The sequence below is a fragment of the Pempheris klunzingeri genome, chromosome 16 (assembly GCF_042242105.1).
Source record: "Pempheris klunzingeri isolate RE-2024b chromosome 16, fPemKlu1.hap1, whole genome shotgun sequence".
In the NCBI taxonomy this organism is placed as follows: domain Eukaryota; kingdom Metazoa; phylum Chordata; class Actinopteri; order Acropomatiformes; family Pempheridae; genus Pempheris; species Pempheris klunzingeri.
The window spans coordinates 22,892,123-23,036,301 of NC_092027.1; the positions used below are offsets into that span (position 1 = coordinate 22,892,123).

Here is a 144,179-nt window from a genome sequence, read left to right on the forward strand (position 1 = left end):
TTTTTCTTCTATTTTTCTGAAACACAAGAGTTTGTGCAGAGTTTTTCTTTAACTACATTCTTTAAAACTTACACACTGCAGTGCAGGTGTCTGTTGCCTAAGTTAAAAAGAGGTCAGCAGGCTGCAGGGCCTTTTCCTATTGCTACCCACTTTCCTCTGGAATAACCTCCCCGCTGACATCAGGCAGTCTGACTCTGCTTTAAATCTAAACTTAAAACTCATTGCTTTGCTTTCAATTAGTGTTCATTCCTCATACCGCTGCATTTCTGGGGAGTGTTTCCTCATCTGAGTCGAGGGTCTGAGGACAGAGGGTGTCATGTGCTGTACAGACTGTAAAGCTCCCTGAGATGAATTGTGATTAGTGATTTTATAAATATATATATATACATACACATATATATATATATATATATATATATATATATATATATGAATAAAATTTGACTTGATCATTGTGATAATTTTTAAGTACTGTTCAGGTTGTTCTGAAATATGACTCACTTTGTGTGGGTGAGGACATTAATTATTAGTGGAAAATAGTCAAACCCTTTAAAAAAAAAAGAACAAGATGACACGACTTGAAGCCATAGATGCTGAAGCCACAGCACAAATGAAACAAATTACTGCTGACCTAATTACTCAGGTCAGAATCTGGACCATTAACTTTTTCCATCTGCCGCCAACAGATATCTGTGCACACGCCATCGTCTCATATTTTATCTTGATGCCATTGTAAGACATTTAATTTGCATGTATTGTGCTATTTAATAACATCTACGTTTACAGACTTCCACATTGCTCTATTAGTTGAAACTGCCATAATGTTAATAATATCAAATCTTAATTCAGTCAGCACTGTCTCAAACTTAAATTTGAGGTTTCGTTCTACACTTTGTCGTGGTTAGTTTGGTTCCCCTGTCGTCAGGTCATTCATCAGCTGACTCACAACGTCCAATCGTGTTCACGCAGGTGTGCAGCACAGCCAGTACCATCAGATTCTTCTCACTATTAAGCTGCCGATACACTCGTGCCAACTTGGTTTGCTGCTGCAGCTCCCTCCAACCTCCTACTCATGTGCTTTATTCTTGGTTTTGTTGATTTAACTAAAAATCTAATGCTCATGAGTGTGTTACTTAAGGGGGGGTCTGTTCCCCCTGCAGAATCCTTGTTGGCGTACGGATTCAATGGGAGCGCCCAGCAGAGGTCTGGTAAGATCACTTCTTTTTAAGTCCACAAAGTGAATGTTGTCAAAATATTATCTCAGCCAAGTAGGTTGTGTTTTCTGTGCCATTTGTTTGTCAGCAGGGTTATGGAAAAACTCCTTTTTTTCATGGAACTTGGAGGAAAGTGTAGCATGGGCCAACATTTTGGAGCAGATCTGGGATCCCACTCACAAACAAGCAATAATATTGACTAAATTGTGACTTGTGAATGATGTAGTGACACTAAACATAGAAAACGTATTTTAACAGAATTCTTTCATGCTTTGGAAATATATCAAATTCAGATTTTCTTACTGGCAAATCCATATTACTAAAGCAGCACAGAAAATTATTCACTTTGATAAATCCATACATTGTCTATACCGCTTATCCTTAAGGGTCGCGGGGGGGGGGGGGGGGGGGGGGGGGCTGACACTAGGCGAGTGGCGGGTAACACCCTGGACTGGTCGCCAGCCAATCATGGGGTTGGTTGTTGGTCTGTTATTCTCCAAGCACTCTCTGTTAGGGTCAAACTGCGCTCCAGCATTTGATATCATTTTCTTTTTGTTTTGAGATGATTTGGTTGAAACAGACTGTTTGGTGTGTGTCCTGAAGCCCTCTGTCCAGACACGACACAAAGACTGGACTGTTGGCCCGCACTGTCCGAGTGCTCCTCTCGTAAATGAGCAAAAAGCATTTTATTTACTATCTTATAGGCTTTGTTTCTCAGACAAAACCAGTTTATATTGATTGCATTCTTGCCATGCTGTGAATTCCTGTATTTAAACACCTGTGTGTCCCTCAGTGTTAAGTGACATTGAGAACAGCAGAAAGCTGAAACACTGCCATCAATAAATAATGAAATAAACTGATTGTGGCTCCAGTCATTTAAGAGAGCGAGCTTTTGATCTAAAGCAGGTCCCAATGCTTTATCCTACTTCAACAAAGGTCGAGCAGGTCTAATGATGGTCTCCTTCGGGGAGCTGAGCTCCAACACACACAGGCAGGGAAGTCTTTCCAGAATACTGAAATGAAGGTCAGTTTTCTGGGCCGCTTTTTCCCATAGTGACCATCCCGCCTGGGGAAGAGGAGATGAAGGATGCAACGCAACACGACCGCTGAACGGTTACGCAAGACCGGAGAAAGTGCAACAACAGCATTGAACCCTGGCTCAGAGGAGGGAAAGTGCCAACAGTACACAAAACACAAAGGAGAGAGAGGGAAGAGAGAGGGAATGAAGGGAGGAGGGGGTAATTCAATCACATCAGCGTCCTCATTCACAGGACAGAGAGACAGAGAGAAAGAGAGCCAGAGTTATGAACAACTAATGAAATAAGCAAAAGCTGAGTCAGATATTTGTCCCTGTCTCACTCTCCATAAAACAACAGGGGAGGTGAGACAAGGAGAGTGATGAAGGTGTGGGCATGGAAACCAGGTGCAAAGCTGGACAGAGAAAACACAGCTTGTTCTCTGCTGCAATAACTCCTCCATTCCTCCAGGTCAGAGGGCTGCAAGTACAAGCAAGAGAAAAAACTCTGCTATGCAACTTCCCATCCACCCTGATCCCTCTGAGCTGAAGAGTACATGCATGACCACACACTCATACGCACTATCTGGCCTTGGACACACAATTTTCAAAGCCTCAACTTCCCGGCTGTGCTCCCAATCAACCACACTTCCATGATCACCCCCCACCCCCAGGGTTCTAATGTGATCTCCAGTCCGAGAGAGTTCTTCTCCTGCAGATAGACGGGCACTGAAGGTCCCCTAGATGATCACTGACACTTCACATTCTCTAGAGAGGCACAGCAATACATCCGTAGCCTCTTCAACTTCAGCTTCATTTTGAAAAGTCATTAAGTTCCTCATTCTCTGCTCCATAAAGTCCATAACGTCTCACTGAAGGTTTCATTAATCGGTCTTTGTAAAAAAAAGTTAAATGCATCATCAGGGTTTGCTGTCTGTCTGTTAATATGGTAATTTGATCTCTGTGATCAGAAAAGGTTGTGAAAACTAATTTCTCCATCAGCTCCTTACTATGAGTGTTGGCATCATACACGACAATGTGGGAATGGTTTCGATTATGTCACATGAGAGATTTTTACATTAATGGAAAAGTAACACGTCTAGGGTTGTAGTAAGATGCTGACCACTGGAAGTAAACTTCAAAGTCGGCAAAAAAGTGTTGCGCACTTTGGTATTTCTCGTTTATTTTGACAGAATTTTATGCCTTCTTCAAGATCAACAATAAGAAGAAGACAAAGGCACATATAGGCCAAACCCAAGGACCACATCTGTTGGTGATCAGGCATCATGTTCCACCATCAGGGTGAGAAAAAAGGCCAAGAGGTCTTCAGCCTCCAACCTTTAAAGGAGACACATTATGCTCATTCTCAGGTTCACACTTACTTACGTACTTGAGGGCCCTACCATAATACATGCTGTTATGTTCAAAAACAGACTACCACAAAGGAGCCAGCAGTGACACATAAGGTTTTTTCCTGCCTCTGATTAGTTAGGTTTAGGCATGACCTCCCTTTGATTGGTTAGTCACAAGGTAGCCCCACCCTAATGCATACCGGCTTTATTGTCCATTTTACTCTAAATCAGACCATTATTTGCTAAATGACCATCATTCTGTATTGAAGAAGACTGTAAACTAGTGACTGAGACCATAAACTCATAGGAAAGTGAGAAGTAGGGTCACTTTCTTACAAACGTCCATGTAGTCAGACTTCTATTGCAACCGGTGGAGTCGTCCCCTGCTGCAGGTCTAATTCACTTGCGCATTTGCTTCATTTTCCAGACCCAGAAGATACAGTATGTCCACTTGTTTAATACAGTATATGATACCGTGCATGCTGCTCTTTCCACCCACTTTCTGAATGCTCCTGTCTCTTTAAGGCCCCCTTCCAAAAAGCCCAGTCTGCTCTGATTGGTCAGCTCCCAGAGGCTTGAGCAGGCACCAACCAAAAACTCCCACATCAGCTGTGCCAGTGTTTCTGTAGGGGAGTCACATTAGCCACGCAACGTCCACCACCCCTCCAACCAAAATTAAATAAATCTGCTGGGTCTACACCTCCTCAGATGGAGGAAGGATATTAAAACTGATGTACCAGAGCCAGCGTTAGCAAGAAAACAACAACAATGGCTCACAGTGTGGTGGACTCAGGTTTCCTGTGGGCGGGAGCATCAGCCTGCTGTAGGGCATATTCAACAGATCCTAGCATGTGATGTCACAAGGGGACCAAATCTAAACGGCATGTTATCACTGAAAGATTCAGCAGGAGGAAATGAGACAAGATGGTCTTCTCTTATAGTCTGAGGATCTCTGGACACACTGGCTACACAAATTTATGTTAAAAAGACATTAAGAAGTGTATTTTGCAATATACACTGTTGCCCATAAAGAAATGATTGTGACAATGTGATTTATTCTTGATAAATAAAGTTTATATCTTCTCAACTTTATTGATCAAACTCTTCCAAACATATCACAGTGAAACTTAAACCACAATGAACCTTTGCAAACTGTGTATTCAGGCTTTAACAAGATTGGCGGTATTGAACAATTATTCCAACTTTACGGGCAACAGTGTAAGTTTCCTTAGAACCAGCAATGACGGGAAATATGAGACATTTCTGACTAGTTTTTTTCAGAGCTTTGTCTGAGGGTTTGAATTTTACCAATCAGGATTTAGTAAGTCGGAGAGTTTAGAACCAAATACTGTATGGTCACAAAGGGCAAGAGTTGAAAATTGTAGTTGCATTTTCAGTTTGTGTTAAACTAAATTCTTGACTAAATTAAACTTGAACTGTGTTTCAAATTATACTTGCCACACTGGCCTTTCACCGGGCATCCCTGGATGAACATCTCCCCCCCATCCAACCATCTGGCCAGAGACTTGGAGTGCAGCAGGCCTGTACAACACCTCCCCTTAGCACATGATGTCAAACTCATGCTGAGCATGACAATTATGATTCCACTCTTCACTCTCATCCTCCACTTGGATCTCACTCTGCATTTGATTTGTCCAACCCCGCTGTGATTCTTCTCCTCTCCTTCATTTAAATGCCTGTGTTTGATATCTTGGCTGCACCATTCATCTATAAATTATTCCTTTTAATCAGACATAGCTTTCAACTTTGTACTTGCAGCAGCCTCAACCTTGGGTTTGCAGTCCCTCCGTTCAGCCCATAACCATCTCTGGCCTCTTTGAAGGGCAGGAGGATTGGCTGTGATGCTCTGATAACATTGTGATATAAAAGCTAGGACTGAAATAAATGTGGAGTTCCACTCTAGGAAGGATTCGTCACACAGGAGGAGTAGCTGACTGTGTTGAGCAGGAAGCACGCTGGACGCGTCAACAGAATGCGTGTCTAAATGCTAATGAGACGTGATTATGATGCGCTACACTGGCTGATCAGAAGCTGACCATCCTTGTAACCTCTCTGCTTCAAATCGCTCTTCTTACGGCCATCGTGGTAAAGATTTTCTCAGGAACTTGTTGGTACCACAAGCACTTATGTAGTCCCTTAAGGAACGTGTCATTTTTGATGTCCCTGTTGGCGTGGCGCTGGTTACACAGGCCAGCTGTCCCTGAAATGAGCAACCAATCTTAGTCCAGAGAGACCCCCCTGGCCATGAGTCATCCCCAGCCTTTGGAGTTAATAAAAAACCCTTCCTCAAGTTCTGTGAGGTGTGACAAAGAACGGCTGATGTCTGGCTCTGATGGTGAGCCTCAGTGTGTGTGTGTGTGTGTGTGTGTGTTGTGATATCTGACTCAGATCTGAAGCCTCTTTTTCTGGATTACGTGTGTGTTTGTGTGTGAGAGGTTTCCCCACGTGGCCGTACGTGTCTTTCCATCCACCTGCTATGGAACACATTTTGTATTGTGCACATTTTGTGCATTACAAAATGTTTCATTACAATATGAGTGCAAACGCTGGGAATTTAAAACAAGAGCTTGGCTGAGGTGGAAAAGTTGAAGGTGTATTGACGAAAACAAAAACTTAACTGTCAGCTGATCTTCCGCCACACCGCAGAGACAGAAACACCTGATGTGTGGATAGAATTATTTCAGCACACTGCTCCTTTAGATGATACAAAGAGTCATTTCAGTGTGTTTCTGATGCTCCTCCTCTCCTAATGACACTATAGGGGGAAACATGTCAACAGCTGCGGTACCTATTGTGGCCACTACTCCAAATGCACCTCACAGCCCAACAATTCTCCTGCAGGTTTGTGTTTTCTGTGTCATTTTCTACAATTTTTAAAAAGGTTTGACAGGCACTTCAACTGGTTGCAACTTCTTCTGCAGTGGTTTAATGTCCCCTACTGGAGAATTAGCACCACCAGCTGTTTATTTTGATGCACCCACCTCTTGATTTTGCACATTTTGCTGAATTTGGGTGGAGAAGTGGCCAGAGACTATTTGACCAAACTATGTATTATTCCACGTATGTGCTATTTTGTAAAGGTGGAAGGTGGTGAAATACATTTCCTGTGATAGGAATGCATTTAATGCATAAAGATTAGAATTATCAAATGCATCCTTCTACAATAAGTGCAGTATTACCTCCTCTGTGTCCAAACAGGAACATTGCAGTGATATTTTATAGTGTAGGTGGTTATTATATACAACCCTCATCTCCATCCCTAAGAACAGAAATGTAGTGCAGTGAATTATATTATACACACAGCACGGTGCGCCATCGTTCTGTGTTGTGACACAGTCATCTATCTGTTTTACTGGGGGAGAGAGAGAGAGAGGGGAGAGGGAGAGACAGAGAGGGGAGGAAGTAGGAGGAGGGCTGTGCGCAACGTCGGTGCCAATAGGCGCTGCGCTGTCTAATTAAACCCCTACCACGTAATCCCAACGACACCATCCCCCCGTTTAAATCCACTCCAACGGCGCTCACCACTTAAACACACTGTCCTCCGCTGCTATCCCGTCCCAACCGGCCCCAGGAGGAGAGAGGAAGCGCCAACAGCAGCAGCAGCAGCAGCACCAGCAGCTCCGCACCGCAGCACCATCACTGCTGCCTCTCGCCTGTAACATGGTCTGCAGGGCTCTGCTGCTGTAGCCAAGGGCCACTTAGTCACTCAGTCAGTCGGAGAGTGCGGATGTGTGTGAGTGTGCAGTAGGAAGCAGCAGCAGGAAGCACACGGAGATCTCGCTCGGTCCTGTAACTCAGCGCACCAGGAGCACCGGAGGAAGGCGGTCAGAGCGCGCCGAGCATCCCCGCATCTCTACCCGGCTGTCCTGCACCCCGGCCCCGCTGAACCGGAGCAGGGCTGCCCTCCTCCCCTCCGCAGGACACAAGCTCGGCTCTACCGGGTAAGGAAGGGGGGTTCGACATTCGTGCAGCATTCATCGCAGATGTTTAGTAAAATAATGAGATTGTCCGTAACGCTGTCGCTGGTAGAGTGAATCCAGCTTCTGGCTTTGTTCACCCCCCCTCCCGGAAACGGTCCGTGTTTCGGCTGTGTGGTGACAATAAAGCACAGTGTGATCCGAGAACATTCCCGTACACCCCCTGCAGTTTCTTTGATTGCACCAAGATAGATGTTTTGCTTATTGTGCACGGGCTGAACACCCCCTGGGCTCTTTAGTCGAGTTAACCTCAAGAATAAAAGGACAAAGACCGATTTAGGACAGCCAATAGGATGGGAACGGTGTCGGCCTGCCATTTTTATGAATGGTCCTAACACGGGACAAGAGGCAGGGATGGATGCGCATGGAGGTGCTCTGGATCGTCCTGCTGTACTCCTGTCTCACAGCCATGGGGTGCAGTAAACTCTCAGTCCCATCAAAGAGGGAGACAGGGAGAAAAGGAAAATTGAATTAGATCCTCTTATTTGCTCCCATAGTTCTACCTTAATGATAACTGCCCAGGCTGTGATATTCCTGGTGAGATGAATGTTACTGCCCGTGCTGGCTTCTTACATAGCAGCATCATAAATGATATCAGAAGTAGGCTGTTGGATTGTGTGCTTTATCTTCCTACTGCAACTTTATGTCACTGAGTCTCAGGTTGGGGCAAAATTAGGCTCTCTGGCTGCTTTCTAACAGGTTCGGACAGCCAGCTTGTGGTCTGCTCAGTTAACCCACACCCTCCTCCAGCTGCTGTCTCTGCATCTCATGCATCATACAAAACATGTGACTTCTCATTTCACCTGCTGATCGACAGTAGTTTTGCAGACTAAACAGATCAAATAAGAGGCAAGGAGCCAAGTGGCCCTCAGGGTGTGGAGTATGCCATCATGATTATCAGGTGTTCAGGCCCTCTGCTCTCCTTTTCCCTGAGATAACAAGCCTGATTATGCCTGATTCAGACATATGATACATTTACCTCATTTTCTTTGACTAAATGCCACCCAGCTGCTGCACGCCTTCGGTATAATCCTCGCAGATGTAACTGGTTCCTATCAGACTTGGCATTAGGCATCAAAAAGTAAAATCTTGTGCAGGAAGTCGCTCAAGATCCCCTCAGGAATATTCAGGAGTCAGAGGAGTGGCAGTTATGGGGTCGAAAGGCACCGTGGCGGCTCTGCAGTTGTCGATCAGGGCGGCTAATAATGAAAAGAAAGATGAGAGATCCGGTAATGTGGCCATCATTGGGTCTGACCCCGGGTTAATGGAAATGTGGTGCACGGCCGAGGAGCGGCTCTAACTAATTGATTTGTATTTGGGGGATCGTGTCCTCGGCTCGATGTGAAACAGGCAGAATTCTGCTGCTGATGCTCTGCTGGGTAGAGGCAGCGTTGAGCCTGCATGTGCTAACGCTAGTCTAGTTGTTACATAAGAAGATAAATGTGAACTGTAGCGCTACACTCGCCTGCACACACTCTCATAACTTGTATATGTCCACACACTAGCAGAGGTTTTAACCCTGAGGCTTAAAGCACCTAAAAGACATTATAGATGTCCCAGTCAGGGTGTGTTTCAATGAGGCAGGTGATCTGCAGTACAGAAAGAAGTGGGAATGGTTTTATTATCATTTTACACTCTTCAGTGGCTCTTCCATGCAATGTACTTCTTTCTATATTCTATACTGCAGGCTCTCAGAGGAACAGTCCAGTGTTGCTCATATAGGTGACCTTGCTCTCATGTGACGCTGTCAGAAATTCTTGACAGTATGGCCCTGACCGCATGCATGCATGGAATACATAAGTGCATGGCCTGAAAGTCACTTTGAATTAAGGTTTCTGCGTTGTCACGTGAGCGCAGGTCAGTGGTCGTGGATCACGGGACAGACACACACAGCCTCTCGGAGCTCTTGCCTTCTTCCGGGGAGACAAGTAAAACCTATGAATGCTCTTGATGCTCGGAAACCTTGGTGGAGCCGGAGAAGCTTCCGGGCCTCGGGTCGGCTTATCTTCCCCCCGCAGAGGCCTGCTGTTTGTACATCTTCCAGCAGCATGATGGATGTGGAAGGCCAGTGGAATTTTCTCAGAGGACAACTCTTAAGGGTTTTATGGAAGAAAAGGAGGGAGGATAATCATTAATAGCAACGAGATGAACATAAAAGCTCAGTGTAAAACGTCTCTGTGGTCTGGTGGTATAACACAGTAATGGGGAGGAAATGGTTCTGTTTGTCCTTTATGGGAGTTGTGTTACATTTCATCTTTAGTGCTCTCTTGTTATTAGCAAAACACCACTTTACCATGAACAATGATCAACATGATGATGATTACTGTAGAAGTACTTATATTCATCCCTTCTCCTACCAACAGTAGGTCGTTCGGAACATGCTCGCTTCATTTTTAAGAATTCAACTCTTCAAAATTCAACTAGTCTGCGTATTAGGTTTGATCAGATGTGACTGACAGTACTCACTACTTCAGCAGTCACCCCCATGACTCTCAGCTCACAAACTTGTTGGCACACAGAAATTCGTGACATCCCTGTGCTCTAAACGAGTACAGACAACCTCAAACCAGTGAGAAAAACCAGAAACACAAAAGTCTGTCAAACAAAAGAACCAAAATTGTTTAAATGTTGTGTTCAGGTAGCCCCACATTACTCATTGTAGGAATCTGGTTGATAGAATGTTATCAGGGTCTTTAAACCCGACCTCGATCTTTTCCTAATCTTAATCAAGAAGTTTGATTGTCTGGACTTAAACAATATAGGTGACGTCACTGTGTCCAATGCAATGATTATATTTAAGTAGATCAGCTTGTGTAAATCTTACACAGATGTGTTGGTGGTGCACATTAAAAGATTCAACTAAAAAGTCAAAATCAAAGCAGCAGTACTCAAGACACTGACTTTTAGTCCCTAGTCAAGTGTCAGAAACAATGAATCCTACAATTCCCAAAATGCAGCTCAGTAGCATCTTTCATCAGACTCCCCGTGCCTTCCATATGCCCTCGTCTTTCAAACCTCACACCTCCATGTGTCAACGCTTACTGTAAAAATAGCCTGGACCAGAATAACCCTGATGACATCACAATGACATCATCGGGGTCATTTCTCAGACTTGACAAAGATCCTCCACAGCAACAGAGGACCTTTTACAGCTGTTTTCACAGACTAAGCAGCACTCTTCATGCACAGTAAACTGAATTTCATGAGTGAAATAGGTGAAGTGCCTCTTTAGCAAACTACAGCAACCATAATTAATACAACACGGAAGCAGTGGAGAGGAAACAAGTCAAATGTCACATATCTTGACAAGATTTGCAGATAGTTACATCTTTATTGTGGAACTAGTGAGACTCTGAGAAGACTAATAGAGCTTCTCTCAAGGGCAGAACCATGTTTTCATGCTTTGGAAGCCTCCTCTCCATGTGGCTGTGTTTTCATATGTAGGGGAGTGGGATGAGTGGGCTGTGGACTGCATGGGTTGACACAAGGTCTGTGTTTCCCATGCACGCTGCCGGCCCTATAATCTGCCCTGATCCCACTGGGAGGGGCGTCTCCTGCCCGTCAGACATCCAGTCTGATAAAGCCTGCGATAAGGCCGAGAGAGCAGCTGCTCTGCTGGAGGTGGACGGCTCGGAGCGAAGCACAGCGTGGTCTGAACCAGAGATGTTACCAATCAATCCAAATGTGATGCTTGATGTGGCTTAGAGCACTGTTTTTTAGAGCCTTCTCCATGTATGAATCGAGCTGAGAACAGAGGCTGTTCTTCTCGATTTGTTGCTCCCCCTTTTTATGAAGGGCCTGCAGTTGCTTTTAGATGAGTATGAACAAATCCAGTGGTGGAAGAAGTACTAAAGTGCCAATACCACAATGTAAAAGTACTATAATGTTATTGATCTATTACAAGTCAGTCATCTTATTTAAGTAGAAGTATAGACGTGCAGAAATATACTAATCAAAAAGTACTATATATGCTGCACATGTATATCATACATGATGAAATTGTTGAGGGAGGGGTCCAACCTAGGGGTGTGGCCCCCCTAGAGCAGGGTCAGAGTTGTCAAATGTCCCTGCGCTCTGTGAACACAGTGAGGGAGGGCACTGTTCGCCCCCGGTGTCGGTGTGGGGGTGTGGCGGCGGCTTTTCAATCACAGTATTATGATTGGTTGATGACTCTTGGCTGTCAGACCCTTGTGATGAAAGCTCTGACATTTGCAGCGTTCATTGGTTTTTACGAACTGGGTGTCTAGTTGATGTTGCAGTGTGAAAACCCACTAATGGTACCTGTCACCCAGCAGTGGTTGGTCCACAGAGCGCAGGTGGTAGTGGCGTTCTGTTTTTTTTCTCTGCTAGCGTTGGAAGTAAAAAGGTTAGAATGGACAAACAAAAGAGCAGATGAAGGGCTGCAGACAATGAAACTTCTAAAACAAGTGCAAATCCACAGAAAAGGAAACACAATGCGATGAAGACAGATCAAGTCAAAAGTAGCGACGACCCTGTTCTGATCTCTGTTAGGGTGAGCACCCATAGGTGCCGCCAAAGAGAAAAACTTCTAATTCAAATACATATAATGGCGTAAAGGGTACATTTCCTTCTGAAATGTGATGGAGTAGAAGTAAAGTACCCGAAGTACCTTTGAGTACTTTGAGTAAAAAGCACTCATTTATCACCAATGAACAAACCAGATACAAGCGACACAATTGTTCAGATCGCTCATTGTAGGGGGTCTGAGCTGCACTGGTCTGAATTACTTTGACAGGACTGGAAAGTGTTTCCTCCTTTTGTCTTCTAATAGAAAGCAGATTAAGTAGGAGCAGAAAAGCACCACAGAAGGGCAACGGGTTAAAGCAATAGAGCAGCTAACAAGAAAGGATAAAAGAAATCACATGGAGGCAAGTAAGGGAATAAGTTTCAAGTGGAGATTTTTAATAGATGACAGAAATTCTGCTCATTCTTTTCCTCTCCTCCAACCATTAGGAGGCTGAAAGGGCAGCCAATTACTCCCAGAGCTCGGCGTGTGGTTTGGCTAATGAAGTCAGGGGGGAGAAAAGTGTGTGAGCGAGCGTGCGCACGTGTGTGTGTGTGTGTGTGTTCTTTAACATAAAAAAAGGCGAACAGCTCTCAGCTGATAATGCGCAGTCGAGAGCACACACTCACCGCACGCTCCACCGATACCTCTGTTGAGATCATATCTCAAAGCAGCCTCTTCCTCTTTTGCTCCATCCTGCCATCTATCACTGCTCTCTCAGGCAGTGAGAGAGATTTCTCCCCCCTCCACCCCTTTTGCTTCGTGACATAATTTTTCTCTGCATCTCTCCCTCTCTCCTGTCCTTCAATCAGCCTTTCATCTTCTTTCTATATATTTTTTACCTTACATTTTCTCTCTGTCTATTTCAAAAAGCTTATATCAGGAGGTCTTGTAGTTTCAGTCTAAAGGGACCGATAGTTTAATCGGTCCCCTTAGACTGAGAAGCTGCACAGTAGGCGTTACAAAAATGTTGTCTTTTCTTGTGTTTCTCCCCTGACTCTCGGTTCTCTCTCAGTTAGGATGCATCCCTTACGCCTTTCAAAAAAGATTTGGTTGCAGTCGGGGCGCTGCACCTGTGGCGACCTGCGGCAGCATCAGTCTCCCTGGTTTAATACAGTGAAGTCGTCCCTTTGTCTGATCCATTGTCCTCTTACTGTTGTGGTGATAGCGAGCTCCTTTCTAGTGGCATTGGTCTGTTAAATGGACCAGACTCAAGCACAGGCAGGAGTTGGCCATTCAGGCATCACAAAAGTGGAACCAAGCACTTTTACAACACGGGTGATTTTGAAGGATTGACGTGGAACGCACCCCATCAGAACCAGGACTGCTATGTAGAGGAAGGGACTACGCAGACGCCAGTGAACCGCATACCCCTGCCCTCTATTATGCGCACTAACATGCAGTATTTAAGGAATGAGACAGAGGAAGTGACAGCAAGTGCAAAGTTTCTGTCGCAGTATAGCAACGCCCGAAGGACTCCCAGTCCCATCTTGAAATTAATGGTTTCAGACAACCCTGAAGATTGGACCCTCATAAGACTGGTAATGTACAGGGGAGTGTTTTTATGCAAACACCCCTCTGGTCGAATCAGTGCAGCCCTGATATCTAGTTATCTGCGTCCTGTTCATCTGCTAAGAGAATTAAAAATCTGTCATGACTGGTACAAGCAGGACAACAGGGACGTAGAAGATGGGACCCAAATGTATGAGAGTGAAGGGAAGAGCTGGTGCAGTTAAGTCACCTGTTTTTCTAGAATAAAATACAAAAGGTCAACAGGACCATGAGGCAGGCCCGGGTCAGACACAGAGAGGCAGTCCAGAACAGGCAAACAAATCTAATAAGCAGGCAGTAATCCAAAGTCCAGTCAAGTACTAAGTTTTCAGGTTTCAGACTGACAGAGTACAGAGAAGGCATGAGGCATGGCAATTTAACAGTCTGGCTCCGGAAAATCACTTAACGTGACTTCTAGAATAATTGGTCTCTCCAATTCCAATCTGCCAGCCCTCACTGCCACCACCGGCAGAGCGCTGACCATAGCACACGACCCCCCTCCCCCACTTTGGCTGCAGATACAGACAACCATTGTTAAAAAAAAAAAAAGAAAACACACATTTTCAGGAGGAGTTTGTGCCAGCAGCTGTAAGGGCTTTAAATAGCTTGTGCACACTATAATAGACTTGTGTTGTTGTTGTACTATTCTGGTTTGCTTATGTCTTGTTTTATAAATTTCATCGGTAGAGAACAATAAGGAATGAACCTGAACCTGAGAACGACGGAAGTGGGCCGGTATATGTAGTGAGTGGCTGATTGGGTGGGAATGAGACGCAGGTGAGCAGTGGGTGGGGAAGGCCGGGGAACTGAAGAGCTGATGAGGGAAGTGGGAACAGGTGCGTGGATGGGTGGGGCAGTGAGGTGAAAGTCTGAGGGCTTATTTCTTGTAGATTTTTTCATATCTGTTCCCAGAATGGAGGTCGCTAATTTTGCAGCTATGGTTTAATGCCACACATTTTTAATTGTGAACCCTTCGGAGGCACTGGGGGATAAAGTAGCATAATTTTTACATAATATCAGTGTTCTTTGGAGCAGCATAAGGCACTTAGACTCCTCTTGAAGGAATCTCCTGGGGTTCCAGTAGTTAAAGGCACATCACTAAAGTCACTAAATGATTATCGGTCCATGGCTTTTACTTCCCTTGTAATAAAAGCCTTTGCAGAAATTGTTAAAACGTAACGTTAGCTGTGACACAGGAAAGACTGGACCAGCTCGAGTTGGCTTGTAAGGAAAGAAATTAGGTTGAAGGTGCAAAGAAAACCTGTTAAATCTTGTTTCAAGGCAGGTAGAAGGGAACAAAAAATATGCACGATGGCTCTTTGTTGATGAATTGTAGTCAGACCCACTTTCTTGCACATAGGCTGTTGTTTTGACAAGGATTTTAATATTATTTAAAGGTTATTTAAACTTGGAGTGAGTGGTTCTCTGTATCATGGATGCATGATCCAACTTTGTCAGTCCCAATACCGATTCCGATACCTGCACTTTGGGTATTGGCCGATAACAACCACTGATCCAATTCCAGTGTTTAATAATTAAGCTGAATGCACACTGTGTGGAAGAGACTGGGATCATTCTTTTATGTGTAAGGCAACAGCAGACTTAGATATTAATTTCCTAACTTTTTAAAACAAAATGTACAAATGCATAGATTCAGGCGTGTAAGGAGGCTGCATTGGTGACCGTATGGTTGGTAGTTGCGGCGAGGGCAAGTTCTGTGCAGAGTTCTTGTCTTTCCATCTATTCATCTGGAGCTAAACTAAACAACGTTATCGTTAATTGACACAAAGCAAACTTAATTAGCCTGTAAACAAGCATGGAGGTACTATCACTAGGCAGGTTTTTGTTGGCACAAGCTGTTAAATTGTAATGTTTCTGTCTTGAACAGGACCTTTTTCAGGCAGTTTGTTTGAGGTAAATTATGCTAAAGCACAGTAAGCTAATGCCGAGTAACATGGGAGTATTTCTGTTCAGAGGTCTGATCAGGTTCCAGAATCCAGCGGTGTGCTGCTGACGCATGACATTGAACGTGGTCATCGATGTAAACAGAAGTGAATTGAATAGATCAGCCCATGGATCGGCCCCATTGTCACGATCATCGATCTGAGTCAGTATTGGCCTGATATCCGAAACCAATATCAATATCAGTGCATCCCCACTGTCTAGTAAGCTCATCTTCCACAGGGCCTCTCTTGTATGCAGATGACTGTCCGTTATATTATAAAGACAGCTACGATCTCGGCAGTAGTCGACTTTCATGGCCCAGTACCAGCTGAATACTTGCGTTTCTTTGAATATACATGTATACATTGTTTTGAATTGCCATTTTCTCACTATATTCTTTTTGTATTTATTATTATTGACTGCTGTCTGAAAGCTAAATTGCACCTCTGGGACAAGCTTTACTCTGTGCCTCAGCAGAATGCGAGGAATTTTATGGAAGAATAACCACCAGCTGCGTCCCCAAACACAGTAGTGGATGTTGTGCCTGTGTATTCTTTTTTTATACGAGAGCAGAGTATTACGGCAGTGAGAGGAGTGAGATAAAATGTTGCGGGTGAAAAATTATAACCTGTTTCATACTGTGACAGCATCAATTAAGCTCGGCATTTCCCCCCTGCCAGCCTTTTGCAGGGCTCTCTGGGCAATAACAGAGGGCCAATCAGAAATAGGAAAATCGATCTGGCGCCGGCTGGCTTGGATGCATTTACAAGCAGCCGTAATGACTGCAGACTCATTTCTTCTGCTGCTGGTGCAATCACATAGCAACCTTTTTCTGTGGAGCTGTGAGCAAAAGAGCATTATTATTCTGTAGAGTCTGTTCAATTAAACGTTCTGTCTGCCTCTCAGGGCGCAGCATGATACTCTTAGAATGTGAGCTGCAATCACACTTAGGCCTATGCTTTTTTGTTTGCTTGTTTACTTTCTACCTTTATTCTGATCAGGAGTTTACTTGCACCAACTCTCTGAATAAGCCTCTCTTGTGTTTGTAGGTTAGTTTAGCTGATTTCTTAGATGTTTTATTGCTGAATCAAATGTAGAGAGACCTACTGCCAGTGAGTCATGGGGGCTGGACAGGTGCTTTGGAACATACCAGATAATATTAATGGTGTCAGAGGTGCCGTAATTATTAGCAGTGCTCATGTTGGTGATCAGTAACGATGAAGCAGTCTAATGAGAATGAATGGCTGGAAACAATTAGCTTGCAGTTGTTGTGGTGAATGGTGGCGGAGGAGCAGGTAGTCAGATCTTTGATTTTTACCAAGCAGCACTAACATAATAGAAAAACACTCGATTAAAATGGTACACACTATTTACAGTCAGTATATCAGACAAAACACTGTACATAGAGAAGCCTCTGTTCTTTCTGTGTGGCACATCTGTAGCTTATAGAGTAGAGTAGTGGCCTGTAATGAAAGCAGTGACAGCGACTGCATTGAAGGCTGTCACTGATCAGAGCGCTTTGCTGCTGTGCAAGCTGTTACTCTCCACAGTGGAGATGTGAGATGCATCTGTGTTTCCACTTTCACATTAACCAGAGAGAGAGAGAGAGAAAAAAAAAAGACAGATGGAGAGTAAGAGAGGGGTGGAGAAAAGCAAAGAAGAGAGGGATAGACAAGTCAAGAAAGGGAGATAAAAGGAGAATGTGAGGGAGGGAGAGAGCTACAGCTGAAAGCACAGATGTGTGCAGATTGCGTGTAGTCCCAGAGACAATAATTCTCCCTGATTAGTTGCCTAAATCTCCTTTATGGAAATTATAGTGGATTATTGATTGTATGAACAGAATGGTTCTCATGGCATGTGTTGTTACCGCCATTTTGCTGTATTTTCGATTTCCTTTTGTGCACCATAATCAATATTTTTATAATGTGTCAAATGCAAAGATAATGGGAAAGTGGTTTCAGCACATTGTTTGGATCTCTCAGCTCTCTGGGTTGTGTCCAGCTGCAGCAGCCAGCTGTTAGTGCACAGTAACTGGTGAACATAGTTGGAGCATTTAGCAGCTAAAGAGCCAGATACTTATATTCACCACCAAGACTTCTACGAGACTCTAAATGACTGCTGAAGTCACATATTTTCTAGTTTTTTCACTCTACATTTTATGGACAAAACAGAGAAATTGAGAAAATGAATGAATTGATAATGAAAGGAACTTTAGCTTGCAGCAGAATGAAGCAGCACGTCTGGTCCTGTGCTGTTTAACTCCTCATGAATACTGAAAAATTAAAGAGCAAATGATTAAAAAAGAATTATTTTCTCAAGGGTAGCTTTCACTGTGGATGAGCACTAAAAACTAACATTTGCAGTCTGGCTAGGACAGACTTAATTAAGATTTCATTCTGTATTTATATTTAATTAGATTGCTGTAGTTTTTGAGTAGCTGTTGCCTGGTACCTGCTGATTACTGATGGGGATCCATTTAAATGAATAAATAATAACCATCCATCCATCCATCCACTGTCTATACTGCTGCTCCTTATAAATAACAACACATACTGATATACAGTAACACATGAGTAAAGCTTTATCCTAGAGAGGTACAACTACTAAATCATAATGTTATTTTATAAATTCAGCAGGACATCACATGACATGTGGATGTCTTTTACATGATTTTATCATTTTTCTGTCTCCCCGAGGATCTAAACATGGAACAGGTTAATTACGCTGAGCTAAAATAAGGAGCAGTGTTGATTTCAATTCTTATCACCCAGGTGTAGTAAAGAGTCACACTTCCAGCTGCTGTAATCAACAGCCCCGTGATAAGAACTGGAAGCTGGGCGAGTCGCTAACCGGCGAGGATGTGAGTCCGTGCTCGCTCTCAGCAGCCTGACGTGTGAACTTCAGAGCCGAGCCTGCAGGAGACGAGGAGGGAGGGTGTGGAGCGGGAGCATAAGAGAGTCTGCAAGCAAGATGAAGAATGTCTGAACGTGTGATCTTTCCATCTGAACCCGGGGCGAGCCCCGCGTGCCGGCACGGAACAAGTCACTGCACTGCATTGTGGGATATCTCCATCACGCAGCTCGTGGGCCTCCTGTTGGTGCGACGTGATCGCTTGTGAAGGGGAAATTCTGGCTGAGTAGGCTGTTTGTAGGGGTGTGCTGGTATTTTTAGACCTTTTCTCTCTTTTTTCATCGCCAGCACAGGAAATATGAAAGTGAGACAGCTGTAATGTGGCGAGGCGCGATGGCATGGCTTTCCAGTCACCCCCTTGTGTCCCCCCTCCTCACTGAAGCAAGACATCTATGTTGTTCCAGTAGCTTTCTCTGCCTCCCTGCATGTCATATGCTGCATGCCTTATATGGGAATTGACAGGCCTCATACGCATATTTTAGACATCGTGCTTCCTTATGTAACGTTACTCTAGTTCCACGGGTAAAACACCATCAAGACATCTGATTTTCCCTTTTGCTCCGATTTTCCAAAACCTGCCGCATATGCAGAGATGTCTCATCAACTACATTTGATGAAATCTTCTTGGGATAGAGAGAAGTTGCACGAAATAAGCAAGGCTGAGTGAGAGTTAGATTATAGTTGTGAGTTGTGGGGACTAAATCCTCTTTATGTAAGTATATTAGAGAGCAATGTCCTTGGCCTTATACTAATGTGATGACTTTTAGGCAAGAGCACCACCCCCCCCGCCCCCCCTGCCTCCCCTCTCCCTCCCCCACTTGTCCTGTTTTTCCAACCACACACCAATTCTACTAGAGGGATACGCATCAGAGCGCCCCAATCAACGTAATCACAAAGTGTAACACACCAAGAGGATTTGTGGATCTTCTCAGGACAACTTTGCATTATGTAAAGATAACAGGCTTTAACACAGACAGTGCAAAAGAGCAGCACAAGATATGCTATGAATGCTGCAAATGCTGTGTGGGGCCGAAGCAATATGGCACGACCAACAGTTCACCTACACATGCTGTATACAATCTGTAAACACGAATGCTGCCAAAGCCGAGGTTATTTTTCACTGATGCACTCAATACGTTCGTCGCATGAGTCACACGCTTTTCGAAAAAGATGTGTGATCACCATGTGTTGGATGTGAGGTGGCACGGCAGCCGAGGAGTAAAGCGGGAGGGGGGCGGGGGGGGGATTGACAGCCGCCTGCCTGCTGTTTTTCACTGGGTGATTAGGAAATGTCATACAGTACGTAGGATGTCTGCGGGAGAAATGTGAGCAAGATATGGAGAAAGAGGCTGTTTGAAAATGAAGTGGAAGGATAAGGGTGGGGAACAAAAAGTGAAAGCCAGAGGGGTCGTAACCTTGTCGTCAGTGCGTGTGCCAGCAAGCAGCTGGAAAAGATTGATGTTCCCGCCTCTCCCATCTGCCTTTCACACGCCCGACTCTCCAGAGGTCCACATGATTGGGGCTTTTGTTTTTCTCACCATTACAATGTTTTCTTCCTCTCTCAGCTTTTTTTTTTTTTAATTTGCTCTCTCTTGGGTCCTGCTTGGCCTTAAAAAACCCCTGATGCTTGTCCTGTGTCAGTTCATTAAACCCAAAGCTTTGGCAAAGTCCCTGCATGTAATAACATTTACTCTAAAATTGTCAAAATCCACTTACATTGGCTAAGTTTCTGGGAACAATGAGAAGGAGTGAGCGATGAGTTATGAGATGGGATTTGGTCCACGGGATGAAATATCCGACCTACGTCACTGTGGTGTCAGCTCAGAGGGGACACTGCTCCTGGATTGGTCACACTGTAGCTATTCAGAAATCCATCACTAAGTTTGTGTGTCACGTTCTTGCAAGTACTTAGATTAGCTAGTTTCAAACTAGAGTTTTAGTAAACTGGATTACACCGTTATAACATGAGGTATGTTTGCTGTAAAACACAAAGCTGTAGCACAAGTCACAAATATCACAGTTTTGGAAAGTAAATTATAACTTAAATTAATAAATTGATTGTAAAGTAAATTATAACTTAAATCTTGTGTTTATTTTATTTCTATATTCTTATTTATATATACAGATAAAATGTATTAAATTTAGTAATAATTATGCAATTTAAATTGCTAACTGACGTCATTGTGCCATTTCAGCTAACAACGTTTTGTAATTTGAGTTTTTTATTTTTTGTAAAATCTTCCTAGTTTATGTTATAAAACATCATTTTGAAGTGTCAGGTCCACATTACCTCTTCTAGTAATGTTAACTAGTTAGCTCAGTTAGCTGGGTGAGTTTTATCTGACAGTTACTGGGTGTAAATATCGAGTCAAAGCTAATGTCTGTGTGAAATCCACTGTGGTTCAGTGATACATACATGTTGTTATAACGAAGCTAAGTTTGCACTGATGGACAGCTGGTATTTTCTCTTGATTATGGAGAAATATGTTAAATCAAACACTTAAAATATCTAAATTCTAAAACTAAACTCTTGGAAGTGCCACATCTTGCTAAACTCCAGTGATGCTGATGTAATTGTCTATCTTTTTTTTTACCAGTTACTTTTCATCACAATCCTTGACCTGAATAAGAGAATAATTGCCTTGAGCAACAAAGCTGGAAGTTGATGCTGGGAGAATGATTACCATCTTCATCCTGGGAAGTGTGTGTCCCTGCAGTGTGTGTTTTTGTGACTGCGCACAGATGGGTGTATGCGGTTTCTTCTTTCTTTCGGGCTCTTGGTACTGTGCCGGTGCAGCGCGCTGCTCTGGGACATGAGCTAAAATACACTTTGCTGCCTCGAAAGCCCTTCACCCTGGAGGCCTCTCTCAGTAAGGGATGTCCCCTTTTTTAGAGCCCGTGGAGAGCCTAAAAAACAGCACAGTAACCCTTTAAGCACTTGGTGCATGTGGGACAATTCACCTCTCAGGCAACGTGATACTGTTGGCAGCTTGAAAGGAGAGAGGTTTGATTCAGTGTCCTATTTAACTTGCCCTTACAATATCATTTACACCAGAGCTACAACTAAACCTAACCGCAAGCTTTTCGAATTGTCCAAGCTGCTGAATGGACGTTAGAAGAAAAACATTTCTCTCCCGATGCACGCAGGTTTGTACTTACGTCAGCTTTCTGAATGATCGCGTTGTAGTTAATGAGTTTGAACGCTAGAACCTCATTGAACCTGAGCGCTTGTATGTCAGGTGTACGAAGGTTGGAGACTGACTGCCTTCAGCCTCCATTACTCCTCCCGTGTGTTGTCCAGGCAGTGAGGCAACTAAACCAGGACACCGCGACAGCACTCATGAGTCCCAGCACAGCACGATGCATCTGAACCCACTTTTGGGTAGTTTAGAAACAAGGAGAAAGGCCAGAAGGCCGGGTTCTAGCGGCCCTGTTGCCAGTTTGTGCTGGCAGGAGTAGGACTGAAAGATCTAGAGCAGCGATACCAGGGGAGCTCAGGCAGCAGCAAGCTGGGCCCAAGGCATTTACCAAAGATCAAGGGCTGTTAAAAAACGACAAACTGACATTGGAGATGGTTTTGAGGGGAGGGGAGAGGGATAGAGGGGGGAGGAAGAGAAAAAAGAGAGGCTAAATGAGAGGATAGGGAAGACGGGTGTTGTTTGTCAGCAGATCGATTGCAGCTAAGGATAGAAGTATATCAGGATTCTCCTTCACCTCAGCAGCAGGAATAGCTTCGCTCTTGACCCCTGAGGGGAATCTGTGGATGCTATGGATTTGTTTAGGGGTCAGCACGACACACACACTGTCAATTAGATCTTCCACTGGAACCTAGGAACATTATAAACACCTCTGTATCATAAACCAGCAAATTGACTTTAATGTGAAAACAGAAACCTGTCCAGGGCTGATAAGGAGCTAATTCTACCTCCTCTCAAAGCCTCTGAAAACCCGGTGTCACATTGCAAGTGTTCATATGTAATGTCGAACATTCGTGACCAGTGAGGCAGAAATCAAAGTTAAACTTTAGAAAAAAAACATCCTTATTATAAGTATCATTTCACTGTGTCTTGATCAGATTTGATTGAAAGCAGTTTGGCAACACAAGCAAACAACCCTACAACCATCATCAGATTTAAACGCTGCTGGTGCATGTGTGCCGCCCGGATCAAACCAAAACAACATCTTAACTGTTTTAAATTTGGTATGAGACTTTCAATTATGTTAGACCCCGCTGCTCATAGTAAGAATATTAAGAAAAGGTTCTCAGGGCCTTTGAGGTCCTCATTTGTACAGCTCCAAATTAGAATCAAAAGATTTTAATATTGTCGCTCCCGTCACTGGAGAAGCAGCTAAGCTGTGATGTACGCTTACAGAAGGAGCGCAACACCAACTCATGGATACAATCGTGATGCTAAAGCCTCCTTTGCAGATGGGAGGTCACTGATGTATTAGCCTCATAAACAGTGCTCATTTAGGTTTGAACTGAACGAACAAGCCGACTTTACGGACACAATTAACAAATAGCGATTCCTAATTTTCACCTCCACCTCGTTTACTGTAGGTGCTTCTGAGGGCAATATCACGGTTAGAACTCCTGCAATAATCTGCCCATAATCCTCAGTTCATCCACAGGATTACCCTGATAGCTGTATGGCTGCTATACAGTACTGTAGCATGTTAGCGTCAGATGAAAGGGTCCAGATCATGGCTCGGGCTGAGTTCAGAGCTGGTGTGTGTGCTCCGTCCTGGTTGCTAATTATTGCACGTGTAATTACCATATGTGGAAAGGTCCTTGCTTTGTTGAATAAAAGGGTCTTTTACTCTGTTAAAGCAAAGTGTAGTTCAGTGCTGCTATGATAGCTGAAGCTATTTGTAGGTATTAAAAAGCATTCATTTTAGATTTTGTGCAAGTTGTTTTAAAGTGAGAGTATCTGTGACAGCTTCCTGACAGAGAGAGCGGATCAGATGGCTTGAATTGTGCCTAAAAATATCACTGTGCTCTTGGAGAACCTGAATCTGGCCACTGAACTTTGACTAGCTCAGCTGCTGAGGTGAAGCTGTCTCCAAGAGGAAGACGAGCAAACTTGTGGCTGTGTGTCCCCCCCCCATGGGAGCGAGCCTGCTGCTGATATAATAAGCTGTCTGGGTGGAGGGGCACAATTTGGCCTGTCAGCAGCCGGTCCTGCTGTCTTCGGTCTGCTCTGTGTGCAGCAGACACTATGGATTTTCATACATTATTATGCTCAGGCCGCGTGCTAGAATTACGCACTCGCTAAAGGTCATAGCTCTGCACGGAGCAGATACTGAGATGAAAACAGGCGGAGGGAGGAGAGGAAGGGAGAGAAAAAGTGGCATTAATTATCCATCAGTGTTCCTCTTGTTTTGTTTAATCTGTTTCTTATGTTCTCTCCCTTTCTCGCTCCTTCTGTCAGTCCTCCACCTTCACTAAATGCAACCCAACCTGACAAACACTTTCCACCTAGATCCTCTCTTAGACTCACATGTTGTGTAATCAACAAATGTGAAAGCTCGACTCCCTTTGATGCACCAACTGTGCAGGCGCTCAGCTCGCCGTCTCCCCCCCAGCCCGGCCCATCCCCACACAGACACATGGTGCGCCACAGTCGGGGAAGCCAGCTCCAGCTCCCTCCCCTGCTGTGTGTGTGCACGGACAGATGCAGCGCTGACCTGAGCCGTATGCTGGAGAGCACGAGTCTTTCTCGAAGCGACAGCTTTGAGTGTTCGCAGCGCCGGGCCAAATGCTTGATTTACTGCCTCAATCGAACATGCTGTAGCTTACAGAGCCGCGTTGCCTAAGCCATTAAGTGAAATAAACAAAAAAACTAAGCCTGTAAACAGCTGCCCACACTTTTCTCTTTGTGAACACTCACCTCGCTCTATTTCTGTGCACTTTATTCATTTGCATGCATGAAATTGTGTTGTAAACAGAGGAGGGGCCTTTAAAGGCGCACCCACTGTGTTTTATGTCCAGTTCCCGAGTGGGCACAGCAGTGTGTTAGAATTGTATAGTTGTTGGACTTGTCTTGAATATATTGTGTTTTTGCCTTTGACTCAGCAGGACAAATTCCATTCATGCCCGAGTTCAGGGTGTGCATTCGCTTTTCTTACATGCAGACGTCCGGTGTAATTTAGCATTTAAATGCAGTAACGGCTCAGGGAGCAGCGGAGCAGCTACAGGACCGAAGTGGTTAATAAATGCGCTCCAGCTGTGAGGATGAGCTTCCCAGTGTAAATATTTCATAAGGAATGGCAGCGAAGAGGCCTCTCATTAGTATATGCTTCTTAAAAAAGTATTATATAAATATTATATAATGAATATCTTCTCTTTCCTTGGTATCAACTCTTCTTCATCTCTAAACTAAACTGACTGAATAACATGTGCGTCCCGTATATTCCCATATATTTGTTTTGATTTTATTCTCTTCCTCATTAAGAATTAAACAGCCAGAGAAGATTTTGTGGTCGAGGACTTCATTAGAGGATAGATACTCGCAAGAAAGTTGCTGGATGACTGGAAAGCAGTGATCGAGTGTTGAGGCAAGATATCTTAACATATTCGCTGGCTGGGGAAGAAAGAAACATGGCTTCTTATGGAGCAGGAACATGGGTGAACAGGGTGTGAACAGGGAAACTAAAATCACTGTCCAGTGCCAAGAAGGCTCTTTTCACAAATGGCCTTATTCTGCACTGAGATGTGGGAATAGGTTTCCCTGCATGAGTTGAGGGCCTTTAAATAGTCCCACATTTCATAGCCGAGAATTGATCTGCGTTTGCTTGCTTGGAGCCTAAGTAATGGATACGTGGAGGCTCTCAGGTTGCTTGAAGTTTTCAGTCACGTAAACGTGATTGTTACTTCAAGATGGAGGTCATTATTTCTTGTCTTTGGTGACCCAGATGGAAATAGCGTTGCCCTCCGATGGACGTGCTATAAATGAGGTCAGCTTCTTAGATGGAGGTCTGAGTCCCTGAAAAGAGGCTTGTCATTTGTCCTGCCGGCCCACAAGGAAGTGAGTCGTTGGAGTCTGTGAGAAAACTTGGCATGCTTGTTGTACCGTAAAGTGACATATGCAGTACACAATGTTGAGAAATGTCTGTTTTGTCATTTTTATGATATTAAAAAGCCTCGCTCACGTTTGTCGCTGGAAATGCAGCCAGCAGGTGGCGTAATTTACCTCTTTTTTGCAGCATCACCGCTCACAAAAGGTGAAATTCGTTAAAGTTGATGAGTGTGAGTGAGTTTTTGAGTGTTCACTGCTGTTTCATAGACAGATTTCTATGTATTTCTATATTATTTTATATATTGTTGCACATTTCTCTACTACTGTATGTTTAAAACTTACATTTTTATTAACAGTGATCTTACTCCTCACTCTTGGTCACATGCTGGTCACTTCTTTTTGATAAATACGTAAATAATGTACATTAGAGGTGCGGCGATTGGCCAATTGAACCATTTAAAAAGTAAATTAACATGCAACTGTTTTGATGATTAATCGTTGGACTCTAAGATATTTTGATGGGTAATTTTCAGTGTGTTCTGATATTTTATATAATACAATAATATATCATAATAATTAGTCAAGAAAAAAAATGATAATGAAAATAATTGTTTTCATTATAATTATAATAATTGTGCCACAGCTCTGACATAATTGAGACTTGTTGAGCGTTTTCATCCCGTGTGCACTCACAATAAGTGGGTATCCAAATTTCAGCTCATAAGTGGAGAGTGCACATGTAGGCAAATAGGAAAATGTCCTTTTGTACTTATCCAAATTTGATTCTAATAATCTCTGGTGTATGATTTTGTCCGTTTGTGGTTATTTTGCCAAAAAAAAGACACATCCTTCATTTACCCCAACTCTCCTTTCTGTCTGTCTGTTTTTCTGTCTGTCTCTCATCCACTCTGGGGTGAATACCACATAAGCCTTTTAAGCCTTGTGCACTTACATGACCTTGAATGTTACTTCATCACATTCTCCTCTTTTCTCCTTTCGGTCACCGCCAAACCAACATTGGCTGTACATTTTGTACGTTAGTCGTTTCGTGTACATTTTCATTTAAAGGAGGACGATTTCTACAGTGCTGTACAATGTGGATGCATGTGTGTGTGTGTGTGCATGTGTGTGTGTGTGCACGCTCCTTCTCTGACAGAGAGTTATTATCAGGATTTGGACATGCTCTGAAAACTCTGAGTGCAGCAGGAGAGAGAGCTCCACACTGAGGACCAGTCCCCGTTCTTATTTTTAACCACTCCATTAATGTCTTTTCCTTCAATAACTCGCTGTGCCTTCATCAATCCGGTCTCTCCTCTCCCTCCTCTCTCCCTCTGCTGTCTCCAAAGATGGAAACACGTGGATTTTGAGACTTGTTGAATGAATTTGTATTGATCAGCGGCCTCTACCAGACCTGAAGTGGCAGCGAGGGCACAACATGGAGCAAATAGGGAATGCAAAAACAGGGTTGACGGGATAAGTAGTAAAGACTTTGTTCTAAACGCTTAAAGTGAGTTGTAAGTGGCCATAATGAATATTTTTATACTAACGTTCATGGGAAGGGAGTCGCTCGTAGTGATGAACCCACGGCGAATAAAAACACGACTCTTCTGTCCCCCTTTTAGTGTCTGTCAGCTCATTGTTTTGGTTTTACAATTCACTACTGGTTACTGGTTCAGGCAGAAAAACCTCCAATGAAGCTACTGTACGTTAACCTACCCAGCACCAAACATCAGACAGACACTAAGCAACTAGCTGGTGCAAGAATAAGAAGCTGAAGAGATATTTCCCCCCAGGAGTCAGTTAACACAGGTATAAAGATCAAGTTTTAGCCCTCTAGTACTTCCTCGCAGGTTTAAACGTGTTCCCCTGTTGGTACCTTCAAGGATGACACCAAAAACATTTGTATTCATGAGCTAATTTGCCCTTTGAAGGATGCGCCGTAAAGAATGTCATTGCAGCAGCTGAGTGTGGATGTGATGACGGCTTCAGAGCTTCAGCAGCAGAACAGTGGTGGGACGGAGGTGAAAAAAAGGTGCTTTTGGTAATGAGAGGTAATTGATTGGTGTTCCTATGGGATGTTACTGAGCTGAGGGAGGGAGCGGAGCTGTGGATGATAATGATCATGTTGATCATGAGGAAATATGATTAATTCATTAGTTTATTGGCAATAATTGGTACCAATACCAGCATTTTTCAATTTTCAATTACTCATATGTGGGTATTTGCTGGTTTTCATTTGGTCTTTTCACAAAGCTTTCACACGGGCAAACACCTGGCACATTCCACAGGGGGCTAGCCCCGGCTGTAGCCTGGGGCTTGGTGGCCCTGCTCTGGTCCGGAGTGGAAATCGACTGAACACGGGGCTAAAAGGTGCCGGTGTGACACTGGGCTAAAGTAGACAATTGAATTTGCCTCACGTCACGTTAGTCACATGATCCGGTGGACATTTAACTCACGGCTAGTAGAAGTGTAGTGTGAATAATGCAGCCCTGGGGGGAAGGGTTAACCATTGGTTAGCAACATGTGAAAAGGGGCTAAGTTAGCCCTGGGCTAAGAATATACAGTGTGAATTCTAATAATCTTCTCTGAAAAGTAAAGTGAATATCTTTGGACTGTTATGAGCTGTATCACTCAGTGAGATTAATCAATAATGAAAATAACTGTTACTTGCAGCCTTAGTAGGCTTGTGTCCATGACTTAATTTGGGTGACGCAGTTGTTCAGGGTGGAGTGAGGTGCAGTGAAGATGGATCTAGTGGAGACGTAGAGGACATCAGTGTAGAAGTGGAAGAGTAGAACATGACAATAGATGCACGTAGGGGGTGAAAAAGAATTGCCGTTCTTCAGGGAACACTTAAGTCGACAACGTCAGGGCTTGAAGGCTCGATGGCTCCCACTTGAAGGCAGACAAAGCCATCGCATCTCTCCAGCGTGAGAGAGAGAGAGAGAGAGGAGCGACAGGTCACGGATGGATGGAAGTTCCGGGAGAAGAGAAGCAAATTGTCGGGCAGAAATTATGGGAAATTGCAAGGGGAGATAAAAACGTGAAGAACGGGAGGGGGGAGAAAAGAAAAGAAAAGAAATATGGATGAAAGGTATAAGCATCTCAGGTGGCCTCTCAGATTGCTGCACTTTGAAAAGAAGCAACGGGAGGCTGAAAACACTCCAGTGAGGAAAAAGAAAATCAATGGTGCCTGTCAGTTTTTTTGATCTGTCGCCTTTTTCACATGGCACCAGCTCTTGTCTGCTTTATCCTGGTGCCACATACCACTTCAACAACCCCTCCTTTTGTTGTCTATCTTTCCTTCTCTCCGCTCCTCTCACTTTCTGTCCTCTCCTCTCTCCATCCCTCTTCCTCCCTAATGACCGAGCTGTTGGCAGGCGATTCCTCGTCTTATAAGCACATTAAACAGTCGAGAAAAAGACTGGCTCTCTTAAATGTTAAATTTGGACGTTGGATTTATCTCCCCTCTAACTCTCTCTCTCTGAATTCCTTTTTCACATTCCACATTCCAGTTTCACCCTCTCCATCTCAATTTGTTCTTTCTCCTTCAGTATATTGCAGCTAATGTAACAGGCCTTTTATTAGAAATCTGATATCAGCCAGCCTGTGTCACCGGTGTCATCTACCTCTGTGATGATGGTCCACCTCCCTGACCACAGCTAGTCAATATGCATTTAATATTTTTAATTCCACGTGGTCGCCCAGGGAAATCACTCCAGCCTGGTGTGGGAGGATTTTACTCGACAGTCTGTAAAACCTGAAGTGAAACCTGCTTCGATCCTCCTTTAGGAGCTGCTGGCCCGCCTCGAAGAATGAAATTACTTTTAGTGTCCACTAATGTGCTATAAGGTGCTTCTGATGGGTGTCTGGGCAATAAAAGGGCCTTATAAAAAAATCCAATTATAATGTTACTGCAAAATATCAGCTACTGCCCGCTTAAATGAAAAATATATTCACAGGTGCATTTCATGGATTTTATTTTGAAAGTTTTGACCGTGCAGATTCTTAGTCCCCGTTTGTTCATCTCATGTGTTACCTTTACATCCAAGTCACAGACCTAAGCATCGTTCTGGGTTTTTGAGAGATTGATACTTAAATAAAAAAAGTCTCATACATGACAGGCCCTGTCTTTTCCGAAACACTTCCAAACCCTTCTTGTTTCTGGAAGCACCTCTCGTCTTAAGACCCGATTCTCTCTCACCTTAGCTGCCTCTCTCCATCTGATTCCGTCTGGTGTGTCATCATTTGCCTGCCTCTTTCTCCCTCCCTTCTTCCCCTCTGCGCTAGGATCATCGGCCCAGAGGTCGGTGACCCGCTTAGTAGCTCTGGAACAGATGTTCAAGGGGCCGAGTGCATGTATGAGTGTGTGTTCAGCGTGTGTGTTTGTCGACTTACGATGGGGCTGGACAACAACAACAACTAACAAGCACTGGGCACTTAGACTGGAGAGATGGATTAGTGATTTATGCCTCAGGATGGAGGGATGAACGAAGGGATTGGAAGTAGTGTTTGGGTTTTGGGGGCCACAGGGGGATTAAAACAAGCGTGGCTGGTTAGGACACGGAAACATTTTTACTCTTCTATGATTCTCAGACCAACAGAGAGGCATGTCGCGAGCTTTCACAGGTCATAGCTGGGTCACAGGAAAAAAAGGAAGGGGATAAGGAGGGAGGGTGAAAAGGTTGGCGTGTTAGAATAGGATTTGTTGTAGCTTATAGAGAATACTGACAGCCTGCCCGTCAATTTACTCTCACTTTGTGTGATTCACTTACCTCCTCTGGCAGCCATGTTGGAGATCCAGATGAGCTAATTGTGACAAACCAATCAGGGGCAGTCTTCGTCAAACAAACGTCACCTCTGATTCCAAAAAACCACCAATGGGTGACAACCCGACGGCTGCACCCACTTCTTTAAAACAGTCTTACAGCAGCGGTGCTAAACAGGCATGGTTCATTCTTGGTGACACTTCCTTCATTGTCTGATCTGATACATTATGTGTATCTTATGGGCTAAATTAGCTTTAGCAGAGGTGCAACTGAGCCAAAGAAGCATTTCCTCCCACACACAACCATGAGAACAGAAGTGGCTTCGAAACAACAGAATCAGAAATCAGAATTTGATCTATTCAGTCCGATAACACTGAAAAGAAGAGAAGTCATGACAACGCTGTATGCTGTTCAACATCCATGGGTCACATCAGTGCTCAGCCACAAAGGCCTGCTCTCTTCTTAAAAAGCCAATGATTAGAGCAGCACAGCTACTTATACTTATGTCATGTTTATAGTCCAAGTAACCAATAAGTAACACACATGACTGAACAGATTGCTTCTTCTGCATAATAACACTCGTTAAAGTAGAGAAAGACGTGAAGATAAAGATGTGCACTGTCATAAATAAACGCTGGATTTGTAGTTTGAAATATAAGAAAAAAAAAACAAACCTATTGGTGCTCAGACAAGAACAAAACAACCTGAGGTCAGTTAAGGAGCAGTTATCATCTTACCTGGCTGAAAGAACAGAACATTAGACTCCCACATAGGAAATGTCTTACTTATTATACGTCATATGTTAAATGATATTTAAAACCATGTATTCTTTTAAAGGGTCACTCCACCAATTTTGAACATAAAGGTCAGTTTGCTAGGGCTTTAACTCAGTCTGTAAAAAAGAAGCTGTATGATGTCCTCTGTGGCTCTGGAGGAGCTTTGCGGTGTCACCGGGGTCATTTTCTAATGAAAAGCTACTATCGAGTTGCATTATGGGAAAAACAGGATCCAGTGTTTTTGAAGTATGACCCATACTAGGGAGTAAAAGTCAGGCTATCTCAGCCTTCGCTGCTCAGTTTGGATTAGTTTTCTGTGTCCCCCAACTGTATGGAAGTACTATGCTTAATCACTGGACTACCACTCGAAGATACTGTTTCACCAGTGGGCACTGAGGAGAGAGTGACGGTTAGGAGTTAAGAGCATGAAACAACAGGCTAATTGTTGAGGGTTGTTGAGTATTAGTGGTAATGTGGGTGCCGCATGCGCTAGTCAATACAAAAAAGCAGATCAGAGCATAATTGCATAATAACAATGGTTGAGCCATAACATGAATCCTGTCTGATAGAGACGTTTGCTGGCACAAACAATGTAATGAAAATTTGCAGGTATTTAACAGGAGTAATATCCTTTCTGTGAGGCTGTAGTTACAATAGATTTGTAACTTTATCGTCACAAACACAAAGCTTTCATACACTACATGAGGTCCTAGTGACGGGATTCATTTTAACTACGTTATATTTTAGCACAAGTTTCTTTCCGGATAAAACTTTCTCCTTTTTCACCTCTAATTCAAATGTACAGCGCTTGAATGGCAGGGTCCGATCATCACCATTCTTTGGTTATTGGTTGAGAAATTTAACTGACTGTGTTGGTGCTATGTCAGCCCAACTAATGGTAGAAGTATTCCAGCAGTACAGTCCACATTATTTGTGGATAATATGCTTAATACTTTTCTTTTTTTTTCACTTTTGCTACAAGCCAATTAAGGTGATGGTTTACTGTGTATGTCTGCATGTCACCAGGAAGCATTCATTAGCTGCTTTAATTACAGAATCTTTGTCTGTCCAATTAAATCTCATCCTCTCCTCCGAGCTTTTTTGCTTCCACACAACCCCCCCCCCCCCCCACACACACACACACACACACGTGCATGCACACACACAATCTTGTACTTCTACACTTGTGAGGACCTGACATTCATGTAATGCATCCCCCTGTCCCTTACCCTAATGTTATCCATCACAAATTAATGCCTAACCCCAACACTAAACTAAACCTAATCCTAAGCTTTACCTTAAAACAGACCTTTCCCAAAATGTCCTCACTCTGCTGGTTTGAAAACTTTTTTTGGTTCTCACTATGTAGCTTGTACAAGTACTCACACTCACTCACACACACTCACACACACACACACACACACACACACACACACACACAGGCAGAGAGAGCGAGGTACAGATTGTTTTGTGTCTGTGTTCTCCAAATGACAGTTGGACAGCGTGGGCGGCTATTATTAATTTCTCCAGGTACTGAAAAGTGTCTGCGTCAATGTGTGTGTGACTGGTGTGTGTTTTCCAAACACTCATCTGAGACACAGCGGTGCACCCCCATCTGTTCTGTGCACTCCACTAAAACACACAGATTACTAGTTTATAGCGAGACCTGCTGATTTCACATATAGCTTGCAGGTCTGTAGACGCAATTCAATTACTCCTGGAGGAGAAATTAATTTGTGTCTGCCTTTGTGCCTAGATTGTGTGAAGGGCTACAGACCACTGAGCTGTGCGGGGACACAGAAAAAAACAGCTAAACCTGGCATGTGTGAACAATAGTCGTGCCTCATTAACAGTAGAATATAAGGCAGGTCCAGTTTTAACATGTCGGCACTAAGAAACAGAATTATAATGATATTAACTGGCATTTTGTTGTGTTTTTAGAATAAGAAACTTTTAATGGCAGGTGGAAATACAGTTCAGCAAATCATACTCAGAGACGGTCTGGATGTAAGCCACAGTTTTCTACACCGTGGTAATGGCCCATTGTATTGTTTCCTAATCCTCTGAGTGTGCAGCCTTCACCAGTCCCCAAACAGAGAGAAGGAAATCATAATTGACGGCAACAGTTCTCCCTTCAGCGGCCTGAGAATTGGCTGCGAGCATCACTGTCAGTGTACAAGCATTTAGTCTAACGCCTTCAGGGTGAGTGACTTAATATGAGTCTAATTTTATTAGCTGAGTAAAGAGGCGACCGGACGTGTGGGTTTTGTTTCTGTGTATGTGAAGCTCACCAGGCGGCGGTGAAGACCTGCACCACCCACACAGCCCCCCTCGTATGCATCACGCATACTGTTTGACTTTCTCAAGTTCATATAAACACAAACAGGCCTGTGCTGGTTCTCACTTTCTCACACACACACACACACACATAGTTGTTGGTCTAATTACCCAGCGTGACTGAGGATAGCGGAGGTCAGCCAGGTCAGCCAAGTCTGATCGGGGGCGTTGAAGCCCCAGTGATACTGTAATTTAAATCACCTCTCACACACATACACACAGAAGCAAGAACTGCGATGGTTGAACACCAGCTAATTAGCCCTCTAGTCCTGTAAAAGGTAGCGAAGTTAACAAGCAAAAGTTTGTTTTTTTTAACTCGAAATTGCTACAAGGAAATAATTAATGGATAAATGAAAGGTCTGTAAAATATTGAGAGATTTTAATGGACTACATGGGTGGTTTAAAAGTTTTTTTTTTAAACTTAAATTTGACATTACATGATATGAACCCCTAATTTGTAACTTAGTAAGACCATCATTTTTCAATTCAGGTACAAATTGAGGAGTTCTTTACCACGAACATAATATAATTAATGGATAGATCAATAGGTTATAAAATATTTGGTATTTTTAAAGGGAGTTTTAACCTGTAAAACTTTATCATACTTTTTATTATTATTATTATTATTATTGTTATTATTAATACCATCAAAACTACATTAATTACATCATTATAAATGGGTATGTTAATGGTATTGTGAGGTTAAAAAAAAAAAAGAATAGATCTCGTTTCGCAGTTGTGTTTTGTCAGGCAGGTTGAGCTGAGATGAAGATTAGGAGATCTGGACACACACACACATGCACGCATACACAACTGGTTTGACACACAAACATACAGCTGGCCAGATAAACCCCAGAAATGTGATCAGCTGCTGGCGCTTGACGTCACAGGGGTGTGTTCGGGATTATTTAATGTTTTACGAATGTGATGCAGCAGTTTAAAGACTTGCATAACATCCCATGTCAAGGGAATTGGGACACACTACTGTCACAAGGCTCACTTTGATTTCATTAAAAAATTCACAAAGTCACTGTGTGAGTGGACAAAATCAGGTTGTCAAATTCGATTTGTCAACGTCTTGCAGGGAACTTCCTTGTTTTATTTTTCCTTTGTTTTCAAGGTGATTTAATTTGCTCAAACCCAATTTGTGTGTTACAGCTGACTCGTCACAGATAAAGCATCTTTTTTACCATCTGTGTTTAACTAGGTTACTCGAGGTATCCTACCGCTTAATCCCTCGTGATTTTTGTCTGTTGCTGAGTGACTTCAGTGATGCGCCACTGTTTGCTGACCAACTATATTTCGTTTGTCATTTGTCACACCAGGTCTTCCTCCCCCATGCTTAATTGTTGCTGACCTCCCATTTCTTTATCTCTGATTGACAGGTGTGAAAAGCAGCCTGGCTAGTGCTATAGTCACTGTTGTTGTCAAGGAAACCAAGAGTCCTGTCCCGTTGCCATGGGGAAACAGAACAGCAAGCTGCGGCCAGAGATGCTGCAGGACCTCCGGGAGAATACTGAGTTCTCTGACCACGAGCTGCAGGAGTGGTACAAGGTACGTAGACACACACTGTACACACAGCCAGTCACACGTGGTACCACCCGCAGCTTAGTCATAGTAATGGCATTACTAATACTACAAATTCAATAGTGGAAAGAAACTAATTGCATATCCTCATGTAATATACCTGAACTACTTTTACGTTATTTGAGTATGTTGAGGCATTGTTAGATATATATTTTAATAGATTTAACTACACAGTTTAAAAAGTAGATGAAAATTAGCTCAACTTTGACCTGTTTCAACATCAAAATGCTGCTTACACATTATTACATCAACTATATGGGAGTTGAAACTCCTGAGACTATCCAACTAGCTAGTCGCTATCTTTCACTGGTAGTCGTTTGGTGCTGGGTAGGTAGTGTACAGTGAATTTATTAGAGCTTGTTTGATGAAAAAGGTGGAAATAGGTGTGAGGGAAAGTGTTGACAGTGAACCAAAACATTGCAGTTGCAGGCTTCAAAACAATTAGCTGAAATAGGCTAAAAAGCTTTGCAGGGGAACTGCAAAGTCAGGTAATAATTCCCAGTGGGTTCATCACCAGGAACAACTCATTGACCCATTGTTAATGTTTTAAAGGTTTTCCTTTAATTCCCACTTTCTGATTTTAAAGTTGAGTTATTTAAAAAACTTCACTGTTTGGTTGCAGCAATCATTCACAGTAACTAAGTTACTGAGACTTTCTGAGGATCATATCAACATGTCTGTGATAACTGGGAGTTTAAAAGTCAATAGTATACCAGTGTTGCTACAAATGTATACGTGTCACAGATAATTTAACACTTTAGCGATTGCAGAGCTCATACAAACAGCACTTTGGTAAACACCTGTCAACACAGATCAAAAATTGTATCTGTAATAAATGAAATACAAATTGTTATATTGAGTCAAATAATACAGATACATGTGAAACCACGTTTTAGGGTAATAAGCACAGCATCATGTTCAGTGCCGATCCACAAACATTTCTCCAGCATATGTATCAACAGTAATCAGTAAGACTGACAGAGGCCTTGAGTCTGACCATGTTTGTCAGCAGCCGCTCCCAGTCCGTTAAGTCTTAGTACGACCCAGTAGGATGGGTCTCATCTTGTCTGCACTCATGTGTGTCTGTGTAATGGCTATATGTCTTTATACATGGATTAAACCTTTGGAACAGCTGTGAGAGCTGTCCTGAATAAGAGCTGTGCATGTTAAACCATCACCTCCCTGACCTCTGGTCTCTTCACACTGACAGTGATCATGATGATGTTCGCTCTCAGCAGATTAACAGCTCCAGGATGCTGGAGATGTCATATAAACTGAATAGTATATTCCACAGGATGTTGAGGTGCCTGCAGTGTGTGAGAATTTATCTAGCTTGTCTTTTTTCGGAGATTTATTGGCAATAAATCCAAGCCTCGCTAAAAGTTCTGTCGCAGAAAACCGACAATGAAAAAAGTTTTATTAGGAACAGAACCATGTTGACTTCCCACCTTCACTTTTGTGAATAGTTGATGTGAGTAGTAAGTAATTCCAGGCTTCCAATTGGGACAATGATTATGTTACCGCCCTGTCTCTATCTTAGAGGCCTTTATAAAAGAAAAAAAGAGAGAGCTTTATTTCTGCTGCACAAAACCCGAGACTGACGTGACTTTTACTTCCCTTTTCTTCTCAGACACAATGAACTGCCTTCAACTACCTTAGACTAAGCCCTTTAGTGAAAGAGCTTCTTCAGTCTGTTCAGAATGGAGCATTGCATGAATGAAACATTTACTGGTTGAAGTTGTCACAGAAATTTCATTCTTGAAAGTCTCAATTGGCTTTCAGGTTTGAGGTTTTATTTGGGTCTATTGGTGTAACACTTGTATCATAGGGAAGCATCATTAGATTAGATTGTCCTGCAGACAAGAAAGAGAGACTGTTAAAGAGCTTACTCTCATCCCCGTCTCACCTCATGTCATCTTTTCCTCAGGGTTTCTTGAAGGATTGCCCCAGTGGAACCCTGAATGTGGAGGAGTTCAAGAAAATCTACGCCAATTTCTTCCCCTACGGTGACGCCTCCAAGTTCGCTGAGCACGTCTTCCGAACTTTTGACACCAACGGCGACGGAACGATAGACTTCCGGGAGTTCATCATCGCCTTGAGCGTGACATCACGGGGCAAGCTGGAGCAGAAGTTGAAATGGGCCTTCAGCATGTATGACCTGGACGGAAACGGTTACATAAGCCGTGACGAGATGCTGGAGATTGTACAGGTGAGCAAGGGACCCTGGGTAACGAAGTTTGGCGGGGGGCTAGGGATGAGTTGGGCCAATGACGATGAAAAGGATGTGGGGTCATATTCTCTTTTGAAAACTTTGTTTGTAGTAGTTGTGTGTCTTGGTGTCATGAAGCACATTATACCAGCAGTCTCACACTGAAGCTTTTTAAAAGGCCACTTTGGCAGTTAAGTGTTGCACTCCACTGAAGCTGGAGGACTCACAAGAGACAGCAGTTAAATGATCAGCGGCCAAAATCTCATTACGGCTGGGATATCCTTTCTTTTACTTCCTGAAATTGGGTCAAACGCCAAAAACAGATGATCCTACTTTTCCCATAATGGAACCAATTAAGTCTTTGGACTGAACCTTTACCGTGAGGTCAGTGCACATGTCTTTCAGAATCCACATCAGTTTCTACAGCTACACTGGCGGCTCTGTGAGGCTGTACTTATACACCGGAGTACTTTAAGCTAAATGTTAAAATCAGCATGAATCCTCATTACACATGAACAGACCTTTATGTGTAAAATTCCCTTTTACAGACAGACAGATTAATATATACGGCACAGGACCCCAAACATCAGTTACACGTTAGTTTGAAGGTGAGACACGTGTGGCAGGATTGTGATTGCAGCATAAAACTGCACTTTATTTGGACCAGTCATATAGACTTTCCCATTAACAGGACTAGATGGAGAGAGTGCTTATGATTAAAGCTCGCATTAAATTATGTTTAATACATTTGTATAAGTGTGTGCAACGAAGCTCAAGCACCGATGCACGAAGGCTAATAGAAGGCGCACTTAATGTGCTGACTGCAGTATCGGCACAGGCAACAGTTTGCATCAGGACTCTTGAGAGCGGTAGGACGTTAGTGCCGTACGCAGTCCTGTCACTCCTTAAGAGAGACTCATAATTGGAGATATGAGGATCTCGCTTTATGTTCTGTGTGTGTGTGTGTGTGTGTGTGCGTGCGTGCGTGTGTGTGTGGTTTCTCATGGATTAGCAAGTTAAATTTAACCAGAGTTTATCCCTGAGTGTGCAGAATACTGGGATTATCTTCAAGCTCATTGAGGTTACGCACCGTTGGATGAGAGAGGAGAGGCCCATTGTGTCATTGTACACCGAGTGAGAGTGAGAGAGAGCTTGTGATGACAGAGGAAGTCGGATTTGTTCTACACCTCATTATTAGACATCAGACCTTAAGTTCACCCTAATCAGCAGACATGTCCACCAAGGTGTCCACAAAACATTTTCCTGCCTTTTAAAAAGCTTTCTTTGACTTAATCTGGCAAAAGGGCTCGTTCCTAATGACGAACGAGAAGAAAATGTAAATGTCATTGATTGATCTGTAAAAAAATGGTAATATTGAAAGAGAATATGAGAATATGTTCTCATATTCATGGCTGCAGTATGACTAAATATCTGAAATCTTCTTTCTAGCTTTTTATGTAGCTTTCAGTTGCATCTAATGGGCTTCCTCGGTGAGTGGAGTTTACCCAGTGTTTAAAGAAACAGTCCAACATTTTGGGGAAACATGCTTGCATTTAGAAAAGCTTGTTATGACCAGTTAACAGAACGCTTTACATGGTCCTCCATTATTGTCCCATGAATATTCATTTAAATGATATATGACGTGAGAAATAGCAGATTATATTAAATATATGTCCTGTGCTTGCAAACATGTCATTTTAGTACATTTCTCTGCATCACATAACTGAGACACATTATCAAAGAATGTGAGAAGCAGCCTTATTGCCTTTTGGTATGAGGTTTCTATATATTTCAGTGTACACCCAACTATTCACACTTTTCTGAAGGAATACCTGAACTCTTGTTTTATAGTAGTGAAAAGCACAGAGGGTTTATTTTATGAAGAGACCTTCCCTGCTGCGGGTGCTTTAATAAGCAGACTGTAGATCGCTGTTCACTTGCGCTCACTTGCAGAGGTTACTTTCATGCCATCAGGGGACGGGAGGCGCTCGCATCAGTCAACAGATAAAGATGTATCAGATCGATACAGTGGACTCCGCTTGTAAGCCCCCCCACCCACCCTCCCACCCTGCTGAGCCACTGCTGTCGCTGCGGTTTGATGGTGTGGTTCTACAGCCATACAGACCCTGCGTGGGTATTTGTGGAAAAGCTGCCCAGGGAGCAGCTCTTAGCATCTGAGTAACAGATGTCAGTGAATCGTGTGGACTTGAGAAAGCTTGTTTATCAGCATCTTGAAAGCTGCAGTGACTTTATTTTATGGTTTTAGTTCTGTCCTGCTGAGTCTGTAATGGGTCCCTGTTGGCTTGAATTCACTTTCTGTTCTCCCCCACCTCACCCTGTCTCTCTCCTCCTTTCTCTTTCTCCCTCTCACTCCATCTATCAGGCCATCTACAAGATGGTGTCATCTGTGATGAAGATGCCAGAGGACGAATCCACGCCGGAGAAGAGGACGGATAAGATCTTCAGACAAATGGACCTTAATAATGATGGTGAGTGGAGGAAATGGCAACATGGAACGATGAATATGCTGTGGAGAGGGAGAGTGAGGGAGCAGTGGGGGGATGAATGTGGCAGTTTGTTGAAGATTACCTTTGAAATTTACTGGAAACCCAAGAATTTATATACTAAATAATATATACAGAACTACATCATATATTATAATATATATACTTTTTATTTCTGTTTCATGCTCAACGTTCTCCTGTGGGGTTACGAGACATTATCAGACAAATAACGCATCAGATATACTTGTATATTCCTTCACATAAGACAGAAAGAAAACAAGTGTTTTCTCATTTCCAAGGCTGGGGGGCTGATATAAATGTTTCATATGTGAACAGCCACCATGTATCTGCATCGTCTACATTCACAAAAGCACTTCCTCTTTTACCAAACTAAATGTAACGTAATTCCCAGTGAAAGGGATGGTGGACACTGGAACTCATTTTCTTTGTCACTGAGACATGAACAAGCACCCTTTTCCTCTTCTAGACTTCTGAAATTGGGACATAAAGTCTATTTTATTCATATTTTATTTTTTATTTATAGAATAAGTGCACATGCCTTTCAACCAAGATCCAATAAGTCGTTTATCCCACATGAATATCCAAGCTTCCCTCCGTGTGAACCGTGTGATTTATCTGTTTATTGGATGGCTCCCACGTCTCTGGTGTTGGGCATCAGTTACTTATTAATTATTACTTGTTGAAAAATGAATTACTTTACATTATTACTCAGTCAACACTAAAAGAAATCAGTACTTTCATAATCCAGCACCCACGCCTCACACATCCAGTAGCTAACATACGTAGAAATATTAGTTCAGCCTATGTGATCTAGGATGAAACTGATGAAGAATTGTATTTGTAGTTTGCATGTAACAACGGTCGTATTCCTTCAAAATAATGGCTTTCTTTCCTCTGTGTCTTCATCTGTCCTGCAGGCAAACTGTCCCTGGAGGAGTTTATCAAAGGTGCCAAAAGCGACCCCTCCATCGTCCGGCTACTCCAGTGCGACCCCAGCTCGGCCTCCCAGTTCTGAGCCCCCCCCACGCCCTGCTACGACCCTTTCTTCCTCACCCTATCTGTTGCTATTGAAACAGTCACTCAAATCAGTGCATGATGGTTCGCGTCTCTCATATCACTTTTTTTTTTTTTTTTTGTAATTGGTGGTTGTGTGCGAGGATGGAGGAGGGATTTTAAAGAGCCTAAGAGAAGTCATCACTGTCGTTTTACTTTCATTTTTGTATTTGGGAAGAAAGAAGAGACACGCATTAACGTTATTGATCAGTCGACAGTGGCGTCCGCTAATGTTACCGAGTATCTCTCTCTCTCTCTCGGTTTCCAGGGAGCTTGTGACAAAGTGTGGATGTTTTTTTTTTGCAGGGCGGGGATTGCTGAGATTATCCTCCAACACACATGTATATCATGTACATACTGTACGTCTATGTATATCATAAGATGAAGTACGTTTGTCTTCATGTATGGTGCACACTCTGGCATTGAAAGGCAGTATTATGTAGCGTAGCTTCCTGGTCTGATCTGAACGGGTGGTTGGGGTGGGAGGGTGGGGGGTCGTTATTGGGATTTTACCGCTATATGATCTTTCGCTGAGAAAAAGAAGGCCTAAGATCCCATTAGGTTTTTATTGATATCTTCTGGCATTTTGTTGATTTTTAAATGTTTTTTTTTTTTTTCATTTGTACATATTGTTTTCCTCCTTCATGTTGTTTAATTTATTCATTTTTATTCTCTTACTTTGATATGTTGTGAAAGATGACCATGTTTCCAGTTTACAGTGGCAGAGAGAGAGAGACAAAGAAAATGTGAGTGGATGTTGGTCTGTTTGGGATTTGGCGACTGCGATGATTAAGTGAAGCGAGAGGATCCTTTGATGGATTCGATCAATGGCACCAGTAGCACATATCGTTTGAGCCGCCATGTGTTTCTAAGGTATGGCTGTGCATTTGGTCTGAATGCGTGTGTGTGCATGTGAATATGCACTGTATGCTTGAGGCTGACTTTTACAGTATTATCATGTTGTGTTGTTTCTTAATTTGTAAGTATTTTAAAGGTCTTGAACAACGAGCAGTAAACTTAAGATAGCTGTAACCTGTCACTATTCTGCATGATCCTACGAACCAAGACGACGACAAAACCCACAACAAGTCAACGCACAGCGGTATTTTTTTGTAGCTCCGCAGCCTCGTCAGCACTGAGACAGAAAAGATTAAATATTTGTCTTGCTTTGGGACAACCCCCCCCCAACCCCTCCCCATCCCCACTATCTTTTCCTCTGACAGACAGAGAACTCACTAAGGGCTCATTCATCACTCTCTAGCTGAATGCTTTTATAACCTCCTGGATTAGTCTGCTGAGAGAGCAGTTAGATGAAGGGACATGTTTCAGGAGATAGGGGCAAGTCCAGATACTTGTTCTCATTAGGGGTTTTCAGGGTCTCCAGAGATGTGTAATGATCTGACAGAGACCAGTGGCTGTGTTTACATGAGCACTAACAGAAATCCTTAATTGATATCAACATATTTCATTAATATTCGGAGCACAAAGCGAGCGAAACACTTGGGGACGCGGCATTAGATCAGTCTCTTCGGATTTAAATGGAACACAAGACTTTAAACTACAAGATATTAGAGGTTTGTAACACAGCCTGGATCGAAGAGAACGTGTTTCAAAGTAAAAAGTCTGAAATGCCGCGCATGTGTAAACAGAGCCACTGGCTGCAGCAACACCAGCACCACTCTCCTGTATTAATGGTTTAATTGTCAGATCACTATTGCCATCTTCTGTTTCAGAGGTTAAACACAACACAAATTCTGTTTGTGAAGCGAAGCATTGGGCGAAAAAGAAAAAAAAAAATCACAATTGGGAGCAAAAAAAAAAAATTTTCCATTCAATCAAAATGTTTCACCGAAGGATGATTATGATAAAATATTTCACCGTTACAGTGAAATGTCTTATTTTTATAGGGTCAACGTCTGTTAACGTCTTTAAGATTGAAGTATTTTCATTTTATTCTACTCATTTTTCTGCACCGCGACATTTCAGAGGGAAATATTGTATTTTTTACTCAACTAAATGTATCTGACAACTGAAGTTACCATCATCCTACAACTTTTACCATCTAGAACTTTAAGGTCCTGCGTGCAAGCCAGTGCATCAATAATGATTCCGCATAATGATTACTCTTTTGGTCGTTTGATTAAAAAGTTGTGAGGGCAGGACTTTAACCTGGTCTGCATGCTTCCTTCACTAATATTTAGCAAAGCTGATATTCAAGTTAGGCGTTCCACAAAGCGTGTTCAGACAGGCTTCATTTCATTAGTGAGGAATAAAGCTGTTGCCCGCCCCCATCACACTTGGAACATATCTGTCTGCCACAGGAGATAAAACACAACGCTCACTAGTCGAAGAAGAACCTCTGTCACGCCAGGCTTAACTGACAATTGATTTTTAAAATCAACTCAACAAGTGCGTTGCCGAACATTTCATTACCTCACAAATTGAATTATTATGTTCATTGGTGGCAAATTGAACTGCTAATGAGAGTCTGAGAGCCGTGCTGGTGAAACTGCATCCATGTGACATTATGACTGACCTGAGGTTAACTCGTACCAAACATTTGCACAGGAGCTTCCTAACCAGCTGCACCTCTGCTTTGGAGATCCTATAGTGTCACTGCCTTCTGCTGGTAGGATAAGGAACAACAGTTGCTACCCTCTGATCTACTACAGTTAAACCCTTTTCTATTCTCACTGCCTCTGATGAACTGGTACCTTTATTGGATGACTACACACCCCTCTTTCTTTCTTCCTAACTTCCCTTTCCCTCCTTCCTATTTTTCTGTTGCATGAAAACCTCACGTGAGGATGTCATGTTTGTTCTGTTGGACCTGAAAGCGAAATATACCTATGTGTTTCAAAGCTGCACGTGTGGACTGTTTCCTTATTTCTGGTTATTCAGGAATGTATTACGGAGCAGAGCATTTCACAAGGCTAATGTCTGGTCTGACAGCTGAACGTTACTGTCCTACACTGAGGTGCTGTAGCCTGTCAAGGTGTAGTGTAGGTCCTTACTCACACTGAGCCGACAGGACGTGGGGGAGTGTGTCTACACGTGTCAGAGTGTAACCAGTCATACCTGTCGGGCCACGTCTTAAAATGAGGGATTTTCTGTGACAGAGTTCACACACAAAACACAAACACCTGCATAATTATGAATAAAAACTTTATTTACTCAGACAATAAATACAAAAAGATGCAGTGCACTAGTTTATCATAAAACTTGTTTCATTTGACTTAGCTTTAGAAAAAAAAAAAAAGGCTCTTCATCACATGGCTCCATTATATGTGTAACAGTTCAACATTACAGGCCATGAGTTAGAAGAGAAGTTTGATACCACTCTCATGTGAAGCTAGAGCGAGGCGATTATTAGCTTAGCTTAGAATAATAAAGCACTGGCCTAGTTCAAGAACACACCTACCAGCAAAAAAAAGAAAAAAAAAAAAGAAGAAAAACAAAATATCAAAATGACAAGCTGTCTTTGTGACACTCAGGGACTTCCTGGATTCTTGTCAGTGAGAAAGTTGAGCAAAGCAACTCCCCGACTGTCGCTGCTCCCGGCCAACAAATAGCTTAACACATAATCCTCAGTAAAGCCACAATTTGTTTTTACACTTGCAACGTAACCTGAGAATCAAGTGAGCTCCAGAGCTAGCTAGGTGTTTCCCCCTGCTTCAAGTCTGCATGTCCTACCTCCAGCTTCATACTTAACACACCAAGATGAGAGTGGTGTCGATCTTCTAACTAAACTCCCGGCAAGAAAGTGACTAAATGCGTTTGCCAAAACTGTTCTCTTCACTCTGAATTAACAAAATCTTTGGCTTGGCAACACATCCTCACTTTGGACGATTTGCCTCGTCCGTCTATCCGTATGTGAATAATTTGACCCTCATAAAAAATACAAGAACAGACACACTCGCCATAAGTGGAATCCTGCACACACTGCAAACAGCCTGAAGGTCAGAAATCTCATACATGGGGTTTGGGCTCAGGCCCACTGCACTGCTAAATAAAACATCTCCAGCTCTCCACTTCATACTTTTGAAGTACAGGCAGGGTTGTGAGCATGATGTATTGTGGGTAAAACTGCAGTAATACCCTCACAGCACAGAAGTACATGTCAAATATGGCTAAATCCAGAAGCTGGACCTTTCCAGCGCTCCCCTCTCCAGCAGTTGGTGTTGCTCCGGTGCCCTTTGCTGGCTGCCAACCCTCGTTTCTTGCCTTTCTCTGTCTGACCTTTCTCTGTGCGGCTGGCGAAGAGGCTGCCTCTCCGAGGGAGGAAGACTCTGATGCTGACGGGAGAGATGCTGCGGAGGGGTGGGTCGGTGCTGCTGTCTGGGAGGTGCAGTATACCGTCTTGGAAATTCAGTGTAGCGTGTTGGAGGTTCATCATTGCTTCTCAGAGGTTCAGTATAGGGAGAGGGAGCAGTGTCCTCCATCGGCCTCACTACATTGACCTATGCAAACACAGAGAGAGGAAGTCTTATTCTCCATCTACAGGATTCATTCAGTACAGTACAGTACATGTTTGAATTGAAATCTCACCGCTCTGCCATAGTCTCTGGTTCTCTTCCTGAAATGACAGCAAGGCAGACCCAGGAATGAAACGCAGACGGCACAGCACCGTGCTGAAAACACCATCTGGATGACACAAGTCACAATCAGAGGCACCCAAAGGATCAGAGTGGTACTCTGCAGGGGGATGGAGGAGCAGCGTTAGTGGCAACCACCAGCTGGACCACAGAGAACACAATTTGAGGCAAGAGCAGCTTGACATAATCAGGGCTCCGGTGTGGATACAGTTGCGATGCAAAACCTTATTTTTGTCAAACGGCTGTGGATCAGGGAATTTCAGTTTGCACAGGAGAGTCAGCACTGCGAATAAAATATGCAGAGCCAGAATTTATCAAAGTAAAAGTGCACAGGGGGGGGAATTAAAAGAAAAGAGCTTTATTTGTTTGGCCGACTACAAAGAGAATTAAAGTTTATAGTTACAAGTTTGGAGCTTTCTTTGGAATTCATGATGAAATATACAGGAAGCACAAAAAATAACCATCATTACTGCCTCTAAGCAACTATGAATATTTGTCAAAAACACTCTTTCAGGTGATGTAATGCGCCCTCCGGCAGCCATCTTGGAGTTCCCCAGGTAATAGACAACTCTGAGTGAACAGCATGCTCTGAAGTCTCCGTGGACCACAACAAAGTTACTTACTTCTCTACCGACTCTGTCTGGATAGATCTAGTTTATTACAACTTCACTCTTACTTTGGGACGTCATTTTCAAACTTTATTTGGAAGGTAAAATCAAACATGAGAACACCCAAAATAATTACAAAAAAGAAAAAACTTCATTGCAGGAAAACAGAGCAGTTTGGATGTGCATTATACTGAACACCTTAATTTTCTCTACCAAAATAAGTGCGGCTAACCTGGAGTTTGGATCGTCTTGACTGTTAGTACTGCCCGTTTTTAACATTTTAGCGTTGTCACTGCAATCTCAGCAATTACCTCAGTGAACAGTTAACATTACCTCGGTATTAGAACAGTTTGTCTTGTATTTATTTATATTTATTTGTAAGCAGTCAGTATTTAAGAAGTGGTTTATTGTACAATATAATGTAGTTGTAAGCCAACATAAGTGTATTTCTAGGTGTTTTTGTACGTACAGTATTGGTTTACAACTATAATTTCTCCTATATATTTTATATTTATACAACTGTTTATTGTCATTCATTATCTGTTTGCACACCAGCTTCCACTTACGGGAACCCATCGAAGGCGTCAGTTGCTGACAGATACATTAATAAACACTTCTATCTGACTACAACTACATTACAGTACGTACTCACAAATGCTAAACATGGGGACTTTAAGTAAAGTGCTACCTAGTCTGGCCTTGAGTGCCACTTTCTGTCACAGTGGATGACAAAAGATGCTGTAAACACCTTCCCACCATCGCTCTGAATCATAACGTGGATGCAGGAACGTAAATACAGTTGCCATTGGGGTCATACATCTGTCTAATGCTGCGTTTGTGCTTTTAACTCTGAACTGTAACTTGCAAACCTACACTTTGTGTCTACGTCGCACTGCCATTAACCCCTTGCATCAAGTATAAATCCAGCTTAAGAGAAAGGTCACTTAACAGGCAAATTGCAGAGCGCTGGCTAAAATGCCAAGCTTGTGCTGTGTGTGAATGCAGCTGTGAGGCTGAGCAGGCCTGACAGTCCATCTGTAGCACACTGGAACAGGACGGAGCCTGAAGTGGACCGACAGGCTCAAGTCAGCGTTTCTGCCACCTGCCCACCGACTGCACAGTGTGACTGACTGAGTGACGGAAGAGACAGACATCCAGCCTCGCACTCCCTCAGCCTCCCACACCCTATGTGCAGCCACACCACCCGGTTGTGTTTATGCTGCAGTGACAATGGTCAGCTGTCTAAAGAGGCAGCCGCTGCAAGGAAAGGTCACAGCTCGTGCCTTAATCTCAGCATCTGTCGTACACACTAACACACTCACGTAGATGCGCGTGGGGTCAAAAGGGCACTCGTTGGTGATGCTGGAGTAGCTGATGGCATCGGGGAAGCGGCAGTGAGTGAGGAGGCTCCGGCCGCCGTGAATGACGGCCCTCACCACGGACACGAAGAGTCCGATGGCTGAAGCCGCCGCCATGAGAGCTGCAGCCAGGCTGACTGCGAAAAGTGAGCACGTCTGAGGGAGGGAACAGAGGGAAAGGCGAGAAAAACAATCAGGGATCAAAAGCTTGATAGGAAGCTTTAATGCTCCCAGCTGGGAAAACTGGGGCATCTCCAGCAGTGAACAGATGAAAGACGAGCAAAGAATAAACAATATTAATACAAACAGAGCAAATGTGACAGATTTAAGGCAGCATTTAGAACATGAGATGAGGAAGCAAATGAAAAAAACAAACGAACACTTGAAAGTATTAATTTAGAACATGCTGCTTTCTGGTCACTGTTTTTCAATCCAAGTGGAGGCGCAATACTACATTTTTGGATTTAGGATTGAACTTTAATTCCTAAAAACAGCTGGTCACTGAAGTCTTTCCATTGTCGCAGTGTTTTTTTTGACTTCTTTGGTTACATTCGCACATGATCCAGGGGTCAGAATGGCAAAATAAAGCCAACAAAATGCTTTGCATGCATACTTCAGGACCACTTTAGGTAAAACATTTTAAAAATGTCAGTTAGTGCAAGCTTGTCATTTTCCCTACTGTCAACAAATTCCATGTAAAACCAAGACAATAAATTGGTCCTCGGGGCTGGAATGATTAGTCACTTAGCTGATCCACAGATAAATATTCATATTGTCAGGTTCCACCTTCTCAAACAGCAGTAAACAGTAAACCGAACATATTTGGGTTTGAGGCTTTTGATCAGGCAAAACTAGACCTCTGAAGACGTCGCTTATGGGCCCTTTTTTTTTTTCTTACACAAAACAAACTGCAGGTTAACTGATAATGAAAATAGTTTATAAAATAGCCTTATTGATCTGTGTCACAGAGCTCCACTGTTGTCCAGAAGCACATCAGTGAGCCAACATTGCACTGGGGGACATGTTCCTTCATCACCGTGTAGTCAGTGTAACCCCACATACACCATCCCTCTGCTGTAAATACTCACTGGGGCTCAAAATGCGTATTAATCCGCAGCTGAAAGTAGTTTGCTGAAAACTACAGTGACCAGCTGGTTTGGGAGATTATTGAAGAAAAAGAAAAATGTAACTATTGAAACCGTTTGTACGTCTTCAGTAAGGAGAATAGGGCTCGCCACAGACAGGAAGAGGACTAACTCGTTGTCGATTTTGGTTCTGTAATGGGATTTTATGGGACCTTCCAGTAACAAAGCATTAGAAACTAAAGCTATTAGCTATCCACAGTAATAAAATGCATTCTGAGCAGCCAAACAGTGAACCTATCGTTGAGGACGTTTGCAGAGGGTGAGTACTGTAGGTAAAGAGTCTCTGGACTTTTAATATCAGTTTGTGACGAGTTAAGTCGAAACTTGATAAGAACGATAGAAATTTGTCATTTGTCTGGGAGATAAGAAGCAGTAGTAAGTAGCCAGCATTTGTGATAAAGGGCTCTGTTAACATGAAATAAGGGAGTGTTGAAATTACGTGATATTCCTGCTCTGTGATGCCTGAATGACTGCATAAGATAACGAGACAGATCATCAGCGCTGCCTTGCCCAGTTCACGGTAGTTCTCACTGACAAAGGAAACGGGAGTGGTTTATCTCGGCAGGTTTGCCGGGGCTTACTCATTCTGTTCAGCTCGCTGCCTCGTCAGTCCCGTCTGAGCAGCCCGACAGCTGACTGAATAAACACAGAGGAGAAGCCGTGCTGTGCGACCAGAGGGGGAAAAAAGAAGAAAAAGAAAACACTCTTCCAGCTCTGCAGGGCTGGATTCAGACACCTGGGGCGACATGCAGGAGCTCAAAGGGCTTTCTTTTTTTTTTTTTTATACCCCCCTGACTAAAAAGACAAGAGACAAAAGCTGAGAATAAAGTGTGAGAAAGCTTGGAAATATCAAAGAGAAAGCGAGTGTGTGTGCAGCGCAGGTAGACGGATCAGAACGAGCCTTGGAAATACAGACATGGCAAAGTAGAGGGGGATCAATGAGAGGAGTAGGAGAGGGAAAACATCAGGGGAAAGGAGTTACAGCAGCACTGTCAGATTCCTGTTCAGCTTTGAATGTTTCTTTAAAAAAAATCACTTCTTGAGAACATTCAAATAATAAGAAAAAAAAAAAAAGAAGAAAAGCATAAGCGACACTAACCAGGCCTCTACTCTTCTTGTTTTTAGACAGGACAATAGCCAGGATGCCCACAACAATTCCCTGCAGGGACAAGACAGATGAGATTTAAAAGAACAGTCAATATTGCTTCAGTTACAACAACAGCATGAAGAATGATGAGATTTCCCGGCATGCAGCTCTCATCCGGAGCCACGACACTCGAGGTCGAGGCTCCTAAAGGCGATTTCTCTCAACACCACAGCTGTGCCGTCACTACGGGCAAGCCAGATATGTCTTCAAGTACCTCAGTGTGTTTTGAAAGGTGTTTTTGCAAGGCTTAAAGAGAAAAAAAAAAAAAAATCATCATCTCAGAGTGGCCCTTTAACTTCACATCCTATTCATATCAGCAGCTGGCCTTACCAGCGTGAGATCATCGGAGGAGTCTGTGACAGATTCAAGCAACTTTTGTCGGCCTTTTCACATGAGAGAGATTACATGTATTCAAAGAGAGGTTTCTTCAAGGTTTTGTCAAGTTTGTCAGTAACGTTACTCCCATCAGGTTCCTTTGTGATTTAAAAGGAAGCTACTTTAAACACACACACACACACTTAAGGATACTATTGCAAAATAGTTTTTCATAGCACTAGAAAAGATATTGTAGAATAAGCCCATAGAAGTTTCTATACTACTTAATGATCAATTCAGGGCACATTTCTTGAAGGTGTGGATGCATTTGGAACTTGTGATTTGCAGGGTGAAACCACAGCCCTGGTGGGCAGAGTGTGAGAGGGGAGCACTGACTGATGGAAATGTTTTTCCTTCATGGTTTGTTGGTCTGTTGTAAGATTGACTTTTACCTCATACTATTCATAGAAATGGCACCAAAGTAGCTCCAGGATCAGTCTGAAGCTCAAACGTCTGTGCACTCACCACAAGGCCCGAGGTGAGAGCGAACACGTTGGAGATGGCGTACTCCATGGCCCGGGCCTGCTTGTGGAGGTTGATGTGCCGGAGCACCACGCCGTGCACGAGTGCCCCCAACAGGAAGTTAACATGACCAATGAGGACCATGCTCAGACCCATCTTCATCAGGGTCTTGGGCTCCTCCAGGCTGGCACAACACACTCCTGAGGAGGGAAGGGCAGGAGGAGAAGCTCCAGGCAGTGAAACATACACACCAGGGAGTTGCAGCGACAACTTCCACCATGTTGTGCATGTAGTATTGATCAGAGACACAACTGCAAGGTCAGAACCACTGCAGATGGGTCACTTGTATTAATGATTAGCTGCTAAACACATAAGTACAGCAGAGGCTGGTCAGAATGTCCAGAACAAGGACTTTAAGAGAACATATAGAAGAGTTACACTACATTTTACTTTCATTGAAATAAAGCCAAAGCTGGAGCAACAAGGATAAACAGGCTAAATTTATAGTTGCTGGTAAAATACAGACATAACAATTATTCAAGCGCAACAGCGACATTTTTGAATTACACCCAAAAGTCAACACAGCAAATGTCATAAAATTAAAAAACAAAACTTGCTTTAACTCTAATCCAAACCCCTGAAAATGAGAAATGAGTTCCACCTCTGTGTACAATGGGGCACATCTCCATTTTAACTTGCCCTCTGACCCCTGGCAATTTCACAACTGGATATTTGGGGAATTCCCAATCACGACTGAGCCTCACAGACTTTAACCATTATTTCCAATTTTGTATGTAGTTATGTAAGAAAAAAAGATTAGTATTCATTACTCAACAAATCATCAGTTAGTTCATCACCTCCAGGCTGGGGTGTCACTCCACACCCACACCAACACAAACACTCACCAAACAAATGTCACCAGTTTCTAAGCATTTACACAAACACTCGGGCCATGCTGCCCATTACCTGAACCTGCCATCTCTCTTCAGTCACCATTCGTTTAAACAGGCGATGAGTCGCTGAGCTGATCAGAGTCCCTTCTTCTGTCCTAACTAAAGCCCACACTGTCTGCAGGCAGTCAGCTGCACACACACACACACACACACACACACTTACATAGGGACACTTCTGCTCTAATTCTTCAAAATAAAATCTCATCTTATCTATGAGTGGATCAAAAGTGATGAAGCTTGGTGAGCACGCGCTGTCAATGACATGTCAATCTGTAAGAGTGGCGTTTTGAAAAGTTTCTCAAACCCAGTAATTGATTTTCCTGAAGCAAATTGCATGCAGAGGATGAAAGATGGGGACATTTGCATGAACTGAGTTAAGAGTGCAGCTGTTTGAGCAAATGAAGAAAATGACCAAAGTCGAGGTTATAGTTCAGTAACGATCTGTCGTTTATTTATTAATACTTCGATACTTGTACATCTCCCCAGATCCTCCAATACGTACACTCCAACAACAATTTATTCTTTGAGAAAACATTTCATGCTTTTATTCTGAAAAAAGACGCTAATTCCCCGTGTATGTACCCGGATGTTGGGCACCTTGACGCAGTGAGTGCAGGTGCACCTGTTAGCGCCTCCCTGATTTTGGGGGGAGTACAGAGAAACGTGTGAACGCGCCTCATACGTCAGTGCAGGCCACGCCACAGTCAGCTGACTGTACACATAAAGGTGTATTCTGCACTAAAATGTTGGACATAAATGGACTTGAATATTATGCTACTTCCGGTGTAAACACCTGGATCAAAACCTGGAAAAACATGACAGACAGCTGTGCTTTTTTACTGTCTGATGACCTGATGCTACCATTAAATCTGCAGCAAAACTATAAAAATGCTTTTGATGTAATCTATCAATAATAATAATGATAATAATAATGATGATGATGATAATAATAATAATAATAATAATGATGATGATGATGATAATGATAATGATAATGATAATGATAATAATAATAATAATGATAATAGACAGTGTTTGACTAACTTCTCTGTGATTACGTCACTCTATGTAACGTTGGTATAAAGTGACAAAAGAGCACCACAGAAGCTGTAGTTCAGGAATATTGTGGGAACGCAGAATTATCTCATCAAAATAATGTATAACGTCAAAGCCACTGAACTCTAGGAGGGATCATTGCCATGTTCTCTGAAGCCTCCACGCAGCAGTGTAGCATGCCTTCAGTGCCACCAGGTGGAGAAACTGCGCAATTACAGTAGGAGAACAATAATAATTTGATAAAGGTCAATTACTTCATGATGTACAGCAGCCAAAGTCATTCAGCCTTCATTTGGTGCTGAAATACTTATTACACTTGTGTCAATGTATTGATATTACATATAAAGTCATATTTAGAATTACTTTTGAAATGGAAATACCCTCACTGGGAGACAGTGCTGCCCTAAAGTAAATCAGTTAGTGCAATCAGAAGAAATTCTTTATTGTGGGTCTCCGACTATGACGTCAGCGATGACTTGCAGCCGTCACAGTCCACGTCAGGGTGGATCCTTCTAGATGACGTGTGGATGCTGCCTCGATGTTTGAGATTCACCATGCGGGCAGCAATCAGGTAGAAAATCTCACAGATGTTGAGCACCACGCACAAGACGGACGCCCCGACCATGAAGTAGGTGAAGATGGTCTTCTCGGTGGGCCGGGCTATGTAGCAGTCCACCAGATTAGGACAGGGACTGACATCACATTGGACCTTCCTGGGCAGCTTGAAGCTGTCATAGATGTAGTGGAGCAAGTAGAGAAAAGTGATCTCAAAGGTGGTCTTGATGAAGAGGCTCATCAGGTAAGTCCACCACAGACCGCCATGCTTTTGGCCGGGGTTGTTGTACAGATGAGTGTCCTCGCCGTGCTTGGCCCGGTACTTGCGCTCCCGCTCTTCCCTGTAGGCCACGTGCAGCACCACCATGAAGGAAGGGCAGGTGACGAAGATGAGCTGGAGAGCCCAGAGGCGAATGTGGGAGATGGGGAAGTAGTAATCATAGCAGATGTTGGTGCAACCCGGCTGGCGAGTGTTGCAATCAAAGTGTCCCTGATCGTCGCTCCAGACCCGCTCGGCAGCCACCACGAAGACCAACACCCGGAAAACGAAGACCACTGAGAGCCAGATACGTCCGAAGGCAGTGGAGTACTTGTTGACTCCACTGAGAAGACCCTGGAGAAACTTCCAATCCATGGGTTTGGCTTTGATTGGCTTAGAAGATTAAAAGTCTTTTCTGGAAGTGTTGCAGGAAGGAACCTTTATAAACTGGGCTGCTAGAAGACAATAAAGAGACAGAAACAGGGTTATGCAATTATACAGAGAAATACAGGTTTTTTAAAGGAGGGAAATAATAAAAAATACATATATTTTATATATATATATATATATAATCAGCTTGAATTAGCTAAATATTCTGTAACCTGTTTTTAGATAGGTGTTCTGTTCTCTGGTCAAACCATTTCTGTGAGAGCTATGAAACCTCAATCCCCTCTCCTGAATGTCACAGTTAAAAGCATTTCACTTACTTACAAAGCTTTGCGCTTGGAAGAAGGACGGCTTTAATAATTGACGAAACACTTGCTCAACACATAAAACCCTCCACAGTGCAGAGGAACGCTCGGCTCCAGCCTTGTACACTTTTAGGAAAGTTTAAGATGAAACTTGTAGAGTCTCATCCTGCCTCTGAATATCTACTATAGTTTACGTTGAGTTTTACAGAGTCATGAGTAAAATTTCTCAGCTTACCTTAAGAGAGCAGCTCTCGCAGTCAGTCAGTCGTGTCCCCTGTCTGGGAAATAGACTGTGAGAGTGTGTTCAGCAGGCTTTGGGCGACCTCTCTCCTCCACTGGGACCTCCTCTGATCCTGATACTGACTGGATGCAAGAATCACCTCCTTGCTATAATCTGAAGGTGTGGCCACTTTTGGCATCCACCCAGAATTCACCTTTCAACCTCCAACTACTCCTCATCACCATCAATTTATCTTAGAACTAACACGGCGAGAACAATGACACTATCAGCTCCCTCTTACAGTAGTGTGACAGGGTACCTGTGCTGAAACTGGTGACTACAGAAGGAACAAAGTCCAAGAAAACAACAAAAGACACATCAGTGGTTTGACCGAACAAGGAACAAGGAACAACGGTCACAGACTGTAACTTTAAATTACTAAGGGTGATACGGTACAATGAATAGCAAGTAGACCTTAGTAGACCTCATTTAGGTGTTTGTCTTCTCTGATCACCACGTTCCTTGACAGGTGACTTGGTATCAGTACCATTAGGGAACTGTGGAGATATGCCCCTTTCTAGCTTTTGATTAATCAGGATTAAACAAGGCCAACACCTAACAGTTGTTTGCATAAGCACTCTGGAACTGTTGGCACTAGATACACCTGAGATACGGAAAGTGTTTGCTTGTTCATTTTCTCAGGTGAGAATGTGCTACAGTCACTGCCTCATCGGTACACTGAGTTTTATGACACTGTTCTTCACAAATCTACTCTCGGCCTCCAGAAGGAATGCAGGATGTGGTCAGTTGTCAACGCGCTGGTCTGAAACTCAGTGCAGGAGCGGTGATTTTATCAACTTCTGTCAATAATGTCACTCCCGTCGGGCACCACGTGTGGATCATTTTGTACCCAAGAAGTTTGAGTTCTTGAGTTCTGATTACATTTGAACAACCCACCATCTATTGGCTCAGCTTACTCTATACTACCGCACCCATTTGTACCTGCCCTGTCTGTTGTAGGCTTATTCAAATATTTGTGACAAAAACACATTTGACCAAGCTCTCATTTAAGAAAATGAATGATATGCAGGCAACCAATTAAATACACAGGGTTTTCAACGCCCTTTGCACAGAGATAAAAGAATGTGTGGCAAAACAGATTTTAGAGAATGATTGTTTATTTTAGAAAATATAATCTTCATGTAGCGGTTAAATTCATGACGTTATGTGTGCTCATACAGCGTTTTGCCTCACTTTCAGCTTGTACACACACACTGCAGCTCTCACATGTCAGAATAAGTAAAGAAATGTTATCTCGTGGCCATACAGATAATAAAATAATATCACGCAACAATCATATAATATTCAATGTACAGTAAATCAGCCTTAGTGTATATGTCAGATATTTTATATGACTGTGGCCTTTACAAAGAATACGTATATGTTCAGCTCAACAGTACTGAGGGACAAAAACACAAGAATACAGACATGACCTTTGTAAACAACATTTTCTTTAAAAACACAAGACAAACTCTTTAACATTGAGCAGGTCTCTCAGGACACCGCTATGCTGTATGCTGGGGCCGAAGCTTCTCCGTCGGCCATCTTGGCCTTCTCCAGGACAGCCTCGTTGTACGCCGAGTTCTCCTTCCCAGTCAGAGGAGTCCTGGTCATCATGAAGGAGTTTTCTCTTGCCGAGCGGGGTCCTCCACTGCAGCACTCCCAGAGCCTCTTTCCACACAGGTAGAGGATCTCACAAAGAGTGAGGAAGATGCACACAAAGCTGGTCGCCACCATGAAGACGGTGAATATTTTCTTCTCTGTGGGCCTGAGGGTCACACATGTGGCAGAAGAAGATAAAGGAGATTAATGTTCAGGTGTTGATGTTAGAGGATATTTAGCCATTTAGAGCCTTGAAGGTACCCTTACCTTGCAATGTAGCAGTCCACCACGTTGGGACATGGCTCTTCTGTGCATTTCACCAACGGCGGGAAGAACGCGGCCTTGTAGATGAAGAACAGCAGGAAGACGAACACGGCGTCCACCGTTAACTTAAACATCAGACTGAAGAAGTAGGTCCACCAAAGACCCCCTCGCTTCTTCCCCGTGTTATCATACAGGGGGGCGCACTCTTCTCCGTGCTTCAGCCGGTGTTTGCGCTCACGATCTTTTCGGTAGGACACATGCAGCGTCACGAGAAGAGACGGGCAGGTGACAAAGATCAGCTGGAGAGCCCACAGGCGGGTGTGAGAGATAGGGAAGTAGTAGTCGTAGCAGACATTTTGACAACCGGGCTGCCGGGTGTTGCAATCAAAGTCCTTCTGCTCATCGCCCCAGACCTTCTCACAGGCCACCAGGAAGACCAGGAGCCTGAAGATGAAAACGATGGCGAGCCAGATGCGACCGAACGCCGTGGAGTACTTGTTCACCCCAGAAAGGAGGCCCTGAAGGAAGGCCCAGTTCATGGTGTCTTTTTCAGACAAAGAGAAACAGCTAAAATGTGGCAGGCACCGCTGAGCGCTCAAATGCAGGTGGCTCGAGCACAAACTGAACTGAGCTCTCTGGCACAAAGGCGTTTTAACACAGTACTTGTCACTACTGCCTTCTTGGCACCGGCTGAAGGGGAGGGAAGAGTATCGAGCAAAGCAAACACAGACTCATTCCTCTGCTACAGGCACCGCTGGAGTCGATGAATGCAAACACATTGATTAACAGGCAGGAGAGAGTCAGAGAGATTGATAGATAAAAACTCACACATGAGCTGCTACGAGTTCGTGCATTTTAAACGTCAGACATTTAACCCTCATCCCTCTGAGGGTCTACTTTTTTTATCATAGCCCACAGGTGCTTTATTCTATCATTCCAAGGTTCCATAACTTTGTTAGTTTATTCGCGGGGGCTCTATTTAAAAGCACCCAACTTGTCTTATGCTGTTTTTATAGATTGGACTATTTATTTCAAAAATAAGAGTCTGTGTTTGCCATGGTTCTAATTTAAAATATCAGGGGAAGAGTAGGGTCACTCTGTCAGTCACTTTGAAGGAGCCCTAACCCTAACCCTAATTTACTGACTGCATGCAGAAGGTAGGACTTTGATTCTGCATCCACTGAGAATTCCCTCTGTCCTTTCAAGTTTATATGAACAGGTTTTAGTTTTGCTGCCTAAACGTCTAATGCATCACTAGTACGTGCATCTCTGGCTAGCTTGGTGAATAGTGTTCAGTATCTCCAAGGCAACTGTTTTTTCAACAGTAAGTTAAGGAACTGCTACGACTCTATGCGGAGGAGGAGGCGGAAGTTCAAGGTGCAATGTTAAGATGAATAAGTATGTCCTAATTGGCTACATACTGCATGGAAGGTACAGGGGAAAAAAGTGTGTAAGTATTGATTACACTAATTAAGACCAGCAGAGGGAGTTTCATACTCGTAAAAAAGGGTTCCAGGGGACCTCCATCAGCCCCTCAGCAGGCTGACGGTCCCTCCCACTGAAAACCTGTATCCACCTTGCTGTCAACCACTGCTATGCAGCTAACTTGCACTGGTAACAACATGTTGAAGGTACAAGTAAAGCTTGCAAATCCTTGTGGGCTGCAAAACCCCACTCAGCGGTCTTCATGTCCTCCCACCATCTGTGGGAGTGAAGATCAGGGGATTTATTTTATTTTGGATGAATTTATGATGGACTGTTGTCTGTGTGTGTGTGTGTGTGTGTGTGTGTGTATAACATTATTTTACTGGGGACTGCTCTCTTATTAGAGAGCAACTTACAGGTTAATTGTTTTCTGACATTTATACTTAACCTTGTCTGAAAATGACAATATTAAATGGTAATGCAGGATTTAATATGTTTTACAAGACATAAGGGCGGAAATTCAGAGGAGAAGGTGGCCGTTTTCAGCAAAGCTCCTAAAAATGCTGTTTTTTTCCCCCAAAACACATCATATGACGTAATAAAAGCAAGTCGCTGTCTGCTGCAGTAGTAGATGGTGGTGAGTCTGAGCGGTCATGCTACATTTTCATTTCATTGTTGTAAATGATTGTGTCTCTTGGACGCCTAACAGGCTCATAATTATACTGCTGTGGTCCGTCAGAGTTGAATGAATGAATATCTACAACCACCTCAGTATCAAACACTCAATCACCGAGGAGGAGGAAATAAACCGCTGCATCAGTCAGACTCAAATGCTCCTTTGGGTTGGGACATTGTCTGTGTGAAGCTGGACAATCACATCGAGGTATATCAGATTATCCAGCTGTCAGTGCTCACTCTCTCCAGTACAGTGAACCTTGAAAGGCTGTTCCTCCTCAACCGTGATATCGTTCAGCTGTATGGCAGGGGACCCCTTTACACCTTGTATTAAAATATGCTTGGTGAACTGTGATCTGACTGGCCAAACCACCTCTGGAGGTGGACGCATGGTGACCACACTGAAATGCAATGGTGCTTTAAATCCACATACAGAACTATTAGCGGCACAGACAACCCTTAACCTACAGAAGGACTTAGCAGAATATGAATAATAATGATGCTTAATGAGAGGAATTGCTGTTTTTAGACAGTTTCGTTCATGCCGTTTCATCAGTGATCAAGTGTGATCTGATCCAGCACAAGATATTTGGTAATAAACAAAAAACTGTGAGAGATTCCTGAGCATCTCATCAGGCTGTGGGAATACAGAGAGATGTTAGGTCCAACATTATTATTATTATTATTGCCAATTATAAATGCTTTTGTTCTTTACTATCTTATCATCTGACTTCAGTAAATGCTTGCAAATGAGAAGTGAATGTTATTTCTGCAGACAAACGCACCAATATGTTGGGTGGTGCTGCGTCAAGGCAGACACATTAGGTGACATATTTCTTCTTTAGCTAACCAAATTAAAAGTCTTTAAATGGTAAAAAAATAAAATAAAATAGAGTATCACTAATGCTTTGTAAACTAGATACGTGTGTGGGCAATGTTTGTGTTTTAACCTCCAAATAATGTGCTAAAATGTAACATTTTGGTGTTAAAGTTTAGTTCAGTTTTTGCTGGTACAGTATGACCGGAAATCATAATTGTAATTCTCGCTAGCTTGACAGCGGTATCGGGTGAGAGGTCATAAATTGAGACAGACTCCCCACATTTGCATACACTATTTCCCCACTGCATAGCTGAAAGTCAATATGACCCCGCACCGTTCACCCTCTGCCCGCTTATCCACCGTCAGCCCCGGACCAAGGGGCTACTTAGTTTAGTGGGGTTGTCCGGACGGCCACTTTCTCCTCAGTTTCCACTGTCTTCCCTCTCCGTCCAGCCGGCTGCTGCTGTCTCTCCACAGCAACGGGAGGTAAGAGAGAGGTGCTCCGCGGTGGGACTATCCGGTGCTAGCCACCAGCTAACTCAGCTAGCTTAGCAGGCTAAGTCGTTAGCAGCTGGCTACGTCCTAGCCTCTCGACCCAACACGTCAAATGTTTTCTTGCTGCCACGTATGATTGTAGTGGTTTTGTGCACGACAGCCTGTCTGGCGCTCTGTCACTGTAACCGCCGGTGTGCAAGTTTTAGATAACTTGTTAGCCCAGACGACACTGTCGAGTCCAGTTAGCCACACTCGATGCTAACGCGTCCGGTATCCTTCACAATAAAAGCACACTGTACACTTAGGTCTTAAGCTTCAAAAAAAAAAAAAAAAAGAATGCGACAGAAGTGAATTTCTTCTAATCAGTGGTAACATGTGTTAAAATTAGCATTAGCCCAGTTTACCCCAATTACTTAGATACTGTCTGGTGGCTCCGCATGCCAGTCCACCTACTGTAAATGAACAGCTTTAAGAAATGTGCTTCAAGTTAGGGTCTTGTAACATTATGATATGGATAGGGAAATATCTGTAGGTTTCTATCCCAGCCTAACTCTGCTATAGGTAGATGTTTTGGAATGATTTTAAGTTAAGTACGCATTTTATTGTTATAGTTATCGTTTTTATTATTATTATTGTTATCATCATTGTTGTTGTTAGAGAAAGCACAACTTTCAGAAACGGGACATTGTGTGCAGGGACATTACTGTGACGGTTATATTGCATTACTTCCGCTGTCTACCCGCCTCACACTGTGTAACTTCACAAGGTAGCGAGCAGCTAATCGATGGAGGCTGGTGCTCAGGGGAACCAACCAGAGTTGACGGCGTTAGCTTAGCCACCATAGCCCGCTAGCGAGTCATCTGCTGTTGTAGGTTTGCCAGCATGCTAATAGAGGCAGCTTAACCGCAACACACTGCAGCAAGTCTCCCGTGTGACTCCGTAGAGGTCCAGCCGAGCTGAACTCCGCTGAGCCATGCGACAGTGGTGTGTCCCCGCTGCGACCCCTCGCTCTGAACCACTCCCGGGGCGCCTGTCTGTGTCACCCCCTCCATCAGGTAAGATAACCTCGGTGACGGGACACTTACTTTTTAAGCCAAATCCAGCATCCTGCTTAGTTAGAAATCTCTTACTTTTGCACAGTAAAAACCCAAAATGCCAGTGTTGTAGATGTGGTGGACCTAAAGTACTACAGCCCTCATCGGTGCCCCTGTCCTGTAGAGGGGAAAAAAAAAAAAAAAAAAAATGACGCCGAATTCTATATAGAAATTCTCGCAAACTGAGTTTTCCAGCTTGTCAGCAAATGTACACATGTGATAGTATTGGACTTGAGGCATCTTATAACACATCGAGTCTTTCTGGTAAATTCGGCATGCATCCTTTTTAACAACATCAACTTTTTAAAGGTTGTTGTCTCTGCTTGTTGTAGCTCACCTCTGTGTATTTATGTAATAAGTGTTGACGTGTAAACTCTTAAATTCATAACTATGCCGAATTCAAGAGTGGGTTCAACAAAGTAGTTTTGTCTCAGGTGTCTACCTTTTACAAGTAAGCAAGGTCATGTCATTCTAAAGGAGTTTAATGTGATCTTCACACTGTTGTCTGTACAAATAACTGAGAATGAAATGGAAAGGAATTCTAGACCCTGCACGGGACGGGCAGGTATAGAGAGTGAAAAGATGGATGGATGGATATGACAAGGCTGAGTGGACCCGATGTTGGGTTATGCATGCCAGGGTGATCTTACTTTAATTCCACCCTGGACAAACAGAGCAAGGTTAGCCCCAAGTGTCTGTGCCAAGTGTTTGAAAGGGTGCCAAAAGTTTGCATGACCCAAGGGTTCTTCAGAGGAGAATGCAGTCTGCCTTTTTCCCTAAGTTTAGTTTTATAAACCAGTCTCGTATTTACTTGAAGTTTGCATTAGCTTAACTAAAACTATTTAGCATTCAAAGTGTTCCATTCAGGATTAATGAACCCCAACAAAGGAGGCGGAGTGTTTGATTTCAGTTTTCCACGTCTTTTTTTATTTGGGTTTTCATCTATTAATAATCCTTTCATCATTTATCAGTTTGCCTGCAGCTTCTAAAAGAGTTTACAGCATATTGTCTAAATTTAAGGTCTATCAAAGGTGCTGAGAAAAGATAAATATAGCAGTATATGTCTTGGTAACACTTTGTGAAGTCTTGAGGTGCTGTTTAACTGGTGAGAAATCAGCCTAAGCATGCAGACCTTTGGTGTATTAATAGGGCTACAGTTGGTTCATATTCACTTACGAAATCGGTCTTGTATTTCATTCAAAATGTCAGTCTCAGGTTCACTTTGATAAACTGTGCACCCTCACATTGTGCATGCAGATGCCAGGATGGAGTGCTGTGAGGTGGAGCCACGCTACACCATCGAACAGATTGATCTCCTGCAGCGCCTGCGTCTCTCCGGCATGACCAAACCTCAGATCATCCATGCTTTGGAGTCCCTGGAGAGGCTCGACCCAGACCACCGCCCGTCACACTGTGACTCTCACCCCGCCCCATCCAACAACACCCCCACCACAGCTGCTCCAGCCCCGTCCTCGTCCTCATCCTCATCCTCCTCGCTCTCCCTAGCCTCGGCCACCACGCAGACCTCCGGCCTCGACGGCGCCGCTCTGTCCCCCAGCAATAGCTACGAGGCCTCGCCACCCCCCCTCTACCCTCCCAGTGTAGCAGTTCAGCGGTCGTTCAGCTACGACATGATGGGAGAGGAGGAGTGGGACCTGGAGGAGAAGGTGGAGGAGTACATGAGGTGAGCAGGGAGGAGGGAGGTCAGAGGAGCTTAGTGTTATCAGAGAGCTGGGCGAGGACGAGTTGGAGAGGGAGACCAAAAGAATGGTAGAGACAAAGAGAGACTATTATAACATCAGATAATGACAGCTTCTCTCCCCAGAGGTGCAGGCTTATTCTCCAGAATTTAGTGGAGTTAATTCAGGTCAGGTGTTTAGGGATGGCTGAGAAAAGAGAAGAACCAGTGAATAAGGTTAGTCAGAGCAAAGGCTGGTGTTTTAACCACCGTGTAATAGTTCTAATGCCATGATGGGGTTTTGTGTTGCTTTTACAGGAGAGACAGCAACCTGGTGAAGGAAGAGATCAAAACGTTCCTCAACAATCGCAGGATCTCTCAGGCAATCGTAGGCCAAGTTACAGGTACTCTGCTGCTTTGTCTGCGAGGCTTTCACAAAGTAATTACAGCTTATGAAACAGCTACAAGGACGCACGTCAAATGGCACCACAGGGCAGTTATAACTAGTGCTGAAATGAATGATTTATTTTCTTCCTCTGGTCGGAGTTGGCTGAAGTTTAGTGAAGTAGTGCAGAGTGGGTTCGTCACCCAGCTCATTTGCTCATGTCAGAGTTCAGCGCTGCGCCTCGCTAACTCTGGTCTGTGGCTCCTGGCATACATTGTGTTCACAAAATACTTCACCTTTGCCTTGTAAAGCTAATTGCTAAAGTTATTAAATTCAATATGTGCCCAAAAGACGGACTTACACAAACACATTTTTGGAATTTGTAAATGGATTCAGAGTCGTGGATAATAAGGATCGGGAAAACACCCGGCCCACTGAAGTGATGAATTTATAGGTTGATGAACAGAGGATTCATCAGCAGCAGTTTTGATAGTTGATCAATAGTTGAATTCCTCTTTAAACTTTAAAGTCATTCAAACATTTACTGGTTCCAGCTTCTCAAATGCTGATGAGAATACGCTGCTTTTCCTCTGTCCTTCTATCATTTTCAATGTAAAATCTCAGAGTTTAGACAAAACCAAAAATTTTAATGTCTTCTTGGGTTCTGGGAAAACTGATTGGAATTTTTCCCAATTTTCAGATATTTTATAGCCTAAAAGAAGCATCTATTGATCAAGAACATAACAGACAGAAAGAACATTAGCAATAAAAATGGTGATATAACTCAACTAGGCTAGACACGCAGCGCCTGTTAGTGGACTTTTGAAACTGGGTTATTGAATATTATAATGACAAAGAACACAGCAGTCACTATTAGGTAGGTTGAAACCTACTTATTACGAGGTAGAGAAGGGCTTGTGGCCTAGTAAAAAAAAAAACAAAACAACATGTAGCAGCATGTTCACATGACTAAATGATTTTCCTGCCTTTCCTGAGAACGTGTTGCACCAAATTAAATGTCTTTTAATTAAAGTATTGATATCGCAATGGATTCATTTGCTTAACAGGAGTGTTTCAGATCTGGCTTCCAGCCCATCTCAATAGTACAGATGCTGTTGGTGCACCGTGAAATAAATCAATGCCTTTTAATGTGTTAAGATAACATGCGTTGCCTCTGGCACACAGGCATCAGCCAGAGCTACATCTCCCAGTGGCTGCTGCAGCAAGGCCTGGAGATGAGCGACTCCAAGCGCAGAGCTTTCTACCGCTGGTACCTGCTGGAGAGAAATAACCCAGGTGAGACGTGGGGCAGGTTGAAGGCTGCAGGGGAGAGACGAGAAACACCAGGGATGTGTTTGAAGTGCAGTGTAGACTTTGACAATTACAGAGCAGAGGATCATCACAGTGATGACGAACATTAGGTACAGGACAATGAAAGTGCAGGTCAGGGCCTCCAGGGTGAAAGTCAGGTTAATGATAATAGATTACAGATTAGTTCATGTAAAAAGGAAAGCGTGCATGACAAAGAATATTTTTTTGTTTTTCATGAATGTGAACCACTGCTCGCTAATCTTCCCCCTCCATCTGCCTCCCCCTCTTTACCCCCCACCCTTCTTCGCCCTGCATGGTAAACCCACACAATTCCTCACGCTAACTCCATCCTGGTCCTCGAGGGCTGCGAGGTCAAGCAAGGACATGAGACAAATCTATAATTTCAGAGGAAAGACAAATGATAAAGGTAGTGCTGTCACAGGAGATGCTAATCAATATTAAGGCTTCTGGTTTGGAATTGAAACTTTAGTGGGTGAATGCGGTTTGTCTGTACAGGCTAGAGTAACAGCTTGGGTTGGCGGTGACCTCTCCATGTCCTAGGATACAGGGAGACAGAAATTGGTATGGTTTTAAACAGCTGCAACGCACCAAACGAGTAACCGCTGCTGCAAAGGTGCCCAGAGCCTTTACTGGTGTGTGTCAGACAGCATGCATTCACAATAAAACCTGTCAAAATGTGTTACAGTGTCACACGATGGGTTTCTAAGAAACAAACAAAGCTGCCGATGGACCCCGCGCTGCCCCTGCTGTCTCCCTGCATCTTAATGCTTTATTTCTTTCCCCATCCACCCAAGCTTTGCCGTAGCTCCTCTGTAGTTCTCAGCCCTGATGCTGGAGGTACTCTGGTGCTGGTTTTCATTCCTACATGGCTAACAAACAGATTATTAACAGCAATACTAACAATGACTAATTTCCTCAGTGGCCACAATGCTTTGCTTCTGATTCAGGCTCCTACTGACCTGCTCGACATGAATCCAAAACATAGTAGTGCTGTTAGTGAAATTGACTTTCAATTGGCAGAATCATTGGACTGCATCATTAAACCTATGATTGTTTTAAATTGATCATGACTGCAAACTGACAGGCAGGTGTACAGGAGTGTACCAGTTAAACCAGTTAACGCTCAATTTCCAATGACATAAGCCCAAACTGGTGTCTATAATCTGATCCCTGGCTGTGGCCTGCCTGACCGTTGGTTTTGTCCCGACTGAAGGGCTGAGGTGGAGTGAAAGCCAGCACAGCGTGAGTCCCATGCCCAGGGCCAGGGGAGGGGACAGAGACGGGACGGTAGCAGGGGCAAGCGGCAGCCTCCCCAACATCCTCCCCAACCCCAACACCAACCTCAACCCCAACCCAGTGTGGAGCAGGCAGAGAGAGCTGCTGATGCACTTGCTGCCGTGGTACACTGCTGCTGCCGCGGCCGCCCAGACCCAGCCAGGTAACCGCGCTACCCCCCACCCACCCACCCTGCCCCCGCCCCCCCTCGGCCTCAGCAGCTCACCACAGGACATCAGCTGACCTGCATGCCATTTACCCCGTAGCTACTTTGTCAGCTTGGGATGCACTTCAACAGCCTCAAGTGACAGACGGTACCCCTAATGCTAAAGATGAAGCAGTTCTGTACTGTTAGGATTCTCGTGACTTCACCGCCGTATCGTAGAGCAGGAGCTGCACTGTAACTTAGTGAAAACAGGATTCACCACGTAACAGAGTATCTGCATTTCTTTATAAGTCTTGTAAAGCATCCATCCATCCATCCATTTTCTGCTACTTAGTGGCGTCTGGCTGGGTTAATTAACATGAGGAATTATTTATACATAGTGCTGGGAAGTAAAGAAGCTTTCCACCATACTTTACACGGTAGGACTGAAAAAGGTACTTAAATTGTGTCAGTGTGATATTAAAAACGTTTAAAATGTAGCTTTGGTGAACCCTGCAGAAACTCTAACCTGATACAGTTGTAGTGTAGAGTACAGATACTGGTATACTGAATTTCCACCCCCCTGGGGAAGGTTGGAGTAATTACAAACACTAATTTCTGGCCTATCTACTTAGTTCTAATAAGATGGCAGACATTACCTTCTCTTCTTTAATAAACTCAGTGTGGTAGGTCATAGTGTCTGTCAATAGTAAGTGTGCTTCTCTCCCACGTCAGCTGAATGGTGGACAGTGTGAAACTGCGCAACCATATTTTAAATACCGTCAGTTAACTTGTAGCGTAAGTACAAATGTTAAAACTGAACAGTGGTGAGTTTTCATGAAACTGGTTATGTTGTAGCAGTGAGTGACTTATGGTCCGGCTTTTGCTCAGCTGGAGCGTCAGAGCCTAAACACGATCTCTGTCTGACAGTCAACAGTTAAATAGCTGCATGTGCTCTCCTCCTCAGGGGCCACTTTATCGATGCGGTCTTTGGTGAAGGAGGAACCTGACTGGAGGACAGGGATCATGGCTGGGGACAGAGCAGGGATGGTGGGCGGGCCTCTGAGGCTGCGCAGAGGAAGCAGGTTCACCTGGAGGAAGGAGTGCCAATCAATCATGGAGAGGTGAGCAAGTCAAAGTGCAGGTCTGGGAAACATCCTATTGTTTCCTAGTCACAATATCTGTTATTGATTTTGTTCGACCCAATGCTTTAAAACCCAAATATATTCAGCGTAAAGTCACATAAGACAAAGTGAGCAAATCCTCACAAGTTTTACAAGTTTGACCCAATGAATGTTTTGAGTTTTTGCTTGAAAATTACTTCAACAATTCACCGATTATCAAAGTAGTTGCAGTTTGATTATTGTTCCAGCTCCAAAAAGCAGTTGGTCACATCAGATGTTTTTAGTTTTTTGGAACTATAAAAAAAGCTGAATGAGAGCCACCGAGGTCTGCAGACGTGTCTGGCTTCAGATGAGTTTGAACACGTCAGCACTGGTTCAACCATCAAGTCGTGGACTGTCATTCACACACGATAGGAATGCGGCGTCGCCTGAGGCGCTCGCTAATATAAACACCTTCTCAGGGCAAGAGGCCCTGAAGTACCTTTTATTGTTGAACTCCTCGCTAGAAGCAGGAAGTCACCGTTAACCATGCTGTTCTTTATTAGATGCATTATGTCTCTGCTTCTCTGTGACATATTTGTCCCAGACAGTCTTCTCAGTAACTCAGACGAAGGCAGAGAAAGAGGAGCAGGCGCTCCTGTACAGTCCTGTACGCTGTGTGCAATTGATTTCTCTATTACATGGTTGCTGTAAGTATAGGTGCAGCCTGCATCTGGGCACTCACAGTAATAAGAGCACACAGGCCCTCAGACAACACTCACCAGCAGTGCCCCCGGATTACGCAATTCTACTGCAGTGCTGATCCTTATGAGCTAGTTTAGACCCAAGGACGGTACAGTAGAGGTGAAGATGATGTGGAGTGTGTGTGTGTGTGTGTGTGTGTGTGTGTGTGTGTGTGTGACAGAGTGGACAAGATAGGGCAACTCAGAGGAGGAGAGGGCTGGAAGAAATTGATTCCTGTGTGTTTTGTAATGTGAGAGAACGATTCTTTTTCAGCCTCAGAGGGATACAAAAGAGAGCAGGACACAAGTGAGAGAAATTTGGAGAGGAAAGAGGAAAAAGTTTGGTTTTATCCGGATATATAAATTTCAGTTTTCTACTGGAGAATCGTCATATTTATAGGCCTAGGAAGAGATTTAAGCATGCAATGCTTGAATCGCAGAAATTAATCCACTTAATGCATCCATTAATCTATTCCTTTCCAGTGAGGAGCTCTCCTGACGCTCCTCAGCTGTATAAATACTGTCCTTACCCTCCCCCGGTTCAATACAAAGACTCAAAGTTGATGAGGTGTAAAATTGGGGCGTAACGAGCACCGCTCAGACCGGTGCCATCCTCTAATAAATGGGGAGCCCTCGACGCAGTATGATTTAACGGTTTCCAATACTGTGGATGTTTGTCTCTTACAGTTTCTTCATGGAGAACCAGTACCCCGATGAAGCAAAGCGGGAGGAGATCGCCAACGCCTGTAACTCTGTCATTCAGAAACCAGGTACTAAAGAGGGTTTGTAACATTTCCTGTCACAGATGCCAAACGTGTTGTTTCCAGCTTCTTAAATGTCACTGTAAATTGCATCTGGCTGGGCTTTTGGACCTTTAGACGCTTGTCACTTTTTTCCTACATTTTATGGACTAAAGCAGTGTTTCACAAACCTGCCACGGAGGCCCCTGCTCCAACACACCTGATTCAAAGGAACGGGTCGTTTACAGGCTTTTTCAGAGCCTGATGACCAGCTGATCATGTGAAACAGGTGTGTTGGAGAAGGGAAATGTCTAAAACATGCAGGGCAGTGGGCCTCCGGGGGCAGGAAGGGCAAAGACTGGGCTAAAAGACTGATTAGAAGGACAGTAAATGATGGGTTACTAGTTTCAGCATTCATTTGCATATTATCACAAAATAGATTTTAATCATATTTAGTGTGAAGCGTCATTTAAACAAATGTAGTATATACCATGCAGAAGTCTGCCTAATGAGCCAGGGTTTTAATGGTGTGCAAAAATCACCACTTAATGCGTTCCATGGTTTTGCGGACGGTACTTATAGATTAACATTAAGAAGACACACACACGGGTCATAGTTGTTGTTGAGCAGAGAAAAGCCTCGAAAACCTTTTTTAAAAAAGACTTTGTTTAGTGTAAGTGAAAGTTTCACATTTTTAAAGTGTTTTATAGCTCTTTTTTTTAGATATACAGTGTAGATTCATTCATTCTGTCGTGCCGTATTAGCTGGTGCTATAAATGAGAGATGTGTGTTTCATCACCCAGGTTGTAAGTTATCGGAGTTTGAACGCGTGACGGCATTGAAGGTCTACAACTGGTTCGCCAACCGTCGGAAGGAGATGAAGAGAAGAGCAAATATCGGTGAGGACTTGATGGCTTTCATGCGGTCGCTCTCCGTGTACCTCCAAAACTTTTTCATGAGCTTAGAAACAAAGCCTTGTTTTCAGGTCGTCTCCATGTGTGGAAAATGTTCATGGGCGTTTATATTTCCATCTCTCACCTCCGCTCTCCTGTCTAACACAATCAGAAGCTGCCATTTTGGAAAGCCATGGAATCGAGGTGCCAAGTCCAAGCTGCCACTCTAACGGTGAGGAGGGAGAGATGCACGAGTTCGCCGATCAGGTGAACCATCGGTTCTCAGAGCAGGCAAGTCAGCTTTGTGCCGCTTTTCCAGCTTCCAACAACCACAGTAGAACTCATTGGCTGTGATAATGGTAGTTAAGATATCCGCACATGTTCAGATAGTTATAGCATCTAAAATACAACCCCTCCCTGCGTGTGGGGTTTACAGGGAAACACACAATCAGTATTATCACTACAGAATAGCTGTTGGACTGTGTGATAGATTATCTCACAGCAGACATCATTGTGTGACAATGGCGGCTCAGTTCTATTTCGGTGTGCCAATAAGCCACGCCAGTGAGATGGCATGGCCCTGGCACTGCACACGTGTGTAGAATGAAGCCATAATAAATGCTATCAGTCATAATGTGTGCCATGAGAAAGGTCTGTTAGCAGCCATAACACTTAGCAGTCGTCAGTGTGTCAGGTGAAGGTGTTCTGAAAAGCGTCTGCCTGTGTTATCGCTGGCGTCGTGTCTTCTCCGCACGTGTATGTTAGCATGTTAGCACCCTCAGAGGTCACTGACAAATAGAGGCAGGCCTCACCAGCAGCCTCACCAGCCTTAAAGGAAAAGTCTGGTAGATTTGAACCTGGCATGCAGATGTGATGTGACTATGGGTTTTGCTAACTTTGAACTCAGCACCTCTGTTGGAGAGATTTGGAGGAAAGAAGGACTCATGCCAAACAACTTATATAGGGAGAAGCTGGGTGAGCCTCTTACAACCTGCTTAACACATGCATTTTACACAAATCATTTCAAATCACCAAAAGTGAGCATGGGAAGTTGCTGCCCTGAGACCTGCTGGCTTTTTCTTTGAGCTAACATTGTAATTTCAAATCATACTGGGTCAAGGAAAATGTTTCTATGTTTTGAATGTATGATATATATATATTGCTGTAGCTCCTCAAATGGTTTGAGTATTTCTGGTTGGCCATCAAAGTGAAGTTACTTGAGTTCATTGTCAGAATAATTCGGGAGAGAAGACTGTAAAACCGCAATGAAAGTCGTCCTCACACACGTAAACAAACGGAACATGAAGTTTCCACAGAGTGGAAATAAACCTGGATTTGTCTTCAACAGGCTAAATTGTCGGAAAGCAAAATTACTCGTAGGGACAATAAAGTGTGATGAGCCCCAGCTGATATACAGGCAAGAGGGAGCCCTCTTTATACTTATCCATCCATACCTTTTCCACAGGACACAGAGACCTCTTCCCTCAGGATTGTTGACCAACAAGACGCCTCCTCATTGGCTACCACAGAGGTGGCAGCCCTGCCGAGCCCCACCCCTCAGGTCCTGGATCAGAAAGAGGAGGATTCAAAAAGGGAGACTGTGGATGAAGAGTGACCACAGCCGGCGGACTTCCTGATCATCATATTTGAATTTTAACCAGATGAAATAGGTCTCCTCCTCCACCCATGTAGGGCCTTTGGGGCCTATGACACCCAAAAATCAAAGGGAGAAGGGTGCTGAAGCTCTCTGAGGTGCCTCTGATGGTAAGGAGGCCACTGTATTTATCAACAGTAATCCTGCTTATATTAACGGCAATATACAGTATACAATACATACACATATATATATATATATATATCTCAATATATAGTGCATTCCAAGATGGTATTAAAAAGCCTAAATTCCTTAGAGGGAGAACTATGTAAAGGATACCTCGCCCATTTTAAGCTAAGCCTTTTCTCTTTCTTTGCTACATGCCTTCTTTTAGCCTTTTCAAAGAGTGGTCGTTTGGTTGACTGTGGTGACGTGAATGTGCTGAGCCTGCAGGTCAGGTGCGTTTTGGGGCGGAGGGATAAAATACGGCGTCAAGGATCTAGTTTATGGTGGCACGAAAAGCCCCCCCCCCCCGCTCGCTCGAATGTCTTTGACTCCATCTGGTCCATACGACTCTTAACCTCAATCAGTCGACTGACTCAATCAACAAGTGCTGTTGCTATCGAATCCGTAAAGCCCTGAGGGACAACTGGAATCTCAGGTAATCCCAAGAAATGGTGGATAAGGACAGTGAAGAGTTGTCTTAACTTACTTTGTTTTCTTCATCTTGAATATCCGCATCTTAACTGTGTTTAACCAAAACAGGATGTGTTATTTATACCTTTTTATATTAGCAAAACAAGCCTAGGACAGGATATCATCGTACCTCTTTGTCATCTGTCTACTTTGTTATACTGGATGCTGCTGTTTGGTCATTTTTGTAGTCCATCCTCAATCCTCAACTCAGCCCGTGAAGCTAGACCAGTTCCATACATCTACTCCGCTGTTTTTTTTTTTTGTTTGTTTTGTTTTTTAACGTTTGAAAGAACGCTAAAACCAGTGTGATCAAAAACCATAACGCGTCGTTCTACATGCTACAAGCACCTTCTCTCCTATTGGAATAAGCTAAAGCTTAAGCTTGCAAAGCTGCACTTCAAAGTGGATCTCACTATAATTGAAAGAGGGGAGTTAAAGACTGTACCTGCATTAGACATGTACATAACCCTGAATCTACACATCTGTGGGTGCTTTCCTTCAAATTACATTAGCACTATATGGAAACTGTTATTTGTCAAACTTGAAATATGAATCGCTGACTTAAACTCTGCATTACGTAGTCCCTCATATTTACTGGCCCAAGGCCTTGGGAGTTACTCCCCATACGTTCATGAAATGGACAAAGACGCTTGTTCTCAACCGGCCCCCGACGGGGCGATACCATGTTACCTCCTAATGCCAAAGCTATGCCAAGGTAGAGATGAGCTACAGAGTAACCTGTGCTCACAGGAACAGGACGTGACAGTCACGACACTATAGATAAACAGTACATAGGTGTTTATTTGCTCAGTACAACACTAGCCAACTCTAGCTTACCTCAGAATAGCTCTGCGTCATGAACGCGTTACAGGCTGACCGTCCTGAAACAGGCGGCGGCTGCATTGTGACTGTTTATGACGCGGACAGTGTTATGTAGCATTTATGACAGCGGGGCCTGCCCTGCATTGTTAATGTGTACTCACCTCAGACAGTTCTCTCGTCCGGTTTTGGACAGGAACCCCAAAGCTGCACGCCGTTTCTGATTATTACGCTCCTCTCTATCTGCTTTTATCTGACGACGAGAAAACAATAATACAATAAAATTGTAAACCACGGCTGTGATATGTCTTGATTTGTTTTTTCCAGTGTAAGGTTTGATATAGAGACATGCAGCTGGCGTCAAGATGATGAAACTTGAAATGTCTGAAACACGTTAGAATAATTCAGTGAATGTATGTTAATCTTTTTAAACTTGGGCCATATTTCTACATATTTTGAATTCACCATGACTGGTTGGTACAAAAAGTTTTGGAATTAGTCCAGTAGGTCGTCTCCGTCAGCATGATGTCATCCTTTGGGGCAACCTCACTCGTCTAAGTACGTTCACTAACTGCCTGGTTTTTGCCACCGACAGGCTCAGGTTGTTATTAAAGTGTCTGACACGGTCACAGAGAGGATCCCTACAGAGGAGGCACAGAAACGGTGCTTTTACTCTGAAGAACATGCGAGTCACTAGTTCAGTTACTGTGACTTTGGTGTTTTAACACATGAGTTTGCATCTGAGCAATTTCTTCAAAACACCAAAGTCAAACAAACCGTGTAAGTGACTAAGGCAGCGGTTTGTTCTACAAGGTAAAATCACAGTTTTTTGTCACTGGGGTCTGGTGGCTTTGAGCTTAGCACTACAACAGCTGTTTCCAGCTAAGCAAAAAGGATCCTACCGGTCCATCTCTGCAGGGATCCTTTCTGTAATGTTGTCCCATACTCCCCACTCATTATATTAAAGCCATGGAAGCTCGTTGGTGACTGCCAGCTGAGGCGATCCACTGGACCAGTTCCAAAACTTTTTATACCTATCACAAACTGTTTACCACTTTGTTTTTACACTAAGTGTGTTAAAAAAAAAAGTGTATATATATATATATCTTTTAATATATTTTAATACCACACTTAATCTTAAATAATCATCACTATATAATTGAATGCTAGACCAAATAAGTGAAAGCGTCATGTTTCTAATGGATTCAGTGCTGATCTCAGGACTACTGCCAGTATTGTGTGAGCACATGTGGTGTATATCTTCCTGCTCTACTTATAGTTGATTGACTAAATGACTGGGTGTAAAAAATGGAACTAAAAAAACAAGAAAATGTGGTTTGTGCTGTATCAGACATGAATCAGCTCATAGGGCACATTTGAATTAATATCTACCTGATGAGATTTGCAATATATTCACAATTTATACAAGTTGACAAAACAAATGACTGCACTTCTTAATGTTCACAGAGTGCTAGTAGCTCATGTCATGCACTGTGGTGGAAACATAACTGACAGAAGTGTGGTTACTAAGGAAAGAGACCATGACCCCGGCTTGTAAGAGTCAAACGTGATCACACGCTGTACTCAGGCCAGAGGTGCAGGCTGACCCGAACAAAGAGACGGCGTTAAAGGAAGGAGTGAAAGGTTACGGCAAAATATTTCTCATTTCTTCTTCAGTCAGTCAGCTAGTTAACTCTGGCACTGAAGGGGCAAGAAGTTCACAGATTTGTCTTGAGGATTTCGACCTTTCATTCCCGTCTCCGAGCTCTGCAGACCCTTTCCTCTGCAGTGGAGCGCTTCATACTACCACGGAGGACGGTGAAATACACGTGAATGAAATGAGCTGATTTGATTTTACTGCAAGAGGTCTTCATTGTAAATGTTACTGTGATGGAACTTTAACTCAGTTGGGTTCATGGTGATAATTTATTTGCTAAGTATCCAAATTTATAAAAGAATTAACTCGGGGTGTAACAACAGGAAATGCAGAGATGGTCAAAGACTTTACTTCCATGTCAGTGTCAGGAATGATCTCAGTAGCTTCTTTGATTGACCCATGTTTCTCTGCTCTTTTCCACAGTTACTACTGTGAATTTGTTTCTTTCTGGGCTTCTTGCTCACACATTTGCCACTAAGCTGTTTGTCTTGAGCCTTGTGTGAATCAGCAGGTGAGGCCCAACATGGACGTGTTAGTTCACAGGCAGAAACGGGAGGACTCACTCACTGGGAGCGCTCACGGTCGCCGTGTCTCAGCCTGCTGTCCATCATCAGGCCGTCGGGACAGCACAGCCAGAAGGGACGAGGTGGAACCGCAGAGACAGAATACGTCTTGTGTGAGTTGGACAGTAGAAACAGCGGATGAAGGACCTTTCTGACCTCGTCATCGGTGTTACACCTCTGCTGCACAGCCTTTACGTTTTGAATGACCTGCTGCATGTGGTGGTCTGTCTGTCTGTCTGTCTGTCTGTCTGTCTGTCTGTCTGTGCGTGCTGTGTTTGACAGCTGTGAGTTACACTACAGATCCAACATGGCAGCTGGGGTTTCTAAACTTCCTGTCAGCCCTCACTGACCTCTCCACGCACTTGTGTCGATAGAGAAGTTGCAGGGAATGGAGGCCGTCCTTAAACCCCCTTTAGATCTGATCTGAAGGTTCTCCAGATAACTCAGACTCCTGGTGGAGGAGTTGTTTGGGAGCATTTCAACAAATATTGTGACGCCTGCAATGGATCCAGAACTGTAGAAGCATCGTGTTAACCCAACATCACTGAGTGGAAAGGGTCTCGGGACTCTGGATCGTGTTACATTTACTCCAGTTTATTGACTTTAACCCCAAACCAAATAAATAATGCTATTTTGATATTAAATGCACTTAAAAGTGTTGATAAATTAGAGACTTGGATAAAAACATGGAGTAAAACCACCTCTAACTGTCCACTGTGCTGGTTTGGAGCAGAGGTGGTGCTGGATCCTCCTGGGATGGAGACACGGGAGTCCTGACATCCAAACCAGCTCATTAATATTCACATCATCAACATACAGCATGTGACCTTTAACCTTCTGTCAGTACAGCTTACTTTACAGTCTTAGAGGGCTTACTCACTTCGTCGACTCAAACAGTCGTCCTTCTGGTCCTGTCGGGAGTGAGCGTTTCTTCTTGGTCGTCATGGAAACCCTGGATGCGAGCGCTGAATTTGGTCGTTTTCTCTCTAAAATGAGACGACAGTCAGGAATGAGTGAATTACTGAAATTAATTACCAGCAAGATGTTTTTGAGAATCTGGAGCGATTTCCATACCTGTGTCTCATAAAGACAACTGCAAATGAGAAGAAGAGAAAACAGAGAACAAAATAGTGAGCCGGTTAAACGAGTGGTTTTAGATGAATGAACAGGTTAACCATATGTTCGCTGACAGGTCTTACCTCCTGTGTCTTTGCTAAAGTGATTAAGTGATATCTTGTTCCGTCTACGTCATAAACACCGACCCTTGTGGCTGCACCAGCTGCCAACAGGCCACAGTCCCATCGGCTGCTGCCTCCTGAGAAGGATGAAGGATGAGCTGGATCTGCCCCCCCCACTCATCTTATGTCAACGACTGGACGCTGACGACCTCAGAGGTGATTGTTATTGTTCATCTGTCACAGTCTCAACTAAAGGAGTTTGTCACTTCTCTGCATCGTGCTTCCTTCCTTCCTTCTCTGTTTCCCCCTTTGTCATCTCCAATGACAGGCACATATTAGATAAGACCCGCCTTATTGACTTTCAGCAACCAATCAGTTGAACTACATGTGACCCTGACATTTATTTAACTTTATTTTATTCTAATATAGTTACTGTCTTGGCTAGCTAGACGCTAACAGCAGCCCTCAAGGCTACAAAGAAGAATCCAGCCACCGGATTGTGACTGTTTCCCTCCTCCTGCATACAGGGCTGACACCAACCCACCTCTTAGAGAATGAGTGAGCTCCTCATCGCCCTCCTCCTCTTCTCTGGGGCCTTCCTCACAACTCCTCTTCGGCCCCTCCTCATTGTGGAAACTCCAGGACAGGTCCTCAAGGCGAGGAGGTCTGAAGCTGTCATCCTCATCCTCTCCATCATCATCTCTGTGGTCACGAGCCTCATCTTCTTCTTCAGCTGACATGGTACCGTGACCAGAATCCACACACATGGAGCACTGACCGACACGATTTTGTAAGTAAATTCTTACCCTGACCTCACATTAGAAAAAACACACATATATACTTGGTTCCACACACCAGGTTGCCCTGTAAGCACACACACGACAGCTGAATCATACAGGGGAAAAAATCACACACCTGCTAAACATCATAAAAACTGAACTGAAAAAATTAAGGCTACGAGGTTGAATTCACATACAATCACTGTAACCAAAAAATCATTGCAATTAAGTCACCGACATCATAAAACCAACAGAGAGAGACAGCAGCCCGTCATATATTCAGAGCAAAAGTCAAATAATGAATGTAACGTTCTGTATCAGAGGCTTGTGTCAATCACACAGCACTGCACCATGAATGTATACAGACGATGCTGAATGATTACTGTGTCATACGACACAAAGACAGGCAGCAGAGGACAGTCTAACATAGAAAAACCACTATGCTTTACCTTTACTAACATAGCTTGGATCATAAAACTGTAACTAACCGAGGGGACACGCAGGCCTCTTAGCATCATGTGAAAATAATGCTATCATTGTCAGAAGGCCTGTTGTGCCCCCTCGTGTTTGCACTGTCCCAGTGTTCTAAATGCCTAATGGAGCTGGGCGGTGTGGGATCCAGCAGATGAAAAGCTCCACTTCCTCATTATCAGTGTGATGGGGCCGGATGCTCGGACAACAGCTCCAAACAACTGCATTTTACATTTCACGGCGTCTCGTTCTGATGTCACGACGTGTTGCTCCTAATAGTTCCGCCGTTCGAATGGTCCCGCTTTGTCTTGGAGAAATAAACGTATGTGGTCAGAGGGAAAATCAGAGAGATTCAGGGAAATATGGAACATTTGTGCAATTCCTGGAATGTGATCAGGTGGAAATGAATGGGTGAAATTTCTAAATAAAACAGCACCTCCAGTCCCGTAGTCATGCAGAGTATTTTTGTGCATTTTGTGAATCTGAAACTACTCCACAGAAATATCTGCAGTCAGTTAGTGGTACAGGCCTCCTAACATAGTGAACACGTGTACGCTTTGATGCCCCTGGTGAGCTGTTTGGCTGCTATTTGTTTGGCCTCACCATCTGTTTCACCAACTTTCACGGAAAAATAACTTTGCTGTAGAGGCTTTTGGCAGAAGAAAATGTAAAAAACTTGTCGTACAATCACCACCCTGAGGTCAGCTGATGTAGGTCTTGTTGTCTGAGCGGTTGGGGGACAGTGTGAGCCGAGGGATCAGACTACAGCATGGAGATACGATCCTCCGCTGTGACGTTTTCCATACTTACTATATGTAGCATAAGCCGTGCACACGATGGAAAGCACGCCTCAGGCATTTAGAAAAACATTAGTGCTTTATTGCCCACATACACGCTGACTAATGTAATGTGATGGCAGCATGATCAAATTTGCCCCAAAGCCCTCGGGAAGCCGTTATGTGCTGAAAGTTTGGCCTTGAGGTTGAAGTTTGGAGAGACACAAATGTCTTATCCATTCATTAAATGTGTGTGTGTGTGTGTGTGTTTGCATAGGTGTGTCCATGTATGCATGCTTGCAGGCTTCATCATGCCCTTTTACAGGTTGTATCTCAGGAATACTATGAGTGGACGTTCACTCTTGGCCTGCTATTCCTTCCTTTAACCACACGAGGGAGACATTGTCCACTGCTGGATCACATGGAGCTGTTGCCGGAGCGCCCGGGTGCAAAAACAATACTGAAAGAAATACTGAAAATTGAAAAATAATCGGAAAAAAGGAAGTGACCCTGCACGGTTTGCTACGCTCACAAAAAAAAACAAAACTTGAAGTCTTAAGAGAAAAGTTTCTTACGGAGATTTCTTCACATTTGTCTTCTCCCATTCAAACTGGTTAACAGGATAAGACAATATGATGAATGTCAGCAATCACAGTGATGTATTTGCAAGTCAAATTAGCACAGCGCTCTGTGTTTGTCTGGCACTCGGTGAAGAGTCGTGTTGCAGTAAAATCCCCAACCATCTGGTCCATTTAACAGCCTGAGGCAAACTCAGAATCCTACAGATCAGCTGCATGGAAATGTGCATGTGTGGTTAATGTCTGCCATGCAACAATGTCAATCTTCCTAACTGATTGGTATTACAGTTGTATAGCGTGATGGAGATTTGTGATGATCTAAGCTGGACCATCACTGGGCCAGAAACATTTAAACCTGCTCCGATGCGCCAAACAGATCTTGAAATTTAATTCGTCCATCAAAAGAAAATGAATCGATAATTTGAAGAAGTCATTAATCGTCTGAGCCGTTTTATTGAGCAAAAAGTGATTCTTTGCTGGGTTCCAGCTCCTAAGCTGTGAGGGTTTGTTGCTTTTCTCTGGTTTATGGCATTGTAATTTAATATCTGGGGGTCAGGGACTGTTGGTCCGACAAAGCAAGCAGTAACATCAATAACAGCAAATGTCTGGACACACAAATCTGTCACGGGTGTCAGCATACGCTACCGAAATGTCCAGGTTTTCCCCACAATTAAAAATGCTACTCGTGACATTATATTTGTTTTCAGCACTTTCACAGACATTTACCATGTTCTGCCCCACCATAACCAGACACGATGCACCGTGCGTGTGAATTCAACATTGATTGGTGCGTTTGAGTGTCTCAAACTCTGCTGCGTTCATGTTGTCCATGGTGCTGAAAAGTGATGCCAAACGCTGAGTTAATCGTCCCCCACGCTGAGGAAAATTCCTGTGGTTTGTGTATTAGCGGTCGTGCGTGTAGTCCACTTCAGGGTCCCAGTTTGGTGGTTTGAAAATATGGTCCCCCTATATTAAAGGAAAGGAAATACTCAATGAATAGTTTGACAGTTTGGGAAATGATCTGAATTTTCACACTGAGATTAAACACACCATGTGTCTGTGGGAGGGATCATTAGCCTAGCTATTAGCCTAGCTTAGCATAAAGCTAGCTCTGTCCCAGTGAAGAAACACCTGCCAACAGCTGTAGAGTTGACCAATTATCATGTTGCATCTCCATACAGAAACCGAAAAGTCAAAATGACAATGTTTAGGTGTTTGTGTTTATGCCTTCTGAATATATTTTTACTCATCTAATGACTTAGTGACTTTTCTGTCCAGTTCCCAGTGAGACCAGACAGAACGTGGGAAAGACTAGCAGCAGAGAGATTAATTAGGCTACACTTCAGTAGCTCACACACACTCACACACACACACTCACACACACACACATACACACACACACATACACAAACCTGCATTCAGATCCTTTCAGGCACACAAACATATACACACTAAAATACAAAGACACACTAATCCACAACACACATAGTGGACACACACACACTGAGAAGCCCTGCTTACACACACACACACACACGCAGTGGTGTGTTTTGGCCGCGTCAGGCTTTGAGACCTACATGGCTCTTCTATCATTCATTCCCTCAGAAGTGTTTTTCATCCCTTTTTCCCTGTGGAAAACAGAATTCATGACCCGTCACCTTTTTTGCTGACTGCACAGACCGTCCGCTGCCTTGGTAAACGATTTCCCAGCTTTTTTAGTTGCCTCACAAAACACTTGATGACACATGTGGCATGAAAAGTATGCAATTCAATTTGTCAGTGGTTATTACTTTGTCGCAGGGACAGTTACAGTTATGTTTTGATTATGGGCATTTTCTGTCGAGCTGGCTGTCACTTGGACTGTTGTCAAAGGAGGAAAAGTGTTCATTTCTTCCCTTTGGCCATCTAATAAATGCCCCCTCTTGTCTGATTAAATTTCATCTCATCGCAGGCTCACCTTTGAGCAAGGTGTCCTTTTGTACGGCGACAGGAAGGAGGTGAGAGACGAAGTGGGGAGAAGGTGTTAGACAGACGAAGATAAAGGGAGGAAGAGAAAGGTTACCTTCAGACTGGCAGCAGATTGGAGAATTTGCACTGCTCTGATTCCATTTTTGTATATCTGTGTGTGTTTTTAAAAAAGAAAAAAAAGGGGGGCTCGGCACTAGCCAAATAGGTTTTTGCCCTTGAAAGGATGACGCGCGAGTAGATGAGTAGGAACCTTTTTACCATGTCCTATTTCGCAGGACAAATAAAGGGGAAAAAAACACTCACACACACTCACACACACAATGACACGCTGTGCCCTGAATCTGTCAGGGCCTCGGTCCCCCTTCCTCCAGTCAGATAAGAATTTCCACAAAGGACTTGTCGCAATCTCACCATGCTGTTTTTTTTTTTTTTTTTTTCTCCTTCCCGACTTATTCTTCCCATAATTCAGAGCATCTCTCAGCGGCACCTAGCTCCTTGGAGGCTTCTCCTCTGAGCCAGATATGTGTTCCCCCTCCCACCCCCTTTCTCTCTGGCCCCCGTTACTTTTTCTCTTTACTTTGCTCTTTCCAACCTCATTCCCCTCAGTAGGGTTGCAGACTTTAAAAAAAAAAAGAAAAACAGCCTTTCATGTTGAAAGAAATCCAACCTCTGGTTACTGAACACCAAACCATCACCCGTCAAATGTTCAAATAAGACACAAATGACAGCTACATATATATTTTTAACCTTCTTCATTTCAACCAGGGAAGAGTTTTGCTGAGCGTGTGCTAACAACTCCTTGCTTAGTTTTCACACACGCACACCATGGATGTCTCATAAGAGCTGGGTACTGGAGGCAAAGATGGTGCCTGTTCAGTCCAATGAGAATTGCTCATCTGGCACAAAAAACAAAAAGGTTTCTAGCTTCTGCGGCTCACTGAATGTGCGCACTAGTGCTCCTCCTATCATGCCTCTGGCCCAGCCGTGCCAGCGAATGTCTTTGGAGAAGTTTTACAAAGACGAACTGGCCCCCTGGTTTAACACTACACTAAACAGAGAGTAATAACTGACCATGTTTATAGCCAAAGGCATCCTGTCAACACTTTTACTGATGTCTCTTTCACAACAGTGGGCGATGGAGAAATTGCTTTTTGGGCTGCAGCAGATTTTTTTTTTGCTGCAATACCCTGAGTGGCCACTGGGAAACATTTAAAGGAAGGCTCCGTGGAGCCGTCTGCAACCGCAGTTTTCTTCTGCTTGCTGCTGAAAAAAGCCACAGGGCAGTTTTTCCCTTTGCTCAAGAGCATCGAGTCAAAAGAGAGAGGCCGACCTCACCAGAAAAACAACAGGATCAGTCACTTATTCAAACACTTATTGTATATCCATTGTTCACGTCACAAGCGACCTCGTGTCCATGCGAAAAATAACAGTTGTCATTATGTTTGACAGCCAAAGACAAAGATAGTCAGACACTTATTGTTGGATTACATCTTAAAGCAAACGGCTGTGGAACACAGCGAAATTGTAAAAAATATATCGGGGCTAGAAACAAATGATGAAACAGGTTGTAAACAAGGGTCAGGTTAGTTGCTAACTTGTCTTTCTTAGTGGAACATCACTTTCTTCAGCTTTTCTTTTGCTTAAAACAGCTGCCGACTGGCGGAGTGCCCAATGTTCTGTTGGCACAATATTCCAAACCCCAAAAAATGTCCCATCAGAGTGAAAGCTTGTCTGTCCGACATCTTGAAAACAAAGCCCATTGATATCCTGAATACACAGTCTCCCTGCAGTTGTTTGTTCAATGACAGGATTACATCTAACAACTCGGGTGACTAGGTGGCCTGACTTAGGCTAAAGTCAGGCTAAATCATCATTACTTTGATTACGTTCTTTGCTAAACTTGACCTTCCGTTTAGGTGTCTGACCTTCTCCTAACCTTAACCACAGTAGGGGGGGTGTATAATTGTATAAGTGGAAGTTCATTTTAGTAATACTCCTATGGGTTGTTTTGTAAGGAAACGACAAAGACGCCCTTTTTGTGGTCTTGTTGGACCAAAAACCCGACAAAAGCAATCTGCCTAATCGCTGAATATCTCAACATTGAGACACTTTGTACTACGTTAACGTGCCACCCACAAACTCTGGCTTACCAGACGGCACTTCTTCATATGATTTCATGTTCCCGACACCCCGCTGTTTCATAAGGGTTTAGGCTTACTGGCAGAGGACACATGAGATGAAACACCTGAGTGTGCTGAGCTTCAGAGAGAGCTACTCTGCCCCGTGATAGATAAGACTCCGACTCCACCAGCCTCGTTCACCACGCGCTCATCCCTCAGTGAAAAAGATTGAAAAGGAAGATTTCCTGGAAAATTTCAAAGCAGCAAACAGGATCAACAGCTTAGAAGGCTTTTTTCACTTCTCAGCAACTTCCTCGTGCCTAATGTTTATGCTTTTTTTTAGAGGGATGCTGCTGTGTGTGTGTGTGTGTGTGTGTGTGTGTGTGGGGATGTGTGGTGGAAACGGTAGTCTTATGAGGGAGTTTATTCTCCTGTGAATTGGAGTGTAAAAGATGCCAGAATGCTGTCTTTCACTCCACTGATGATGTGCAGCAGCCACATGAAGCGGGAAAGTAAACCTCCCCTCACACACACACACACACACACACACACACACACACGTACTGTAACTCTTGCCCTTTTACCATCACACACTGACATCCGTATAAATATTCCCACTCAGTACATTATTACTTTAAAAAGGCCATCATGTTACACTCACACATATGTCACTTTTATGGCCACTGCTCGCTCACATGAATGCAAATGAAGCAGAGGGTATGCCGAGGCTTAGCAGATGCCAGAAACCTACAACCTGGAGATAAAAGCTTGTATTGGCAAAGCCAGAGTGTACGAGCTGATTCTTCTGTCGGCCTCTAATTCCTCAGTCACATTATTTGTTTGCCTGATGAAGTTGAAGTGAAACAGCGAGTTCAGCAATTCCGTAAGGGACCGAATTGGCTTCCTAGATGTTTGCGCCGAATGTTGTTTCTGCAAGCAGCAAAATTCTTCGTCGCCACCAGATGCCGTGAAAAGGATCGATTGGGGAAAAAAAGGTGGTGGGGGGGGGGTAAGAGGACTGGAGTAAACAGGGCTGCATTCTGGCTGTGGACAGAGGACCGCAGCAGCCAGGGTTAAACAGCTAAAACAAGAAGGTGTCAGCATCAAACGGTCCAGCACGTCCTCAGCTGAATTCAAGTCCAAATAAACCGGTGGATACAAGTGCAGCCAGGACTTTGATTATTTTTCTTATGGGGCCAAAGCGCACAGACTCTCGACCGACATCAAAAACCCCAGTGCTTTGTTTGATGTCTTTCATGGCTGTTTGGGGCAAATTTGCACGTTGGTGGCTCCAAATAGTTTTGGGTGATATCTGTATTTTTGATACTTTAAAGGACTTAATTTTCCAGCAGTTACTTTCAAGTTCGTGAAATGTCTAGCTTCGAATTAAGCTTTCAATTCCTCACTGTGCCCATCATGGATTTCTTTTTGCAGACTCACCAGGACTCTGTTCATTCATTGTGCGGTTTAGATTAGCCCAGTGTAGTTGCAGAAATGCTGAAGGAACACTAATTATGTGGCTACAGTTAGCACACCATTAGCTTAGCTTAGCATAGACCCTGCAAACAAAGGTAACAAAAACAACTTACCAACACCTGAAACTGCAAGTTCATCAGTTAGCATGTTAGCATCTCAATTGCTTTATTTGTGGGTTGTCTGATGGACTTACTGACCAGGTGCAGTAACTTCCTCATGCCTGATTTATACCTAACACATGTGTGACAGTCATTTGCGTCTGCATGGCTAAAGTGCCGCTGCACCGTCCGACACTTTCCGGGGTTCTTTGCGGTGGGTTGCAGATGGGGACGCAGATGGAGGGAGAAAATGGAGAACTTTTGAGGAGCAGCTGGTGGAAGAAGTAAGAAAGTACAAGCCCCATGGAGTGTAAAATAGCCAGCTCATGTCCGTCCATGCAGAAAGCATCACTGAGCCTTTACCTCAGTTTTAGTAAAGATTGAGCAAACATCACTTAACGTGATGGTTTTGTTACCTTTGGACAGAGCCAGGCTTGCTGTTTCCCCCTGTTTTCTGTCTTTATGCTGAGAGTCACATCAATCTGTTGCCCAAAATGTTAAACTATACCTTTAAAATAGGTCTACTATTCCAGCTTTTCAGTTCAATGATAAATACGTTCACCTTTTTTGATGGTTTTGGTTTTATAGACACTGATGGCTCCTGAGTTTGTGTTAGTAGTCTGGATCACCTGTACAAAGACATTGTAGGTAAGTTGGCTTTCCTTATCTGTGGTGTGTCATAATCATATTTAAATTCTGCTGGCAGGCTGACATATCTCAGGGGGGTGGGAGTTGTAGGGTATGCTTGGCTTGGGAAAACATTGTCTTCAATTCTGTAAACAGTGTTTCAGAGCCAAAGGGAAATGTTATGGATGATACTGATTGTGAGTCTGATAAAGAGTCGAGCTTCATCTGAGTGAACCGCTAAATGAACTATTAAAAAAGATGAGGGGCGATGGAAATCTAAAGACGGTCAAAGCGATGATCAGCATAGCAAGACGGGAGGCACGCTGCCAGCATCACGCACTCTGAGCTCTTTAGAGAACAGTATAGTGCCCATAACCCATGTGGATGGAGGGATTAATAGGTAGAGGTAGAGGAGCTCAGCAGAGCACTGAGACCCATCACATTGGCTGGATCTGTGCATCAGCTGCTGCCATTTGAAAGGTTAAAGCTGGACCAGACCGGACCAGAATTGTGGCAAATAATAACCCGGCCTTATTCTAGTGTGTTACGCTGTGGCCTGCAGAGGTCTGGTCAGCTCACACATTTCTAACTCCACACCCCCTGAGTGCTCCCTAAGACCTGTGAAGAGACTTTGACGTGTGAAATCAGTGGAACCGCCCTGTAATCCATCAACAAAATTGATTGTTGATCAAATGTTAACTGAGTAGATGACTAATTGTTTGAGCTCTGCCCAAAAGTGCATCTACCAGATGTTGTGGGTTCATCTGAACCTCAGTGTGGATTTGGTTTTGTAGCATTAACAAAGGCATTAAAAAAAAAATCTATTAAAAAGCCTGTGCAAGTTAAAATTCTGCTTTCATGACAGCACTGGTGTAAACCAGATCCTGTAAGAATTCAGAGGAGAAAGTCTGCAGCTATGAAATGAAATCCTGCTGTTTGTTCTGCTTGTTATTTGGGCTGTGGGCTACTCCTGTGTGCTGACCTGTTCCGACCTCGCGCTGTATGCGCTGCACACACTGAGCTGATGCTCTTCTTTTCTCACTGTGCTTTTGGCCTCCTCCACCGGAGCCGGCTGTGAGGGGGCACCTATGCCCCGGCATTCCCAAAGCGACAGATAGATCCACAATGAAACTCGGAGAAGATGTCTCTCTGTCGTGGTGTGGGTGGATGTGTGTGTGTGTGTGTGTGTGTGTGTGTGTGTGTGTGTGTGTGTGTGTGTGTGTGTGTGTGTGGGTCATAAAATAGAATCTATGAGGTTTGACACTTTTTTCAGAGACGTCCAGACAGGCTGAACACTTGTTATGCTGCTTGTGCTGTCAGTTGATGTGTGTGTGTGTGTGTGTGTGTGTGTGTGTGTGTGTGTGTGTGTGTGTGTGTGTGCAGGCTTGTACTGTCTAATAGAAACTCTCTCTCTAAAAAAGACAATTAGATACTTTATCGAATGGTGATCACATCCATTCTCGGGGAGGATTACACTCATTTCCTCGTTTCCTACTTCATTCGCTCTCCGTTCCCTCTCTCTTTCCATGTCCCTCCGTTGATTACTGTCGTCCTGCTTGACCTTGTATTATTCTAATTATTCTCATTACCGAGTGACTTCAGAGACATCCCCTAGCAGGTACCGTGCTAACAGCGGAGCCTCGGCTGACCTTGGAGGCAGTCGGACGATGATGGCTCATTTAAACACGGTGACGATCCTTGGTTAGTGTGTGGGAGGAAGGGAGGCAGTGAGGGGGGGTTCGGGTTCTCTGTGGGAGCTGGTTTGTCTCCTACACAGGTAATTAATACGCTTATTAACTCCTCGGCTCATATCATAATCAAAACCGCGAGGAGAAAGTGGTGGGGGTGGAATATCTTAATAGAATCCTCACAGCTTTAACTTGCTGGGTTGAGCTGGCTGCTAAAGAGAGAAAGTGTTGAAAGTTTAGAGGTGACTGAATCACTGAGTCGTTTGATTGAGCGTGCTGCGTTACTGGGAGGTATATGTGTGGGGGGTCAATTGGCTATGGCAAAGTGTGGGCAGTTGGCATATCTTAGCCTATAAGTGAGGACAAACTGGATCTTGTAGTTTATATGGGAGAGAAGATAGAGCAGAGAATAGTCAGAAAATCAGCACAAATGGCTGCATCAAGAAAATGTAGCCATTAGTAGTTGTTATGTGGCGAGGAGGAGGCTAGTCTGCAGGTGTAGTAGGTGAAGCATCAGTAGAAGTGTAAAGCACTTAAAGGAAAGGAGTTAAAGTGGCAGTCGAAGGAGAATGTACTCAGAGCAGTTTAAATGTAATATAGCACTGAAGGCCGTTGAAAGTGTAAACGTCAAATGGAGTTGAAATCTCAGCGCTGGAAGAATGGCGTGAAATCAGCGACAAGCAGTGACAGTGGACACGGTTGTGTTCGCGCTACATCAGGCGTCCGCACGCAGGCGTGTTGCCAACGACGCGTGAGGTTTGAGGTCATGAAGTCATCAAGTTTGGATGTGTAATTTGGGCTTGAGCGCTAAAAACAGATAGACGCGATGAAAGCAGTTGAAGCGTCACTTGGCGGGTAAGCCCACCCACGTAAGGGCTTTATTAATTCCATGTTTATTATATGTCTCTAAACGTCTCAGTCATCTGTTTTTGTTTGTTGCAATGTGTCACCAGACGTGAGGAAAGTAGAGTTTTTGGTTTGAACTTTTCCAAGAATGGAGGCTTTACTGAATTGTCATCCCTGGATGAAGGAAGAAGGTGAGAGGATTTAATGTGCACCGCTCCACAGAATATTGCAAGAGCGATGCAAAAAAAAAAAAAAAAAAAACGGCTTTCTTCAAAATTCATCTAGTCTGCGGCCTTGGCTGCTGAGGGTGGATGTTCCGTCTGACCTACTGCTGCACGAAACACTGCAGGTAGTTGAGCGAGTCCACTGAAAATGCAGAGTTTGAGACGCCCCGGGGGCCACATCAGACCTCATCAGGCCAGCTGTCTGCATCCAGGTGTTGTCTGAGTCGAGAGGCCTCACCCTCCGCCTCACCCACGGCGTGTGTGCGAGTTTGTTTCTACTCAGGCGTGCGGCGCAGCGCTCGTGTTGTGTGTTTGCATGCGTGCGCACACTTTTTACTAAAGGCCAAACCAGACAAATCCGACTCGACACTCAAGGAGGACCCCGTGACCTCGACGTGAGGAGGGAGGGGGGGAGGAGGGGGCGAGCCTGCCAAACAATCAGATTACCCAAAACGACAGGAAGGAGGTGAGTCTCCTGATATGTGAAAAGACACACACAGAAAAAACTCCCTCGGGGTTTTGATTGATGGCCTCTTTGTTGTCTGTGTCGGCTAGCCTCACCCCAAAAACTCACAAGATGAGCCATTTTGTCTATGCATGCTTGGTGAGCGGAGCAGCGAGGTGAGAAACAAAACATTGTGTTTCAAATTAGCAGGTGTGACATGATTTTCCGCTGCGGGGTCGGACGGTCGACCGTCTGAATGCAAATCAGCGCGTACATATTAGCCATACAGTTAACATGCTGAGCTGTAGCCTCGCCACGCAGCTATACGAAGACAAACAGGAGCATTAATGCAAAAATGTTGATGTGCAGAGGGCGAGCCAAATGTCTGATGTGCTTCTTTACAGTAGACGGCTGCAGAAAGCTGAGTCAGAACATGAATATTGTTCCTGGGGAATGAACAGGAAAATGTCTCCTCCACATAATTACGAATCCCCATGAATAATTTTTAGCAATATGTGGAGCGAAGAGGTGATAAATTGCATTTCTCTGCATTCGTCGCGCGCATGAAACATTCAAAGCAAGGAGTAATGATGCAAGGAAAGTTGGGCGACTGTGGCGGCACTTTTCCTCTCTTTTCTTGTTTGCATTCGACGTCGCGTCTGGGGCGTCTGTCATTAGCTGGGAAGAGCCGAAGCCTCTCGTTTCAGCACACACACACACACACACACACACACACACACACACACACACACACACACACACACACACACACACACAGACTCTCACATACCTTAGAGGGTTGTACTTGATCACACATCTTTGGCTCTTGGGAACATGTTGTTTTTGTTTACTGTTTACATGAACACATGCACACACACACACACACACACACACACACACACACACACACACACTCACACACACACATAAGCGCGCCTGCATGCACACAGCCACATCCACACGTAGACCTCGATCAAAGGGAACCCTGAAAAGCAGCTCAAAGGCAGGATTTCTCTCCTCTCCTTTACCCTTCTATCCTTAAAAGAATAGCGGCTTTGAAGAAGCACTACGAAGAGAGGTATATCATTTACAATCATTAAAAACTGAATGTGGGATGAGTTACGGCTGTATTTCTATAAAAGCCCTGAAGGTAAAAAGCAGGTGAAGAGGAGAAAAAAAATATCAGCACTCCTGGCATTTCTTTACAGAGCTTTAACAGCTAAGAAAAGGCCTCTGATCTCCATCTGCAGCCAGCCTTTGAAGACCCAAATGCATTTCTAATAACTAGAGCCTAAAACCAAATGCTAAATCCTCTATTGGTTTCAGAGATTATTGATAGTATTTGTGCTTTCTAGACACTGTTCAGCAGAGAAAGGCAGCAGAGACCATGGTTTGACATATCAAATGGGCTGGGAGCCCTGTTTGATGTTGCCGTGCCACTGAGCCGGTGGAGTCTGCAGCTCTGGCCGTGAAAGTCCACCTGTTGAGGGGAAGGAGAGGCCGACCTGAATGCCAGATCGTGAGATCAGTCCGTTAAATTGGCCGCAAACGAAAATGATGCTCTTGTAAAACAATGAACAGCACAAATTGTGTTGTGGATTCATATTGTAGAGATGCTTGATGGAGAACTTGGAAGGAATGCACCAAGTTTTTGGGAGGTTGTCCCGCTAAATCCACTGATCAAACATCTCCCTGCTGGCACGACAGTACAGGAAAAAGCCAGAGGTGCTGTAGTGATGAGGCTGGGGAGGATGGAAACACCTGACATTCCCACCGGACGCTGCGGACTGCGGACCCTAACCCTGACATCGTTCTTTTAAAGCATGACCACGATTGTTTCCTAACTGTAACCACGTTTGTTATTGTAAGCATGATGATGAAAGTCTGAAAACCAAACCATAATCTTTTCCTAAACACTACCACGTCCTTTTTTTGTGCTTAAACCAAACTGAACCAACACGGTGCTGTGGCATCATATAGCAGATTTATTTCACACTGTTTTGAAAGGCTCACCCTTCCTGCTGATAGAAGTGTCAGATCAGAGAGCGCCTCTTTTGTCATTCCACAGAGCTTAATTTTGTTTGATTTGGAGGGCTTGTTTTTAGCGAGTCTCAACAGCGTTGAATAAATGATAAAGATTATGAAAAAATAATGCAGTCAGGGCGCCCTCGCGGCTCAGGGGTTAAGACACGACATGAATCCAACGTCCGGCTGGGGACATTTGTGAGAACATTCTCTTCCTCTTTTCCTGTTCTCTGTCCAGCAAAAGCTTTAAATGCAAGATAAAGACATAAATAAAGATTAAACAAGCATGTGTTGCATGCTGACTGTCTTTTCCAAAAGATTGGAAGAAAAGTTTGGGACGGAGGCCAGAGTATTTACTTCAAAACTGAAAATTTAGGGCATCAGAGTAACCTGAAATATGCTCTGATACACTTGAGAAAACATACACACAGAGGCTTTAAGTGCAAGAATGACCCACTCCATTATTAATGGGCAGATGAAGGAGATGTAGGCTAGTATATTCCATCACACTGCCAGTAAAAATGTGTCTACAACGCAATTTACAATCCTCCCTCAGCCTGTGTGTGGCACCGCCGGTCTGCCTGAGAGCGTAAACATCTCCCACAGCCACTTTACTATTTGCTTACTGATCACGCAGAACCAGCGCTGAATGCAAACTGTTACCTGAGCGATCTCCCAGCGGTAACGCCGGGTATAAAAACTTAACGAGCCTCAGGGCATTATGCGAAGAAATATATGTCTCTATAAACACCTTATTTGCTTTTCATTTGGGTCCGATGAATGCTGCCCGGGCACCGTAAATCAATAGTGTAGGTATATCTTTAGCAAGAGAGCACTTGAGCTCCAGAGTTTAAAGCATGTTCCTCGTAAATCACACACACACTCACGCAAAAGACAAAACAAAAAACAAAAACAGCAAAAATCTGAACATCAATGACAAATCTTATGAACAAAACCCAGAGTGTGTGTCCACACATCCAGCCGTTCCTCTGCCCAGGGGGCTCAGGAGTGGCCTACTTACCTTCAGCACAAATCACACCCCTCACACAGTCACGTCAGACGATATCATTCATAAAAGGTTCAGACCGATGCTTGAGTGCCCCTGACTACTGTGCCTGGTGCTGAACAAGCATGCTCTACGTCGAGCAGGCCTAATCGTGGCACGCTGGCAGGTGATTAGAAATTATGTGAAGCTAAAAAAGAATTGTACAACAGGTGAAAATGAGGTCGTTTCTGACTACGCTACTTGCGTATTTCTATACTATAATTTTACAACATTTATTAATTAAAGCTGCATTTATCAACTTTTGGCCACTGGGGGGCAGAAGAACACCAAAGCACGCTCGCAGGCACACAGTTGTTTGTGTAAATAAGCAGTTACCACATCCAGCTTGTATGCTAATTCTGTTTTCACTAGCATTTCAGCTCTGCTTTTGGGGTTTGTTAACTTTAATATCTGGTTTGTTAGCTTGCCAGATGCCCGATGATGCTTTTGACTTTCTTCAGCAGTTAGCTGGTTGGCATCAGAATCAGAATCAGAATTACTTCAATAATCCCCAGGGGGAAATTGCTTTTTGTTAAACACAGCTCCAAAAGATTAAGAGTAAGAATACACTTCAAACACAAAGTAAAATATAAATATATAAAAGAATGAATAAAAAAAAAGATGTATTAAAAATTACAAATGATTACACAGAGGTAAATTACTGCACCAGGCATCTTTGATTGTCTGCTGTTTGGGGCAGGACAGAGGGGAGCAGTAGAGAGATTAAATGACAAAATATGCTGTTTGTAATTGCCCCCCCAGAATGACACATATAAGCATTTTCTGAACTCATGAGCGACATCATTGGTCAGTAGCTTCCAACATGGATACAAAAATCAAACAATTAGTGATCTGACAGTACTATAGAATAGAATAGAATAGAATAGAATAGAATAGAATAGAATAGATTGTCTGCCCCAGACGGTGACAGAAATTCTCCTTTGACAAGACTCCAACAATAAAATACAACACATATCACACACACAGATGACAAGTGAAATGTTAAAAGCAAACAGCAGCCAATACATGCCAAATATATGGACTGTTCACTGTCTTATTTCATGTTGTTCAGGGTGGCTGTTGCAATGGGAATAAAGGATTTTTTATAGATGTTTCTGCGGGCCAGTGGGACTTTGTAACGTCTGCCTGATGGAAGTAACTGGAAGGAGTGATGGAGGGGGTGAGAGGGGTCCTCTGTGATCAGGGTGGCTTCATGAGTTTGTGGTGAACCAATGATTTTGCTGGCCTGATTAACAATACGGGAGAGTTTTGTTTTGTGGTTAGTGGAGAGGGAGCCGTACCAGGATGCAATACTGAATGTGAGGATGGATTCAATGAGTGAGGTGTAGACCAGGGTTAAAATGCCTCTGCTAAGGTTTGGTTTAGGCACAGAAATCATTTTATTTGGATTAGAGAAACATCACGGCCATGGATAAAGCTTAGCAATTTTAGTGTCGGTTAAAACACTACAGTCATGATAGACAAGAATCTTAATTACCTCAGTCCACCAGAGGGCTTTGTCACTCCTCATTGCTGAGAATTTGCTGAAACAAAAGTAGAGTCTCCTGAAAATAAGACATTTTTAAAAAATCAGCAGCAACGAGAAACAATGTTCCAAATCCCACGACCTTGCTGTGAATCATTTTGCTATGGAACTGCTTTCCATCAAAGAAACAGTCCCCAGACCGACATCACTAAACTCGGGCAAATAAAATCCTAAATATTGGCACGGCAGGATATTGTTAGTGCTAGCAAACAATATTATCATCCCCTTGAAATCATTTCTGGCTCCATAACAAATGTAAGTGACTCTTCGCTGGCCTTTTAACGATCCTTATATACATGTAAAAATGTGGATTAATGCCATTCTAAAGACATAATAATGGAGGGCATATAAAACATTCAAGTGTAATGCGTTTTTGTTACAGTCAGCACACTGCATGCCAAAGAGTTAGCATGGAGACCTTTAGCTGCTACTGATGAAAGATGGATGGTGTTGGTGTGATTCTTTCCACTGATCAAGGTTAAAGGTTTTTGTCAGTTTTAAGTGCATATTCATATCATATTTCTGAACAGTATGCACAGAAGCGTGGAGTGATGGTGTCCACATTTCAGCACAAATGACTGTAACAGGCACAGAGTTATAAGGGCATAAAGTATTCTCAGATTTTCTTACACTAAAATGAGCTCTTACTTTTTTCTTTTTTTCTTTTTTAAACCACAAGAACTGGAGTCATTCCCCCAATTCCTCTCAGCCATGTCAGGAATAACACAACCTGAAATGTCACATTACTTATTTATTAAAGCAAAAGACGTTATGATTCCACCTGCCATGTTTTTTTGCCCTCTGGTTTGTTAAGAGGGTAAATTAAAGATTTTGGCTGCTGGGTCTGAGCCAATTTTTTTTTGTCTGACTTTGCAGTATCAGCAGAATATGTAAGTGTGCTCACTAATGGGTTTTCCTAGAGCTCATGTGTGGAACATAAGACATTTTGCTTTCCAGAATATCATTGTAATGGTCAACACTGTGTATTTGGAGGCTTTAATTTATTTATTTTTTTAATCTTGCAAGCACTTCCTCAAATGCAGATGAATCCCCCAGACACATCAATCATCAACAAAATAATCACCTTGTGGACACGACAGGGGCACAGGATGATGGGAGAGCTTGTTTTCTGTGGTTTGAAGGTGGTGAGGGAGCGAAGGAGGGAGGAATGGGGAGTGCATGAGGGTGGGAAGAGGAGGAGATGGAGGAAGCGAGGGTGGGTTTTTTTTTGGCGGGGGGGGGGAGTTACAGACCTAAGCAGGTGTGACAGTTCTGAAAGCTTTCATGGGGAAAAAAAGGTTTCTGTAGCCTTGTAGCAATGCTAAACTGAGCGTGACCCTCAGACTGAACCCAGCCATCTCTCTCGCTCTTGCTTGCTTCTTGCCTAAATTGCCCAAGAACAGGAAAGCCCTGCACTGATAGTGTGTAACCCACAGGATGGGAGCTTACAAATTCCTATTGTCTTTCTATTTGTCTCCCCATCACTTTCATTGTATACCTTTTTTTTCCAATTTACTATCGTCGACTTAAGAAATACTGCTGCAAGGGTGAGGACCCTTCATCTAAAATATAATATCCATTTGATTGTCAATATATAGATATCTGTGTTTGTTTTAATGTTAGATGTCTGACTAGAAGTGCATGGGATGGCCATTCAAGGTCACCAGAGGATGAATCATAATCACTTTGGTGATCTCTTGACCTTCCTTGTAGCACCAACAGCAGGTCTAAATTTTCATTTATTCAGCAACATCCAAACGTCTATATGGAGTGGTATCAAATTTAGTACAGGCATTCATGGTTCCCAGAGGATGAATCCTAATGACGTTGGCGATTCCTCTTGACTTTTCCTCTTGACTTTTCCTCTAGCGTCTCCGTTAGGTTGTGGTTTCCAATAAAATGGCTCAACATCTATTGAATTGATTGCTGCGAAATTCGGTCTCGTCTGGGGCAGCTCGATGGTGCGGTGTCCCTTTCAGTGTGGAGTTTGCCCGTTCTCCCTGTGCGTGCGTGGGTTCTCTCTGGGAGCTCTAGCTTTCTCCCGCAGTCCAGAGAAATGCAGGATAGGCAGATTGGTTACTGTAAATTGCCTGTAGGTGCGAATGTGAGTGTGTATGGTTGTCTGTTTCTGTGTCAGCTCTGTGATTGACTGGCAACTGTCAAGGGTGCACCCCCGCCTCTCCTCCAGTGTCAGGCTGGGATTGGCCCCAGCATCCCAGCATCTCTCTAGATAATGGATGGAGACTCGGGTTCCCTTCAGGATGAACTGTTATCACTTTGATGGTCCGTTGACTTTTCATCATGGAGATGCATAATTCATTTTTAATATCCAATCTTTTAGTTTGTGACCAAATACCTGCAAAAAAAAAAATAGCATAATTCCCAACAGCCTTAGTGAATGTTAGCAGCATGGCTGTTGACTCTAAGTCATGTTGTTGTGCAGTTTGTACAAACTGCAGTGAAACCTGCCATAAGGAGCTGCTGAGGATTTCATTACCTTGGATTTTAGTGGAGCTTCAGTGTCCCATGATGCTGTACCTCCACCTCCTTTACCCCAACAAGGATAAAACTCCAGGGGAACATTGAATCCTTGCTATTTTTCTTAGAATCTTTGGGGCATGAGAAATGGTCAGATGTGAAGATCTGGAATAGTAACAGCTTATGTAAACCTAACCCCGGTGTTTGCCCCCTCCCATCTGCCCCTGTTTACCCCAGCCTGTGGCTCTGTATGTTAGGGGACAAGGGAAGTCTACACGAGCAGAAGGCAAGAGCGCGAGCTATCGGATTGGAACTCCTCCACCTGCCAAGAGAAGTAAGTCTTCCTTTTATGAGCCAATTGAAATTCAGCTCACAGGCTATCCATTCTGTCAATGACAAGAGGAGTCAGGACAACCTTGCAACCCCCAACACTAATAACACTGTAACGGTCAGAGATAGATCAAGCTGAACGCTGATAGTTAGAGCGGGTCTTCGGCCTCCCATAAGTGTTTATTGCAGACAATTTTTGCCTTCATTTGTTTTGAGCAGATGCGTTCCTGAGTACACCTGCGGTCGATTGTAATAGTTTTCACTCCGGCAGCCGACTGACAAACGACCTGCAGTTTTTTGCCGTTTGTTCAAAGAGCATTGGTGTGCAGATTATGCATGCCACTGTATATGCTTAAAGAGCCAGCGCACAAGGAGGGATCTGCTCTTGCTTTGTATGCATTAGGGCAGCCCTAACCCCTGACCTCGTGTGCTCCACTCGACGGCGTGACAGGTTCATTACCACAATCTGAATCGGAGGAATCAATCCTTGAGAGTGTGTTCCAGACATTCTCCTCGCTGCGCTTTTACACTTACACATAAGTGTTTCTGAATCAATAGAAGCGGAGAGGAAAATGGGGGATTACAGTAAGAACAGGCTTCTTGATGGACTCAGTTTCAGCAGCGCGAGGCACACACTCTGTGTTATGATCAGCTTTGCCACTGAGGGGCAGTAGAGAGCCTGGAATGAAAATGAAACACTGAAGAAGTGTCATCATCTATCATTATCCAATTCCATCAATTAATATACACATGGTATGAAAATGTCTCATACTGCAGTATGTAGAAATTAAATAGTCTCTAGTTTACTTCCTATACACAGACTTTAATTCTATCTATCTATCTATCTATATCTATCAGTTTATAATCTAAAATGTCCCATTGTCATACCACTGTAATGTCTCTGTGATGATTCCCAAATAAAAGGTAACTCTATTATCGAGATTATCGTGATACAACTAGTCAAGGACACCTGGAGTTTTTTTCTAAATCCTCTTATGTGTAACCTGTAGCCCATTAACTCCCCATATTCTATAAACCCACTGATTGATGAGTGTGTGTGGCCATCAGTCAGTCCACCTAGAAACCCCTCTGGCTCCTTATATGAATGTTAATAATTAAAAAGTTCCTGTATGAGTTGCACTCAGAGTAAAGTGAGCCCACTAGTGAAGGACTTAACCAGCGTGGACGTTGTTATTGTGGCAGTGGCACACCCTAACCAGTGCTGGAAACCTGATCGTGGGATTATCGCCAGTGGAGGCGGCGCGCATCCACCCGGCTCACAGTAGGCGGCGTCAGTCCGGAGCAGCACGTCCTTCTGAGCTCACTTCCGCCGGCTTGAGTCGGATCACTCTCGCCGCTTTTGTTCTCCCATTTCCATCCTGCCTCCTCAGCCGAGAAGAGGGACGCAGCCGGTCGGGAGCCCACATAGGCGCACAGTAGCGGACCCGTCCGTCGCAGAGCCGCCCGGTAGCCACATGCGAAGCGCCGTCTGCGCGGAGGATACGCGGCACTCCGTAGTTACATAACTGGACTACTTTTTTCTACCACTGTTGGGGGTTTTTCACGCTTTTTTTTTTTTTGTTGTTGCACCGAAACTGACTCCCCCTCTGTAAACTCAAAATGGAGAACGACGACAAATACCTCCCCGAGCTGCTGGCGGAGAAGGACAGCCTGGACTCGTCGTTCACGCACGCCATGAAACTTTTAAACGCAGGTAAAGTACCGACACGCGGCGTCCATTGTTCGTGCTTTGAGTTTTAGCGGGCTCGTGAAGGCCATGTGTTCGGACGGGACGTGGACGGTGCTCCCACGGCTCCGTCATGACTCTGCGTGGGGGGGTTCAAAACATGATAGCGGGCTGTGTGAGGTTGTAAACAGGCGGAGGACACACACACACACACACACACACACACACACACACACACACTGTGAGCCCTCCTCGGTATTTCTTCGCTTTCTCTCGACGGGTCTTCTTCCTCTGCGCCGTCGGGGCTCGTGCCGACTTCAAACTTGGAAACTCGGACTCTCTCCGGACGAACAGCTCGTGTGTTTTCGTGCTCGGCTCCCTGTTGAGCTCATTGTCTGGCAGCGACGTTGCGCAGAAGCCCAGAAATGTGCGCCAGTGTCCGTGGCTGGGGGGCGGGGCGTGGAGGTGTGTGTGTGTGTGTGTGTGTGTGTGTGTTTGGAGGGGGGGGGTCACCTCGCTGCTCCACAGCCGAGAGGAGGCCCGGCCGGCGGGGACGGAGGTCCGGAGGTCCCGCTGCTGAAGCGTCCTTGAGCAGGAGACTGCAGCTCCGGGGCCGCTGTCCTGTAGCCGTGACGGACAGGGTGATGAAGAAAGAGCTGCCTCTGACATTCAGTATATATATTCATCCCCGTGGCTGTCAGCTCGCCCTGAAAACATGCCATGTCACATTATTAGTGTTTTCTGGATCCACTCGGAGAGGGACAGCACTGCATGGGTGCCGTCTTAAATGACAGGATGATGTACCATAAGTCATCAGTGAGTCCTTGGAGGCACGCTGCAGTGATATCAGAGGAAATGCCCCAAACATCACCAGGACATTTAAACTGATGGGCTGCATGTTAAGTGACTGTTTAGTTGACATTGTTGTCCATGTGCCATGTGAGTCATTCTCTGCCAGCTGGTTCTAACCAGGGTACCCCTAGTGCTCATTAAACTGCCCTCCTCGTCTGACGGGTTGTGCAAAATCTAGGCTGCATCTCTGATATTGAACGTGAGAATGATCCAGAAAGACAAAGTGTGTCAGCGTGTGCTGTGGCATTCCCTCGGCTTCGACATCTCCTCTCGGCTCCCCCGATCTGCAGCTGGTAGACTGCGGTGAGGCTGACATGTTTGCACATCGCAGGCTCAGGAGTTGTCGTGGCCAGGAGTGAGGAGGTGGTTTGAGATGAAGTGCTGGGATGGTGCTGCTGGGAGCGACGGGTGCTGGAGACAGAAGGAGAAGGGAAGAGCTGGTGCCTGCCTCTCAAAATGTAGCTGTGAAAACTTTGTTTTCAAATCGCGGTTTAAAAGATTCAAGATTGGTGATTCTACAGTTTTTTAAAGATCAGTCTCTTTATTTGTTAGCCGGACAGATATTTTCTTTATTAAACTGATGGGTTTGGAAATGCCAAACACTGTAAAAATGTCCATTGCAAGTTCTCAGAGTCCTCTGTGATGCCTTTTCATGTCTCGCTTTGTCCGATCAACTTTCCAAAAAGCAAAGAATATCAAAGCAACAGTCGTCACTTTGAAGAGCCTGTGAGCAGAGATTAGTAGAGTTTAGCTTGAAACGATGGCAGAAATAATTAGTCTATTAACAGAATAGTTTCGCCTCTATTCTGAATGTTATTTACATAAAAGGTGCTAAATGAAGCGCATCACATACATGCTTTCATTGTCTTGTTATCACCAGGAAGCGGTTTTGTTTGTTTGGCATTCAGTAAGCATTGATAGTCAGTCCAAATATTTCAAATTGTCTTGTTCAAATCTGGTATAATTGGGCTGAAAACTGTTTTTGTTTTTTTAGACGTAAAGGATGCACAGAACTGCATTTGAATCAACTGTGAAATGTAACGCATGTGTTTCCAAATAGTTAACTTTTTCACTGAGTTTCAACCACTGAGGTGCCTTATAACCTCTAAATCGATGCTTATTTGATAATGTGTGTGAATAGGAGCACGTGAATCCTCCTCCTGACTGTGATGTGCTTTGCCTCTTTGAATCCTGTCTGATTTCGTGAACACTTTGCCTGAAACGATCCCTCTCCCCTTTTAGAAATTGATAGAATCCAGAAAGGCGAGACTAAAAAGGAGGCAGAAACATACCTGGACCTTTTCACAACAAAGAACATCAAACTTAAGGAACGAGTGCTCATACCTGTCAAACAGTACCCGAAGGTGAGATTTCTTTGCCCTTGTTTCCCCCCTCCTCCTCCTTCTTCTTCCCTCTTGATTTAATTTATCCTGCAGCCGGGTTTCAATTACACAAAGCCATGGGGTTACTAGGGAGTCTCAAATTACTTCTCTCAACCTTGATCTTTAAGCTCCAGAGTATAATTACAACCGATACTGCCATGTTTAAAATATCACTAAAAGGATCAAAATGTTAATATGACATTGGTGAAGATGGCTCTATATAGCAGGGTAATTCATACTGTGCTCAGAAGATTGGATCTGCTCCTCTGTTTGTGTTCAGCAAATGTTTCCATTCAGAGCGAAGTCTTACTCGGCTTTATCATGTAACCTCGGGTGTATTCACCCGTATCCTTTCGATCCATATCTGATTCACGCATACGGCTACATTGAATATAGGATGATGGCATGTAAGGGCATAATCTGTCCTCTAAGACTATAAGAAGACATTGCCACGTGCATAAGATGCATGTTGTGGAATTAATTTTCATCAGTTAAACTCGCCCGGGCTTATTTGGCACCTGCCTGTCGCCTCCTGTGAACTTTAAGGATTCCATTTTCTTTTTGACGTTTACAAAAAACAATACGCCAGATTTCTCTTAGATTTTTCCCCCCAAGAAGCTGTAACAAGAATGAGATCTATAGATGTTGCCCCACCTCGAGCATCAGATCAATATGATGTAGGAGTCTGGGCTGTTGGGTAAGACGGTCTTCTGATCTCCACAAAGCTGTCTTAGTTTGCCAGACTTAGTTTTAGTTGGTACGTCGGTCCGCTGTGTCAGGGATGATGAAGCTAATGAAGGTTTTCAGATTTACAACAGCTACTTTTACAAGTCCAGGAGGACTTGGTTCCTTTGGGGCAACTTAGCAGTGACAGCTAATTGTAGGCACGTCACACATACATTTACTTCGCTCTGAGATTGAAGAGGTGAAGATCTCAGCTTTTGAACAGAAGTTGGTTCTGGTTCAGTGCTTGGATGATTGCAGTGAATAGTAACTGCCAGTCTTACAGCCCCCAAAGGGTCGTATCGACCATCTCTGGTAAATCCACCACTTAAAGGCTCTAGCGTGCGCAACAAGACCCTGACAATGACTTCTCCCTCACTCTCCTGGTATTAAACCCGCCTCTGCTTTGACTGTCAGGCTGATTTCGTTCTGCTTTGTTTTGCTATTAGTTCAATTTCGTGGGGAAGATTTTGGGACCTCAGGGCAATACAATCAAACGTCTGCAGGAAGAGACCGGAGCCAAGATCTCTGTGCTGGGCAAAGGATCCATGAGAGACAAATCCAAGGTACTACACACACACACACACACACACACACTCATGGCGTTACACACCTGTGAGAAGGGTACCTGAAGCCACAGCACATCTGGCCAATACTTGAGAGGGATGACGGGCAGTGAGCACAGATGGCATCAACTATCAGGATTGCTGAGGTCGACGTCAACATCAAGCCAAGGGCATCCACGCACTGCACATCTGTTCCTGGAAGCTTCAGGATATCCCACTAAACCTGTTATCTACCAGTCTGATGCCATTATTATTAAACTATGTAAAGGAAGGGAATATCATGTGTATGCCCGATGCCCTCTGAGGTGGATGTAATGTGGCAGAGCTCATTTAGCTGTAGAGTTAGCTGTGCGCTCTCGGTGACTCGCTGACACCTCTGGTATGTCATTTCAGGAGGAGGGGCTGAGGAAAGGCGGCGAGCCCAAATATGCCCACCTGTCTATGGAGCTGCACGTCTTCATCGAGGTGTTCGCCCCTGTGCCAGAGGCCTACCTGCGCATGGCCCACGCCATGGAGGAGGTCAAGAAGTTCCTGTTTCCTGTGAGTCTGGCTTTGATGTTTTGGGCTGCTTGTGTTGTTTTCCAGTGGTAGAGTGTTTTCCAAGAGCTGCCTCAAACAATTATTGCTTGCCACTAATTAAACTCTTGATTATCTATTCAATTCATCTTTTGTCTGTAAAATGTCACCAGTATTGACAAACACTCAGCACAAATTAACAGAGCCTAAAGTGGTGTCTTTAGATATCTGGGGCAAAGCTGCACTGTTCTAAAGCTATAAACCGAAGCTAATCTTTGCACACGTGAAATTGTGACATCATATTTAGATAACCGATGAATGAGAATAATGGTCGAATCAGTATTAGGTTTCTGTCAACTGAGCTGGCTTTAATTAGACTAGGGCTTCAGTCAGTGATCGCTTATTGAATTATCCACCATGTATTTTCTCAATTGTTTGTTCCACAAAATATCAATAGAAAATTCTTAGAAATGTTTTCAGGATTTCCTGAAGCATAAGCTGATATTTTCAAACGGCTTGTCTTGTCTAATCTAATCAACGACCCAGACCGCTAACAACTGATTCATCATCAGATAAGACAAAGAAAAACACCAAACTGTCACTACTGAGAATCTTAAATTTGAGCAGGTTTAGTATTAGTGTTTGGAAAAACTACTACTACTTTTGCTCGACCGGTCGGTTAATTGACTAAAAGCCACACACAGACGGCTGGTCGGTTAGCCAGAGTTCTCCCACCACGGGTCCACTTGCAGATAGGCATGCAGGAGAAGTGTCATGGAGCAGAGGTTTGTAGTTGTAGTTTAATTTAGAGATTTAAAAATGCTCCCAGCAGCTCTCTCCCTGCTCTTAAAAAGAGGAGATAGCACCATGCCATACTCAAATTCACACTTCCTGACACTAATTGCTGGGGTTATGAGAATACCGGAGAGCAAAAAATGAAGTCATGGACCGGAAAAAGGTTTAGAGGCCCCCCTGAAAGTGTCTTGGGTAATTGACTGAGGGGGGTGCCTTTCAGAAAAGTGGAGCGGTGTGCAGTATGGAAGTCAGACAAAGCAATGTAATGTAACGCCGTCTGCTCTGGATGAGGAATTGGGTTGCCAGGGCTACCCCTTCATCTGCCTCCACTACATGTCTGTACATCTCTGTGCCTTTACCTGAGTCTCAGTCCTTGGGGGAGTGAGGGGGAATCGGTGTGCAGATGTGTAGCTCCCAGGCAGATATGAGGTAGATTGCACCCTGCGTCGTCCATGCTTTTATTGCCTTTACACAGAGGGATTTTTGAGCGCGGGCCAACCTGGTCTGCTGTCAAGCCCGGTTAAAGCCTATAGTGCTCTAACAATGGCTCATGTCAGAGCGGGCCTACGGGCCCAGGGGTTCACGAGGTGCTTACATTTTTTAATTAGTGTGCGAGCATCGAAAGGCGAGATGAACGAGCTGATGAACCAGCTGCGGTGTTGGTATTGCTGTGTTATGTAAAAATGGCAGAACCTGCCATTACAATTTAAGGCCATAATCTGTCAGGCTTGGCAGCCTTCGTTTGGGCCCGGGCCACATTTTAATAAATGACTCGGGTTCCCAGAAAGTGTGTAGATGGAATTTGTTGGTAAAATGTCCGCTGTATTACCTGTACCCCACCTGAGGTATTCCATGAGGCTCTCACTCTTTGCTTGTATGTCTACCAATGCGAAACAAGAGCCTTGTGCTTGTGCTCCTGTATGAGGGATTCGCAGATCCTTTTATTTCTTGACACTGGCGCTCGATAAAAATGTTTTCTATGGAATGTATTGTCTCTAGAAACTCAATTAATCTAAACACCTTGATGAGTAAAGACGTGTCACCTGGCTGGCTCATTGAATGCAGCTGCAGTCACACTCCTCTTCGCCTGAGATGAATTTGTAATCAGTCAAATAGCATGTGTTTGCTTCTGCTGTAGATAAACTGAAAGCTGCTGTCTGAGCTGCATATTCTTGTCTCCCCCCCCCTGCTTTTTCACCATCATTAGTAACCATTCCAGGGACTGATTTATGAAAAAGAATTGATTGGGTCACAGTGCAGCCCATATGATTGCTCCCCGAAGAAGGGCGGTGGATTGTGTTGCAGGATTTGTGCAGCCCAGACAGACAGTCTCACTAATCCATCGCAACTTATTGTTCTTGCGGGTAGAGTAACCGTTAGTAACGTTGATGATCACTCCAGGCTTGTCAAGAAAGTGATTTACATTTTGTGCATGATGGAGGGGCTCAGGAAGGCAGGGAGTGTGTGGATGGATGCCTTCCAATCTCCCACGTACATGAGCAGCCCCCCCCCCCCCAGTACTGTGAGTCACTGGCACTGAGACTCTGTCTACCACTCGCTCTGTTAGCCATTGGGGGATGCCATGTTGTGAGCAGCTCTGTAATTGTGTTTCACCCTTTTATCCATCACTCGTTCTCACACTGTGCCTCCTTTTCTTACCTCTTCTTTGCTTTTTATTTGTGAGCCCTCACTTTTCCCACGTCATGTGCTCTTTTCATGCCCCCTCTTTCTTTCTATGTGTGTGTGTGTGTGTGTGTAGGATATGATGGATGATATTTGCCAAGAGCAGTTCATGGAGATGAGCTACCTGAACGGGGGCCAGGAGCACGGAGCCAGAGTCCGAGGGGGCATGCCGGTCAGGGGCCGCGGAGTCCCCCCTGCCGGAGCACACAGGTACGGACTCACACACACACACACACATACAGGGTCTCTCATATAAGAACTGCTTGGTCACTGAATAAACGCAAAGGCACATTTGTTCATCTACTATATCTGTGTATCAGTAAAATTGCTGAGCTAGGCCTGAAGAAGCAGTATATAGTTTTGTTGTGTGCTGATGCTGACGAGTGATTGGAAATGTTTAAGCACTTTGACTTGTCTCTCCCAGAGAATACAGTGTATACTGTATGCTGCCTATAAACCTAATGTGGGAAACAAATAGAACTGTGAGCTGAAGGAATATTAATATTAAATCTTAATGAATAGTCCGTCACCTGAAAAATGCACCTTAAATTGTCAGTTCATGTTTAATTTCTTGACAAAAGCAAGAATCCTACAGTATGAATGTGTTAAAATGGAGAAATGGCTCAACATTCTGGCAAACAGGCTTATTTACTTTGTTGCTCTAAGTTAGATGAGATCAGTACTACTTGCATGTCTGTATGGTAAATAATGTAGCCTGGTACAGTACCCCGAAAGACCGGGAAGAGACAGTTAGCCTGCCTCTGTCTAAATGTAACAACAATATCCACCTACCAGCACCTTTTTAAAGCTCACTAATTAATTAAACTCACTATTAAAAAAAACAAGATAATGATTTTATTACCCTATGGACAGAGACAGGCTAGCTGTTTCTAGTCTTTATGCCAAGTTAAGCTAACTGCCTGCAGGGTGAAGCTATTTAGCGTAGCGACAAAGGGATTGTATTGATCTTGTCACCAAACTCTTGGCAACTGTCAAACTACTCCTTCAAGTAGAAGAACTGAGTGTCCCCCCGTGTTCCTCAGGGGTAGGGGAATGCCTCCTCGCGGTGCTGTTGCCAGGGGAGGCGTCACACGAGGCGGCCCAGGAAGAGGTGGTGCAGTGAGGGGCGCCCCGTCGGGCCGAGGAGGACCCCCTGCAGCACCCGCCAGGGGAGCTGTGGCACCCCGCGCAAGGCCCCCAGCTGGTGGACCCCCCCAGAGAATGGCACCTCCACCCCCCCACCAGCACACCCCTGCTGCAGCTGCTGAGAGCTATGAGGAATATGTAAGTACAACTGCCAGCGGAGGGTAGTTTTAATTTAATGCTTCCGCTTAGTGTGGGTGTTACTTGTTATATTTTCTATAACTAATATGTATAGATATATGTAATTTAAACCGGCTAAGGTAGACTTAAGAAAAGATAACAGGAGGAGAATGTCCAAGCCAGTAGATAAGCTGTGGAGACGGTCTGACGTGGCTAAGTCTGACCTCTGCAGCACGGGCCTCCTCTGAATGAGATCTGCTGTGGACACTCTGTTAGCTCCGAGTTGCTTGTTCGTCGCCACAGGAATAAGTGATTTGAGATGCTCGAGACATGAGGGGTGCTGCTTTAGTACAAGTGTAGTTCTTTGGGGACACCTTGACATTCATGATTCATGAACAAGCCTTTCCTCAAATCTCACTCTGTTTCTCTGTTTCCTTCCCTCTGCAGGGCTACGATGAGAGCTACACAGACACGGCCTACGAGTCATACGACAGCTATTACAGTCAGCCGCAGGCGTGAGTGAATCAGACGTCTCTTTGGTTTTCACCTGCTCCTCACAAAGTGCTCACACACACACACACACACACACACACACTTCCTAGTCACTAGTTTCGCTCAAAGAGGGATTTAAGAGCAGCAGAAATACTTTTTAGCCACTCTTGCACAAATTCAGCGCTGATGGTGCTTGATGTTTCATGGCTCGGATGGCGGTGTTATTTAGGAGAACCAGCTGGGACTGAGATGTTTCACGCTAGAGAGCCAAGCTTTGATCTTATTCATGGAAGCCAATTATCACCCTCCTAGACATTACAGTCAGCAGCTACTTGATATTTTTTGAGAGATTAAAAGTGATTTTTTTTCTCTCTCTCTCTCTCCCTCTCTCTCTTTCTCCCTGTGTTTGACCACCAGGGAGCCAGAATACTATGACTACGGACACGGAGAGAGCACAGAGTCATATGAGTCCTATGGTGAGCAAAAACTTCATTCACTGTCAACACGAATCACGTTATTTATACAGACATGAAAAGTGTGCATAGAAATAAATGGCTAAAAAATAGATCTTACAAAATGTAGTTTGAATTGAATCTAATTATTTTAGAGTGAATTTGCATCTATGCATCTATTTGAATTTGCGCACCACGTGTGACTTTCTGTTGGTGCAGGACTTTTTGCATCAGTGGCCAAAATGGCTACTAGATTTCTAGAATGGCTACTGGTGGGGTTTTGACCGGTAGAAGTGCTTTGGAGCAGCTCTTTTTCTTTTTCCACTAACTAGATTAGTTGTCTGTAGTAAATCTTGAGGCGGATTGAATTATAAATGTGTTTATTTTCGTGCATGTCCTCTCCAGGCCAGGATGACTGGAACGGGACCCAGCGAACAGGGAAGGCCCCTCCCCCCTCCAGAGGTGCCAAAACGCCTTACCGGGATCACCCATACCGACAGTACTGAAGCAGACTCACCACCCTTAACGTGTCGCCCTGACTACCGCCTGTCTACCACGGCAGCTCTTGCTTTAAGCAGCCCGACAAAAGTAATTGTCCGTTTTGTCTTTGGTTTGGTCTTTTCCTACACCGGACTTTATACGAGAGAGCAAATTGGGAACTGAAAATCGGAACTGGTTTTTGAGATTTGACCGCGAACTCCCCCCCCCCCACCCCCACCCCTACTTTGTCACACCAACCAGCCACCAATCCCTCCTACCAAAGCGGCTTTTAGATGGGTTAGAGAGGAGAAGTTGGCGTTCCTCCTTTTTATTCTTTTTCATTTGAATTTTTATTTATTTTGCTGTATTTTTTCCTCTGACCCTTCTCCCCCCCTCTGGCTTTTTTTGCATTGTTGATCATTAATTTTTCTAACTGTTTGGGAGTAGTCATTTCTAGTGGAATTAGTAGCTCATTCTCCACCTGTCTAAGGAACCCATTTTAATTGTTTTTAAATACAAAAAAATCTGTCGAGGGTCAGTTGCAGATTCCCATTTAGGCTACATTTCAAAATTCTGTTAATATAGCCAAATAAAAGACCTTTTAAACTTTCAATTATGTAATATAGAAACACAAAAACAACCTTAAATTAAGTGAAGGTTAAAGAATCAATGTTAATGGAATCAGTACAATTCATTCTTGATGATGGTTTGTTTTTAAATAGTTCTAAAACGTTGTCCATTTAGACTTAGGCAGCAATATTTGTCATTGTACTTAGAGTTTTGAAATATAGCCCTAATAGACACTGTTGAGATGGACTGTCCTCATATCCTCAATTTGTTTTACCTGTTAAAAATTAATTTTAAGACTCTGAAGACAAAATGTTTGTTTAATGAGAACACGGCTGAGAGATGGCCTCCTGTTATGCTAAAAACAGTTCAGGTCTTCATTTTGTGATCTGATTCTCTATAAACTGCATGCACAAAGTACACAAAGAAGGATTGGGACAAAAATCTCCACATGGGTCTTCTCTTTCTACGGAGAAGGGATCCTGCAGCTCAATCCGAACTCTTGTACATATTTTAAAACATCCTAACTGTACTTATTCTGCCACTAGTATCTGTACCCTCTCCATAAAATGCATTATGCTACATGTGTAAGCTTGCCTAAATAGGTTACTAAATCTGTCCAAAAGATGTTTTGCAGCAGTTTGTCAATAAAGCTTAGTTTGTTTTTTATGAAACTTAACTTGCTTTATTTGTTTCCTGTCCTAGTAAAATTCTGAAATGGCTTTTTTAAAACAACATTCAGCAGTCAGATGTAGGTGTTTTCCTTTGTTTCTCATTCAAAACCGCATTTTAAATCTAAATGAATGTATTGACGTCTGAAGACTTTAACCCTACTAAATGATGTCTTGATTGATTATCAAAAGAGCACAACTTATTCTTTCTCTCTCTTTCTATACTTTTTAAAAAGGACCCAGAGGTAAGACCTCTAAAATAACCTGGATAGCTTCCTAATGTGTATAGAGTTCTAAAGCATTGAATGCCTGGGTATGTATAAGACTTTTTCAATCCTCTTACCTGTGGTCGTAATCGTTAATGAGAATTGCTTTTATAGCATCTGAAAATTAACTGAATTCAAACCACCATTCAGGTCTAGGCTTCATTGTCATGAAAGACGCTGGCGCGATGGCTACTTTAGTACAGAGTAATGGCAGTGCAATGGAGAGGATGGTTATAACCTAGAGAACTCCACTGTAAAGGTAACCTAACCCTAAATGTTTAATTTCGTAGTGTGTTTATCCATTGACATAAACTTGCTGGTAAATGCGTACAGTTTCTTAAAATATCATTACAGTCATGGCAACAAAAAAGAATCGACTCAAAAGTAAGAAAAACGTAACTTCCAATATCATACAGTAGTGGATTTTATGTACCAAAATAACTGTTCTGTGTACTAACAAAATATATTAGAATAGTGTTAATGCAACTCTTGCTAAAATGAACAAAGCCAAATCTATGTCAATATCTTCTGTACTGTTGAGCTGCTGTTACTTTTTTATTTGCTGTGTAAAGGTTGCTTACTGTAATATTTAAAAGGTTCTGCCTGTACAAAGTTATCCAAAAAAGAAAGCTTGAGTTGCATGAGCATATCTTCTCCTGTAGACGTTGCATGATCTCTGTCTCAAGTTTCTCCCAGTGTTTTTAGACGAGGTATTGATTTGGGGTTTGTCCTTCCTCCAGGCACAGCTATCGGTCACTGAGTGCCCCGGAGACTGACAGTTTGCTGAAGTGAGACCATACAAACCTCAGGTTGGTCCTCCGCTGCACTCCTCTCCATTGTAAAGGATCATACCGCAGGTTTTTGCATGCCTCAGCTCATTAACTTACAACCTGCATATTTTTTCATTCACACAGCAAGTCTTACAGATTCACTCTTCTACCTGCCAGGCATGTTTGAACAATATGGAAATCAAATTGTATAGACTTGAAACCTGCATGAAATGTGTAATCCATCACAGAGAACAAATCCAACCACCTGGTTAGCTTAGCTTAGCATAAAGACTGGAAATGGGGGTGCACCTGGCTCTGTTCAAAGATGATTAAAAACCCTGCTGCCTGTACAAAAAGTGATGCATTAAAACATCGTTATACAAGGGGGTAACCAGGGACTTCCTGATTCTGTTGATTACTAGGCAACCGTTAACAACCAAGAAATAGTCCTGCTCTTCCCTGTAAGACGGTGAATTGTTGTTTTTACACTTTTGACAGTCAGATTTGTGCTGAGCCAGGATCGCTGTTTTCCTGTTTCCGGTCTTGAAGCTAAGCTAAGCTAACCAGTTGCTGGCTGTACAGACACGAATATAAAGAAGTTATTTAGTTCTTTCCAATAATAGCTCAATAATGCTCTTCTTTTTAGCAGAGAATCACCACTAAGCACTGTTTTTGTCCTTGCTGGCAACGCTGCCAAATTTCGCTGCATGATGGACTGGTCGTCACAGGCTGTCACGTAAAGTGTACACAGATTGTAGGTTATGGTCTAAAACATTCAAAACCAAATGGTCCTTTAACTTTTTCCATTATCACAAAAGAATATTGTCAAGAAACTTTGCTGCAGATGCCTGTGGGTATTTCAGCCACGGTGTCATTATACAGCTGCAGCACGTTCGTAACATTCACAGCATTTCAAAGCTTGGTTGATTCTGATGATTGCCCAGCTCCTGTAAGTCGCCTGTCTTTTGACAGTGCCTGTGAATTGGTGTGTGGCCGCGCTAGCCTTCAGCAAGCCTGAGTGAGGGAGACCGCGACACTGGTGTCACTGTGGTCTCTGGGAAAGTGACTAATGAGGATCCGTAGCTCAAGGCTCTGACAGAAGGAAAACAGGAGCGAGAGAACTCTGGCGATTCCCGAAATGGAACCAGCAGCAGGAGAGAGGTGTCAGAGGGATTATGTGATGTCCTGTCTGCCTTAAAGGCAGGAAAAAGTTAAATGAAGGCTCGAAAAGTAATACTTGGTTGTCAGACTTTGAAAAACATAACTGTCGTTGGCATTCTAGCAGAGGGAAGCTGGATAACGAACCATTAAGAACATTTTTCAAATGTGTTTTGATAGAAAGGTCACTCGCTTGTTTGAAGAATGTGTTCAACACGTCTACAGCCAATTTTCAGACATGCTAGAGAAAAATCCAGTTTCTTTGTGTGGATATAAAGCAGCACAACAGCTGCTTTGGAACTCTTCACAGAGTATTCGATAATAAAAAAATAGATGCTGCCTCATGTCCGGACTTAATAGAAACATTGCATTATGGTCCGCGTGTGAATCTGCGACCTGTGACCACATTAGCAGTTGACTGAAATATTAACGCACTAATCCCAAATCACCCGTCTTGCCAGTAATTATGTCTTGCTTGGCAAAATGTTGCTTAGCTACTATTAAAGAGCTGCGCTGCTTGGCAGGTAAATGACCTTTTTAGTTATAGCCACTGCTTAAAAATGAACGGAATAAAATGGGCTCTCGTTTGCCAAACGCTGCCTCTTATCTGTCATTAAATCTGTGTAAAGCGGAGGAGCACTGTTTACATGTGGGCTCATCCCGATGTCTCCCCTGTGGTTTTTGTCTCCTGCAGTGGAGCCGTGCTTGGGAGCAGCTAAGCATGAAGGAGGTGGTCAGACGAGATCTCTCTCGAGGGGTGTGTGTGTGTGTGGGGGGGGTGCGCCCTGTTGAAAGGAGTGGCCCGAGGCCCAATTCTGTCCCTGGCAGGGGAGGGGTTGTGGTGGCCGCCAGCCAAGTGACCCCCGGGAGCCAGCTGATGTAGCGCGGGGGAGAGGAGCTGGCTCAGGCTCCCGCTGGAACAGGACTAGGACTGCAGCTGGTCAGTGAAGACATTCGGCTCGCTGGGACTGCTGAATAACCGGAGACGACTGCACAGCACACTTTATGTGGACTATTTCCTACTATCTCTACACTTCATGTCAATATTGAATTACTATGCATTATCCTCATGTAATTATTGAATACGCCCACTCAAGGCCTTTTCTGCCTGCATGCTGCTGTACACAGACCACCCCCTCTTCTGACAAATGTAATTGTTACAGCCTAATTTACCATAAAATGAGCACTCCTGTTATAGTAGGCTGTGAAATTGTTTTTAATTTCTATTAACCCTTGAATTAGACATGAAAAGAGGTCTTTTACGTTCTGCAAGGCAAGCTGTATGACGTTGTGAGACGCTCTCACTTGATCTCTCAACATTCTGGCTGCATGTTGTTTAGTATCCATGCCTTATTGCTGTGTGAAATTAGACTCAGTGCTCGGGAGTTAAAGATGCCCGCAGAGTGCAGATCACTATCTGGCTGCGGCCGAGTTCACAGCGAGCACACACACACACACACACACACATACACACAGACACACACACACACACAGACACACACACACACACTCAAACAAACATGCATCGCCACATCTTGGCGTTGCTCGGCCCGTGTAGCCCCAAGGATATCAAATGCTAATGCAGCGGGCCATTTGCATGTACTCACATGTACCCTCCCTGCAAATGTGCAACACTTTCACAACCAACGCTGGCCTGTTCTCGGCGGTTCAGCATCCAAGTATGATAATTTGGCGAGAAGGAACCAGGAGGAGAGCTGCATGTGAGAAAGGGACAGAGGGTGAACACAGACATTACTAACTTCCCTCCATCTATCCATCATGCTTCTGTTGATTTGATTCCCCTCCATGCCATTTTCTGCCATTATCACTGATGATATTACGGCTGCCTGTGGTGCCGAGTTACATTTAGAGGTCAAAACTGTACTTTCCTGTATTAAAAACACATTTCTCTGTCCCGATCCACTGGTCAGAGGCAGCATTAGCCAAGTCAGAGGCTCCATTTAGTTTATTGAAAAAGCTAGCAGCTTAGAGGATAGAACATTAGATATTAGGATAGAAACCATCATTTGAGATGAAATGTCAACGGGCCATATCCAAAACACATCATTTTTCAGTCTTTATGTGCTATTATGTCTAAAATAATGATTTCTGTGTCTCCTATAATCTAATGAAAGATAAGTGATGGCGTGGAGGCCATCTCCTCTGTTTGAATCGATGAACTGTCAGGGGCATAAGGGTGGAAAAGAAAGTAAATGTTACTGTGCAATGATCAATAAAAGTAGACTTGAATATGAGCAAGCGATGCATCATTCATCTGTGATGTTTCCTCTTTGGCTGTAGCTGCCTGCAACAGTCTGCTGATTCTACCCACCTCCATGCAGTCAACTGGCGTGGTGCGTTCACATAACGCTACGTGGGAGAATAGATGGAATAAGGTGAGAGACAGGAGGCCAGTCTGCCTTGTCTTTTTGAGGCTGGGGGAGGGAGTACAGAGCCTGGAGGAGGATGTGTTAAAATGCTATGAGTGTGTGCGCTAGAGGTGGAGAGACTGTGGACAGCTGGATTGGATCTTCTGGTCCCGGCAGATTCACACCATCAGAGGAACATCGCACGCTGGTGCCTGCGAAGACGGTGACAATCAGCCTCCCCCAGACACACATCAGCTGCCGCTTCATCAGGAGAGGCAATAATCTAGGTGACCTGTGGTGCTTTAAGTGGGGTGAGCTGACCCCCGGCGGCCTTGATCTCCCAGGGGAATTGCAGGGGAGGCTTTGAGGATGTGTTGGGATGACTACTGTAAAAAGTGGTCTGTGCACTTTCATGGTCACAGTGTAGATAAGAAAAGAACTCAACAGATCGGCCCCACTGGTGCAAAATGATAGCAAATGGAAGTCAGTGGACTTAAAAGTGGTTCATTAACAAAAAAAAGTTTGCAAAGTCTGGACTGTGGTGATACTCTGGGTTTTATTTCAAATCCCAGAAATGGACCCAAATCAACAATGAAATGTTACTTACAACTTTTATATGCTAATAAGTATAGTACATACTAATATAACTGCACTGGCTGACATGTTTCTTCATTCCCATGAACCTGGGCACCAGAGTTCAATTAGTAAACTTAAATCAGCTGTGTATTGATCTGCACCTGAAAATAGTCCCCAACAAATGCAGGATTTCTCCCTCTGGTGTAATGTTTGCTGAAAACTACAGTGTCCAGCTGTTTGAGGAAATTGCTGAGACTTTGCTAAACCTCTGCCGCCCAATGAAAACTCTGCCCATATTTCGCCATTTGAGAATTTTGTCCGAGGTCAGCGTCATTATGAAGCGTCGTTATATGCAGGACTTTTTTTTTGTTCCTCGGTGGGAACAACTGGGCAGAGCGCCACAGACGGGGTGTGTGGAAGAAGTGCAGTTTGACGAGAAGAACGATTAGAATAATGCCAGTCTGGTCCTTTAAAGGCATCCACCACACCACACGCTCATAATGACGTGTCTGAAACCCACTGCTGACTTTCATCACATCATCTCTCCCTGCTCCACAGTTGTTCAGAACCACCCACACTAACAGGTAAGCTTTCAGCCTGCTGCACTTCACACATTCACGTCTTCTTGTAGCAACTACCATCACTCACCGAAAAAAAAAAAAAAAACAGAATCCAGAAGGAATGTTGTACCTTTATGAACTGACGTGATAGCTAAACCGAGATTCTGTTACCCACTGAGGTGGGATCGCTTCTTTATTGCATGGATCGTGCTACCTTAGAGTGTGTGGCACTGAAATGCTGGAATATGCCTCAATGGGCTTTTTTTTTTTTTTTTTATTCTTGTAATTCCAGTCATACACTACACATGCTGATGTAGGACAGCTGCAGATGGAGAAATGGAGCAGTGCTGGTCGACTATGTCTTTTAGCCTTCGGCCACAAGTTCTCATCCTCAGCAGGCCACACATGGAATCAGCACGGGGGAGCGAGGAACGCAGTTTCTAAAGTAAAAGTCACAAGTGGCTCTGATGATTCAAACAACGGCCGCATAACAATATTGATGGCAGCGTGTCTGAGGTCTGTCTGCCTCTCTTTGGGTCGACATCTGTGACCCGTGAAGGTGGTCAACGACCGACTCTGTTACTGACACACACACACACACACACACACTCTTTCTCTCCCCCCTATCACTCCCCACTTTGGGGTGAGAATTTCACCCTTCCATCACACCTTATCTCCTCTCTTGCAGCACACCTGGGATACTTGTCTTTCTGCATGCCTGATCCACCCTTGGCAATCTTCTGCTGATATGTGTAGACATCCAGTGTATTCATCGTGTCCAAGAGGGACACCTGATCTCGTGGACGGTGGTCATAAATTTTTCACCTCCATTAGGAAAAGGATTCCTCTGTGGGGATGAGGAGTGGAGCATCCTTTCATAGGGTCCCATCAAGGAGTGAAAATGACTGCAGTGTCTCAGTTTGGAGCCTGTGTATGTTTACTTTTATGTTTTGAGCCTTAAGTTGTGTAAAAGTGAGTTTTGGTGGTGGCTGAGAGAGAACGCAGTTACTGGCATTTGTGAAATGTGATCATTTAATTAAATCAAATAGCTTCAAAGAGTCGCAATATGGCAGCCTGTGGAGGGGGTGGGATGGGGTGGGGGGTCTTTCTCCAGCGTAGGTCATGCGTCCAGGCTCAGTTCCCTTACTGGACCAGCTTTACGTATGTCCTCTAACTCTTTACGTGCCATTTCAGGTGTCTGCAACTTCAGCGCCGAGATGCGTTTTCACATGCAAATAGTCGTCTCTCACTTTTATTTGTCTTTATTAAGTAGAACACACAACTTTGAGGACCAAGTGTTGGTGTTTGCACAGGGATGGTGTCCCCCCCCCGTCTCTCCTGCGCAGGGCCCAGTCGTCATCGTGGATGGCAGAGCTCAGCGGGGGCTAGAGTAGACAAATTAGGCCAGCTATATAAAGTGGATGAATCGTACTTTTGAAACGTTGGTTGCCATGGAAGGATGCTGCACTGCAGTGTGGTATACTACAGAGCAAGCCTGTGTGTGTGTGTGTGTGTGTGTGTGTGTGTGTTTGTGTGTGTGTGTGTGTGTGTGTGTGTGTGTGCGAATGCATGCAAAAAGAAAACTGGAAGCTCATCTTGGGTTGTTTATTAATGAAAGACGGAGAAGAACAGCGAGTGCTGCTCTCGGTGTGTGTATCAGTTTCCGCGCTGAGGCTGAGAGGGAGAATGAGCAGCTCTACATCAGGCTGGGGGAGGATATTGCCAGAAAATGTCATACCTGTCATGTTACCTAAATAACATTTCTCAAGTTGCGGGATCACATTTAAAGAGCAACACGGCCGTCTTTTAGTGCAGTTTACAATCTGAAAGCTCAGGACAGCCAGACCTTTCACTAATCCCATTGATATTCAAAACGGCCCGTTTGCGTGCACCAGTGTGAGCATACGTCCACACATCAGCGTGGAAAGGCAGAGATCAATAAGAATCCCACTTTGTTGAAGTCAGGCCTTTTCTTTAATGCCCAGACAGCTCGGGCACAGAGTGTGTGTGTGTGTGTGTGTCAGGGGGGGGGAGAGAGAAAAGAATGAATGGTGCCCCAACTGGCCCAGCTGGTGGTGGCGTCCTCGTGCTTCTTTGTCGTGCGTGACTTCCATCAAAATCAATGAAGTCACTTCCTCTTGGCCCGATTTGGGAGACTCAATCACGAGGAGCCAAAAGCAATTTGCAAAAAAGCAACAGGGGAGTTTTAAGTTAAGTCAAAGAGAGCGTTTGGATCTCATGTCAAGTCCAGCTTGGACGGTAAACCTGTCAGGACGGTACAGCTTCTACTTTGACCTCCTTCGGCAGACTCAGACGCGACAGGAGGAGTAAACTGAAACTTGGCTCTGGCAGGAAGATCTCAGCGTGCTAATATGGATGCTGGCAACGCTCGGAGCTAACAGCTTTGATGATGGATCACACTTAGTTGTCTGAGCGCTCTCTTCACGCCCAACGTCGCTGCGTGCTGCGATGTGAAGCGAACCAGGTGAACAGACGCATTTTGAAATGAACACTTAAGAGGTGTGACAGCTTAATGTTAATCTTTTAATGAACAAACCTATTTTAAAGACTAACTCTCACACAGTGGGTGCTTCTTCATCAAGCTCGTTAATTTAAGCAAGTTTATTTGTTGTATAAGAAAAAAATGTATGGAGCGTTTTTTGACAGCTGGTTCTTTGATAGAGGATTTAGAACCTTAGGGCTCTATATAGAACCTTGATGTTTGATATAGGACCCCAAGGAACCCTTTTTTTCTTTCAGCACATTACTAAGCTGGAACCGAAGCCAAATGACATCAATCTTTGAATCACAGAACTTTTCCACGAATCCCTCAAGCTTGTTATGGACTCATGGACTTCATCCTCAGGAGGCCGCCCTCACTTTTGTTCATGCCACCCAAATAGTCCGTGTTCCTAAAGTGGTAAGATGCTGACTCAGTTCTAAGAGGAATATAAGAAGCTTGTACTATCGTAGATTTTGTTGTTTTATTAATATTAATGTGTTAATACAAATGTCCTATGCTCTCCATAAACTACAGCCACACACGTCTACATTTAACAATGAGAAGCAAGTTAATGGTCATTTAGTTGAACGTGTACATGAACGCTAACCAGAGCCGGCTCTACCCAATGTGGCGCCCTAGGCGAGATTTTAGATGGCGCCCCCCTCCATCGGCGATTTACATGCACTTGCAAAAGAAATCGAATAGCATTGCTTTTATCATTGTCTTTAATTTGTAAGGTAACATGTCACCAAATTTACATACTTAACAAATCACAAATTAATACAAAAAAATCTGAAATACAATATAAATACCCTTACCACAAAATAAAAACCTGTAAATAAGTGAATAAAGAATAATAATAATAATGTGTACTTTAAGACTGACGTAAAGTTTAAAACAATGAACATGCTTTAGATAATATGAACTGTAACACAACCAACAACTAGCGTTAAAAATCAGATCCATGAAGGGTTGAAAATGGAACAGCATTCTGACTGACTATTAAAAGCAGGAAAACCGTTAGCTAGCCAGATGGAAATAAAACAAGCATAGATTAGGCCAATGTAGACACCTACTGAGTAGGTTTAATCTATCCAGATGATCCTAACAGTAAAGACCTCTCCATGCCGCTCAGCTACAGAGATATAACACTGCTTATTTACTGATTAGCATACGATGTTGAGGCTGATCGCTCAGAAGCAAGTGAACAACCTGCTGTTCCACTGTGATAACTGCTACACCTGATGTTACACTGTGATAACTGCTACACCTGTGATAACTGCTACACCTGCTGTTCCACTGTGATAACTGCTACACCTGATGCTCGCTGTGATAACTGCTACACCTGATGTTACACTGTGATAACTGCTACACCTGATGTTACACTGTGATAACTGCTACACATGATGTTACACTGTGATAACTGCTACACCTGATGTTACACTGTGATAACTGCTACACCTGATGTTACACTGTGATAACTGCTACACCTGATGTTACGCTGTGATAACTGCTACACATGATGTTCCACTGTGATAACTGCTACACCTGATGTTACGCTGTGATAACTGCTACACATGATGTTCCACTGTGATAACTGCTACACCTGTGATAACTGCTACACCTGATGTTCCACTGTGATAACTGCTACACATGATGTTCCACTGTGATAACTGCTACACCTGTGATAACTGCTACACCTGATGTTCCACTGTGATAACTGCTACACATGATGTTCCACTGTGATAACTGCTACACCTGTGATAACTGCTACACCTGCTGTTCCACTGTGATAACTGCTACACCTGATGCTCGCTGTGATAACTGCTACACCTGATGTTACACTGTGATAACTGCTACACCTGATGTTACACTGTGATAACTGCTACACCTGATGCTCGCTGTGATAACTGCTACACCTGATGTTACACTGTGATAACTGCTACACCTGATGTTACACTGTGATAACTGCTACACATGATGTTACGCTGTGATAACTGCTACACATGATGTTCCACTGTGATAACTGCTACACCTGATGTTACGCTGTGATAACTGCTACACATGATGTTCCACTGTGATAACTGCTACACCTGTGATAACTGCTACACCTGATGTTCCACTGTGATAACTGCTACACATGATGTTCCACTGTGATAACTGCTACACCTGTGATAACTGCTACACCTGATGTTCCACTGTGATAACTGCTACACATGATGTTCCACTGTGATAACTGCTACACCTGATGTTACACTGTGATAACTGCTACACCTGTGATAACTGCTACACCTGATGTTCCGCTGTGATAACTGCTACACATGATGTTCCACTGTGATAACTGCTACACATGATGTTCCACTGTGATAACTGCTACACCTGATGTTACGCTGTGATAACTGCTACACATGATGTTCCACTGTGATAACTGCTACACCTGTGATAACTGCTACACCTGATGTTCCACTGTGATAACTGCTACACATGATGTTCCACTGTGATAACTGCTACACCTGATGTTACGCTGTGATAACTGCTACACATGATGTTCCACTGTGATAACTGCTACACCTGTGATAACTGCTACACCTGATGTTCCACTGTGATAACTGCTACACATGATGTTCCACTGTGATAACTGCTACACATGATGTTCCACTGTGATAACTGCTACACCTGATGTTACACTGTGATAACTGCTACACCTGTGATAACTGCTACACCTGATGTTCCACTGTGATAACTGCTACACATGATGTTCCACTGTGATAACTGCTACACCTGATGTTACGCTGTGATAACTGCTACACCTGATGCTCGCTGTGATAACTGCTACACCTGATGTTCCACTGTGATAACTGCTACACCTGATGTTCCACTGTGATAACTGCTACACCCGATGTTCGCTGTGATAACTGCTACACCTGATGCTCGCTGTGATAACTGCTACACCCGATGTTCCACTGTGATAACTGCTACACCCGATGTTCGCTGTGATAACTGCTAAACCCGATGCTCGCTGTGATAACTGCTACACCTGATGTTATGCTGTGATAACTGCTACACCTGATGCTCGCTGTGATAACTGCTACACCTGATGTTCCACTGTGATAACTGCTACACCTGATGTTCCACTGTGATAACTGTTACACCCGATGTTCGCTGTGATAACTGCTACACCCGATGCTCGCCGTGATAACTGCTACACATGATGTTACACTGTGATAACTGCTACACATGATGTTCCACTGTGATAACTGCTACACCTGATGTTACGCTGTGATAACTGCTACACATGATGTTCCACTGTGATAACTGCTACACCTGTGATAACTGCTACACCTGATGTTCCACTGTGATAACTGCTACACATGATGTTCCACTGTGATAACTGCTACACCTGTGATAACTGCTACACCTGATGTTCCACTGTGATAACTGCTACACATGATGTTCCACTGTGATAACTGCTACACCTGATGTTACGCTGTGATAACTGCTACACCTGATGCTCGCTGTGATAACTGCTACACCTGATGTTCCACTGTGATAACTGCTACACCTGATGTTCCACTGTGATAACTGCTACACCCGATGTTCGCTGTGATAACTGCTACACCTGATGCTCGCTGTGATAACTGCTACACCCGATGTTCCACTGTGATAACTGCTACACCCGATGTTCGCTGTGATAACTGCTACACCCGATGCTCGCTGTGATAACTGCTACACCCGATGTTCCACTGTGATAACTGCTACACCCGATGCTCGCTGTGATAACTGCTACACCTGATGTTCCACTGTGATAACTGCTACACCTGATGTTCCACTGTGATAACTGCTACACCTAATGTTCCACTGTGATAACTGCTACACCTGATGTTCCACTGTGATAACTGCTACACCTGATGTTCCACTGTGATAACTGCTACACCTGATGCTCGCTGTGATAACTGCTACACCTGATGTTCCACTGTGATAACTGCTACACCTGATGTTCACTGTGATAACTGCTACACCTGATGCTCGCTGTGATAACTGCTACACCTGATGTTCCACTGTGATAACTGCTACACCTGATGTTCCACTGTGATAACTGCTACACATGATGCTCGCTGTGATAACTGCTACACCTGATGTTCCGCTGTGATAACTGCTACACCTGATGCTCGCTGTGATAACTGCTACACCTGATGTTCCACTGTGATAACTGGTACACATGATGTTCCACTGTGATAACTGCTACACCTGATGTTCCACTGTGATAACTGGTACACATGATGTTCCACTGTGATAACTGCTACACCTGATGTTCCACTGTGATAACTGCTACACCTGATGCTCGCTGTGATAACTGCTACACCTGATGTTCCACTGTGATAACTGCTACACCTGATGTTCCACTGTGATAACTGCTACACCTGATGCTCGCTGTGATAACTGCTACACCTGATGTTCCACTGTGATAACTGCTACACATGATGTTCCACTGTGATAACTGCTACACCTGATGTTCCACTGTGATAACTGCTACACCTGATGTTCCACTGTGATAACTGCTACACCCGATGTTCGCTGTGATAACTGCTACACCTGATGCTCGCTGTGATAACTGCTACACCCGATGTTCCACTGTGATAACTGCTACACCCGATGTTCGCTGTGATAACTGCTACACCTGATGTTACGCTGTGATAACTGCTACACCCGATGCTCGCTGTGATAACTGCTACACCTGATGTTCCACTGTGATAACTGCTACACCTGATGTTCCACTGTGATAACTGCTACACCTAATGTTCCACTGTGATAACTGCTACACCTGATGTTCCACTGTGATAACTGCTACACCTGATGTTCACTGTGATAACTGCTACACCTGATGCTCGCTGTGATAACTGCTACACCTGATGTTCCACTGTGATAACTGCTACACCTGATGTTCCACTGTGATAACTGCTACACATGATGCTCGCTGTGATAACTGCTACACCTGATGTTCCGCTGTGATAACTGCTACACCTGATGCTCGCTGTGATAACTGCTACACCTGATGTTCCACTGTGATAACTGGTACACATGATGTTCCACTGTGATAACTGCTACACCTGATGTTCCACTGTGATAACTGGTACACATGATGTTCCACTGTGATAACTGCTACACCTGATGTTCCACTGTGATAACTGGTACACCTGATGCTCGCTGTGATAACTGCTACACCTGATGTTCCACTGTGATAACTGCTACACCTGATGTTCCACTGTGATAACTGCTACACATGATGCTCGCTGTGATAACTGCTACACCTGATGCTCGCTGTGATAACTGCTACACATGATGTTCCACTGTGATAACTGCTACACATGATGTTCCACTGTGATAACTGCTACACCTGATGTTCCACTGTGATAACTGCTACACATGATGCTCGCTGTGATAACTGCTACACCTGATGTTCCACTGTGATAACTGCTACACCTGATGTTACACTGTGATAACTGCTACACATGATGCTCGCTGTGATAACTGCTACACATGATGTTCCACTGTGATAACTGCTACACCTGATGTTACACTGTGATAACTGCTACACATGATGCTCGCTGTGATAACTGCTACACCTGATGCTCGCTGTGATAACTGCTACACCTGATGTTCCACTGTGATAACTGCTACACATGATGTTCGCTGTGATAACTGCTACACCTGATGCTCGCTGTGATAACTGCTACACCTGATGTTACACTGTGATAACTGCTACACATGATGCTCGCTGTGATAACTGCTACACCTGATGCTCGCTGTGATAACTGCTACACCTGATGTTACACTGTGATAACTGCTACACCTGATGTTCCACTGTGATAACTGCTACACATGATGCTCACTGTGATAACTGCTACACCTGATGTTCCACTGTGATAACTGCTACACCTGATGCTGCTTCATGTCATGACTGGATCATTGCTTTACCTCTTTCTTTCTCCCGTTTTTCATCTTCTTCTTTTCTTTTTTTCTTCCCTGTGCTCCGGACAGTTTTGGTCGTTTTGACATGTTTACAAGGTTCTCTGGGGTCACATCCATAAATTCGCCCCTCCCCCCACAGAGAGCGAGCAGGCAACGATCAGCCGGGGGGGGGGCGCCCCCGTCATGGCCGCTGCCGTGGCCGCCGCCATATTGCTTTACATTTGAATCAATGTGAGCTTTTCCATTTTAAGAGTTAATAGTAATAACTAGTTTTAATATAATTATATTTAAGGTAATTTTTTCCCCCTTTTGTGGCGCCCCCTGGAGGCCACGGCGCCCTTAGCATTTGCCTATATTGCCTATTGGAAGAGCTGGCCCTGACACTAACATTAGAGCGGCTCTAACCAGTGACAATATGCAATATGAAAGATGAACACACAGAGAAATCGTCACCCGACTCTGCAAAGCCCCTCTCATCCCTGGAGAATTAGTTGCCTTTCAGGTCGTTGGTTTGGTTTCACGCACCACAACTTTACTGTTCTGGTTCACTCGCACGGCGCTCATTAACCTTATTTCAAGACAGCAGGGGAGAAAATAGGGAGAAGCTACAACCCAACCCATTGTCCAGCTGCTGAAGCACAGCGTGTAGCTCACATTAATATGTCAGTGCTGCCTCAAAGTGGCCAAAAAACCCCATTAACGCAGGTATAAACGGACCAAACATCCATTATAGTAGAGTACTTATCATCTGCTAAGAAACTGTTGGGCTGACTCTATCCTGCTGTTATTTATAAAAATAAAACCAAACACTCCAGCAAAGTTTTATGGAACCACTGATGCCGACGACACCCATAATCCTTTTGGCTTTTGCAAAACTTCATTGCAGAGCCTTACGTTGCCGTGGCCCCATCTTTGTTTGTAAAATGATCGGACACAGCGTCTGTTTCAACCTTTACTCTGCATCGCTGTTTAATTGGGCAGTACTTTGCTGTATTTCAGACCATAAACTTTCCTTCCACATGGGTAAAATTTGAACCAACAGTTCTCCTGCCTGACTAGAATATATTGGTAACCCACCGACTGTGGCTGCACACCCACACACAGACTCGCACACGAACACTTTTCTCACTCATTTATTTATTTATTTCTCGTCTCGCAGTTGGCTGGGAACTCGAGTTGGAAATTATAAAATTTCGACTCCCTCATTTCTGTCCAATTTCACTCCAATTTCTTCCCCATTCCCGGGCGCCCTCCCTCTAATTTCTGCCTCTCCTCTCCCATCTCATTGTGCTCTCTGCTTTCCTTGTTAGCTCTGCTCGGGTCTCTCACCTCTCATTAGCTTCTCCTCTGCTGACTGGAGGCACCTGTCCTCAGGTCCCTCTGCGGATATCTCAGCTTCTGTTTAAATCAATTTCCATGTTAAATAGCTGCTGGAGGGTGGGGGGCGGGAGGTGGGGCGGGCCCGTGCTCGGGGATGGAGGGAGGGGGACGGGATGGAAGAGGTTGAGACATTACAATGAACCACAACTCTTTCACACTGCTGATCCTCCAGGCTGATCCACAGCCCCTGTCTTTTTCTGTCTCTCTCTTTCTTTCTCTACCCCCCCCCTCCCTCCCTCCCTCCCCTGGTTTGGCCTTTTATCACTCCGTGTTCTCCCCTTTGGCTTTTCTCTTTCATTTTATTTCCATCCCTGTCCTTCTCTTTTTTTCTTTCTCTTCCTGTCTTTGACTTCTATTCTCCCAGCACGGCCCAGGGCATGTTCTCGTTTCAGATGAGAGCTAAAAAGAGTTGTGACAAGGTGGTGTGTGTGCGTGTGAGTGTGTTTGTTTGTGTTTGTGTGTGTGTGTGTGTGTGTGTGTGTGTGTGTGTGTGTGTGTGTGTGTATGTGTGTTTTCAGTTCTGTATCCTGGGAGTTGCTTCACATATTAGTCTCCTCTCCACATAAGCTCTTATGGCTAAAACATCCCAACAGTGACATCTTTTTAAACGAGGCTGGAAACATGTCATCAGGTTTCCGTACATGTCACGGACCATCACCGCCTCAGCGCCGCTGACGTGACGCCACAGACTGATCTCAAGTCTCACTGGCATTTACTCTGCCGACATAAACAACCTCATATAACCTCGTAGGCTCAAATGATGCAAAACACCACGTGCATTAAGTGTCCCCGGCTCTTTCTAAGATGTGCTGCGTCACAGATTTCCTGCCCCATTTTTAAAAGACAGTGAAACAGTATGTAACAGTATGTTAAAAAAAAAAAAAATCACATGACCCTCTGTAAGGTCAAAGTGAAGCCGCTCTTCAGAGTTCGCAACTATTTTCAGCTCTTTATTTTTAAAGGGCCATTTCACCCAAATTCCCAAACTTTGCATTTATACATGTTTTTCTTTTTCTCTTCTTTAGCGGTACCACTTTGGTTTTATTTGCTGATGAAATTTCTGAGGCCAACCAAGTATAATCGAGTTTGTGGTGATCTGAGCGCCACATCGATCACTGCCCTCCTTACTCTGTACTATCTACACCGATGAATTCACAACTTTTTGTCCCTCCTATGTGAAGTATCATACCTGCCACACGTCCAGTGTGTTCCTGTTAATGGACAATAGACTGGGTGTTATTCAAAAGCAACAATTATATATAAGTGGATATTGTTTTTTGTAGTTTTCATACAGTGGAACTGTCAGTGTTTAAGTTGCTTTAGTTGAGTTTTCATTCATACTCTTTATACTAATTCCCTTGAGCAGTTTGAACCGTTTATCCATCAAAATTAGTATCAATTTTATTAAATGTATTCATTAATTGCTCAGTACTTAACTATCTAAATTGGGTTTCATTACTTTTAGCAAACTGTTTGGACTGTGAATCCATTAAGTAACTTCCATTACTATGATGGGCAACTTATCAGCGTCACGCCAACTATTAATCCTGTTTGTTTTCATCCCCACCACATGTGGATAAATTCCTTTCAACAAATCACACCTTCTATTTTCTAAATTCAAATCATTGAGCTTAGTTGACTTAATTAGTTGAGCTTTCCACACACCTCTTGGCAGCTGCAGAAATACCACCAGGGGTACGATTACTACAAGCTGAAACTGAAATGAGCATTTGGTTAAAATCCACGTGGTAGTGTTTAAGGAGGAAGGGACACATTCCAGCTGCATTTCCTCAGGTGTAAGTTGTCAAAACGACCATCTATTCATCACTAATTAAGACTCTTTTATACACTTGTTGCCCATAAAGTTGGAATAAAATGTTTTTTACCTCTTCTCATGAAATGATGATGTGACAATGTGATTTATTCTTGATAAATAAAGTTTATATCTTCTCAACTTTATTGATCAAACTCTTCCAAACATATCACAGTGAAACTTAAACCACAATGAACCTTTGCAAACTGTGTATTCAGGCTTTAACAAAATTGGGGGTATTGAACAATTATTCCAACTTTAAGGGCAACAGTGTAGATAGACCCATTTTGTTCCTGCATGTTCTTGTCTTTGTTCCGAATCATAATTTGAATCATCAAAATACCTTGGATCTGAAAAGCTCTGTTCAAATTGAGTTACCTTGCCATTGTTTTGGTGTGTGTGTGTGTGTGTGTGTGTGTGTAGCCCCACCCACCAGCGAGCGTTTGTGCTGACTGCTTGCTATGGAAGTATTTTCTCATCTAGTTTATGGAAGCACTGAGTACCAGCACCACCAGATTAATGCAGGGATAACACTGCCTGCACCAAACTGGGTTTAACCCAACATGTTTAATGTGCTCTCTGCTCTGCCATGCGCCATGTTTACATGAGTAAAGCATTAAGCTATTGTTTACGTGTGTGTGTGTGTGTGTGTGTGTGAAGGATACTGACAGCTACTCAGACTGACTCATGTAATAAACAGCCCAACAAGCATCCTGCGCCATTGTCACTTAGTATAATTACGGCCTTGTCCCAGATTAGCGCACACAATGCAAATTACTCGCTAATCGCCCAGCTACGTGTGTAGGTGTGTGTGTGTGTGTGTGTGTGTGTGTGTGTGAACATTGATGCGGTTAATTGCTGCATCTACTATGTTAGTTGCCAGCGTGCAAACACTGCTGAGCACCCTATCTGATGAGATTAAAGATAAATTACTCCGCCTTAATCCCCATATAAAGGAAATGAGCCTGATTGCAGATAAACCCTTTACCTAAAGACTGGTGAAGTGGCGAGTAAACTCTAGTAATAGACTAGTTTAACACACACAAACTCTCACGCCAATACGGATACATACCACACACACACACTTGTTGTGAAAAGTCTGAATATGATGGATAATGACCCTGATGCAGAAATACTCTGGGAATGTGTCGCTATCGCTCGATTATTCAGTATCTGCATGTACAGCGTGTTTATTCGGCTTCTTGCCTCACAGGGAGAATTTATTCTAATTCACTCAGGCTCAAATAAACTCATGGCCTCATACTGCAGCCCCCACAGAGTATTGGTTTTGGATCACGCCTGGCGTGACTGTGTTTAATATTCACAAGCTAAAGAGGCATAAACGGTAACAACTTTGGTTTAAATTGAGTTTTTTTTTTTTAAGCTCAAAGCATCATAGGGTCAAGTGAGGTGTGCGAGTCACGTATATTTTAATTTTAGGGGCGGAAGCAGTGATCAGGTCACACTGTTTCGTGCTAAAGCCGTGAATTTCCCCCAGAAGAAAGGGAGGGAAGTCAGTGAGGGAAACAGGATCATGTTGGTTTTAAATGAAGTGGCGCTATCGCTGATTTTCAGTCTTCTGGCGAATCACAGGGCTTAATCCTCCCAATGCTCTGTCATGAAATCTGCCTCATAATTAAAGCTGGGAGCTACTGTACGCTGGCTACAGCCTGTGGCTATTTCACAGACTTTAAAATGAGGCCTTAAGACTCGCCTGTAGGAAGATCTTCGAGTAAAAACACATCCCTGAAATCCTAAAATCAAAACATATTCCGCTGAAATCCTTAAACCGATCATTGCTAGCGTCTGATATTCTTGGGAGCTTTAATCTTGTGTCTTATTGTTGCAGATGCCAGCTTAAACTGTAGCTGGGCGTGGCAGTGGAAACGCTTCCTGAAAGGAGATTCCCATGTTTCCTGCAACAAAGCTGCTGCAAAGGAGATAATGAAGCCACTTACTGTGTTTTCCGCCTGCTCCGGGATGGAAGGAGCACACATCAGAGAGGAGAGGAGGAAGCAGTGAAGGAAAGGAGCAGGCGTTTCTGGGGTAATGGGATGCAGCCAGGGTCTTGGCTCAGTATGTTCTGCATAGGATAAAGATGTAGTCTTGGATATACAATGCAAAGACAAATCTGCTATATGTATCAAAGCAGTAAACGCACACAAACACACTCCCACTCCCACACACACACACACACACAGTCTGCTGGCTCTTGTTTTCTTCTCCCAGACCTGTCAGGCAGAATAGAGTCACATCTGCTCCCCATATCTCCTTCAAGTCAGAGGGACACAGTTGGCAAAGCTACCAGCTGCTGGCCACAATGTATGAGCGTGTGTGTCTGTGTGTGTGTGTGTGTGTGTTTGTGCCTGCAAGTGTCGATGGCTAGTAGTTAACCAGCACTTGTCACAAGGGACATCATTAGGCTTCGCTCGGCAGAAACAGGGATAAAGATGGAGGGAGGAGGAGAGAAGGAAATTAGAACGACATCCACTGCTGTCTAATTCCAAAAAGAAGCTCCTGCTCTTGGCTTGTTTGGTTGCTTGTGTGTGTGTGTGTGTGTGTGTGTGTGCGTGCAAGTGTGTCTAGTTTGGTTTTCCCTCCTTGCTCTGTTCTGCTTTCACACCCACACAACTTACTATTGCTTTAGCAACAGATTGCGAGCTCCCAAATTATGCTCTACCACCATTATGCTTGACTCCCCCCCCCACCTGCAACTTCAAGGGAAAACAGAGGATCTGGCAGCGGTCATGAGAAATAATGGCCAGGCTCATTCTTTGCCCTTTCTGTGTGAGGAAATACTGTATAAACCCCGATGGAAAAAAAAGACTACAGCAGTTTTAGTCACATTTCTGCTAACAGCATCTAAAATCGAATTAGGGATGAACAATGAATCGAAATATGATCAAAATCACAATATGGCATCGTGAAATTCCCAAATCACAATGTGCAGCAAGTTAAAATGTGTCCCAACATACATTAATAAATGCCTAAAAATCATATTCTCCACATGTAACATCACCCTCATCATCATCATTTTTAGGGCCCGAGCACCAAGTGGTGCGAGGACCCTATTGAAATGTAAGGAAATGCATCCGAAATGACTTGCAAGTTTGAGGGCCTAAACATACAGAAAAACTCATGAGACTTCCCAAAACGTGGATGATACAAAGTTATGAAGCTCTTGAGGTTTCGTCAAACGCTGTCACCGTGGCGACGCTGTGTTCGCCATGAAACAGGAAATTGTTGTATCTTCAGTGTACATTATCCAATCTGTTCCAAACTAGTCATGATTAATAAGAGTCCCGGCCTGAAGACATCTACATGACTGTTAGCGACCACAGTCATTGCGCCACCTAGTGACAACAGGAAGTAAGACTTTTGTGCCAATCATCATTTGATTTGCATGAAATTTTCACAGTGTAGTCAACACTTCATATGCTGAAATATAGGATGCAATTAGTGGCTGTTCTCTAGCGCCACATAGGGGACACAGGAAGTGACGTCTAACTCCACCTGTTTTTGTGTTTTCTTTGGCGCATTTTCAATTTGCGCATAAAAAAAGTGGATACTTTGAATAAAAGGTTGAAAAATGGTCCAAGTTTAACATAAAACCTTTTACTCTTGGCTGAGGTGACGAAAAGCTGGTGTATCACTAAACATGAAATGTGAGAGCAACGGAAACAGACTGAACAAATCGTGATGTAGAAGAAGCATGGGACTTAAGCATCCACTCAAGCTTCTGCCCCCCCCAAAAAAAAGGCAGTTGAAAACATCAGATCTGTGAAGCAGAGGAGAGACTGTGACCTTCCTCCCAGGCAGCAAAAAGTCGCGTTTGACAACGTCGGCCCCGCAGCTCAAAGAGATATTTTCACCAAATCCTAGAAAGCAAACATCCACAGCCCTTTGAGAACATTAATGTAGGGAGCAGCGTGGCTGCAGATAGATATAAAGCTTAGATTAATATTTGTGCTCAATTTTGACCAAATAAGAACACAAAAAACCACCAATGACAAATAGAAATGAACAGATATCTGTGCAAACACACTCATTTCAGTCCAACTTTAAGATGTCCCGCCCTAAGGAAACAAAAACTCCCCAGATACGTCCTAAAGTCGTGTGAGGAGCCATTAAAGCCTGCTCTGGGACAGATGGAGTACACCAGCCAGATTTAATGGGAAAAGATGCTTTCTCCAGTGGAATAAAGTACTTCTGCCTCAGTGCGCGCTAACTTCTACAGCAGTGACCTGCCCCGCAGCTCTGGGCCAGAGAAAAGAACAGGAGCAGACATGAGCAAAAAGAAAAGACCTTAAGAAAATGGACAAAAATTGCTAAAGAAAGAGGCAAAGTAAAAGAGAAAGAGAAGAGTCAGTTTGTTCTCTTTGTAGTTCTTAACAAAGCAGGCTGAGCTCTACAAAGCCCCCCCACACACTACCCTCCCTGACTTTGAGTTGGTAGTATTCAGACTCGGGGAGCGTAACAGGCTCCAGTGCTCGTGTTTCATCCCTCGCATATAAGAAGGAATGAGGCTTTGTATTATAGCGCCACAGCTCAGATGAATATTACTTAAGCCCACGCACACAGACAATGCATTGCCATAAATAAATAATAGCCATCTCGCCATGCTCTGCAGCATTAAGGAGTGCGGGAGAAAGACACTGAGAAGCCGGGGGAGAGGAGATGCAAGAGTAATAAAAGAGGAACGGGATAGAGAAAGAGAGAGAGAGAGAGGGAGGGAGGGAAAGTTTGCCGCTCCTGGCGAGGACCGAAAGACATAGCATCACATTAAAGGCCAAGGCCAAAGACTTCTCAGTCAGTTAATGAGATTCTGTCTCTATCTTCCCCTCTCTCTCTCTCTCTCTCTCTCTCTCTCTCTCTCTCTCTCTGTCCTTCTGGCTTGCACATTCTCTCCTCTCACTCAGTCCTCCTCTTGCCTCAGACTATATTTTCTCCCTGCTCTGCAGAATACCTGTTCTGAACACACTCTCCTGAGCCTGATCTTGATGTCGACTGCTGAAAACAGAACAGCCATTTCATTAACTTTCTTATTGTAATTGGGGAGTGTTTCAGGTGCAGGCAGCGAGTACGTGTTAATAGACTATTTAATTTTAGAGCTCTGCTCAGCTTCATTAGTTCAAACTTTTTAATGTTTTTGTCAACATAAATATGTGTCCTGGGTGTGCCACCAGACTGAGACACCATCTTTCAGTAAATGGGTGTGAAAACACGCTGTTTGGATTTTGATCCATTTGTGATGTCATAAGGGGATCTTTTGAATATGTGACCGCTTCCAGCCCTTCAGCAGGCTGAACATATCAAAGGTGTGTGATGGAAAAATACTGAAATGACAATTAGTTGTTGATGACCTTTGAAAGCACAAGTGTAACAACACTGAGACATGCCAAATGTATATATCTGCCCTGCAACTGATCCTAAGAAAAGGACATGGCGAAAACAGGAAAACACCTGGAGTTGAGTTTGAGGGCATTTGATCAGAAAACAGGAAACCATCTTGATTTTAGTGTTGGGGAGGATGACCAGAAATTAGGGAGTTACCTCGGCTATTGTCGCTCTTTGTGTCTGTGATTTATAATGCTATGTTTTACTTCTTACCTTATAAGGAAGAAAACCATTTGTGCTTATGATACGCCCAATTGCCTACAATATTCTGTCTGATATCTCTTTGTGCCAGTCAACTCCTTCACTCTCCTGTGGTGTGGATGACTTGACTCTCTTGCGCAAGATAATAAAGAGTTCAGTTTGCTTGACATTGTACCGAGCTTGATTTTATTTCAAATAGCGATTTTCCACTACAGGTGAGAGCAAGGCACACAGAGGCTGAAAACAGCAGCAGCAGGAATATCTGTATGTGGAAACATAATGTGTTTTTTGAACATTATCACATCATTTAATCCTGCTCTAGCAGGGCTTTAGTATGATCTTTAAAATGAGCAGAATGTTGGACCTTTCTATTTGGCTAGGCTGCCAGTGTTGCTAGCTAACATATCCTGTTCTACATAAGGACAAAATAACAAGAATAACATGTTTTGCAGCGATAATATGTCTTTGGAGCGATACTTGTCTGGCCTGGCCAGCATGAGCAAAGGAAGACAGAAGGCTGCTGTGTTAGAGCGAGACTATCACCCTGTTAACACTTGCTTTTGAAATGTCTCGGGCAATCTGATCACAGGTGGACAGCACTGAAGTGTAAATGACCATCAAGACGCATCGGATCTGATCACTCTGGGATGCATTTGACTACAATTTCGTTTGTAGTGTAAACACTAATGCCTCCTGATGTGTCCCCGACGAGGACCTAACAGAAGAATATGTCATCGATCCAGGACGTGGTGGTTTCTTCTGCAAGTCACATAGACGTTTTCCCGACATCTTCAACAGTTGAAATAGCCCGTACGTGTATTTTACTCCTTGAAACAATTTTGTTGTCTTAGCTAACCCCTGCGAGACAAACCGTACACCTGTCTGGCGGCTTTGACCTTTTAGTGGACGTGATATAGACACTAACGCAATCTGAAGTCCACTCGCAGATTACAGAAACACATTTCAAACCAGCTGCTAACAGGGTCTGTGTAGCTTATGAAAGAAGAAATTGCACATCTTTCCTTTTACAAATGAAATGTTGAACTTATTAGCAATTGATCTCTCCCTACCGTTTTAATTGGATATCCCAGCATTGATACTAAGCTATCAACTATCAAAAACCATGTTAGCAAAAGGTCTCATAAGTCATAACCTCTGACTCAACAGGGAATCTATAGAGACTAACTCCTAAAACTCATTAAAACTCTCTGAAAGTGGTGCTATTCTCAATCATGAACCTAAACTCATTCATTTATTTATCTTGCAAATAATCACACTATACAGGTAAGTGCCACAGGTGGGTGGGGAATATTTAAGCATTTTCTAGTTTGTTTTGTAATTTTACACTTTAAAACGCAAGGGCCGATAATGAACCTGAGAAAGAGGCACCATACAAAACCAAGTGGTAAGGCCTGCAGGGAAAGCTGAGAAAAGGGGTTTCACTTAAGGTGATAAAATTCCTTGAAAAATAGCACAAATAATAGTTTAGAATCTCTACCGCTTGTATGAAAGTACAAATAAATTGTTTTAGTCGCATAATGATTAATAATTTGCTCCCTTTACACAGGGAATAAAATATCTCTTTGACATTTAGAACCCAAGTAGGATGTTGTTCTTATTTCTTTTGTGCTTGGCCTTTAAAATCACAGCCCCCCCCCAAAGGATCCCAGGTGTCTCTGTGAACACTGTGGTCACAGCTCACCAATCAACTCCAACAGAAGAGAAAGCTGAACAGAGAAGTACCTACAATAGACTATATACATCCAGATGGTTACGGAGAGATTTTTCAATTTACCTCCTCCTGACTGACTGATGGTCCAGCGTCTTACCATCAACCATATCTTTTACATCCACACAGCCGGCTGTGATCAATGATTCTTAATTGACCTTTGTATGTCCTCAATTACACTGGTTAAAGGTAAACAGGAGGAGAGAGTGGAGTAACGCAGAGGGCTTAAGACCCTGCCACAGAGAGAAAAAGATGGCCGTCGTAACACAATGAATTTCATGCACAAGTGCACCAACAGTACATGCAACTCAATCAATATGTCTTGTAGGTTGAACCTGCAGCACTTAAAAACCTCTATTGATCGGCATGCCCTTTGGCTTGCATAATTTACAGTGACCCTGGTCTATTTTCCAGCCGGCTCTAAGGTCTCCATGGTGAATAAGGTTCAGACCACGACGATGAACAATCAAGTTTGGTGGTGGAAACTCGGCAACCAAGAAAACACTTGGTGGATCAGTGTGCTGCGACTCACTGGAAAAAGCAATAATTCTCTCATAATGTGACCTGTCAAAATGTCAGGAAAATTGTCTAAATTGCCTACATGGGATGTTTGCACCACAGGAACCTCAGGAACTATACCTGTGGTTTGATAGGGGAGCTAAGGACTTACCTTATATTAGATCCAGCTGCTAAAAGTGTCCGTACTCCACCGATGTATCTGTTTTTATCTGTCTCTCTCATGAACAACATAATTCACACACTAAGGAAGCGCTGTGTGCCGCAGGAATCAATACATTTCTTGTAATAGTCATTAACTAGTTAAAAACAGAGCAATATAGAGATCCAATCATCTGAAAGCACAAGCAAACAAGAGAGCAGGAAGCGAGACTTTTCAGATGATGTAGAAACTCACGACATTAATTTACAAAGAGGACATTCAGTTCCTGAACATATTTCCTAATTGCTGCTCAAAACCTATTAGGTTGAAAGGTGCTAATATGGTGAAAGACTGTGAAGGGATGCTAATGGTCACACACTGTTACTGCACTATTATTTCCTAATAGTAAATTAGATTATAATTAGATTGTGTTAAAACATGGGTTCAGATTCTTACAGGTTTATCAGCCAGAGATAATATGAAGCTGCATCTGTCTCAGAGCCTTTAGACAAGGTCCCTAATATTGAGGTAGTGGAATAGCTACATAGAAAACCTCATATTCATTTCTGCTAGTCCTGTGGATATAAATATTAAAATACAATGTATGAGCATGTTTTATATGTTTCAGTCGAGCAGACTTGTTTTTTTGGTCATGCCAAATCAAACTCTGTCTCTCATAAGAAACAATCCAAGCGCATAGCAAGGCAAGCAAACGTGCTACTAATTATAAAACGCATTATTCAGAAGTTCTAAACTTTAACCACTTTAGTGTTTCTGTGTCTAAAAGAGAGGTTTTGTGACCAATTTCACACCATGTAACGATTATTGCATTATCATTATTATTGGTGTGGTAATGTGAAAAGCAATTACCTGTGGCCGCACTGCGCTGAGTGTAAGTTTGTACACCCTACTGAGGCAATTACCACGCGTCATCATTACTGAGCCGGCCTCATGCTGAGCACACACTCCATCAGGAAACCAAAACAAAGGCTTCGGTGGCTGTGACGTGTGCCGATATGGCTGTGTAAGTGGTGCTGTGTGTGGTGTGTCTGTCTCTGATAGCCCAGTACATGACCAGCACTGCCTGACAGGGACTGTTTAATTCCACTCCTACTATCATCACGGTCAACAGCACTGGGACGCAGGCTTTCAGCACCATTACACACACTAATGGAACTGCATGTAATATATCCTCCCTACGCAAACCTTTCCCTCTCTCCCACACGCCGTCTCCGACACAGAATTATCACTCTACCTTGCCTCCCTGCCTCACTGGGTCTGCCACCCTCCCTCCGCCTGTCTCCCTGTCTCCTGCTCGATCTCTCTCACTCTTTGTCGGAGGAGAAAAAAAAAAAAAAACGCCCACTGACTGTAGTTCCGCTTGAGTGCTGAGTGGGAGGGAAATACAGACTCCAGCCCGACTTGTTTCCATTCTTCCGGCAGTCTTTACCCTGCGCTTATCAAGTCCAAGTTCAACATCAGACATTAGATGGCCGACAAAGTGCCTGAGGTAAAACAATAAGCGGCGGGTTGGGAGTTTATCTTAAGATGCACTTCAGCTCTTTTGTGGCCTCTCGACCCGAAGCTCTTCTGTAAAATATAGAAAAAACAGAACAGATTCAGACTGATACCATGTCACATAAAAACAGATAACTTTAATATGATATTGAGGAACTTTATTATCATATCATATTGACCTTGGCAGTAAAAGTCCATTTTCCATTAGGCGGCTCCCCTGCTGAATCATGTAATGCAATTTAAAGGCTCATCACTTTTGATGAAAGGGTTTATTCTTGGGCTACAGCCAGTAAATGTAAATGTTGAAACTGACCTCCAAATTAAACAACAAAACATGTCATTTGTCCGTGTCCTCTAAATCGACACATGGGAGCGCCCGCTGATCTGACTGTATGTGAGGTTTAGGAACCTGGTGAGAGTTGGAGAAACTGTGGTTGGGGTAAAGTACTTTGTTAATGTTGCGGGCGCTTAGTTCTTCTATTTAAATGAAAGAACACACCGCTAAGGTTGTGGAACAATCCGGGTCATGCTTAAAAAGAAAAATGTTGACTGTCAGTTGGAAACAGGTTGCAAACAGCAGCCTGCCGTGTTTAAGTCCAATGTTTTGCTGACCCACCCATTCCTCTGCACGGGGGCAGCACAAAAACAATTAAACAATTGAATTAAATCCATCCGCTTGCTTCAAAGCCACCAGAATCTGTTGAAAATGAACATTTTTACCTCGCAGGAGTTTGCTGTGCTAACCATTTAAAATGCCAAAGTCAAACAACAACACAAGCAAACTAACAGCAGTTGACCAGCAACTCCCGTTTCCCACAAGGTAAAATGATCGTTTTTGTGAATGGAGTCTGGTGGCTTTGAGGCGAACAAAGAGAACGGCTTCAGTTCATGTCAAAATGGCTGTCCGATGGAAATGTTGGGAGAATATTGTAAATATAGCACACACTTGGGCAGATGTTGTCCTTTTAAAATGGGCTATGGTCTTCCCCTTTGCTCCAAAGGTAGAAAACAACCAAATTGCATTGTGCCTCTATCCTCACCAGCTGGTGGTGCTTGACTCTTGGCTATGTCAGCTTCTTACTCCTCTTCCTTCCTCCGCACTTTCTTCTGGCTCATATAAGAAGCCCTGAATGTCTGATTCTAGCAAAACTATTAAAATCAGTAACAGCCCTGACTTTTGCTGGCAAATGAGCGAGGAGCTCGAGATGCAGGCAGCACGGAGGAAAGTTAAACACTGTCCACTGACATACACTGCCCACTCTATAATGATTGTTGAGAGTTAGCAAAGTTTGCCTTTAAGACGGTTTCCATCATGCGTCAAGCAAGAAGTTCTTGAGTTGGCATCTATTTTACTACGTACACCTACACAGCACAAACAACAGTCACAGTCAACCTCCACTGGAGACAGTTCTTGAACTACACAACAGAAATGCTTAAGCAGTCTGATCTGTGAGGCCAGGAGCAGCCGACTGTAGAAGAAACAAAGCCCGGATTTAGCTTTCCCAGACAGGTTTGTGCGATCAAAGATGATCACATCAAAGCCGGGGTGGTGCTGACATGTCAGCGGGTTAACAGCGCACAACCTGACACAATCTTGAACCGTCGCAGACGTACCGTCCTTTTAAAGCATGCTTGATCTCAAACTGCAGCTGTCATGTAGCGGGAGATTGATGATGACACGTTCTGATTGTCACGATAAGCTGCAGACAATGAGCGCTCTTGAATAAACCAAGAAGACTCAGCAGCTCCACTCTGGAAATGATGGGTTTGACCGACAGTATGATGCATTACATAAAAAAAGTGCACAGACAGAGTTTCTCCCATCAAAAGTCTGTCTGGCTGTTTTTAGCATTCCTGAAAAATGAGTGTACAGGCAACAATTACGGTGAACTGCTGTTCCACGTCAAGCTCCATCTGGTCAAGTGAAGTCACACGAAACACTGTCACCTCCCGCATTTATTTCCTCGAGATGGCAGAATCCCTTGTGAGCCGAACCTGAATTAAAAACTCTCATGACCCTCTGGGGCACATCATTTAGTTCAGACACCAACTGAGAAACGCCATGGAAATCCAGGTAATTTAACAACATTTTTGTCACACACTCACTCCAAATATGAGTAAAAATAGGAAGACGGCAAGCAAAAGTTTCACATTCCATCATTTAGAGCTGTCATGCTGCACCGTATTGACGTAAAAGTAACAAAATGCATAATTTTTAATGACTTCATGCGTAGCTGTGTGTATATGTGCACATGCACACTGCACATGTGTAGGAGTCAGAGTTTGTCTGCACCCTGGGGACACGGTGCTATAATGGAGTATTGATGTCGCAGAGGGGTGGGTGAGAAGAGGGCGATAATTAGATTTCGTTCTCACTCTCTGCACCGCTCAGATACACAGCGTCTCTAATGAGAGAGAGCGGCTCTGGCCAATAATTACCTCTGTATTTCCAAAAAGCATTCTCAGCATGGCAAACAGCGGCAACCTGACCTCGGAGAAACCCAACATTAGGCGGTCACATAATTAGGTGTCATTAGATGGTCAGACGTGTCAGAGTCTGCAGACTGCAAACGTCCGCTTAATAAACGCAGTACGAAAACCCGTCGGTAACATTCTCAGCTGCTGGTGTGGAAAAGAAGCAGCAACAGCAGCAAAGCATGTTTTTTCCTGGAAGCATCTTGATGGTGTGAGTGCTGGGTCAGGTACCCACTCTGCTCCTCTCACTGGGTGCTAATGAAATACTCCCTACTGGGTGACAAAGTTAAGAGGCCAGATGGCCAAGGAGGCATAGGAGAAGTCTGCAGAAACACACACTGACACACATGCAGACACACTAATCATGGCCTTCAGACATGCACTCATTTCAACGGAAATATAGCAGTGAAAGGGGTCAGAGCAGGTGACGCATATATGTAGCATATTTTGCAGCATGGATACATCAAATTAAAGGTAAATTCAATTCCTGCATCGGTAGTTTGACTAAAGTTCATCAATAAAGGTCCACTTCTTTTCATCCGTGAAATTTTAACAAATAAATGAACAAACTTTTTCTCTTGTGTCAGTTTACATACAAATGTTGCTGATGCTCAGGGTTCGTATTCATCAAACTTCTATGAGCTACACTTCAGAGCCAATTTAAAGGATAAAAACTCATTTGTTGGGTGAGAGGAATAAGACTTGTTTATTCTGTGAATCAGTGTCATCTCTTTACCTTAAGGTAAATGTGGCCTGGGAATACATAACCGTTCTCTTGCATTCTGAATGCGAGCCCTTCAAACTCCGCTCTTGTACTTCCTGCAAATAAATGATTTGCACTAAATGAAGCCGAGCATTTGGTCCTTCTGTATCTCACTGTGTGGTTTCTATGAAGCCGATGGTGGTTATTTATTACAAGTTGTTGAAGGCTGAACAACAAAAATAATCATCCAGGTTCATCTGAGAAATCATGAGGATTTAATACGACACTCACAAGTGAGGACCAAGCGTATACATGAAGAGAGACTGTAAACAAAACCAATTCCAGCCGTCATGTCCTTTACATCACTGAAGTGGTGTAACGTCTTAGTAAATGTTGAGATAATACACTGTTATTAAACTCTGTATTGATCATTGATATTTAATCAAAGCCCTCCAAAATACGTCTCAGAAGATGTGAACTCACTTCTGTATGGCCATCTAGGACATGCTCGGCTCCAGTTTAAGACCTCAGTAGCTCTCTTAAATACAAAAGAAATTCAAATAAAAGACTCTTTCTTACAGGACTGAAGTGCCCCTGAAGTTGTCTCCTTGAGCAAATTGCCTCAGAGTCCAAATATTACCACAATCTACGACATAATGACTCAAAGTCGTGTAAAAAAACCCCAAAAAAAACACAAATTGCTACACAACTTTAGTCATTATTCAGCAAAATAATCACCAAAAAAGAAAAAAAGATTGGTTCTATTCATAGAGTTGAGATCCGAGGTCCCCTTTAGATCTGTGTATCCTTTTATTGTATCTGCACACACACACACACACACACACACACACACACACACACACACACACACACACACACACACACACACACACACACACACACGGACACACACAATCTACCACAAACCACCAGACTGGCCTTTTTCTCCATTACCCTCCTCAGAGACCTCATTCACACAAGTTTGAGATGATTTTGATCTCAACCAGGATGCACTGAACCAGCAAAACCACTCTTCACATTTCAGTCCCATGGCACGCACCCACACACACACACACACACACACACACGCACACACAGGATCGTCTTATTGCTTCTGCTTGACATGGCTTCAAGAGATCAGCACCATTTTCTCTCTTTCCACACCTGGGCGGCTCTCAGGATTGGTTCAACCAGGAGTCGCAGTGTAGCATGTTAATGTTGGCTTCTAAACTTACAATATTGGGGAAAATCTGGTGTGATTTTGGCCAGAGTGACAGCGTTTATATTCAGGCTAAGACCTTCAGGCATGACCTGGAGTAAGTTTTCCGTACACAACATAGCACAGGCATCAGACAAACAATAAGTACAGAAATAGGTCTTAGCCTGGATAAAAATGAAAGAAAATAGTCCTCAATAGCTCTCCTAAATTCCATAAATAGTTTTGATAAATAGCTTTCATTGAAGTAAAAGTGAAGCAATTTTACATCTATCTTACATTCAAGTCCAACAATCTTTCTGCAGCTTATTTCTTGCGGGTCTTTAGTGCCCATGAAATCGTCTTCTCGGGCAAAACTTCAGGACTGTAATGTAATGGCTCCAAATATTACCACAATTTATTACAAAATGACTCAGACTTGCAAAACATGTGACACAAATTGTAGCACAAACTCAGACATTACTGAGGAAAAATAATCACAGCACCGATATCAGCAAAACAAAAAGTACAGAAATAGCTCTTGGGCTGAAAAAAAAACAACAGGGAAAATAGAAATAAATAAATATGGGAAGTTTTCAAAATTGATTCCAGAGTTGTATTCATTATGCCAGTTTCCTGCCATTAGGGAGGAGGACCGCAAACAGGAGTTGAGACATTTAGGCTGTCATTTCTGCTTCCCATCTTGGTGGACTGACGGCGGTGGGAGAGTAATAAAGCACCTTTACACTTCATTGCCTCATAAATCCTAATACATTTCATAAATGAACTGCCGCACCCGCCGCTCTCTTACTTAACTCCCCGTGTTCATTTGGCTGTGTGACTGCAGACAGATTCATTTACCAATGCCCCGGAGCCAGTGCTGCGCTGCCACTGGGACCCATTTCAAAGGCACTGGAGTCGCCCTTACACGATTACAGGCTTGCGCTCCTCCATTTCCATCACCTCAAATCAAATGTTGCTTTAGCCGGCTCACACTTGCTCAGAGCCTGTGTAATGTGTGTGTGTGTGTGTGTGTGTGTGTGTGTGTTTACATATGTGCGTGGTAGTTTTCTACGAGTGGGTGGAAGATGGCATGCCTCAGGGACTGGTTTGCCACCCTGTTTGATCACTTTAAATATGAGTTCCGCCTCTTTTTGTACCGTGAACTCAAGTGATCATTGATTTTGCGCAAGCTGGATGTGAATTCTCGTCTCCTCGGGGGAATACGAGGGAGTACTGAATGACGGTGATTTTTCTTATTTTGCTCTGAGAAACCAGCGTTTACAAGGAAGTTGGTGACTATCACCTGTCATGTTGACTTTCTGCATGATTTTTATTTTTTTATGTAGGATTCAGCCGTGTTTTTTTCTTTCGGCATGTGGAATATCCAGGAGGAGACAAAAGAAAGAAGGTGATTGAAGGCCACAATTAATTTCCCACAATCTGTAATACGATTTCGCCTCATATTCCAGCCACGGCGCCATTTTTTGGTACACCTGCTCAAGGCTCGATCATCAAAACGGGCTCGGAGTTGGGAAGCAGCGGAGGCCAATCAGTGCGAACGCGTTCCTTTTCTTCTCCTAATATAAATGTTTTCTCTCATCCAAGGGAGGCTCGATGGCAGAGAGGCATTTTTGTTTCGGCCTTGCTTTGTGACTCATCACGATGAATGATGAGAACTTGGCAATGCTGGCACAGGCATAACACGCTAGATTTGCTGTGGAAATGTGCCGTAGCAAACCCTCAAAGAGACATCAAGGTCTTTTGCATCGAAGTGGAGGCAGAGGGAGAGAGAGAGGGAGAGAGATATGGAAGTGGTGAGGAAGGTGTATGTTAGAGCAAAATGTGTGGTAGTGCTTTTTAAAATCACACACACACACTTCCATACATTAATAATATGACGCTATCCTATGATTAATCAATGAATGACTAATTTCTGCACTTTACTGCAGCTATTGCACTTTTAGAGAATAAAACCTTTTTTGGGAAACAGTTTGTGGAAACAGCGATTGACTGACTGTCGTTGCTAGGAGACGTCCTGACAGTTGCAGTGGTGCTACTGACTGAAAAACACTATGTTGTATACCCTACAAAGATAGGCTAAAAGGCTTTTGTGCCCTCCTCCCACCAGCTCACAGGGAGTCTGTAATGAACAGTTTAGACGTCTGTCCCTTTAAAAGGTCCAACAATGTGGAAGACACATCCTGCTGTTAAATGTGCTTTGATACTTGGAAGCAAGTTAGCTTAGCTTGCCAATGGTGCCGCTGGTCTTTAGTGCCAGTCTACATGGATACTACACAAATCGTTTCGCTGGTACTGAGACTGTCAGTTGTGATAAAGAATGTACGCCCCCTGGAGAATGCTGACTTAGGAGGTGCTATCACTGCAAAACAAACACTTTAAAGTCACATTTTTCCTCTTTTCAATTTTGCCCACATGAGCACACAAAACAAAGGACAATCATTTACATGCTGATTTCATAGCAAAAATACATTTGAATTTGAGTTTGACTTTTAAAAATGACCAATTAGGTTTTTTTCACCATGTCTGTTCAGCTTTCCCTGGTTGTTTATCACGTGAGTTTTAATAAGCCCTTGGCTTTCTTCTTACCTGCACAACTTTGTCATTTGTATCTTCCTTTTCTGATGTTCATCACTTTGTTTTTTTTAATCATTTTGTGTCTGTGGTTTGTTCCTGTACAAATAAAGCAAACCAATGGATGCGTGGATTTCCTTTCCTCGCCCAGGGTGGTTTAACAGACTGGTTTACTACACTGCAGCTCTTGCGGGCGCGTGGCTGAAAACAGTGCATGCTCAGCCGTTGTCTTTCGCAATTCCAAACAATGTGGTCTTCCTAACTTGCCACCCACCAGCAGCACATCATTGCTGATTTTGTTCTCAGTGTGTGCCACGCAGTTCCTTTCCTGGCTCCTGCAAACTTTAGCAGCAAAATAAAATTTGACCAGATGCACAAAATGAATAGCTCTGAGCGCTGACTCTTCAAGGAGTCATTTCTCCCATTCCGTCCAATCGGTAATGCTCAACTTCGCTGAACAGCAGACGATTTTGGAAAAGAACAAAAGAGATTTCAGGGCAAAACATCAAGTGGGTTTGTTTGAGAATTGCGTGCAGGGGCAGCTAGGGAAGGATTAAAGTGCCCACATTTACAGTATACAGTAAATACTCAGGGACTGCACACAATGAATGCACGTGTGCAAGACCACATGTGTGCCCCATTGTTTAGAACGCTTCTGCCTCTCTTCAACCCTGCGCAGCTTAGCTTTATCAGAAAAAAACAGACAACTACAAGAAAAGTGGATCTCCTCATGGATCTCCTCTCCTCCTCATGCTGCATCTGTCTGTGTGCTCTTTTATACGTTCTGTATGCCAGTCTGACTGAGCAGTTTGCAGATACACTGTAGGCCACAGAGGACAGAGCACCCAGACATAATCTGGCCCTAATCCCTGCCAGAGGCATCCAGCAGCGGGATACTAAAGTGCTAGTTTTATTTTTTACCCCCCCCCCCCCCCAACCGTCTCGTGGCTGTGATGTCACTACCTGCCACAACAACAGGTTGCATTCAATCACTCGACCAACCTTGACTTGTCCGCCTAAAAGGCATCCAATCATGGGTGTGTTGGTTGTACAGCCATGTTGTGGTGAGTGCGTGTTTTGACTGTACTGATCTGTCCATCATACCATCTTTCTCATTCGTGCACAATGAAATAAACCTTCACAGAGGGAAGACAGGCCTCCCCGTGATAGCGAATGTTGCCCTCCTTTGTAAGCGTGCACGTCACTGCTGCCAATTTGCATGACGAGCAAGATAAAAAAAATAAAAAAAAACAGTGCCATGGGTAATTAATAAATTAGATTGCCATGATGGAACACCAGGAAGGCGTTGTTCCATTAATCGCCATCCCCGTCCTCTTCCAGTATCTTCCATCTCTGCGTCGCCTTTCGCGGCTCCTAATTAAATTGTACTTTCTGTCGATTGCGCTCATTACTCAAGCAAAACCAATCAGCGGTCTGCAGCTGGGTCTGGCGGTGTAGATAAATCCGGGAGTAAATGTTGGTTGAGCAACACAACATGGGGTGCGTCGTTTGCCTCGATTGCAGAGACAAGGCAGCGGCGCTTCCTTCTGGGTGTATTTTCAGCACATTCACTGGAGAGGAGTCTGTGCTTTCAGGGGGATTTCAGAAAGACGTGACGCCACACAGAGAAAGGTCCTCCGCCACTGAAACTGCCTCTTGATACTCTTAACAAGGCCGCGTCTGCATTGAACAAAGCCAGCATCAAGGCAACAGAAGAGAAATGTCTGCTTTTCTACCCTGAACTCAACTCTCCCTCAACTGTCTATCCATGCGCATCAGATGCACATTAGATACTTCATTCAGCACATTCTTCTCTCTTTGTTAATGTGGGCTGAACACATGGTGTTCCTCAGCTGTACCTCTATCCCTCTGTTGCTTTATTGCTGGAAGATTCACAGAAATATCCCGCTGGTTATTTGTTTCTGTCAGTTTCCTACTTCCTCCCTTCACAAGGCTTCCAATCTCACCTCTCTCCACCTCACTCCTACACCGGCTCTGCTACATCGGCCTCACTTCAGTACATTTGGACTCGTGACAGACTGTGTGCGATTCTCTCTCCATCTCAGCTTCAGAAAGTAGCCCAGCCGGCATTTTAAAGGAGCCGCTTAAAGATTTCTGTTTGCTACATGCTTGCAAGCAGCGCTGATGAAGGTTCGACTTGATAGGAGGAGGCCTTTACCCAGACACCTCGTCCTGCCTGACCAGTCAACCATTCTGCTTAGACACACAACACTCCCACCTCAATACTACAGAGCACTAGGGGGGAGGTGGGGGTGTGTGTTTGAAGAGACGACAGCAGCTAAAGTAGGGCTGGCTTTGCCGTTAATTAGAGATTTTGTGGCTAAAATGGGGGTCACAGCAGGCGAGAGATGTGCTCCAATGCAGTTTGATAGACAGCCAAAATTCCAGATTGTCCAGGGAAAAACTTTGGAGCGCTGAAAAAGATGTGAGCCGTTTTGAAACGTATTCGGTCTTAAAAGTACAAAGCTGCACATTTGTGTCAGTATGTGACGGCTGGAAGATTGATACCCACATAGCAACAAGAGGGAACTGAAAACTCAAAGGATGCACATTGACAGCAGAGCTGACTTGGTTCAACTGGTTGGTAGATTAATATTATTTAAATACAAAAGCAAAATCACAAATGTAGCAGTTACATAGAACTGCACCCACATAAATTACAAACAAAATAGAAAAAATACTAAATATCCCATTGCCATGACATTATAATGTCATCTATTTGTTCTTTTTAAAAAAATGTTAATTCACATTGTGTCCTTCTGAAAATGCTCTTCAGTTTCTTCTAATAATTAACCTAGACTGCAATTAATTAACCCACATTACAATTCATTATTCTAATTTTATGCATACAATCCAAAGACCAACACAAAAACAACTGATGCATATGAATTAATTAAAGATATAATGCAATATTTTAGAAAATACACTTTCTTTCTTTCTTTCTTTCTTTCTGTGATAGTGAAATGAGAAGTTAAGTCCCGTTCCTGCCTGATTGGCAGTGAATGAGTGTTACAAGCATGGCTTAGTGTAAAACACTACAGGAGCAAACAGTTAGCTGAGCTCTGTCCAAAGAGAAAAGAGAATCTAATTAATATGTATGTCATGTTTAAGTTGTACATTAATAATCAGGGTTTAAGGTGATCTTAACTCTTGTTTGTCAAGACACAGCTCCAAATATGTAACTAAAACTAAGAAATTGTCTTTTTTTTTAATTTGTGTGCATGTTTA

General features: G+C 43.7%; 6 protein-coding genes across 10 annotated transcripts; 3 read left to right on the top strand and 3 right to left on the bottom strand.

Moving 5' to 3' along the window:
• Nucleotides 1–34,861: 34,861 nt before the first annotated feature.
• Nucleotides 34,862–40,746, top strand: LOC139215236 (hippocalcin-like protein 1). Its single transcript, XM_070846137.1, has 4 exons — nt 34,862–34,964; nt 36,925–37,206; nt 39,590–39,695; nt 40,649–40,746. Exons 1-4 carry the CDS (start codon nt 34,869–34,871, stop codon nt 40,744–40,746), a joined length of 582 nt encoding a protein of 193 aa, XP_070702238.1. The 5' UTR covers nt 34,862–34,868.
• A 1,344-nt stretch (nt 40,747–42,090) lies between these two features.
• LOC139215872 (transmembrane protein 54-like) lies at nt 42,091–51,453 on the bottom strand. The gene is made up of 8 exons (XM_070846907.1): nt 51,441–51,453; nt 50,478–50,701; nt 49,590–49,649; nt 47,310–47,501; nt 45,333–45,479; nt 45,141–45,244; nt 44,934–45,073; nt 42,091–42,182 (listed from the first exon to the last, which is right to left on the bottom strand). Exons 1-8 carry the CDS (start codon nt 51,451–51,453, stop codon nt 42,091–42,093), a joined length of 972 nt encoding a protein of 323 aa, XP_070703008.1.
• Nucleotides 51,454–52,940: 1,487 nt separating this feature from the next.
• Nucleotides 52,941–53,729, bottom strand: LOC139215355 (gap junction beta-3 protein-like). Its single transcript, XM_070846296.1, has one exon. It carries the CDS (start codon nt 53,670–53,672, stop codon nt 52,941–52,943), a length of 732 nt encoding a protein of 243 aa, XP_070702397.1. The 5' UTR covers nt 53,673–53,729.
• Nucleotides 53,730–55,660: 1,931 nt separating this feature from the next.
• On the bottom strand, nt 55,661–56,674 carry LOC139215326 (gap junction beta-4 protein-like). The gene is made up of 2 exons (XM_070846257.1): nt 56,139–56,674; nt 55,661–56,037 (listed from the first exon to the last, which is right to left on the bottom strand). The coding sequence occupies exons 1-2, from the start codon at nt 56,672–56,674 to the stop codon at nt 55,764–55,766; spliced, it is 810 nt and encodes a 269-aa protein (XP_070702358.1). The 3' UTR covers nt 55,661–55,763.
• Nucleotides 56,675–59,355: 2,681 nt separating this feature from the next.
• Nucleotides 59,356–72,337, top strand: LOC139215817 (homeobox-containing protein 1). 4 transcript variants are annotated; one of them, XM_070846848.1, is made up of 11 exons: nt 59,356–59,541; nt 60,494–60,605; nt 61,902–62,328; nt 62,641–62,726; nt 63,893–64,003; nt 65,253–65,477; nt 66,427–66,583; nt 67,993–68,075; nt 68,849–68,944; nt 69,111–69,229; nt 70,404–72,337. In XM_070846848.1, the coding sequence occupies exons 2-11, from the start codon at nt 60,524–60,526 to the stop codon at nt 70,551–70,553; spliced, it is 1,536 nt and encodes a 511-aa protein (XP_070702949.1). In that variant the 5' UTR covers nt 59,356–59,541; nt 60,494–60,523; the 3' UTR covers nt 70,554–72,337. The 4 variants fall into 4 exon arrangements, with proteins under 4 accessions (XP_070702949.1, XP_070702952.1, XP_070702951.1 ...); XM_070846851.1 differs by lacking the exon at nt 65,253–65,477; XM_070846850.1 differs by lacking the exon at nt 60,494–60,605.
• Nucleotides 72,338–96,306: 23,969 nt separating this feature from the next.
• khdrbs1b (KH domain containing, RNA binding, signal transduction associated 1b) lies at nt 96,307–111,543 on the top strand. 2 transcript variants are annotated; one of them, XR_011585517.1, is made up of 11 exons: nt 96,307–96,679; nt 98,747–98,868; nt 100,059–100,175; nt 100,569–100,715; nt 103,246–103,379; nt 104,213–104,453; nt 104,880–104,947; nt 105,342–105,400; nt 105,782–105,964; nt 108,101–108,169; nt 109,983–111,543. XR_011585517.1 is itself a non-coding variant. In XM_070846318.1 (9 exons), the coding sequence occupies exons 1-9, from the start codon at nt 96,586–96,588 to the stop codon at nt 105,880–105,882; spliced, it is 1,083 nt and encodes a 360-aa protein (XP_070702419.1). In that variant the 5' UTR covers nt 96,307–96,585; the 3' UTR covers nt 105,883–107,102. The 2 variants fall into 2 exon arrangements, 1 of the variants encoding a protein (XP_070702419.1); XM_070846318.1 differs by lacking the exons at nt 108,101–108,169; nt 109,983–111,543 and having other exon boundaries at nt 105,782–107,102.
• Nucleotides 111,544–144,179: the final 32,636 nt, after the last annotated feature.

What these genes read in the sequence shown, in the direction of transcription:
- khdrbs1b (XM_070846318.1), top strand. Translation starts at nt 96,586, where the DNA reads ATGGAGAACGACGACAAATACCTCCCCGAGCTGCTGGCGGAGAAGGAC. An exon ending in CCCCCTGCCGGAGCACACAG is followed by an intron (nt 103,380 to 104,212) that starts GTACGGACTCAC and finishes CGTGTTCCTCAG; the next exon opens with GGGTAGGGGAATGCCTCCTC. An exon ending in TATTACAGTCAGCCGCAGGC is followed by an intron (nt 104,948 to 105,341) that starts GTGAGTGAATCA and finishes TTTGACCACCAG; the next exon opens with GGAGCCAGAATACTATGACT.
- LOC139215817 (XM_070846848.1), top strand. Translation starts at nt 60,524, where the DNA reads ATGCGACAGTGGTGTGTCCCCGCTGCGACCCCTCGCTCTGAACCACTC. An exon ending in GGCCGCCCAGACCCAGCCAG is followed by an intron (nt 65,478 to 66,426) that starts GTAACCGCGCTA and finishes TCTCCTCCTCAG; the next exon opens with GGGCCACTTTATCGATGCGG. An exon ending in ACCATCGGTTCTCAGAGCAG is followed by an intron (nt 69,230 to 70,403) that starts GCAAGTCAGCTT and finishes CCTTTTCCACAG; the next exon opens with GACACAGAGACCTCTTCCCT.
- LOC139215326 (XM_070846257.1), bottom strand. Translation starts at nt 56,674, where the DNA reads ATGAACTGGGCCTTCCTTCAGGGCCTCCTTTCTGGGGTGAACAAGTAC. An exon ending in GTGGACTGCTACATTGCAAG is followed by an intron (nt 56,038 to 56,138) that starts GTAAGGGTACCT and finishes TGTGACCCTCAG; the next exon opens with GCCCACAGAGAAGAAAATAT.
- LOC139215872 (XM_070846907.1), bottom strand. An exon ending in CTCTCACCTCGGGCCTTGTG is followed by an intron (nt 49,650 to 50,477) that starts GTGAGTGCACAG and finishes TTGTCCCTGCAG; the next exon opens with GGAATTGTTGTGGGCATCCT. An exon ending in TACACTGAATTTCCAAGACG is followed by an intron (nt 45,074 to 45,140) that starts GTATACTGCACC and finishes CGTCAGCATCAG; the next exon opens with AGTCTTCCTCCCTCGGAGAG.
- LOC139215236 (XM_070846137.1), top strand. Translation starts at nt 34,869, where the DNA reads ATGGGGAAACAGAACAGCAAGCTGCGGCCAGAGATGCTGCAGGACCTC. An exon ending in AGATGCTGGAGATTGTACAG is followed by an intron (nt 37,207 to 39,589) that starts GTGAGCAAGGGA and finishes TCCATCTATCAG; the next exon opens with GCCATCTACAAGATGGTGTC. An exon ending in AATGGACCTTAATAATGATG is followed by an intron (nt 39,696 to 40,648) that starts GTGAGTGGAGGA and finishes TCTGTCCTGCAG; the next exon opens with GCAAACTGTCCCTGGAGGAG.
- LOC139215355 (XM_070846296.1), bottom strand. Translation starts at nt 53,672, where the DNA reads ATGGATTGGAAGTTTCTCCAGGGTCTTCTCAGTGGAGTCAACAAGTAC.